General features: G+C 40.1%; 3 protein-coding genes and 1 long non-coding RNA gene across 6 annotated transcripts; 2 read left to right on the top strand and 2 right to left on the bottom strand.

Moving 5' to 3' along the window:
* The first annotated feature begins 3491 nt into the window (after positions 1-3491).
* Positions 3492-15844, top strand: ammecr1 (AMMECR nuclear protein 1). The gene is made up of 6 exons (XM_020085719.2): positions 3492-5031; positions 7591-7701; positions 8881-8995; positions 10929-11019; positions 11132-11228; positions 11750-15844. The coding sequence occupies exons 1-6, from the start codon at positions 4556-4558 to the stop codon at positions 11862-11864; spliced, it is 1005 nt and encodes a 334-aa protein (XP_019941278.1). The 5' UTR covers positions 3492-4555; the 3' UTR covers positions 11865-15844.
* A 6393-nt stretch (positions 15845-22237) lies between these two features.
* LOC109628564 (transmembrane protein 164) lies at positions 22238-38399 on the bottom strand. 2 transcript variants are annotated; one of them, XM_020085709.2, is made up of 7 exons: positions 37910-38186; positions 37356-37729; positions 32407-32456; positions 30080-30146; positions 28501-28579; positions 25157-25257; positions 22238-23686 (listed from the first exon to the last, which is right to left on the bottom strand). In XM_020085709.2, exons 2-7 carry the CDS (start codon positions 37716-37718, stop codon positions 23480-23482), a joined length of 867 nt encoding a protein of 288 aa, XP_019941268.1. In that variant the 5' UTR covers positions 37719-37729; positions 37910-38186; the 3' UTR covers positions 22238-23479. The 2 variants fall into 2 exon arrangements, with proteins under 2 accessions (XP_019941268.1, XP_019941267.1); XM_020085708.2 differs by having other exon boundaries at positions 37356-38399.
* An 8707-nt stretch (positions 38400-47106) lies between these two features.
* On the top strand, positions 47107-71562 carry LOC109628566 (uncharacterized). The gene is made up of 4 exons (XR_011246197.1): positions 47107-47328; positions 47974-48100; positions 70827-70940; positions 71419-71562. It is a non-coding gene; the product is annotated as an uncharacterized lncRNA (long non-coding RNA).
* gabra3 (gamma-aminobutyric acid type A receptor subunit alpha3) lies at positions 52484-135361 on the bottom strand. Of its 2 annotated transcripts, XM_069539649.1 has the most exons (11): positions 134647-135361; positions 108547-108653; positions 91363-91484; positions 88202-88269; positions 75637-75857; positions 71544-71626; positions 70003-70146; positions 66351-66503; positions 64128-64333; positions 57870-57908; positions 52484-57727 (listed from the first exon to the last, which is right to left on the bottom strand). In XM_069539649.1, the coding sequence occupies exons 2-11, from the start codon at positions 108630-108632 to the stop codon at positions 57407-57409; spliced, it is 1443 nt and encodes a 480-aa protein (XP_069395750.1). In that variant the 5' UTR covers positions 108633-108653; positions 134647-135361; the 3' UTR covers positions 52484-57406. The 2 variants fall into 2 exon arrangements, with proteins under 2 accessions (XP_069395750.1, XP_019941270.1); XM_020085711.2 differs by lacking the exon at positions 57870-57908 and having other exon boundaries at positions 134647-135355.
* Positions 135362-144179: the final 8818 nt, after the last annotated feature.

The raw sequence follows: 144179 nt of genomic DNA, 5'->3' as shown, positions 1-144179 counted from the left end.
TTGAAAACAGATGGAGAACAACATATGTGGAGGGACCCATGCCTGTGTTCACCTTGGGCCCCCAAATTGCTAAATCCGCCACTGGTGACATGTCATCTTTCTTGATGAGATGAGTTTTCAGCCTGCAATAAAATGGGGAGTGACTCTTCTTTTCTGATGGAGGAGTGAAATGTGATTACACTGGGAGTCAGAGGGGGAAACAGCTAAGTCCAGACAGAGAGGAGAGACAATGAGGCAGTACAGTCAAAGCAACATTACATTTGCATTCATAAGATGCATTAACATTTCCATTAATTTCTTCAGCTGCACAATAGTGCACCCATATTTTCCAGTAACCAAATCTTGTTTAGCAAATGCATCTGGGGATAATATTGACTGTGCTGGAGAAATTTGCAGCAACAGCTCAGTTATAAATATGGTCCTGTGTGAGCCGTGACCTTTAACTGCCCGAAGGCTCTATGAGTTTCTCCACTATTACACAGATGTGTGACTCAGCCTCCACCCCTGTGACAGATACTGCTGACCTTTTTCACAGAGTACACATCCATTAGAGGTATTTAATTTGCCTGTATCATGTTAACCATCCAATCATATTGATTATTTATTATCTTACTGGGCATTTGAACCCATAAAACTAATAACCATAAATGAGTGATTTGATTCTCTGAAGTGGGCGGGGTGATTTTGTCCCACAAAAGGAGATTGGCCAACTGTAAGTGATTACTTTGATATGTAGAAATCTCAGCTTGAGAGAAGTTATTACTGAGTCACTGAGCAACGCAAATCCAAATATTATTCTGTATTGTCTTTTTGAAGACCCTGCAAGGTCTTAGAGAACTTTCCGTGGGCTTGAGTTTTATTAAGACGGCTAACTCTCTGTCAACTGTCGACTTTTGCACATGATATCTCAGGAGTGAGCGGGTCCTGCGGCTGTGGGGAAATTCCATTACAAGGCTTAATAACAACATGCTAGATTGTTCCTGCTCCCAGGAATAGAAACAGACAGTGAACGAATGGAACAAACCAGTCCATTCTCTCCATATACATATTCACTGGGTGATGATGGTGCACATCAGAATTCATTGCTCTGCAGCTGAGCCTATTCACTTCACTTAAAGCCCTGCTGACCTTGAACAGCAGTTTATGCTGTAGCTGGAACAGGCAGTAACTCACCCTGCCAGCATCCCTGCTGTAGTTTTAAAAGATAATCTGGATGGATTGCATTGCAGTGACATCACCTATGCCTAACATCCAGTGGTCATATGAATGGTGTTTTGAAGAGAAAACACTCTGCTCAGCTGCTCTGAGCCACTTCTACATCACAGTTTGTGATGCACAGAGGCTGCAAACTAAAAATGTTTTTCTATTCAAAATAATCACCTTTCTGAGCTTCACGCTCACTCCTGAATATGTACTATAAAATCAAAATAAAGTTATTCTATGGAGAAAAAAAATATGATTAAGACAAATTCTTTAAGATTCAAAATTCAATAACTATATTGTCACCGTGCAAGCTAGATGATAATTGTGAAAGTGTCATCCTCATATCAAATTGTACCTGTTTTAATGATTTAGAAATGAATATAGAGATATAAAGCAATACAATAAAATATAAATATAAGAAAAATTATGTAAGATAAAGTATTAGGTAGAATAATTGAAGTGAGACTTAATCACCTGACATCCTCAACTAACACATCAGAGCTGATATACATGTCTTTTACAGGGATAAAATATAACAATAAAGCTATGTGACATCACGTCACACAACTATGACTAAGGACATTTTACTTATTATTCTGCAGACAAACATTAATAGTATGCGTTAATGTATATTGTATGCGCCAAACTTGTGAAAAAGCTTACCACTTCATATTCTGCCCCCTCTTTCTCACTCTTCACATTATTGTTAAAAACACATCTCTTCTCTTTGGCCTTCTTTTTTTGAGAATGTTTTTATATTTCTATCTATCTATTTGGATATATTAGGTATTGCTGTTTTCTTGTTGTACCTTTTACTTTGTAAAGCACCATGGTCAACCAAGTTGTTTTAAATGTGCTATAAAGTTGACATTGACATATTTTTCCCATTTAAAGGTTCAGTGTGTAGAATTTAGTGACAACTAGAGGTGAAGTTTCATGTTGCAGCTGAATACCCCACACCTCACCCTCCCCTTCCAAACATGAAAGAGAACCTGTGGTGAACTTCAGTTGTCATGAAAACTCAAAATGTGTTTAGTTTGTCTTAATTAAATAACAACATGGGACTTTTAGTCACAGTAGCAGATACACTTTCTATTATTTTCCATTAAAGCAAAACAGATGTTGAGGGTGATCTAATTGGTAGAGGGAAATAATTTATGCAGGAGAATGACCTGTCACCATACAAACATCTAAAGTCAACAATACAATGAGTACTACATTCCAAAACAACTTAATGTAAAATTCAAACATTTCTGAAGAAAGCAACTGAAGACAAAGCAAGAGGACACTGAGGGCACATTTGTATAATCTAAATACAGGCACTTTATTTGGCATGGCAATATTGCAGACATTGTCATCTGTTTCATTGGCTCTGGTTGTTATGAGGATAACATAAAGCTAACAGCACAGATAATATGACAGTCAACTCTCAGCATACTTTTCTCTGATGTCAGTGAGGGGCTGTTCACTCAGATAGGCAATGTTGTGTTAAAAAACAGTACCAGGGACTGGCATGGTTAACATTTTTAAAGTGGTAAAATCAAATGCATTAAAAATGACCAAAACTGTGGAGAAGAATGCCCTGTATCACTGATTTTAGTGTGACCAGTTTCCTTACTCCTCCTTTGCTTCGAATTAAGATCAATTTAAGTGCAGAGCATGCAGACTGAGTGTGTACATTTCATATTGCCTAAGTACTTTTGAAAAGAAGGGAAGTGAAACAAACATTTAAATGGTTTCATAATTTCAGTCTCTAGCATCAAAGGATTAAAATCACCCGCAGGTGTTATTTCCCTCTATCAGACAGTGTTACAGTGTCATCTTCAGCTCATCCTATACAATATGTCTTCATCACTGACATTGAGACAATGTTCACTGCTCTCTATACTGATGAATGTAAGTGTTAACAGATGTTTATCATGAGGCAGGGGTGATGAGGAGGGGTGGAGTGCATGAGATAGCAATTTAGAGAGCCAGAATTGGTCAGGGGACATTTGGGACATATGTCAGGATGCCCTGAGTACACAAAACTAAAATAACTAACTAATTACTAACATGAACTTTTAAAAGATGTAGTACCTTCGACTGTGAAACCTTTATAGAGGTGCCTGCTTGCAGGATGCATCACCTCACAGCATCCCCGCTTATGTGAATCAAATGTAAAGAAAAGGCCCAGATGGATGCCATTCTGATCCTAAGCCTTTCATAACTTCGGGGTATACCCATACTTTCTCGTGCACGCATACGCGCGTATGAGCGTCAGCGGCGCGCGTGCCTCCACGGCAGCTACGCACAATGTGTAGCAAGTGGACGCAACGCAGTGTGTGAATCCGGTTCCGACGTGCCGACGACACCGATGCCTATGCCCACAGAGCGATCACAGGGCTTCTTACCCGAACAGCACTGAATGGTAGCAGCTGAGAGACGGGTGCGGAGCGAGGGGCGGCCGAACCCGGAGGATTTCCCCCGGACCTGCTCCTCTGTATGTCTCCTCACACACGGATGACAACCTCAAAACAAACCCGTGCTGAAAACTTTCAGCTCTACATCTGACGCGGGGGTATTATTGAGATTTTTTTTTTTTAAAGGCTCCAAGAACAGAGACGCCGTCATGCAGGTGCAAACTGTGGCCTAACGTTGCTGAAATGACTTGCTCGGCGCTGACGCGGTTCATCGTGCCATGCCAACCCCGCATTGTCAGATGCCATTTTACTCTGCGTGATCCCGGTGTCTGGGATTCCTACATACTGGGCCTGTGGTGTCAGTAGAAGTTCGTGAGGCAAGAGCTGGTGCAACGAGAGGCGACGCGGACACTGTGCGCAATTCGTGCTGAAGCTTATGGGTCCTGCGTACTCGAGCTCCCGGCTCCCACTTGGAGAGGTGCGCTGCTGCGGGGCTTCGGCGCACCGGCTGTCGGCTTCACATCTGGACCGCCTGCCCAGTGTCATCTGCGGCCTGTTCGGACTGTGCACTCCCTAAACTTGTGTGTGTACCAGGGGAACCGGCTGAGATCGCCTCGGATGGTGTCGTGTTAAGGGAGAAGAGGCTGACTATTTGGCCGGGACTAGTTTGGTGATCCACCGGAACACCGTGGTCCAAACGCTGGACTGGCTGACTACTCAAGGAATAGAAAACTGCTCATCCAGCGCAGAGTATGGATTTTGCGTAGCGAAGTCGCGCATTTTAAAGGCAACGCTAGGGTGACATTGCAGTCTTCTCGTCACATCGCTTATTTCGTCGTCCGACAAAAAATAAAAGCGTGAAAGTGGAGTATTGTCCGTCGTACGTATCGGCGCAGTGGGATTTCTACGTCTGGTCGGCGTTCCCCCCCACCCTTCCCGCGGTGACGGTTATGGGTCGGAAGCGGTGTGTCGGTGCAGATTGTTCCAAGATGGCGGCCGGGTGCTGCGGGGTGAAGAAGCAGAAACTGTCGGGATCGCCCGGGTCGGGGGGTCCCGGCGGGGTGGGGGCGGGAAGCGGGGTGCCAGGAACCGGACATTGTGGCTCGGAGCTGGGGATTGGTTCCTCCGCGACCGTTGCAGCGGCGGCGAACGTGAGCAGAGCCAACGGCCTGGGGGGACCCGGGGGTATCGTTAGTGGCAGCAGTAGTAGTAGTGGTAGCAGCGGCACGAACGCTCTGTCCCCAGCCCCGGCCGGTTACTCTTCATCCGGCCTTTCCCCGAATCTCAGCCCGGGACCCGGTTCGGGAAGTGGAGGCAGAAAAATGGTGGTCTCGGCGGAGATGTGCTGCTTCTGTTTTGACGTGCTTTATTGCCATCTGTACGGATACCAACCTCCGAGAACACCCAGGTTTACAAATGATCCCTAGTGAGTATTTTCTGTCTTTTGTTGTTTTGCTGCATGTCAAAGCTCATTGATATATTCACTCTACTATTGTGAACCGCGGCGCCGCTCACAGCTTTCCACACACACTCTGCTCCGGGTTTACGGCCACAGACTGTCACGTCGAAACAATGTTTGATTTTCTGTGAATTCGAAGCGAAAAAGTCGCGATCAACGGTTAATTTGTTCAAGTTGGAATTTGGGCCTTGTCGAGGAGACTGTCTGCACTGGCCCGGAGCCACACTAGCTTAGCATGGACGCTAAAATGAATGATCTGGTGTGATGCTACCGAGTCAGAGTATCTATCAATGGATGAGGTACACTGTCGCGTGTGAACGTCCCGTCGGCACTTAATAAAAAATAATTTTACGATGCTGTGTCCAACTCGAACAGCGCTAGCTAACGTTAGCTAAGGCTGCTAGCTCCTAGCCGAAGCCAGCCAACCACCAACACTTACAGGGAGAAGGTGGAACGGGCTATTAGAGATAATGTCATCATTTTGTCGGCAGAAGCTTCACTTGTTATCGTAGATTTTACAGATGTCAAACAGAAAATATCAAAAGTTAACATTTGTGTCCTTAATCTTTCAAGCTACCCTCAATGAACTCCGGATTGCCACATAATAGGCTTAGCTTTGCTAGCTATGAGCTACATTAGCGTGGTAGGGCAGATCTAATCAGCCTGTAGTAATTGATGAAATGGTAAATGTGTTGGAAGTTTGACATCACGACAGCGACGAAGTTCACCTCACAGCTGGTTTTGTGTAGCAGGGGCTAGTGTGGATGGAATACAGCGGAAATAAGCCGAGTTTAGCATCAACCCATAAAGAAAAGCTGGCTCCTGCAAAGCGGTTTTGTGCATAAATGGCTGTATTCAACTACCATGACAAACAAATGATGTGTTTAAGCAATTGAAACATCCACTGAAAGTATGGTTGAGACATGTATTAACTAAATGGATCAATTCATATGTTCTGTAACCGTACTCCTGCCCCCTCCACCTAAACCCGTTCACCCCTAATGTACAGACTGTGTAATGTGACATCATGTGACTCTGTAGGCGTTTTACATCCATGTTGAGGAGGCTGTGGGTTATTTACCCTCGAAGCCAGAGCTCACTGATCCAGTTCATTGACTAAACATGGGCCAAGAAAGTTTGCAGTGACTTGTTGAAGGACTGTGTCTGAAATAATTCAAGTATATGGGTCGATGGTGTCTTTAAATGTGTCATTCAATGTTGATATGATCAGTGGAAGTGTCACAGTGCATTGCAAAGGAGAATACTCCACAATGCAGACACTGTTATCCAATGATGCCTGCATTTCAAATGCATATCGTGGGTTGTAAATGGCACAAGGATGTGTTTATGTCCTGCACATTCAACATGTTTGGTGGTAATTATGATCTATTATGGGGAACAATCCATTACATGTACTATGTATACTGTAAACAAAGTCTTTCTTCCTCTGCACACACACTTCAATACAATACAAAATGTTGCCCAAGAAAACAAATGCAGAAAGTACAACATTCTACACAACAGAAAACAAAGGAAGTACAGAAATATATAATGGTACTAATGCAGATAAATAAACAAAATAGCCAGGCACACCAAGTAAATTCAGGAGTATACCAAAAGTATGTTTTTATCTTCGACTCAACATCAAAAGTTATCTCTTATGTGTCTTAGTTAATACTAGTTAGGACTGGGTTATAATAATTAGTAATTATTATTTTCCATAGATAGCAATATATAAAAAGATCAATGTATATCAATGTGTTGCTTACGCACTGTGTAAGAACAGTGGGGAGGTTTGATCTACTCTTGATTTGTAAAATGCTTTGCTGTTTATCACGTGTTTATCACATATTTACAAAGTGTAAGTGTTTCCAAAGTGATGACACACACACACACACACACACACACACACACACACACACAATTACAAAACATGCAATACTGAAAATGTCCATTTTCCCCAAGCCTGTAAGACTAAGTGAGTTTGGCCAAGCCTTCACCATATGACATCAAGTTCTAAACCCAACCAGCTCATAGTGAAGAGGAATGTAGAAGGCTAATGCTCACCAATGTGAAAACTCCCACAGGTTTGAGAAACCCATACTTATGGTTGGTGGTGTCCTTGACAAATGCTTCACTTGGGGGCATTGTCAGACCGCATTATCGAAAGGCCCAAAACAACCACAACATTTGACACAGACACAGCACTCTGCAAACTTAGCCACTGAACTACAGACTGTGACTATTTAGTGATAATTATTTTGAAGCAGTGTTTTTTAAGTTAAGGAACAGGAACCCCTTGCCTCTTGTAAACATGCCTTTTATTAAATTCAATCATGGAGGTGCTGTTTTACCAATTTCAGTTGTGAAACAAACCCCTGTAGCAATTTAGTATTAACAAGTCTTCTCTAATGGAGGCCCACATGCTGACAGTTGTGTCTCAATATATGATTCTTTTCAACTTTCAAAAATGTTTCCACACTTTTGCGTCTTGGACATGGTGTCTTGTTCTGTTCTGTTTTTCAGCCCGCTGTTTGTCACATGGAAAATAGGCAGAGACAAGCGGTTGCGGGGTTGTATAGGTACTTTTTCTGCCATGAATCTGCACTCAGGACTCAGGGAGTACACCCTTACCAGGTAAGCAACAAGGTGGAAGAATTATTTCTTTGTCAAAGCTGTTATGAAGAATGCTTGTTGAGAAATAAAGCCACTGTTGTAAATTAAAGTAAACAAGAAACACAGGGGTCATTCATGTTATTGTCTGTTAAAGGTCAGTGTGAAGATTTAGCTGAAAGGGATCTATTGGCAAAAATTAAACATAAAATAATGTGAAATCATCGTAGAATGAGCCCTTTGAATTTACATCAGGAGCAGGTCCTCTCTACAGAGGTCGCCATGTTTTTTACAGTAGCCCAAACTGGACAAACTAAACACATTTTGAGTTTTTATGACAACTGAAAAATACCACAGGTTCTCTTTCATGTTTGGAAGGGGAGGGTGTGGTGTATTCCGCTGCAACGTGAAACTTCACCAATAGATGTCACTAAATTCTACACACTGAACCTTTAAATATCATATAACCCACCTCACTCCCCTAAAAAAGTACATAGGTTTTTACTTTGATCTGCATCAAATTGCTCATACCCAGAAATATCAGTCCCATAAACATGTCAAGTTTTTTTCATCAAGATCCATGAATTATTCTCTGAAAGAAAAATGTTGAAAAACCTCTTGCAATGTTAAAGTGAAAAAAAATCCTGGATCCTCACCAAAATGTAAGGGGTTGTTTCTTGACCTATACAATGTCCTTCCACCAAGTTTCTTGGTAACCACCTTGTAGTTTCTATGTAATCTTGCTAACCGTCAGAAAAATGGACACATATGAAAATATAGCCTCCTTGGTGAATGTAAAAAGAGTCTCACCCGCTTTGGAATGTCTCATTAGTACTTTTGACCTGAGGGCAGACGCCTCTGACCTGTCAAATACACTTAAACATACTGAGACCTAGCTCTTAACTACACACAGGCACTTATAGACTCTACAAACAGCACTGTGGACAAACATTGTTAGTGACTGTGCTGCAACTAAAGTTCATCTACATTAGAGAAAATGTCTCCCCCGATTCTTTATCTCATGTTGTAAAATTAAGTGGAAACTTGCCCTCCTTTAAAAAAAAAAAAGGTCATTGTAGTGTATCTAGTTTTTGAACCCTGCACATATTAATCCAACAGTTTTTTCACCATAATTGTGTCAGCTGCTTTCTGAATTTGCACCTGTAATGGAGTTTTCCTGTGTGCCTTTTGTCTTATCTGCAGTGCCCTTAAAGACAGCCGCTTCCCCCCTATGACAAGGGATGAGCTGCCTCGCCTCTTCTGCTCAGTGTCTCTTCTCACCAACTTTGAAGACGTCGGTGATTACCTTGACTGGGAGGTTCGACACATGCTTTGCTAAAACAGGCACAGACACAGAATAATATTTGCTTTGAGGATGGTGGTGCTTTACAGCTTTTGTCTCTCCCAGGCAGCTCTAACACATTTTTTTTACATTCATTTGTGTCTGCACCAAAATTATTTGCAGCAGCAGCAACAAGTAAACAACCAATTGTTAAGGGTGTTCCGATCAGGATTTTGCGGGCTGATATAATCGGCTTTCTCTATCTCGCTCTTTTTGCTTTTTGTATTGTCGAGTTGTTCCTTTTTTCCCTAATTCAGCACCACATAAACTCCTGTATCAGCCTGTGTCTGTGTCACGTTTCACCTGCGCTATCAGCAGCTGCAGGAGTAACGCTGTGCAGGATTTTATAACAACCATATGAGCAGGACACACACTTTAACTTTCTCTGACTATGTGGAAATCATTTCACATCACAGATAAATGATGAAGACAGGGATTCATACCAGAGAAAGGACAAATGTGTGTCCTGTTCACACCGCGCAGCGTCTGTCCTGCCCGGCTGTGACAGGCTCTCACCCGGGAGTCCCACACAGCAGACAGCATAGAGGAGATTATACAACCCAGTCAGACAGACCACTCGTGATAGAATCCCAGCTCTATATTCAAATAAACACGTACACGTACCTTACACCCCAGGCCGTCCATTCCGCTCTGCATCGGCCAATCGGCTTGCTGCTCCCTCACTGAGAGGGACAACTAGCCACTCTACAAAATCACGACTGTTTGCTGTCCTGGCTCCCAAATGGTGGAACGAGCTCCCCATTGACATCAGGACAGCAGAAAGTCTACACATCGTCCGCCGCAGGCTAAAAACACATCTCTTCCGACTACAACTTGGTTAAGAAGATGATGGTCTAATAACCATCGTCAACTCTGGTAATAAAAAAAAAAAGAAAAAAAAAAAAAAAAAGGTTGCAACTGTAGTTTGGCTTTTTTGAAGCTAATGTACTTAAATGATTCTTTCTGTTTGTACCCTCATGGTTGAATGCACTTATTGTCAGTCGCTTTGGAGAAAAGCGTCAGCTAAATGATATGTAATGTACATCACCCTGTTTGCAAAGATGAAATGTGTTTAAAAAAAGCAAAAAAAACAATACCTATCGTTTTAACCGACCGCAACACTACTAAGCCAACACACTGGGAGAAACGCACACAAATGTTTTTTTTTTTTTACACACACAAATAAGAAATAACTTCATGTGTAACATTTACCCAATTTACAAGAAGGCTCACACTGCCAAAGCCCATGATGCAGCCATTGCCATGTTTAATCAATACTGCGCATATGGAAGTCTCAACACAGCTGAGAAGAGAAGTAAGATGTCTCACTCGTTAGCTTTTTCCAACATCAACTCCGGAGGGAGAAAGGTAGTCATTAAATGACTAACTGTTAGAATAGAAAAGTATTTACTGGAAAAAAAGTGAGCCATCTAAGAGTGAGCCATCTAAATGCCTTCTCATCTCTGTTGAGAGTTGCAACTCATGAGTGACAGTGGTTTGTTTTGCCTCATCAGATCGGCGTTTCTACAGATCGCGACCAAACTAATCAGAGAGCCGATCGGAGCACCCTTAATATTTGTGTTTTTGCTTTTTATCTAAATAATAGTGCTCAAATAAATTGATAATCTATTATAGCAAGTAGCTTTTTGTGCACCACGATTCATTCCGCTTGATGGGTGCCATGCTGGTGCTTATTTATTGATACATCTTTATCATTCATTAATGCAAATGGTGGATATAATTGACACTAACCAATCTGGGGTAATTTTCAATAACATAGAATGTAGTTGTAAAATATAGCTGTTCTCCATTTTGCTTGAAGTGCTTGTTAATTGTTAGCTTTGACTCGATGGAGCGATTTATGTGATTAAACATTTTCTTTCATTGTTGTTTCTCTCTTGATGTTTAGGTGGGTGTTCATGGTATTAGGATAGAATTTTTCAATGAAAAAGGATCAAAGCGCACCGCCACTTACCTACCAGAGGTTGCAAAGGAGCAAGGTGAGATCTTTTTGTGCTCCTTAAAATCCAGCCTGATCTCTATTCTTTTAGAAGAAATTTACAAATCTAACTGAATCTGGATTTTGTGTAAAACTTTTCCTTTTTTTTTAAGGTTGGGACCACATTCAAACCATAGATTCCTTACTACGAAAGGGAGGTTATAAAGCTCCCATCACAAATGACTTCAGGAAGACCATTAAGTTAACCAGGTGAGATTACACGTGTTGTTTTAAACAGTATCTCCTGCATATGGTGGGGAAAAATTGTGTAAAAGCCTTTGTGGCTCCAGAGGGAGTGATGGGAGATCTGTTAAATTCAGAACCTTTGACCGAACTCTCAACTATTAAGTTGCATTGTGGGCAATCTCCAAGCCCAACGGCTGTTGTCCGACCACAAATTAGCCTCATGTGGGAACATCTGCACATGTTAACAGTCATTTCTCTGCACACAAAACAAAAACTAATCTCTCTGGTTTTGCTGCAGCAATTTTGTTCCTTTTATTTCAAGCTGTCCACAGTGAAAATGATCATTTGCAATGCTAAACCGGTGGAGCACTTTTTCAAAAAGAAGAAAGGAACACTTGAAAATGCTTGTTGTTCTCCGAAGGTTTCCGAAGTGTAGTATGGTCTAACCTCTTGTAAACTGATTCACACAAGGTGCAGCTCTGTGTCTTGGCTCGTTGTGCGTTTTCCAGCCCTGCCTTTACCGACCAATCTCTTCTCATCCCAAGGTACCGTAGCGAGAAGTTGACAATGGGCTATGCAGAGTACATCGCCCACCGTCAGCACCATCACTACCAGAATGGCATTGGGCACCCTCTACCACCCTACAACCATTATTCCTGACAGCGAGCCGCATGACCAATCATTGGACCTCTCCGCGGACCTTTTCCCAGGAGAGCCTGCCCCCTCCTGGTCTAGCTATTTCTACTACTGTACCATTTTATGATGATAGTTTCCGTTGCCATGCTGGCCGTCTCCCAGACGTTGACATGGCAACGGGTGGCAACGAAGCATCATTTGATTATGGCAAGAAATTCACTTATTTTTTCTTTGCCTGTGATTAAGTTTTTGCAGCATATGTATCCTTATAACTATAACCCCCTTTACTCATAAGTTTGAAAATTAACAACTAATAGATTTTATTAATCTTTTCAGCAAACCTAATCAGGTGTTTGATTCTGTGGATGGAAGGAAGTCTCTTAGTAGATTAGTCTAGCACTTATATTGTTTAGGCTTTGCTACAGTTTTACATTAACTAAAAAATTTGTTTTCTTTCTTTCTCCTATTTTCTTTATCTTAATATCCCAACATGTATAACCATGTAGCAAGGCAACTGCAGTTCTCAAAGGCTGTGTCATCTCTGTCCTGATTCCTCTCAAAAAAAAGATTGACTGTGGAAGTTGTTGAGCCTTGTAAACTCTTATAGTGTTGTAGTTGGAACTATTTATTGGGATCTGTGTACTCCAAAGTATAAATAGTAGGATAGTAATGCCCTTTGACTGGCCTTTGCTGGTTGCGTTTCTTGTGCGAGCGGTGTGTGTCTCAGTGTGTGGATTAGAACGTTGATCTGCCACGAGAACAAACGAAAATTAGAAATTTGATTTTTACCTAAAAATCCTCTACAGATTTTCTTCCCCCCTGAGTGTTTGGCGTGTTTTTGTGGTGGAACCTGTAAACTTGCAGCGACGTTCCCTCTTTTTCAAATTAGAGTAATTGCGGAGGAAGCCATTTGTCTGAGGATAATTATGTCCACGCTGGTTGATTTATTATATAAAATGGGCTACAAGTGAGGTCTGCTCTCCCGGCAGTGGAGGGGGGCGACCAGGTGTAATTACATGTCCCTAAAAGAAAAGAAAAAAAGAAAATGCATGAATGATTTTTTTAGTTAAAATTTACCGTTTGTTGGTGTCTGAGTTTACTGGCAGGGAGTCACTTTAACAGGGACATGCTATATCTACTTAAAGCCATATTCTCTTTTTATTCCACACTTTGTAAGAGTAGTCTGTCGTTTGGCTTGAAGTATTTGCATTCTGTGCCACTGAAACTGGTAACTGTTCAACCTCTGAATGCAAACGTATACCAACCAGCCTCAGGCAAGGCCGCATCACGAAAGACACACGTCGAATCAGCGGTTTCAGTCATTTGTCAGGTGTCGTGTATATTGCCCGTGTCGTCATGGAAACACTGTCTTGCCTTTTCAGATTATAGCTAACCATTGTCACTCGTCCGTGAAGTATGCTGTATTAAAAATTGTCATTTTTGAATGAAGACACTTGACGCACAAAAGGACGTGAGCTAATTAACATGTTTGTGTCATTTAGAAGTGCATGTCATTGTGGAGCTGCCACGACGCAGCCAGTTTTAGTTGTTGAATCCGCACTACCACTGCTCTCCGATTAGTCCGCCGTTCAGCAAGATCCCGTCGATCTGTGTGTCCACGGCACAGGACATATTTTCATTTGTGGTGTGTTTAGTCAGCTGTTGGGCAGCCGGTTCCAGCAAACACGGTTGAATTAGTCAGAGCTGAATTTCTGCACGAGGCCTGGCGGCTTACAGTTGAGGTCTATGAATAAAAAAATTTATGAAAAAAAGCCAGGGCTTTGTATAAAGGACTTAAGAAGCCATTTCCCATCCAAATATCAATCGTCTTGAGTCGGCATCCACACACACACACACTTTTCCAGAATGTTACAGTTGTTATGGGTCATCGTGCGATCTGCTTGTTTTGGTTTTTAGTTTTGCGAACTGGTATTTTTGAGAGGTTCTTGTCACTTGACCAACATCTTTCTGCGTAACAGCCTTTACTAACTGACAGGTTCTTTTTCTTTATGCAAAAATGTCAAGGGCTTTTGGCACTCCATCCACAGTAACCCGAAATGACCCAGTATTCAGTTGTGTTGCCTTAAATTAATGAATTAATAAGTGATGGGCCAGGAGATGACGCTCGATGACTGTTCCTCTGACCTGTGGTTCTGCTTTGTCCCAGCTCCATCTTCACATCACATTGTAGGGAAGGGCCTGAGATGATGTTGTGTGAATGCTGTCAATACTTCATCATCCATACATATGGGGGCTCGTGGACACTCCACATCCAGCTGCTGGTCCTTGATTACACTTAAAGCTCCACAGAGACTTTGGGAACACATTCTCTCTCTGTCTGACACCGTGATGTTGTTACCCTCAACTTTTCACGCCTCTATAGACAAATGGTTTTTTTTTAAAACACTACACAAAGACAGTTCAGAGACGAACAGTCAGGCATTCCTCTCCTGGTCCATTAAATACAGCACAACCTGAATTTTCTGCTGCAAAACCAAATTGACCATGCTCTTTTACATATATGTCTTTGTATACACATGCAATTTGTTCAGTTGCATGTATGTCTGAGTATGAGACCTATGGTTTTATCCATGATATGCTTGATCTATGGCTTAGACACTCTTATTAACCATTAAGAGATTTAAAAGACAAATATGGTGCTATCGGACCTCATATTGGGGTGGTCACAGCTTGTGACTGGTCATGCGGACTCATTGATCATATCATACTTAAAAAGATGCTTCATGTAGGATTTTCTCTTTGGTGCATCGCAGTGAATTGAGTCACGACGGTCACCGTTAAGAAAAGGCCCCGAGAATCGTCTTTTATTAAGTGCAGTGTGGGATCAACTTCCCTGTGACGGGAAAAACAGATTCTCTTTAACAGAGTGAAGAGGGAAAGTCCTAGCAGCAATGTGTCATAGGGGCACTTGAATGTACTGTTTATGGTCGTCATGGCGATTTGACAGTGGTATATTAAGAGAAAATCCTACATGTGTTACCTTAACTATCCTTGATATATGCAGATCTGTTCAACAGGTGTTTATTTTTTTTTTCCAACCAGTGCAAGTCAACACCCCTGCAGGTTTGAAAGGACAAGAAGTCAACACGTTAACCTCCTCTCCCCCCCGTTCACTGTGGCCCAACCTCATGGCCTAGTTTGTCAGAGTGCGATGTCTGTGTCGTTCAGTAGACAGTGGCGGTAGTAGATTGTGTTCGTTGCCTCTCCTGGAAGATCGGGTGCTGCTTTTTTCCGAGCACATCCTTTCTTTTTCCTTCTAGCTGCTGAAAGGGCGAGGTTTGCTGAAAACCTTGTTTAAAGGTGAGCATCTCACTTGATGGGACGCAGAGTTAATGTTTTACGTAGAACACGCAGAATATAGTCCTGGTTCTGTACTGATTTAACTGTTTTAAAAAGCATTGATACCTCATGGGACATTATGGAACGACGTTTCGTAGTTTGTTGTAGCAGATCGTGTTTTGGTTCCATACCGGGGTCAGCCTCAGCATTCCTTGCGTGGTCATTCTCATGTGTCGTGGAATGCTCAAGCTCCTGTTACCTTCGTATGTTTGACTGAACCAAAGATGCCAGCGGCCATGCCCAAATGCTGCTCTTCAGGCCTGGCTTCCTGTCCTTCCAAAAAACACCCCTGCATTTGACAAAATGTTTTGTCTTTTTTTTTTGCGATTTCTCAACTGTCTTGACTTATGAAGCAACCTAATTTTTCAATGAATTTACATCTCTGAAACCGTACACGGCATCAAAGATGGTTAAAAATTGGTTGCCAATTGTTACTTATTTTGTTTATTATTATTATTATTATTATTATTGTTATCATTATTATTGCTCTAATTTACAAAAATGAAATCCCATGGTGTGCCTCCTAGCTTTATGGGTTTATAAGTGTTTATTTTTCCCTAAAGACCAGCAGTTATACTTTGTACAAAAGATGGATTTTTCCTTATTTTTTATGCCATTAAAGATGAAAAAGCCTGTTTTCTTTACTCTGGACCCAGTAGCTGCACTGGTATACAATCGCACTGATAGATGAATTTAAAAAAAAAAAAAAAAGTAAATGAATCAATAATAATAATGATAATGACGAATGAAATAAGATCTACAATAAACTTGTGTTTGAAACTTTTATTAAAAAAATATTTTAAAAAAGCACATAAAAAATGAAAATGACTGTTTTTGTACATCAAATTACTTCTTTTCAAAAGAATATTTTGGATCTAGTTTCAAAATTATTTTAGTGGTTTTCTATGTTCTGAATTTTTGAGACACTGACTTCGATGACGTGTCACTGTACAAAATGATTTTCTTCAGTTGCAGTGGCCTGATGGGCTGGGAGGGTTGCCTGGTGTAACTCCTCATACCAACTTTCATTTCTTTTCCTTTCGACTTTTGGATCTTTTTTTTCTCCTCTGCTTTAGTAACTTGAAAAATGTTGATGGAAAAATATGAAATGGGAACTTCAAATCCATCCCCCTGTAGAGCTAGACCCTTCCTCTCTTCCTCTTGAATTGCTGTTAGTGTGACGAGACTTGAAACGGGCATTTATTAAAGATAGTATGACTCCAAAAGAAAAAAAAGACAAAAATAAACAAACGCACAAAAAAAAAAACAAAAGATAAAAAAGAAAGCAAAAAAAAAATTGCAAAAGAAAAGTGGGGAGGGTTGAAAGAATATATATAGATGGGTTATCTGAGTATGTAAGCAATGGATGTGAAGGTAGTAGTTTTAAACATTGTTATTACCTTTTAAATCATTTATTCAATAAAAGACAAAAAATCAACTGAAAAGAATGTGTCGTGGAATTTTCTTTCAGCACACACAAACACACTGATACAGCATTTTGTAAGTGTTCAAGTTTTAGACTTTTTCACCAATAAGTAAAAAAATAGATACAATCTACAATTGAATTGGTCTTCTGTTGTATTTAATGAAATTGAATACAGCTTTCAAATGTTTTATGAAAACTATCCACGGTATGGTCTGTAGATTTTCCCTGCTGATCTGTGCATTTGTTTCAGGAGCCAAATTTCATTCACACCAGGGATAATGGCTTTTACTTGGTTTCTCAAAACCAAGAGATTCTTTCAGAAAGCAGCAGGTTTTGTGAAAACTCAAGTTCTCTCAGACTTTGATGGAAACTAGTTTTGTTTCAAAAAGTAATTTCCGCTCAACTGTCAGTCATTATGGCCACATTCTCCATGAAGCTAACCCGCTCACTTCACTTCGAGTATCAAGTATGCTACAATCATTTCGGATTCAAAAACGACAATATCCCTGTTTTTATCAAGTTTTCTTTAGTGCAAGTGGAATATATAACAGTTAATATTGAGCCCATGTTCAATGAAGTCCACCTTTAGCACCGTCACCGTGTTTAACTGACTATCCATCATGTTTGTCTTTCAGTGTGTTTTGCATTTGCGGCCTCATGTCTTCAATTTCTAAATCTGATTTTCACATTTCTGTTACACGCTGTATAGCTGCTTCACGGGAGCTATAGGAACACCACACATGAATTTCACATTTAGTTTCAGTGTAACTTGTAACTCTTATCCTACCGAGGTAATTTGTTCTTTGGATATGGGTGTACTTCTCTCCCTCATTGTAATTTCCTGTATCACTTACACAACTGTATCATCAAGTGATAGATGCTGTTTATAAAGTGTAAACCTCAACAGGCAGCTGAGCACAGTTCTATTAACAGTTCTATTCATTCACATTATGAACTAGTTTTATCGCCCTGTGGTTTTATGCCACTTCACAAACCAGTGCAGTTAATCTTCATATATTCTCTTTCCAGGTTTATGAGGTCACTGTGACCTTTGACCATTGAAATCTAATCATTTATCTTTGAGACTAAGTGACAACTGGTCAAAATAGGAAAAGAATCTGTGAAGGCAGAGTTGAGATTTCATGTTCAAGAGATCAAAAATGTTTTGTGAGGCCACCGTGACCTTAACCACCCAAATCTAATCAGCTAATCCACGAGTCTCAGTGAACGTTTGTGCCGAATTGGAAAAGATTCTCTCGAGGCGTTCTTGAGGACGACAAAACAAACAATCACTGTACCACTGGAAGCTGTCCCTGTTCTCCTGGCAACTAAGTATAGAGTGCATTAATGTATCAGTGCTTTGTGTGTAATAACTCCAGGCATCACGTTTTTATATAACGTTTGGGTCACGCTGTGGATCAGGGCGAAATTATTTTCTGGCTGCAGTAAAGATGGTGTTCAGTGCTCAGGCCAGAATCAAGCTATATAATCTTTAAACTTCACAATGGAGCTCTTCATGTCAAGTTGCCTTTCAGGGTGACTTAAATAACTGCTGATGATCATGCGATACGACTGAAAGGTCCAAGACCGCTACTCACTGAATCTTGTGATGAGATCGTTTTTATTTGATTTGAAAATCTTATCATGGCTTACTGTACTGTACTGTAGAGCAAAGCTAACACTACAAGTGCAAGAAACCTCACCTCAGACCCAAGAATGATGTCAAAACTGTCATCCTGTGAGTGGAATTACAGTTAGATGGCAATTCATAATGTATAATAGAAGAATAACAGTGAAACATCAATGCACAGTATTACACGTTTCAGACGGGACTGTCACCATCACATTTTAAGGGTTGACTCATTTTCTTGATTAGTGTTACAATGATGAGCAGGGTCTGATGATTCAGATCCTCCTCAAGAAACAGCAAATATTTGATCCATATCATCTTTTCACTTATTCAAAAGTGCCATGTCTTCTTATTATATAGGACCAGCTGTGCATGTCCCCAATAGTAATACATATAAGTATGACAATGTTCTGCTCTAATTCTATCAATGACAATATATCAATGTATAAACTATCAATCCATTTTTTATTACTGATTATTTGTATTGTGTGCTTTGTACTTTGTTTGTCCTATTCATGTGTGTGTATTAAATATGTTGTCTGAATGTACTTAATGTACTTTTACTATTGTGTTGAAAAGAGTTGATACAGCTCAAGGGCTTATTCCTAATAAAGTGTTTCTCTATAAAGAGTATCTCCCACTAAATAGAGGATGTGGATTAAACATTTGTCTGTGCTGATCAAAGCATTGTGAACTTGCACAACAACATGTCTCATGTGTTCCATTACAATGGCCTCCAACATCTGCTTCTTTTATGAACCATTTGTCAAATACGGTTTACTACTCCTACAGTTGTAGCATTTATTGCCAAGCTGCTGGACTGGGATGTGTTCTGTCAACTTAAATTGTTATTATTCTGTTAAATATTAATGGTGGTGATTTTTGCCCATCCTAAACTTGTCTTTAATGGAGTTTTAAGATTCGTAAATAAATCTCTATACATGTGGAAATGATGGCACTGTCATATCCATGTACATGTAGAATTATTTATAAATCCAAATGTATGTGGAAATGACAGTACATGTATACATTTAGATTTATAAATAATTCTATATGTACGAGGTTTTGTCAGTACCATCATTTCCACCTAAATTTAGATTTACTTATCTAAATAAACATTTAGATTAACAAATTCATCTATATAAAATAGATATAAAAATAAGTAGAATGGTGCTCAGTAGAGTACATACCTCCTCCAATGAAAACACATTTAAAGCCACTAGAACCAAATTTGGATCTGCACCAAATTGTACACATTCCTAAATATCAATCTAAAGAAAAATCTTGAGAAATTAGTAGTTTTTGCGTAATTCTACTAACAAACAAACACATGAAAACACAGACTCCTCGTTGAAGATAATAAATCTAAATGTGTAAAAAATAAAACATGTTTTTTTATCTGTTTCTGTTCTGCACCGACCACAAAAAGTGAAAAGTAATACAAATTGGTGCAAGCTAGTAGCTGATGGTCAATTCAGTACATTTGGAAAACGTTTGATTGATTTGGTCTGTATACATTTTATGTCAGGATTTATTAGATTCCTTTTATGTTTGGAGTTTTAATATGTGTGTTTTTGAACAGCACCATGTTTACTGCCGTATATTTGTTAACAACGCTGCGTCCACACAGAGCTGCACACATGGTTAACGTGGAGCTGTGACTGTAACGAGGAGCAGGATCCTCACACGCCTGCTCCTTCTGCCAGTATCCACACCAAAACCACTCATCACCCAGGCAGGAGAAGTCTGGGCAGGTGTATCTTAAAATACTTTGCTGCTTGTTACATGATATTCGGGGCTAAGTGCTCGCAGATAGCTGAGTGGTTCATAACCGCCTGTTCACAACCACACATGAACCCAGCACTGGCCTGAGATCAAATTCTAACCAGCACTTTATTTTATCTCCCACCTCTGGGGCCTCCAGCTGTCTGAATAAATGATACCGACCAGTGAGTGGAGTGAACTTGTGTTGTAAAGACAGAGATTGCACCAGGTCCATTTTCAATCTCAGTTCACTTTATTTCACCAGGGGTCTATTTTGTATTATGTGCCATTTGTGTTACCAAATGTGTCAACTGTGTCAGCTCTATTACCCTGCTGTCACGAGCCTCCATTTCCTCGAGCACTGATTATTTCTGTGCTGACCAAGAGCCTGGACATTTGTTGTGCAGCAGCCAGCGAAACTTAATTTCACATCAAGTGAATGAAAGCTTTCCTATTGCCTCTGCCTTACATTAAAATAACTACAACAGCCCATAGCTGCGCCAAGGCCAGACAGTCCCCTTAAATCCAATCAAGTTGGACCAAAATGCACACAATCATACTGTCAGTATTATTCTCTAGGAAATCAGAGAGAGAAAAAACACCCTATCTCTGAGCATTAAAGAAAGTGGAAGAGAAACATCCTGGTTCTGCCCCCAGATCTAAATATAAAATTGAATGGGCTCGTCGCTGACACATGCTGCATCCTTCCACCAAGTTTGGTTCCTGCAGTTTTTGCACAATCTTGCTTCCTAAGAAACATGCTAACTAACAAACAAACAAACGGATGGGGGTGAAAACATAACCTTCCTTGGCTGAGGCAACAAAGGAGCCTGATCTTACAAAGGAGCCGCAGCGATTTCCTGTGAGCGCTCTTCTGTTTGTTTCTGAATCTGCAGACACTTGAAATGAAGAGCAGCATATTTCAACATTTTTCTGTTTTTAATTCACTATCACCCTGAGGCCTCTTTGCAGCCGCTGCAGTGTTTTAGGTGGAGCTCCTCTCCTGACAGTCTGAAGAGATGAGGTGCTACAGGCCTGTGAAAACACTCTGCAGCGCACTTCATTCAATATGCAGCTCTTTCAAGCTTATAGACCCCACCTGACCTCACAGAAAACAAGGAAGTCAAACACACAATCTGTATGAGTCAAGCAAGCGGCTATTTAAGGAGTAGCTTGGAAATACACATATTTGCTTTTTCTCTTGCTGGAGGTTAAATGACACAACCCTGCTTGCTACGAAGCCGGAGCCAGCAGCTGGTTAGTGTAAAGGCCATAGGCTGTATATAAAGATGGAGGACATGACTACACCCTGAATACAAAGCCAAAGTGTCTTGATCACCTCCTGGTGGCTGTCTGCAGTATAGGTCATAAAACCTGACTCCCAACCACCTTAGTACAAACTAAAACTGAATACACATTAAAGAAAAATGTCTCAAAGATGGTTTGTAGTTCTAATCAGACTTCTGTAGGTCCCTTGAAAACACTCTAGCCTAGTCATCTGCTAGCACCTGTAAAGCTTTTTAGTTATCACTTATTTAACAGTTATATCACATTTGTTTAATCTATACAAAAAAAGCCAAAAGGAATAACAAAAAACCTACAAAAAGTCACTAAGCCTCGCAAAGAAACAGCCCAGGGAAAACCACCAAATAGTTTTTATGCTTTTGTACAGATCGAACAAGACACATTAGCTTTACAGGTGCTAGTAGATGTTATTTTTTTCATTGGAATGCTCTTTAAAATAGGGATTGTGGAAATTTCCCCAAGCTGTTCAGTCACAACCATTTTTAAGAGTCACTTGTAAGCGTTTACAGTATTTAACAATACGTGACTGTTCTAAATATCAGCTGTGAGTACGTGCTATTTAATCCAATATTTGCAATAATCCCATGTCTGCTTACATTTTATTAAATCATTCAATACGTGTAATTTCAGTTGTGCAACATCATATTTTTTTTGTTTTATTGACTTTTTTTCTTTTACATAGCTTTTATTCCTACTTAGGAAACTATAGCTTTATTATGTGTTGTGAGCTGCATGCAGTGTAATTATACATTGTACTGTGCACTGTGAATTTTGAATCCATCTTGAAAGCTATGTGCACTGTGCCAGTTGAAACAAAATATGTCTTGAGATTGAAGTCTTTAAACTGCACGTATTCAACATTCCAAGATCTACCTTGAACACGGTTCGAAAAGATGCTACATTTCCACAAGAAGAGGTTGACATCACTTTTATGGTCAATACAAGAACATACACTTGAACTGATAAAAATACAAAACTTTTTCTTATCCCTTCTTTACAGTGAAGTACAATAATATGCTACAGTAATAAACACATCCCTCATTAATGAAATGTTATACTCAGACTGACATATTTCAATCATCAACATCAGCTAATACTTTCTCTCATATGGAAACCTCATAAAGATCATCTGATTTTTTTTGTTTTTTTGTGAGGTTGTGATTTGTTGCGAATATGGTGGTGGAGTGAATTCAGGATGCTTTGGAAGATTAAGCAACAAATTGTATTCAAGTGTCATTATGCATAAATCCAGCCCAGAAACATTTCAAGTTTTCCCACATTCATCCAACTCACTGAAATCTATACTTCACTAAACGTGGTCCAACATTACCAAAAAATAAAAGACAAAAATAACATGACATGGTCGGAGGTAATAACATCCCGGTGGAGATCCATAAATCCTCATTCATCACAAGGAATCTCAGCATGTACTACATCCGCATGTCCCCAGATTATCACAACTGGAATGATCAGAACGGGGTGGAAACAGAAACACAGAAGAGGCCACTGAACAGCGAGGCGTTCACTACCTGTCCATGTGTTTGATGAAGTGAGAACACAGGGACGCCATAAATACGTTTCTTTTTTTCAGTCATGACAACGCTGAGAAGTGATCATACGTGTCGAATAAAAATCCTCCAACTGAACGAGCAGTAACATTTACGAAAGCTCACATTTACAATCTTGAGACAAATAAAATGGCAGCATTACTAACATAACTTAGATCTAGCGTAAAGAGGTAAAGAAATGAAAGTGTAAGAACTGCAGATCAGTAGTGACATTTTTGGTGACTCCCATTTCTCTGTCCTCACAACGATTACAAAAAGGCAGCTTGAGAAATCATCCACAAATTCACTTACATATCTCTGGAAATGATATTTCCAAGCAAGGCTAGATCTGGCAAACTCAACAGCGCTAACTACCAGCCTTAGAATTCCTATTATGTTTTTCCATGCAAGTATGTATGTATGCAAGCCAACTACAACACTAAAAGAATGACACATTGATTCACTGGCCCTGAAATGCTCACGTTTCAGTAAAACAGATGGTTAAATCTTAAAAGATGCATTAAAATGTTGCTTTAAAAAAATTTAAAATCTGGATGAGCAGGCATTTAGAGTGAAAGGCTAGGTCTGTGTGCATCTTTGCGAACATTCAGTCGACTTTCTTGCTGCGCAGTCGGAGCGCGTCCAGCAGGTATCTGCAGACGGAGCCGGTGTGCTGCGACAGGAGTGTGAGGACCTTCCCGTGGACGAGGGTCAGCAGGGTCTGGTGGCCCGTCGCCCAAACCCGGTACCAAGGCCCGTAAAAGGGGTCGGACACGGCCGGGCACAGCATGTTGTTCAGGTTGACCTCAGTCACCTGCAGACAGAGGGATTGAGTAAACGCACGTCTTGTTATAATGCAAATTCTAGTCAGAATAATAAGTGCTACTCACTTGGATAATGAGTTTTTGCTAAGTGTCATGGTTGAATTCACTGTATACGTGTTTCTAATTATTAATTTCCGTTGGATTTCTATTCTGCAAAGCTATCAACTAAAGGAGTTCAGTCAGTAAATCCTCTACTATTCAATGTGTGACTGCATCCATTACTCTGCAGTCACATGTCTGCATTAGTGGCTGTTTAATGAAGACTTACATACGTATAGGTTTTCAGTGATTTTATAATTGGTTAAAATCTGTGGAGAAACACATTTACATCACAACATTACATAATGAAACTCATTCTTTGTGAAGTGAATAACTTTATTAATCTGATTCAGTGTAAAGCTCTTCATGCGTCTATCGGAACTGACGGACCAGAGGCCTGACCTGGGGCCCACACAAGTTCAGATTCATGTTTTATACAATCAGTCGAGCTAGAGTTGAGTCCCCTTCTATTACCATGGGTACTGTCTGTTCCACATTATGTGTATAGTCGAGTTGACCTGAGTAGACCCGGCTAGCCAAGCTTTGTTTATTACTGCAACAAAACTGCAGAGCTGATTGTAAACAAGTCGCGTTTGTTACCGTGACAATAAATTGACTTTAATCTGAAATTACACTTAAATTTAGCCATGGTGCTATTTCAATCAGCAAGAGAGGACTCAGAAAACCTGCATGTACTTTAACAACTATCTTGGGGGATGGATTTTATGCATCACTGCCAGGAACAGAGAAGACCAAAACAGCCCTGACCCGCAGAGGCTTCTCTGGAGGTGTCCTGTAGTTACCAGTCAACAAGGTGTTGGCACCAGTTTGCATAAGTGTGTCTATGTAAACGTGTGTAAACTGTATATGTGCATGTGGACAGAGACCAAGGCTGAGCTTCAATTGTTGATCAGCCAATATCTCAAATATTGATATCAGTATTGGCCGGAAAAAAAAACTAGTAACAATCAGACTATGAATGCATCTATGCAGCATGTGTGCATGAGAGTATATACACATGTAGGCATGTGTAAATATGCATGTGCAAGTATTTACAGTATATATATATGTTTGCATGGGTATGTTTGCTTTACTTATTTCTGGACTGTGCAGATTAACATGCATGTTCTAATTCAGTGTTGTGAGATGGGTTTGTGTAATAAGTCATTATTACAAATCTTTGTTTTAAAACATTCATTCATTCATTTGAACTACTACACCAATATATAAAGCGATCAATACATCTCTCCTCCACAGTGCCTCTTCTTTGAATCAGTATAGCATTGGATAATATTAACATGTATTCCTGTTGATCACACCTTAAATAAACTTTGATTTAGTCTCCACAGAAATGAAACCACTGACACAAGATTTTGCATAATGAAATGTCAAGTAATGCCCAGCAGAGGGCTCCATCTTACCAGGCCAAGACCCTGCAAGAAGAGGAAGTGGTAGAGGAACAGGATGCCTGTGGAGAGGAGTGCCCACCACATGTCCCCGAGAGGCTCAGGCTTGTATACACCTGCAGAAACAAACAACTGTTTAGGAAACATCTGGGGAGAATTCCAGAGAGCGGATTTCAAAAACATCTGAACCTGAACTCTGAATCAACGAACCCTGAGATGGGGAAACTTTTCAGATCAGCTGTTCAGACCAAGTTTTGCCAACTCTGAGTATATCCAGGCTGAGTAAAGAGTGTGTGTGTGTGTGGGGTGAATAAATAAATGGAGGTGATTCTGCTATTCACTGTGCTACTGGGTAAATAAAGAGCACAGCCTCCATCTTAATCCAGCGGAGCCAGACAGATTAATGTGCAACAGCAGTAAAAGAGCTGGAGCAACACATCTATACATCTCATTCAGCACGGGCCAGAACCTGCTGCTTTTTAGATTCAACATTTAAATGTATTTCTTCATCTGAAACCATACAGCATTAAGATGGAGTATCAGGGTCATATAGAAACCAAACATAATCAGAGACTTCGAGAATAATGTTATAATATAAGGAAAGAAGAGAAAACAGACTGCATTTGACCATTACCAAACAGACACAGCTTCCCCCATGTCTGTGTGGGCTTTTCAAAGACCTGATACTTATGATAATGTGGTGCTGATGAAAAATGAAGTATTACCTTTTTGAAAAAAAAGTATAACCTAACAAGATGCTTCACTTTCCAGGCTGACCTTCTGATATTTTTCCTATAATAAGAAATGCAGCCCAAATTTCCAACTTTATCCTTCTAATATTACAACTAGTTTCTCGAAATCTCTGGTTTATTTTCCTTTGAGTGGCCCTAATACTACAACGTGCACAACGTGCTGCTGGCAGCAGAACATTGAAATGCAAATCAAACAGACGGGACAGTTTGTTTATAGATAGTCTGACTCACTTTTGCGTCTATTCAACATTAAAAACCCTTTAAGTTATATTTTACGCACTAATCATTGTAGCTGAAATGATGACTAAAGACTATATATAGCTTATATATTCAAAAACATAATTTTAAACTACATTTTGTCCAGTTCTATTCAATTTTACATAGATCAACGCACGGTGCAGGGGAAATGACAGACAACCGGACAGTCACTGTGTTGTAAGGACCGACAGTGTGCACATTTTATTCCGTGCCGAGGACGAAGCGAATGGATCGTTGTCTCAGTTACTTCCCACTGATGACTGACGGCTCATAATGAAAGACGTGCTGTTAGTCAGCATGGGTTTTGGGTAACAAATGAGTGAACAGGGAAATGCAAATCCACGTGTTCTGATATGGGCGTTGTCAGCGACTGTATGAATGAGGAAATTTAACGACGGGAAGTAACAGAAGGAACCTGTGGGTTTGTTAAAGATAAACCTGCACGCAACTCGAGCCGTTCAGCTTCAGAGTTACTGCAGTAACACTAAACCCAGAGTTTCCACCTCATCCCTGGATTGAACTGACTTTTGTCTTGAATTCGTTTTTGTGGGTTAAAAAAGAGAGCAAACACACAGGATGTATGTTCTGTGACACAATACTAAAGAACCAAATACTGTTTTCCATTCACAAAATACTGTTTCTATTCACATCCTTCTTATACAAGTCAAATCAAAAGAAACACTGTGAACCAGTAACAGGATGTGGTGTCAAACTGGCTTTTCCTGTTTCCTCACTGCTGACATTGGTTACAGCACAGTGAGGAAACATCAAATGTGCAGCTCCTGGTCAGTGTAATCTGAGCATCAAATATTTTCTTTTGTTTGCCTCCAGTATTGTGTCACAAATGAAGAATGGGATGAGTTTTAGTTAACATGCAACACCCTAGATAATTCTCTCTGTCATTGACTTGACTTCTATTCTCACACACTTAAACCAACAATAAACCCTGTAAAATGTGACATGTTATTTAAAGCTGACCTGTCCTTGTTATTGTGGGCTGTGTAGAAACCTTTAATCATTTCACCTATGTCCTAACACATTTACAGCTGGGAGCTGCCCCATGCAACATCTCTCCTCCTGTCTTTGCCGCTCTGTGACTCTGAGGGCACCTGGACACTGTATTGGTATTTTTAGATACTCTTATTTTATTATCTTCTGACACTATTACATGTTGAGCTGCTTGAGGTGCCTGGGATTTAAGATTTTCATTGCCAACATGTACGCTGTATCTGTTGTGCAGATGACAAATAAAACCTTTGAACCTTTGAACAGCTGTTTCTCAGAGACAAACATCCAACATGCATCTGCTGCCATTTGTGGAAACTGAAGATATTGCAAGTTTACGCCCTTCAAGACACGATCTAGTAGTCTGACTTAGTTCACTTCTTATCAAACTGCAGAACTTTAAATATTGAATGTCATATCTGAAGGTTAGATAAGCTGTGTTCTGCAGTGTGCACCACTGTAAATACAAATTTAGAAAATCAGTTGGTACAAAAAGGCCTACAATTAATTATTGAGAATTTTTTTGTCAATACTTCTTTCCTCTATCTAACACGACTTCCTAATACTAATCTAAATCTAATAAACTATAAAAAAGAAATATTTTTACAATAGCTTCCTCCTGACATGTTTTTACCTTACCTTTTTTTCTTATCCAGCTTTGTTTATTATGCTTTATTTATTCAGTATACTGCTTCTTCCTGAATCATTTTACCTGATGGGTGTTAAATACTGTTTATTATAATATTAGATAAATTTGACAGGAACCCAGTCGAGTAACAGAAAGAATGGATCAAACTGTTGTAAAATATTTAATTCTTTGTCTCTCAAACTTGCCCATAATGAGTGACTAACTAGTGTGGCTAGCAGTAGTAATAATATAATAATACATAAATCACACATACATACATACACACATTCCACAGTCACATGAGTCCCACTTTTAGTTAACAAACGCTGTAAATCTATAAACTACAAGTGTAATGATTTCTGCCTCCTATAGTTCTAACCACAGGAGAAATGAAATCCGTTCTTCACATTTAAATAATACCTTCACCTTTGGAAGACACAGTGGAGCAACACAAGGTTTTATATTTGCTCTTCAGTAGCATGTAGCTTGTAGACGGAGCAGCAACATATGTTTGCTTAGTATAAATAAAGCTGTGAAGATTAAATGAGCCGCAACAGCCAACACGATAGGCCGCACACAGAAAGGGAATCCATGCACGGAGAAAGGTGTCATGGTAATATAAGCCGGCTTTTTTGGCATGTGAAATGAATTTCACTATGGGTGTCAATGAAATGGAGATAGAACCGGGGCAAAAGACAAAATGAATGAACACCTACCTCCTTTCCTGAAAAGATAAAGAGGCACCAGGTACAGCATGGAGTGCTGGATGTAGTAGATCTCCTTCTCAAACGGAAGCTGTGGAGAGAATATAATGTTTCATATCAGACCTGGTATTAACATGCTGAGTAATGCGTCTTGTGATCCAATTATTTAAACCATATTTCCAATCTTTATTCAAAAGCATGGTCTTTCAATTGGAGAGCAGGACTTTCTGATTTCACGTTCAGATTTTTTTATGTTCTCACTCAAAGTTACCCTGCCTGTGCTTGGATTTCCTGCGCTCCAGCTCCACCATTCTTCCAAAAGATATTCCCTCATTTGGTGTTTTGATGATTATGGTGGAGACTGCCAATTCACAGTCCTAATAACTGACTGCGAAGCAAATAGAATATGATTCACATAACCTTTATACTCATCAAACCATCCAGCAACACTTTGTGCCTTATTACAGAATTTCTCTGCTAATGCTTCCTTTAAATTTGTCCCCTTAGTCTTAAACCTGTGGACACACCTCCTGCACTCTGTGTGTGTGACCTCAGACCAGAATTCACAAGCAGAGAGGAAGTGAGGCTTTTCCTATTCTGCAGCCAGTGAAAAGAAGTCATGAGAAGGTTCGACTACCTGATCACAGAGAGCTCTGCGTCTTAGGATCAGCAGAACACTCAACCTCTTTGTTGTAGAAAATTAAGCAATAAATGTAATATTAGTGACAAATTAGCTGGTTTAGCCACTGTGTGACCTTAATAATACATTTTAAAAAACTGCACGGCTGCAGTGAGTTTATATTAATGGTGTAATAAAAAATATATTATTTATCATGTGTCTGCACATCGAGGTCAGAGATGACTATATTTAATGAATACAAATTATTGAATTATTCTCTGTAAATGTTACAGATTACATTTAATGCATACAAATGTACAAATTAATGCTCTTGCAATAACAATTAATGTGGATCTAACGTAACCTGCCTTTCAGTTAATGTTAAATCTGATTAGCGTTCAGTCCGTAGTTGTGTTTGCTATATCTGTGGTGAAAACTGATAAAGTGCAAGCAGACACATGACGTAATGTTCATGGATGTTAAAAACTTTTGTGTGAAGGCATACTTCATATATCCCAGATCTGTCTCAGATAATGAAATAGAGTTGAGGCAGAAAACTTTAACTTTGCTTCGGTGTATGTATATACATATATAATTAAGTTCAAACTGTGCAAGCTCCGCTAAAACATTTCCATCATTCATCAAACTCATACTTTATGCTGCCATGGGTCTGACATTTGTTAGATTTTGTTCTTCAGATTCGTGCTCTCGTAGAGACAAGACTTCTTAAACATCACATTCATATAAATGTCTTTTTTTCTTTTTTTTTTTTAGACAAGAAGATAAAATGTCACAAGTAAGTCTCAAAAAACGGATCAGAGCTAAGGGGGTAGCACTTGCTCTCTTGTTGAGCTGTCAGAAAAGTTAGAAATATGGATAATGAAGAAGAAAATGTCCTTAATAACTTCAGAAACAGAAAGTAAGCTTGCAGAGGGAATAGTGTGAATGAGAGTTCCAGTGCTGGTTACTTACCAGTCTGGTGTTGACGACAGGGAACATTAAAGCCAGTAGCGCACCATTCAACATGTGGACCTGCAGCCTGCAAACACACAGAGGAAAACACTGACCAAGGATAATGACAAAGAAACTTTACATGTCAGTCAACCCCACCTCTGTCTGAGACCCCCAGAAAACTTTCAACGACCATTTCTACGTCCCATGCATCACTGCACTCCAGACATATTGATAGTATAATGATACAAGCACTTCTGAAAAAGTAAGAAATGGACAAAATATTCTCACTTTACCAAAATGTCCTCACCTCGAAATTCTATGCTCAAAATGGTCCTCGCAAAGATATAAGTCCAAGTGCACACACCCAGAGGGTGTGTGATGCTTGTTTAGTTAACTTCTGCCCGTCCAACACGAGGATAAATGCTCCTTTTAACCAAGCATCATTCAGAGAGGCACCATCCATAAAAACCCTGGAGTTTATGTGTCAAAGTCTGGACCTTCATCTTAACTCCTCTGACTGCTCTTTTTGTCAAATGAGCCAAAACAACTGTTGTGACAGCTAAGGTCACTGGGAAAACAGCAGCGTTGTAGGAGTGTCAGATTAAATAAACTCAGCAGTCACTCTCAGGGGCCTCTTGAACTCGTCTGGAGAAACAGCCCGCTTCATTCAAATTCACATTCACTATACGTTTATTGATCATTAGCACTCCTTGCCCACTATTTCTCCCCTGCTCAATGACTATGTTTAAAAAAGGAAGTTCTTATAAACAATTTTTGGTATTTCTCCTCACGATCGATACTTGGACTGAGACTTGAATCACTGATGCTGTTGTGCTTTGGGAGGAAATAAGCATTTACCATCAAATATTAATCAGTACAAACAAATAGTTATACCATCATATTGACTTTTCCAGAGCTCCACATATGATACCATTTATTATCATCAATATTACAAGTTTGAGTTCGGGTCAGGCCTGGATCTTGACTGCTCAGATTTGGGGGGCAATTCAAAATATGGGGTGGGCACCTTTTCACACAGTGGACTTAGTGTTCAGTTTTTCCAAGTTTTAAAGAATGCCTCACATTTAACCAAGCCGTGGTATAATAATAGTAATAATGATTATTATTTAATTATTATCTTTAAATGTAACAAATGTGCACAGACTAGCTCCGCCAAACCTCCTGGGCAGAGGCACACATGCAGGTAATGAGTTCTATTCAGGAATCTGTGAATGGATAATGCTGTAATTAAACAAACCACTGGAGATTATTTTTAATGATACAGATGTAATTAATTTATAAAATGTTAAAAACAAGCTCAACAGCCCGGTTTGCTTTAGTAAATGAACAAACTGTGAACACCTGCAGACGTTGGTTTGGTTGTCCTCTGTGTAGTGTTTTTATTTTTTATTTTTTACAGCACCTGAAGGCAGCGCCAAAAACGAAACTTATTTTCCCCTGGGGACCTCAGCGTGATCCTTTCTATGAATCGATATCGGATCATTCCAATAAGGATTGGAGAATAGTTTTTTCAAACCCAGCCCTATGTCCAACCTGCAATTCGGAAATCATGAAATTTTGACGGGGCGAGTGAAATAAACGTAATTAGCAGATTCAAATGGAACAGAACAAAGTTGATCAATTGGGTGGGCAGAGTAGAAATTTGGGTGGGCATTGCTCACCCCTGCCCACTAGATCTGGGCCTGGTTTGGGTTGGATGAAGAGCTGTGCGTGGCTGACTGCAGACTTCTCAGAAAGGATAGAGACTTCGGTTACCGAGCCTTTAATGTTGTGTTTGGTAAAACTTCCCAGACTCTAGTTTTATTTTTATAGCAGGGTACTTTATGGCCATTTCAGGTGAGACACAGCTTCAGACTCCCATGGGCTACGGCAACAGAAAGTGACCCTGCTTGTTTTTTTTCTGTGTAAATCCGACATCGTGTTCCCTCTGGCAAGAACACAGTCATTTCTCCTGAATAATTAACTGCCCGGACCTGAGAAGTCGCTGAGGAGAGGAGACCATAAAGCTCAGTGAATCCATTACAATGAAACTGTGAAAACCCAATTTACTCTGTAGAAGTGCACAGGTAATTGCAATCAATGAGGCAATTGTTTTTATATGAAAATAAAATCCATGTTCAATTTGGCTATGTCTGCCCAATCATTTTTTATTGCATTCAAAATTTACAGCCGTTTACAACTGCAGGTTGAAAAGGGTGGATGACCCAAAGATGTCCAATTATAATCAGCACTTCAGCATGACTACAGATGTATATTCACAAAATACATGGTTGTATATAACAGAGACCAAAGCCAGACATAGGCCATGGTGTAAATATACTCACCTAAATACAACCATTGCTGTTTTACCCGGCGGACAGGCCAGCAGGAAGATCTGTGAGGAAAGCAGGGGAAAATGAGAAACTGCACTATCACAGTAAATTCAGAGTCATTGTTAAAAAGCTTGAATGCTCCAAGAGCTTCCGGTGCTCGTTGCTGGAAGTAATGAAAATGTACGAATGACTTGAACAATTATTAATAATATAAGAACAGGAGCCCTGAACAGATCATCCCTCTGGCAACTGTCAGGTTCTTTGTGCCTCCAAACAAGAAAAACTAAATGTAGAGTTGAGACTCAGGAGGATTGAAACATCATTTAAAAAGAAACTGAAAACTTCTTTGTGCATTTAGTTATTTCAAGACTATTTTAGTAGATCTTTCTCCTGGAAGAGGAGATCCTGGGAACTTAACACAAGTTTATCAGTTCCACTGTTGTGAGAGTTTCAGCTAAATAGATTGGTCTTTTTGGAAAGGTAGTATAATGAATACAAATGTTGTGAAGCTGAAAAATCGGCCAAAAGTTTGGATTATTCACACCGAGACAATTTCTGAGAATGCAACTTGTATGTGACTCATTTGATTCACTACCAAACCAGTCATTATTACATCCAGACTTTACGGTGCGTTTTGAAATGTCGTGGGTTTGCATTTCCTGCTTGTACTCTGATCACTGCTAAATGTGCCATGTGCTTGAACAGGCCAGACTTTCTCGAAATGCTCGATGACAGTCATGAGTCAAACAAGCCATGACTCTGTTGTTGCTGCATAAAAGACACTGTTAACTCTTATGGTGGTTTCTCTCTATTAATTTTACTACTGAAATATAAATGTACTGAGGTACAGCAGGATGAAACAGAGTGCCTACATCTTTGTTCTTGTTCCATGATGCAGTCCTGCGAGGAAGACGTGTATCTGAAACACGAGAGCAGGAGTAGTGTTGCATCAAAATATTTAGTATTTTATAATCATACGTGTGCCGACAGAGGGCAGCGAGATAAGAAGAGAGTCCAGGCGACACTAATCTAACTAGGATAAACCTCGTCCAGAGAAATACTGGAACACAAAACTGTTTACCACACAGAACTGATATTTATGGTGATGGATCTTTTTTCGTACCTTAACCTTTTTTCACATTTTGTGCTTGTGTACTACAAACATAACTAAATCAAACAAAAAACTTTTTTCATCAGTTCAAAAGCAATTTCAAAGTAAAAGCACAGCTGTAGCTGCATAATAATCTCTAAAGATGTGAAGGGAAACTGTTGAAAAGTACCAAGAACAATCTGTTTTGCTGGATGTTAGTGCTGCAGCTGATAAATGTGGCTCTATGTAATGATAATGTAGTCTGTTGCACAGATACAGGATATTTGCACACAGCTTTTTAACAGCGTGGTGCTTCCATTTGGAGGCAAAAAGCACAGCACAAATTCTTAAAAGTTTGCTGCTGCTGTGTTATAGTGTTTTAAACTGCTATTAACTCCATTCCAACCTGCTGAAGAAATGCCTGAGGGGGTTTTCTGCAGCCTGTCACAGTATCTATCCACATCCACCAACCAAACCTATCTATAAGAGTTTTAAATGATCAGTGTGTCCAATCAGGACAGACTCCTGCTGGGATCTGCAAGGGAGGACAGTTAACTTGATAGGGTGGTTGTATGTCTGATATGAGCTTATCTGCCATCATGTATTAAAAAGGAAACTTCCAGCTCAGTTGAGAATCCTGCAGCAGGGGATGAGACGCTTGTATGACAACACTAAGACCCATCCCATCATCCCTGAAAACATTTGTACAGTAAGGGCCAATTCAAATCATGCTTATGATTATATTCACAAGAGAGTTAAATAATAGTGTTTGTAACATTGCATCAGATCTTAGTTTCTTCGCGTTTAAGAAAGAGCAGATACAAAGATTTGCAGTTTTGATACTTTCATGGTAAACCTATAAAAAAAAGTAACTAACGGGTAAGAAACAAAAGCCTTCTTCCTTTAATGTTAATGTTGTACATCAAATCAAATCCATGTGATATGGCATTGGCTATATTATTAATGTATGGATATATAAATATAATACTTAGAAATTACTAGAGTTTGGGTACCAGTACTTTTTGTCAGGACATTCAACAATACAAACAAAACACTGACTACCATGATAATTTGGTCAATATAATTCTGATATGAAATTCTCACACCGTTTCATCTCTTCTTTGATTGGGAATAAACTGAAGAAAATTTGAGTGGCATGTATATACTGTCTAATAATTATACACATAAACAATGATGCTAAGCCCTCAAAGATTCTGATTAGACTTTAACATCTCTACTACATCTGCTATTTGATTTGTTGGTTTAAGGAGCCCCAACCACATCCACAGGACTCTACAGAGAATACAGCAGGAGAGTAAGTTGATCAGTCGGTGATCAGTAGGATGTCTGTCACTGTGATGCTCTCCACATGGAGGAATTACAAACATCGTGTGTGTGTGTGTGCCAGTGCGAATGCTGGTGCCACTGTAAAGCATTATGTTTCACTGGTGCTTAGCAATTAACCGAAAATGTATCAAAACCGACATTTATAACCTCTAACCAACCTTTTCTTGCCCATCCTAGTTAATAGTTTCCCCAATGTGTGCATTCACAAACTGGGGGGTTTCCGATGTTTATTTTTCAATGGCCTCCCTCCTCACACCCCTACTGACCTTCGCTCACTTTACACGTTTACAATAAACACCAACACTAATCAGAAGTTACAAGGAGACACAGTCCTTGAAGTTCACTTTGTGTTTGTTCTATTCGCGCTAGAGTTTATGAGACATGTCTCACAGGCAGTTCACCTGCTACACACAACACAAGACTTCACGTGACGTGCACAGCCAGGACATCAGGGTTAAAGAAACCAGAACGATCCCGATTTAAAATCCAACACCATTGAATAATAGCTAAATAAATGTGATTGTCAATTTGTGTGAAGAGCGACAGACACACACACAGAGTAAACATCAGAAGTCTTAAACTGATCTTCAATCCAAAATAGAACAATGATATAGACTATAACCTGCTGCAGCTTAGCAACACAGGCAAGTGCCTTCATTCTTTTTTAGCAGCTCACAGGTGAAGTGGATGCAGATTATTCAAGGACTGTAGTCACTTCAGCATCACCATTTTTCGGCACCAAGCACCATGGGAACTCTTTATATTCTCTTTATTCATAGTCTTTTTAACCAATAAACATGTCCCACTCAAAATAACATACAATAGGATAATTCTTACTTCCAGATACACTGTTTTATGCATTGTGTTCAATTAAAATCTCAGCAATCGCCACTATAGCTCAAAGGATAAAATTAGATTGGGCTTTCCAGAGGTACAGATGGTTTCCCATTATGAGCGTCATGGTTTCCTAACACTTGAAGAATTTTTAGTGTTTGTACCAAATTATTTCTGTATAGATAGTATGGGAGGATTTATATACCAGTATGAGTGAGTGTGGATGGGTGGTAATGGGTATGTGTGTGGATATTTTGCCTATTGATTCCCATGCTTGTGTAATCACCTCTGTGTCCTTTTGTCTGCTTAAAAAAAAAAAGTTTAAAAATAGAGAAATCCTTAATCCGTGTATTTTTTTTCTCACATATGCAACAGATTAAAAATGTGCCACACCCTCCTACTGCAGATCCACCAGCTCTGATGAAGACGTGGAGAGTGGTGTCAGAACTTACAATGACTCACAACAAACCGATTTAAACAATCAAACAGACACATCCTCAAAAACATCACCTCTATTGAGCTGTCAACTATTCAAAACATATCAATCCTTATTCCAGTCCACCTGTGGGCGGAATCCTTGAGATGCGCCACCAAGCGCGGATTATACATTTTCTGCTCCACCTATTTATCTGAAATTGTATATAGACAAGCTCCAGCAAGCCCCTGGCCTTGTTCCCTGGTATGAGTAAAGACCTGGAAAGAATCCCTGCTGTGCCGCCCTGTCGATGGAAACAACACCACCCTGATAACCACATTCAAAAAAGAGAAAGAGAAACTGTGGCACAAATCATACTGTTGTGATCACACACATGCATGAGAAATGACCTGTGGTGGATTATCTAAACTTTTGTCAACGTACATTGGGGACATTTTGCTGCCATCAGGCAATTCTTCATCACAGCAAGTAATTCATCAATGTCCCCAGGCTATCACACTACGTTAGCGTGGAGTGAAATATTAACATCAATATTACGTGTTCCCCATATTTCATGAGTATGATCCAACACATTAAAGCGTAGTTGGCCGTGACCTGTAACCGTGACCTGTTGTGTTCAATCGTGCACAGAGGAGGACAAGACAACAGCGAGTGTCAAACATGCAGGCGTTATACGTTCTTACAGCAGCAGTGCACATGGTAGGCCCTTGAAGTAATTTAGTGCCACTAGGGGCGAGATTGAATTAAAGACAACATCCACTTACATTTTTCTACAGCTGAATCATTAAATTCTGTGTAGTCATAAATTCAGCTGCCCCTCTGTGGCTTTCCCACTTCCTCTTCCAGTCATAAACTGTCAAACTGTTATTATAGCCACGTTGTGATGTGGACCTCTGTCTGAGTAGGTGATGAGGACGAGAACAAACTTTGGAAACTTTGGTACCACAGGGTCATGTTGCATGGAGCTCGTGTGAAAAGCATGTTGATGTGTAACTCAAGGAAAGAGAGAGCACTTCAGGTAACCCTTGATTGTAAAATACAAATCATATTATGGGTGAGGCTGAGGTTACACTGATGAAAACAGTGTCATCGACATCATGGAGGACATCGTATTGTACATCATAACCTGTCTGGCAACTCTGTCAGTGTGCTTGGGAAAGTTGGATGCAAACAAGTGTGTGTTAAAGTATATGAAATGTGTGTTGACCTCATGGTGACAACTCAAACACACAATCGCTGCAGTGTCATCCTCACCTGGACCATGGTCACGACGTGGCATGGATTCAGCAGATAGATCACAGTCTTGGTAGCGAACTTGAACCCGACCTCCACCCCAAAAGTCATGCAGAGGGCGACCAGCAACAGGTTCTTGCCCAGACTGTCCTCCTTCGCCCGGGTGCACTCCTTCCCCACCGCCCGGAGCTCCCTGGTCAGGTTGATCTTCCTCAGCGCCACGCCGATCTCCAGCAGGGAGATGAGGACGATCACCAGACTCTCGCTGACCCGCTGCTGGGGCGCGATGAAGGCGGCGCACTCGGGCCCCCCGTTGCCCTCGAACTTCGGGTCCACGCCGCCGTAGACCCAGTCCAGCAGGCTGTATATGTTATACCGGGACATATTCCTTTTCTCTTGTTGGAAAAGATACGAACAAGATGGGATGAACGACGTCACACTGACTTCTTGGCGAAACATGAACTGCGAGATGTGCCTTCTTCCGTAGCTCGTGTCGTGGTTCGGAGGTAGACATGTATCCACCGCCTCGACCTGTGTGTGTGTGTGCGTGTGTGTGTGTGGCTAGCTAACTGTACCTCATCCACAGACGTGATGGGGAACTTCAGCTAGCAGCAGCTGTAGTCGAGACTCCCCCTAGCTGCTGCTAGCTTCTCTAGACGCTCACACGGGCACTGGCATGTTGTGAAGCACGGTTCCCCTGTGGCTGCGTGTCCTCACTCGTATCAGGCTAACACGCAGCGCGCTGGAGGTTGGACGTGTTAGCATCGGCACCGACACCGGACAGGAAGCTAGCTTAGCTTAGCCTAGCCTAGCTTACCAAGCCTACCTTGGTGGACTGATGTGATGGTAACTGTTAACCCCGAGTTTGGCTGGGCAGGCTCAGCCCAACTACAACAACGAGGAGAATTTGAGAAAACTGCCCCGAGGCTCTGAACAGTCTCTTTCCTTTTTTAGATCTATGCTCAAAACACATTGTCACCATATTGCCTTCCCAGATTTTAAGTGAGTTCAGTTTCTATTAACTTGATCCTTTTACTTTATTGTGTTTTTGACTTCGTGTTTTGTCTGATTGCTTTGTAACCATGTTTCAATAAATGCTATATTCATAAATATTATTATTATTATTTGATAACTGGAGGAATTACTATCTTTTCTGACCAGATACTGTACCGATAATAACAAGAAGCAAATACATAAATGTGAATGAATGAATGTTGTGCTCCCATTAAAAAAAATAGATATTGGTGCTAAATATACAATATAATATACGTTTCCATTTGCACACGTGATTACAACAGCACAAGTGATATGCACACAAGGTATTTCCGATTTTTTTAAAACTTTTGTTGTAAAACAATAGGCATTAGTTTAACCCAACACAAGTTATACACAGCCTGAAAGTCAAATCTCCGGGCTAATTTTATCCCGACGCGGCTCAGAGGACTCCGCTATCTTCATGTGACGATTGACGATGGAACGTTCACTGAAACTCTGTAAAACCCCGTTGTGTTTAAGAAACAGACATTTTTGGGATTCTAGTCTACACCTCCATAGCTTCCACGACTCCAGTGACACATGTGTATCACTTTAATTTCACCCCACGTTGGATTCATATAAACACTACACCTTAATCGTTGTGTTAATAGGTTTCCTCCTCCACAGGGTGAGATATATAAAGTAGAGTCAGTCACTCGGTTCAATGCGCCACATGAAAATGATTCACAGATTGAATTCTTGGAACCAAGCTCTCTGTGGTATCTGTACAATGATTTTCCTCCTGTGTCTCCCTCCCGCATTGGTTAATCAAGTTTATGAAACACTGATGTAGGCAAGTTGCTAAGGGAAATATTTATTATTCAATATTGTCGCTATGTATTCAAGGCCCAGTGCAGACCCTGTAATACCAGCATATATCCTCACACGGGAATCATATACTGACAGTAAACGCTCATAGAAAACCAACAGGTTTTAGTGTGGCAACTAATACTGAATGTACATAAAATGCTTTAACCCTAGTGTTATTGAAACATACAGTATACGTCCATCTCTGACTGACAATAGTATGGGTCTGCACAATCAAAGTTTTAGGGAATCATGGAATTGAGACTTTAAAGGAGATTAAATATTTTTGAGCTGTTCCCTTTAATAATGGTAAGTAATATATATTGACGGCATGACTGGTATATTACTGGTATAGCCATAAAACTGGTACATCCATAAAACATTGGCCGTAAACACACAGTATTTTCTGTGCAAGTCAATAGTCCTAAATGAGAGAACCCTTGATTTCCATAGTGCACCATCAATATAAACGCTGACAGATTTATTGCAATGGAAAGGTTAATATGAAAGCAATAGACAACTGGGGAAATTGCTTGTGGTAGTTGCGTTTTTTAGTCAGACACATATGCTGTAATTTCTTTTTACACTTTTTAATGAGCGTATAAAAGAAGAAGCAATTGTGGGTCACCTTTATTACTGGTTGAAGAAAATAGTCATAACAATGATCAACCCTACACGTCTTTTTGAAAATATATAACACAAAAAATAACTGGAGGTTAATTCATCACACACATCCTCCAAACTATGTACAAAAATGATCAATGTTCACAGCAATGGGCTGTACGATTTAGATTATGATGGGAACCAAATGTTCTTTCAGAAATCGTTCCATTGTGTGTATGGAGAAGGGAGAAAAGTCTGATTGATGTGAAACACAAAATACCAGATTGCCAATACCAGCGTCCATAGAGAACTAATTTGTCTGTTTCCTCCATACTCAAATGGTACCGTGTTTCCACAATAGCAGGGGGTTGTGACGTAAGCTCTCTCTACACTGATTGGTTTGGGATGCACTTCAGTACGGCAAATGTGTTGTTACAAACACACAAGGGAGAGATAGAGTGGATTAAACAAGGGTGCAGGGAATGGACTGACATGGGTTCTCGAGGGAGGACAAAATAGAAGAAGTGGATGCATCTAATGTGTCTCCCACAGCGCCTGCTTTGGTTGGCCAATGCTCAGTTTTTGAGATAACCACGCGCTGACATGAGTCCATTAGCATAGAGGTGTGGGTAGCACTGAGTGTAGTGCGGCACCCGTTTGAAAGCAGGTCCAGCAATCTGAGTGCAAATGTCTCTGCTGTGAAATGTTGTAATTGTGGCCAAAACTGCTTTACTATGCACAGTAAGGGAGGAGATGGCTTTCAGGCTGGGTTGTACTGGTGATGTCATGGAAAAATCTTTGTAAAAATGAGCTTTATATGAAAAAATGACATGTTAATGATATAATTCACTGATAAATGCTCAGAGACTTTGTAATAAATACAATGGTAAATGACAAAAATGACACAAACCTGTTGTTTCATTTCATGACTATGTAGATAAATAATTATAATCATTTTAATGGATAAATCTGGAAACTTTTCAAGCACCCCCTGGCAGTGTGCCACAGACCCCTATCTGAGAATCACTGATATAGAGTCTTGTCTTTCCAAGGTATTTGTACCACTGGTTTATATTTAAAACATGTGAGAGCTATAGGACTCAAAAGTCACATTATTTGTGGCCCATATTTTTTCATCTTGAAAAAAATAATATTAAAGACAATCAACCTGGACGTCTCCAAAAAGGTTGCTGCGGCAAATCAGGCCTTCATTCAGGAGTAAAGACATCAATTGTTTGAAAAGAAAAACGTCTCACCAGCAGACTTTTTTCCTGATGAAATAAAGATGATCCCATTTTCAGCGTTCTTTTAAAAAACATTTCAATACAGCATGTTCTCGAACAGGCGACGCCTCTGCATGAGGAGATGAGCAGAAACAAGGTTAAATGGCCTTGCAGCATATGATCCTTAAATTAAAAAAAAATGAGTTGGCCTCCTGGCTTGAGATGCTGAACTCCTCCAGGAAAAAAAGACTGGAGCAACTTAATGAAATCAAGACCCTTAAGGTTTGGTGGAAAGAGGCCAATTAGTAGAAGATTGAGCAGGAACAGCTGGATGTGGAGGAAAAACTGCAGCACAGCCTCACTTATAGATGCTAAATATTTCTCAAGCCCTTGAACTTAAAGTTTGCTTGTAAAAGTTCAAGGATAGTTTGTCAGGAGAAACTGAAAACAGAAGATGACGGCCTATGGAGAAATATGAATGCAATATTTCTGCTCAGCAGCTCTTTCCAGGAACAAGCTGTAATTTTCAGCAGTTTTCTCCTGTGAGGAATAAATAATGTTGATGATTTAGTCTCTGAAAAACCAAATGTTACAGTATTTGCATGATGGAAACACTTTTTTGCTACAGAATGCAAATGATATACGTTATTTATTTGATTTTGAGTTTTATTAGATTTATTCAGCAATATTGATTACAGAATCCTCCCAGCACCCCCCTCATATAAAGTTCAGGCTATTCCTCTGATACTGTAATAATATTTCTCCTGGGTTTTTATGTCCACAAAAAAGATAAATTGTCCCTTAAAAAAGTTGACCTCAGACAGAACTGTATTTAAGACCTGAAACATTCAAATTCAAAGCTGGTTTGACTCTACCTCTCCAAATGCTGCAAAAATGACAAGCCAAGTATTTTCACAAGCAAATCGACGGCTTGTTCAAATATAAAATGGATCATGTCCGACACAAACAGAGACAGACAGTGAGTGATGCATGAAATCCCATATCACACCTGTCAGTGCTGTTTGTTATGTGGCTTGCTGTTCAGCACACTGTAAAATTATACCAGAGATAAAACCTAACACACATAACACACATCACTGACTTCATAAGAGGACATTATATTTTGGAAGTGAATCACACTGCAGCACAGATTTTTTTTTAACCATATTTAATAATATTTTAAGTAACACCAGGGGGCGATATTACCATTTTCCCTTCAGTGTTTGGATTTGAGCTTTCATTCCAAATAAGACTTTATGAGGCATATTTAAACAAGCACTGCTTCACTGCAAATCCTAACCTTCTTAGAGCCATTGTTTAAGGGACTATAGCTCCTTAGCTGTTTGATGTGCACTCACATGAAAAGCTGCAGACAGTATTTTATTCATTCTCACATTGCAAATGCAAAAGGGTTTGGAGCCAAAATCAAAATGGTGCAGCTGCCAAACCACATTTAATAACTTTCTCTATGATAACTTTATTTATAGATCACTTTAAAACACAAAGTACAAAGTGCTGCAGAACATAAAGCAAATGTTTAGCAAACAGAAGGAATAGTAATAATAGTAATAATAATAATAATAATAATCATAAGATCAAAATTAGCCCAGAACACCAAGCAAATTTAGAAACATTCCTTGTGGAGAAAGTAAGTTATTGGCTGACACCTTCTCAAAATATATGATGTTAAAATAAAAACATCAGTACAAGTCATTACAAAATAAACATAATGATCATTACTCTTCATTTATTGTGAAATTATTTATTTTATATTTATTTATTCAAATGGGATAAACCCCTTGAGTTGCACCAACTCATTTACGAGGGGGTCCCACACAAAACAAATAATCACAAAAAAGACAATGTTGTTTCCTTTTAATAAAGGTTCTTGTTACTGCCATTTTCTCTGATTCTGGCCTGTTATGTATATGCTTATGTGTTAGATATCATTAGAATCCTTAAACTGTGGGACAGCAGCAGGGAGATTAGATCTATTTTCAATCCCTGAGAGGATCTGGTTGACATAAATGCAGGGCAGCATGCTCACTTTGTAAAAACAACTCAGCATGCAGGTGAAAGACAGAAAGAGTGATACTATGAAAGCAGATGTGGACAGCTGGGCCCGAGGAGACGGCATGTAAATGGACAACAAGTGTTTTGTGGGTCTAGGAGTTCTAGGTTTGTCAGAACAGTGTGAAAATCAATGGACTCCTGAGGGGGCGGCTGTGCTCTGATAGGCCGTGCTCCTCTGCACACGAAGGAACAGGAATCAGTCAAGAATATTAATCTAAACATCAGTCATGCATGGGCAACACCCCAAGAGGAGAATAAGCTTGCTCATCCATGCGTCTCCTGGGGGAGGTAGGGTGAGGGGGGCTTGGAGGAAAGGAGCTGAATGGGTAAGGATGTCAGGGGTATCATCTCAGGAGATGTGACATGGGCTGACTTTGGGCACACAGACGATACAAACCCAAACTGAAGAGGTTGGCACCATCAGGGGTTGAGATTTGTGCACAGCTCGCTGAACCACTCTCTAATCTGCGTCTCAGTCGGAGCTGAGGAAGCAACAGTCCGAGCAGTGACCAGCAAAGAACAATAAGTCTCCAGTGTGCGGGAAAAAGAAGAAAGCTGTATTTATGAGTTATATGTTAATGTAATTCATCTCGTTGCAATCAAATCCTCCAGCCATTCCAATAAGACACACAAGAAGCAGGGGATATTAAAATTCAGGGCCAGCGCATTTTCTTATTGCCTACAATATGCTGTATTTCATTTTCTCTCAACGCCTTTATAAAAACCTCTCCTCCGCCTCTCTGTTTCTGCTGCTCCTGCTATGTTATCTTCCCAAGGACAAGTACAGCTGTTGAGTTGTTCGCTCCGTGAGGATATACCCCATTCTGACTGCGGGGCATCTGAGCTTTCCACTCCACGGATAATCTAATGTACCACGACTGTCGAGTGTGCTACACCGAAACATGCCAACACAGTCAATTTTACCTCGCTAATCAATGCAAAACCCAAGCCGAGGATCATGGGTAGAGTTTAAAATTAGACTCCTGGAGATACAGTCAGGCTGAGTCGAGGCAGATACCTAATCAGTTCCATATTATTCCATAGCGCTTGGATCTGTTAAAACGACTGCAGAGGTTTCAGTAGAAGTCATTTTCTCCCAGTCCTGTTGTGTCTTTCTGCTATTTCAAAAATGGAGAATTTACTTATTTTGAAGCAGCTCTCTGTAGCAATGAGATTACAACAATTCAATGCTCTGCTCGATGTCTGTGTAACGTTTGTCTTGTTCAAGCACTGATCTGTGTCTATCCAGCATCTCCTCATACCCTGAAGGTAAAAGAATGTGCAAGTTAACTTTTCTCCAAGTTTCCTTCAGGTCATAACATATTCATTTCCAAACTGAAGCCACGGGGCCTTCACTCGTCCCAGCGGCAGCGCAGTGCTGCGTCAGGCCTGAAAGGCAGATTAATGGCCTCATTGTAATGTATGGACCAGTCGCTCTTGTATGCTTGAGAAATCAACACAGATTACAAGGCGATCTCTTCCCCTGCAGATAAAATGACAAAACCATCAAACGCTATCATCTGAGAGAGGAGAATCTTACAAAAAAAACAGATCAACCGTTATCTTTTATAAACCTAGGGATTATTTGGTTATTGCAAAACAGTTTACAATGAAACCAAACATGGAAATGACATGGAACAAAAATCCCGGCTCCTGTAGCAGTAACTATACCAGAGGAGTTTATCTTTGTCTGTCTGTCACTACGACAGCATCCCAACTATGCAAGATATTTTGTAGATCAAAAAGAAGGCTGAGGTGGAAAAACCAGTGTGATCTGAACACGGTTGTCAGAAGTAGGGGGGTTGTAAATACGCCCCTGGCCCAAGTTGTTTAAGTCACGGATCACTGAATCCCTGTTTCAGTTGTTCATCCACATTAGGTAAAACTAGAGGGGGACCCAGAGAGTGCACGGATCTCTACTGAACCTGTTGAATTCAGACTCAAAACCTACTCTTACCAAATGTCTATTTCCTGATTGTTTCTTTTACCCTTTTCTTTTGCCACTGATTCTAAATGATGTATTATATAATGCATTGTCTCTGTTTTTTGATTTTGTATTACATAATTTACTGTCTCGGATTTTAAGTGATTCTGTATCATTTTGCTTTTAGGCAGGTTGGCCCCTCTATCAACATATCACATATTGAGATCAGATTCATTAACAGTGTACACAGAAATGTTCTACAGTGTGCTTACAATTTCATGTGTTCATAGATATAAGATACATATGGCTTTTCCCCACTTAAAGATCTCTTATTTGTATTATTTGTCTTTCACCCAGAGTTAAAGAAACCAAAAATAATTCCTGGATCCCTGTAAAGATTGTCAGAGGTGAGTTTGTCCAGATGCCTATGCACAAAAAAAAAATCCACAACTTTAAGAAAGTCCACTTTAAATGTTAATGAATTGTCCCTAAACCCATAACCCACCTCTTCACCAAGCGTCAATAAAATCAGTTCGGTCATCTTTGAATAATCATGCAAACAAATGCCAACAAAAACATAACCTTGTTGGTGGAGGTATAACTACAGACCAGCAGAGACACCTATCAATAATGTGGAAGTGACGACTCGTGAGTAGGAATATCGACATGTTGATGGCTGTCGTGGCTGGTCTATAGTCTTTTAAATATATCTGGTTACTTGATAATAATGGGTCAATAATGGAAGTTTTTCAGTGAAATGATTCCACTCCTGTATTTTTCAAATGAACACTTCCTAGTTTCCAGTAAATACAAATAATCCATCACATCTGTATCTGGAGCAGCTGAGAGCAGCTGAGAGCAGCTGAGAGCAGACGTCAATGGACACAGCTCAAGTGTTTTTTTCTTGTTCACAAAATAAGGAACATTATTAACTACAAAGGAACAACATCCTGCTCCCAACGAACCCTTCAGGCACATTGTCTGCCGGGAAGGGTCCAGTACCTGAACGAATCGCTGAAAAGCAGCGAGCAGTGGGGACGAGTGGCGCCTCCTCCAGTAAAAACTGCTATGCTGAGCTGAAGTTCACTAAACAAGGCAAGTGCTAATATTACAAGGTGTCATCAAAGCAGAGGAGCCCTGGAGGGAAAAGAAAACAAAGAGAACAAATGATAGATAGTCCAGGTTCACACCACATCGTGTATTAGAGCTTATGCTGAGAGCACTTGGATTTGATGTCTATTGAAAAGGACACAATAACTGACACAAGGGTTTAGAGAGTGACGCACACTGTAATTATTCTGTAATCTACTGCATCATTGTTACCATATGGAACTGAGGAAAGGATGTAAACAAGTCTTGGAAAATAACTGTATTACTTTTTTTATGAGCTACATTTTCAATAGGATCTATCAGAGGGAAAAGAGTCCATGTGACACAGAGATAGACACGTTTCTCCTCTCTGGATAAATGTGCTCTTGGACAAGGAAAAGGTTATTTCACTTGTCCAAATGACAAGTGGCTGAGTGAATAATGTCAAATCAAGCTGGGCATTATCCCTGCAGTCGTTGCTTGAATCACCATTGAAGAGACTGAATTATTGAAGGGATTCGTGTGCAAATGGGAATACATTTGTACTGCGGTAGAACAATTAGTATAAGAAAAAAATCACCTGAATGGATGAAGCTGAGAGGTGGAAAGAAGCAGGCTGTCGCAAACAATCGGACTTGACACTGAGGGGAAACTGCTGTGAAGAAGGCTGTGCACTCCATCACTATAGTATCATCCACAACTTGCATTTCAAAACAGTCTAATCTGCATCATGGACATTCTCTGTCATTGTATGTTTGAGAGTTGCTGGTTCAAACTCATAACTCTACAACATTTACATGTCTGTCACCATGTGAAGGACCAGGGTAAGCATACACATTAGGAGAGCAGGGATTAGTGGAAAAATAAGCATTTTATTCACCCAAAGTTTTTACAAAATTTAAGATGGGTTAAAAAAAAAACAAAACAAGCAAAAGTGATGACATAAGTCAACTATAGCTAACATACTGACTGCTCCTCAGACCAAATGACACCATCCTAGCTCCTAACTACGGGTCTTTATAGTCAATGCTGGCCAATACATAGATTATTGCAGGGGAGTAAAGACAGTCCTCGTTAAACAGCTGTGGCACAGATGAAGGTGGCTCCTGAGAACACCCCTTCAGTCTACAGCAGAATGGTGCACTCCAATCATTCAGCCTCCTCTACTTAAGCTGTGGTGTTGCATCAGCTCAGTCTTTGCCAGGTTGCCAGGAGGATGGTGGACTACAAGACCCAGAAAGTAATTAACAAAAAAACTTTTAACTTTTAAACTTTTTTTTAAACAAAGTGGGCTAAAGCAATTTAACTGTCTTTCAATGGTAAATAAAACTGAAAACATCACCTATAAGTGCAGCAGCTTCCACGTTCACAGAGCTATATTTTATTTATAATATACAAGGCCATTTTAGGATCCTAACCTGAATCCGACAACACATTTGGCAACAATAGTGATGCTGTTGGACTTTAATGGCGGTGTCATATTATGAGTTCTTGTATTGGCTATTCTTTGATTGGCCTTTGTGCTGTTTTGTCAAGCAAACCTGGCAACCCTGCTCAGGAACCCATGTAACTAAATGCAATGAGGTCAAACTTACCTGTTGAATTTCCTGCTACAACAAGTGAACATGTTTGTTGTTTAACGGTTCTGAACTGTGGTGCCATCTTTTTGATTTATATTAGAAATGTGTGACTTTACTCTTGTGGTAAATTCAATGTCAAAATTTCCAGTGAAGCCTTCGGGCCTGTTCACAACCAAACACACCCCTATGGAAAGAGGCGGTGCATTTAAACTAATTTCATTTATTGCGGACACTACAAACACTTGTATCTCCTTGGCTTATGCTGTACATTATAGTAACTCACCTGCCTGGGATTGTATCTTCAGGATGGCATCTGTTAGCAGATCTTTATGCCGGTTCAGCTCGGCACATGTTGGGCCTCACCCAGGAGGCTCATGTCCGCTCTGCAGCCCGGGACCATCGTGACTCTACAGCTTCATGTCAACAAGCCAGGTAGGAGAGGGATTTGATATTCATGCCAGCAAACGTGCTGTGTTCAGTTTGTGTAAATATGGCTGCTGGTTACTTGCTCCTCCTGCCGCATGTGCTCTTCTTGTCATCTGCTTGCTATAGTATGGTCATTTAACATGTGCTGTAATCGCAGATGTTGCAGGGATAATAATAATAATAATATACAACACTTTTCAAAACAAGAAAACTGTAGTCACAGTGCAGATTATATTTTGTGTTAAATTTACTTTAAACCACAAACCTTTTTTTCATTATCATTTATATAACTTTAATTATCATTTCATTTGTATATTTTCATGCATTAATTAAGTTGTAGCTGCATGTCCCCTTGCCATGCAGAAATTAGTTCCCACCTGTCATTGTTTAGAGGGGGATTGGTATGAATGTGACAGAGGGAGTGAGCCTCTTACTACGGGAGAAGCAGAGAGGCGACTGTGAAACGAGAGTTGAGTTGGGAACTGTGTGCTGTTGGTGTGAATCAAATGAAAACGAAAGAATAAATCAAGGGCTGTGCATAAAGAGAATATATATACACACACACACACACACACACACACACTTAAATAGCAATAACATTCAACAAGAGTTAGTAAGAGTGTTGAGAGATTCCTCAGGTGAACCATTCAACCGGGTTGAGGCCACGTCACCTTTGGTCGTCAGTCTTGGCAGAGGAATATCTCACAGGGCTTTATCAGAACATCTGTGGGTTGGTGAATACTGATTTAAACGCTCAGCTAAGTGCTGCAACTTGGTGCCAAACCATTCAGTGCAAATTCAAAACTGTTATGAGCTGATTTTTTATTTTGTGGCTGTTGTGGGGGATTTAGCTTTTGTTTCACTTGGAAGGTTTTGGTTAAGCCTTTTGGATTTAGTTCATTCCCAATCATTTGCCTGTAATATTGGCAACATGGGAAATGCCAGTGACAACAGGCCCGAGCTGTCACATTCATATTCTCTCCACCTTCATGTTTTCACTTTAATACACTTACTGGACACATAATCTCACTAAATTGCACATCATAACATAACATGAGCAGAGATTATTCACCTCTGTTTTATGTACTTTGGTGTTTATACATGTTTATTTGTTGATACATATCCACTTAAAGGCTGGGTTTAGATTTTTTTCCATCTCAATTATCAGATAGTTTATACCCTGCACTGTTTGGATGAGTTTGTGAGTGTCCACATGGCAGCTGGTGTCATCTCCCTCTAAATGGATTCTACATCATTTGGCGTTGGGTCGTCTAATGTGATTCTGCTGTGGTGTGGTTCATTACTGTCTCTCAGTTTGTGCCGTACTGAATATGGTGCTGGTCTGACCAGGTCAGGTCTTACACAGGAGAACAAAATAACTGTGGCCATATGATTTGGTTTCTTGTGAGTTCATTTGTCTGAAGTGTGTCTGCAAATTTGAGCCACATCACAAGTGCCTCCACCAGCTGGACATCTGTGCGATGCTGTCGTCCTCTGTGCAGAAGCGTGTGTCTGTGAGATCGAAGACTCTCTCAAATAGCCTTCGGTGAACCAGACTATTACTGGGAGCCTCAGTCTCCTCTCTGATGTTTTTCATTAACTTAAATCGGGAGTGCATTTACTAAAGTCAACAGACACAGGGAGGCACTTTCTCTTTATTCGCTGTAAACAACAGCAAGACAAAGGGATGGAGACACTTTGTCAGTTATCCCACAAATGAACATCAGTACAGAGTGGTGGGCAGAAGGGGAAACATCTGTTATGTCTGACAGGATTGCTCTGCACCATCCTCATAAGTCAGTGGCGATTAGACATTGACTTCTTTCTTTAGTGCGTGTTGTTTTCACGGCTCTCAGGTGGCCAACCCTATATCTTTCTTCACAATACTGACTACGTCACAGAAACAAGCACATTAGTGCTATTTACATGTTTTTACTGGGTCCAGGGGTTTAGCACAATCTCTGAGGTTATCAGTTTGTACTATTTGTTCAAGTTACACTTGGCTAATGCATAGTTGAGTGGGTAGAGTGGGTTGTCCGCTGACCTGAAGGTTGGTGGTTTGATCCCAGTCTCCCCTTTTCTGTGTGCCAAAGTGTCCTTGATGGCTGTGAGGGCAGTGCGAGGGTGTGTGATAGAGAAAGTGCTGCACAAAGATGAGCTGTATAAATGTGTGTGTGAATGACAAAACTATACTGTTAAGTGGTTATCAGGAATATAAATGTTTTTTATAAATACAGACCATTTGTTTCATCCAGGTTTGGTGGAGATCTGGATCCAGGGAGTAAAGAATTCTCGGTAACACTTTAGTTTAGGGAACACAATGTTAGCCACTAATACATGAGTAATAAGTGTATGTGTTAATGATCAATAAGATCTGCATTAAGCATCTCTACATATGTATTAGGTATTTATTCAACTATTTCTTATTCTTACTGAATAGGTCATTTATTCTTGACAAACCCTTAATAAGCAGCTAGTTAGTCTTGAGGTTAAGTTGCTGATATATAGTATGGATCAAAGTTAACTCCTAATACATTGTCGCAATATGTTGCTACTCTGTCTCAATTGGTAATATATTAAGACAGTGTATAAGGACTCTATAGCCTCTTTATTTTGACCCATACTAAATACTAATAACTTACGATCGTGGCCAACTAGTGGCCTTCTAAGGATTTACCAAGAATAAACCAGTTGTTAAGCAAAAATAAGAATGTGTTCAATTAAGACCTATTACATATATGCAGATGCTTAATAAAAACCTTACTAAGCACTAATAGATATCCTTATTAGTTATGTATTAATGACTAATATTGTGTTCCCTAAACTAAAGAATTCTCAGATAATAATTCATGGATCTTGAATGTGTACATTGGTGCAGATCCAAATAAAAATCTGGATCTAGTAAATTAAAATGTCATTTCACAAGGGCCCTCTGGGTGCCATTCTAATAATGTGTAGGTTTTTGCTGTTCATGTTATGAACTGTGAATTACCATCTTCTAACGACCACATGATTATTTGCGGTGAAGACATGTGGCACATTTCTCATTCTATACTTTGTTAAATGTAAATAGAGCTATTAGCCTAGCACAAAAATGCCTTCACCTCCACTAATTGTGTCTCTTTTCTTACTGTGACCAGATAATAAGCAGTGGTGCAGCTCACAAACACAAAACATGACATCTGATAAATTGGTGTGAGCATTGGCCTCTAAACTTGCAGTGTATTGTTTCATTTATCATATGAAGCTCAAGCAAGCAAACAACCTAATATGTGCATGTAGGGGGCTTTACGAAGCTCATTTTCATGCTGAGAGAAATTAAGTGTTTTTGCCTGAAACATTAGCATTCCTGGGCAGCTAAAGGCAGCTACAGGGCAGTCAGCATTGGACCAGAGCCAGACAGCTACACTAACCTTCAAAGTCTTCAGACCACTGCAAAGTTAATTCAAAATACTCAGTGATGTCCAAATTGAAAATCCTCTGCTTTGTTTTTTGTTCTCTTATGACATTTCTCATTATTTGATCCATTTGTGTCTATTTCAGTTGAATCTCAGGTTTAGAAGTGAAGTTGTTAATGTTTAATAAGTGAATAGCTGCACCAGTACAGCTTTATAATACGCTCCATAAAAACAAATGCCTTTTTTATATGTGTGTATCCATCAGGCGCTGTCACAGGCAAACTCCAGACCCTTGAGATACTTTGGGAATTCCATTTCAGAAACAGATTTGTTCAAATTGGTAGGGCTCAATCAATATTAATCAAATCCAATTCTGAGGCACAACATTGGGTTTATAGTAAATAGTGCGCCTATATATTAACGGAGCGTGAGCCATGTGTTGCACCTTGGCTATTGTTTCTCTGTTATGTGTGTAACATAACAAGATCTTTGTGAGTTGCATATATTTGTCCGACTTCTCAGAGATACATTACAGGAGATTCCAGGCGGCTGTGCTGAGATTTGAATGTGTTTTGTTCCATGTTGGTTTTTTCCCCAACAACTGGGGATGTCACGAGAACTGTTAGTTGATACCAAAATTCTAAAAACCTCACAGTACTCGCTCCCCCGCTGACCTGCGCCTGGTCAGAGGTTCTTGGGAGTCATGCATTTCTTGGGGTTTTGAATTGTGTTTGTTTGGTTTGCTCTGGAGTTTAAGAGACACTTATTTAAACAGAGCAACAGAGGAGAGCAAACATACACACTCCTGCAGGTAGGAGAGAGGTTCTTTCTGCAGTTTGTGATGCAACACTGTGTTTAGAGAAAATGCAGCATACATGGCAGCTTCTTATTCGTATTAATCGGGTTAATATCCGAATATTTTCAAATGAGCCTCTAAAGGAACATCTTTATGGCTGGATTGTGACCAAGAAGGACATTTATCACTCAGAGATAAAATGCAACGTCCTTTTAATCCCCATTTCCATTTGCTACATCTCATACAGTAAGCACATGAACGAGACAGGGCAACATAGAGTCCAGTCACTGAGCATATAGAGAACGACCTCCCAACAAAGACAGTCCATACATCTCCTGGAGCTGTCTTTGTGTAGAAAGTCTTTTAGATCTCAATGCGTAGGGACATGCAGTGAAATTGCAGTAGAGAGAACACAGTGTGTACAACTCCTTTTGCAGACAACTGCTAATTCACAGTAAGGTTTGAAAAGTGCACACAGGGTTCTGATCTTGTAAGTAGCTTTATGAATATTATCTCTAGTGTGCGTCTTATAACCACTATAACACGTAGTGTTACAGAGCTCAATGTAAGACAGCAGTACTTATCAGATGTAAAAATAAATGACGTGACATATCAATATTCACAAAAACTATTTGAATTGATTTCACAATATCTACAAATTCACAACTTGGTAACACTGTTCAGTTTGTTGCCACTTAGTTTAATAATTTGTTTCCTTAATCTATTTGTCTACGGCTTTCTACCATCGAGAGATTTGAATCAATGCTGTAGAGGTTATGTTGTATAAAACATATAATATTTAATACTTTACTGAATAGCATAAATGTATTCATATAGTAATATACTCTTAATATATATCTTATAGGATGACATGTTTCTGCTGAAGTTAACTCTGGCCCTGCATGGAAAATATTTATCACATGAATAATACAATCACAACCAAACAGAATGGCAACAATTTCTTACAAGTTCTGTTCATCAAAACCACTCAGGAATGAAGATGTGAAAGATTTCTATCAGGTATCAGTATGCATGCATACAAATAAAAATACTTTCTAGTTTAAATTTCTTTTTTCAAATATAATCCATCATCTTAATTTTGCAATATTTTTTTTTTCTTTGCGATGGCCAGTTATCAGTCCTACTGTAGTTCAGTGTCTTAACTTTCCTTTTCTTCTACCCACAAGTTATGTGTCTAAATCGTCCTGCATATTGTACTCAGTGGAATTTTTAAAAAACATTTTGGGCCGAACAAGAAATGGATAATCAGACATACAGAACGAAATATTAACACAGTAAGGTGAACAAATAGATAATAAACATTCGAGTCACATCACAAATGGAGAACACTGAAATCAAAATGAATCTTCTTGCAAACCCTTTCAGAAAGCGAGATACTGAAGAAACACTTACTTTTTTCCATGAAGTCCAATAACTTTTCTGGGTAATATTTGCCTTATTAATACAACTAATTAGACATTTTAAAATACATAACTCTACACATGTGTGCGTGATGAAATTGCACTCGCATTACTTAACAGTTTGAACACAGATGAAATTCCTTTGTGAATGCATCTTTGGTACCACTTTATACTGAACGTGTCAACTGGTTAGAGGTGAGCCAGTGTGCTTATTTTTATTACTGTCTCTGAGGTATGATATTTCACAAACCCGTGTCAAATACTCAGCGGCTGATGCTTGAAACCACTTCACCAAAGTATGACAATCTCATTACTCAGAGGAATCATACATAAACATTAGCACTGTGTGTCATCAGATCCTGAATTAGCAGCGGGCAGCTTTGAACACCCACAGCAGATGTGTATCATGAATCAGCTTGTTTGAGACTGGGCTCCTCACAGTATTATTTCATATATAAGAGTTCCTGTGTCAGCAGTGTTATGACTCGTCTTTATTTTCCCATGATGGCATTTAGGGGAAATATTCTTCTTCTTTTTGGACACAATTACCCAGTTTGTAATTATGAATTTTCACGAAATAATTAATTTAATATTTGATCATGTTGGTCTGTCTGTTGTTTTGTTACCTCCACCAAGGAGGTTATGTTTTCACCCCTGTCCTTTTGTTTGTTAGTTAGGATTGTAAGCAAGGGTACACAAAACCAACTATGCTGATTTCCACAAAACTTGGTGAAAGGATGTGGAAGAAGTTAGGGAAGAAGCCATTACAGTTTGGTGCAGATCCGTTAATTTGTTTCAGTTTCTTTAACATAACGAGAAGCATTATTTCCAAACTTTTATAATTTGTCAAGGGAATAATTCATGGATCTTATTATAAATAATCAGGCACATTTAAGGAACTGATATTTATGTGTGTGGAATTTGGTGGAGCTTGGTTGAGGTATGTGCTCTACTAAGTGCAATTCTAGGTTCAATATGAATATGGTTTTCCAGGAGATGCTCATGGATGGATGAAACAAGCAACATGTACTGTGAGGTCCCTATGGTCCTCATGCACGTGGGATGATTTTTAGAATGGGTGAGACGGATACCACCAACCACAACATTTAATCATGGTAAAATAAATGAATAGCAAATGTCCAATCTGTTATTCATTAGTAATATTAATGAATAACAAAAAAGAATGATAGCTCTCATTCTCACATCAAACCTTAGTTTGAAAAGATCTGAAGTTGTTTACCCAGGTGGGACCAAAAGTGCAGTTTGTATGGTGATGGATCTCCATTCGCACACTGACTTCCCTTTTGACTCATCTTGTATTTTGATGTTTGTAACAGAGACATATGAAGAGTGTGTGTGTGTGTGTGTGTGTGTGTGTGTGTGTGTGTAAAATCAGTGCACTACCAGACGAGGGTAAAAACACTTTCAGAACCATCTGTAAATTATTAGCATTACATCAATATGCACAAATAATTGGAGTTGTCGAGTGAGAAGCTGCAGAAGTTGAGTAGGTAATTAATGAGTAACTGGGATGAACTACAGAAACATAGATACTAAGCCCTATTTCAGTGTGACAGATGCCATTATCAGAGGTTGCAGACACACACGTACAGATTGTCATGCATTAACCAATGACTGATACATTGATACATGGTTTCTGGTATTAACACATCTCCAGAGAGGTCACAACACAGTTCATTCATTCTCCTAAGCTCATACCACTGAGGATACAGTCTGAGGAGATCCACTGCAGCTTGGTCTAAGGTACAGTGGCCGTCGAAGAGTCCATTAATCGGGATAATGCAAAATATTCCAGAGTGCATCCAGCAGCAGAAATTGCCTTATAATTAGATAACATCTGTATAGACGCATACCAAATTCAACACAAAACAAAAACACAAATGTCACTCAACAAATGGAAAACAAATTTGGAGACAGCTGCCACATCTGGAGACAAATAAAAAGTCCATCTTGTTGAACAAAAAATCAGTTGGACTGGTTTGCTCATCAGTGTGTTCCCAAACATTAAATTTAGTTCAACATTTCATTGTTTGAGATACACATTTTTTTTTCTCTTTTCATTGATTTCAGTGCATTTTGCAGTGTAATAGTCTCCAGTGGTGATAGAATATCTCCAAAATGTGTTCAGGAATACAGAATGACTGACATGTTGGCCTTTTGTTATCTACTACAAAACACAAAACCAGAACAGCATATAATGTTTGTAGACAACCAAATCCACACCAATATACTTTTACACAATCAAGTATAAAAGGGCAAAAGTACAACTTGAATCAAACTCTTCCTTATGATGAGGCAGAAATGCAGAAAATCATAATGGAGCTAAACAGCTGCAGAGACTGATGCAGAGAAATAACAAAGAGATCAAGGCAGCAGGGTACCTGCCCAGAGTATACTTACAGAAAGAAAGTGTCTGCAATGATTTAATGCATAAAACATCTAGCGTTATTTGCATTTCCATGGAAAAGGTTTAATAATCTGCTATTCAGAATTCGACTTCAGTCTGAGGTAATGGTGGTAGTTTGTTATGACTGCTCGGCTCATTGAGACGCCACACCGGGAGCCAAAACATAAATGCACATGATAATTGTTCTGGACTATGCTGGATCCTTTTAATCTCTTCGCTTTGTCTGTTCACAGGCAGAGGTCTGTTACCCTTCCACACTAATGAGCAATTTTACACTCTGTGCCCAAACCCCTGGGCCGTGGGTGGGCGGGGCACAGACACGTACAACAGTGCACAGAGCCTGTGGACACCCGTATATATGTTTACATGTAATATACACATAGACCTATTGTGCATATGTGTGCTGTTTATGCAAGTTTGAGTGTGTCAAAGCCTTTTTCTTTATGATGTGTGTATTCACCAAGGCACATAGCTTCTCCGTCATTGAACACAGTCAGCCAGTTAAAACAATAAGAGCCACTGGACTAGAAAATATACAGGCAGTCCCATGGGACGCAAAAGCAATTCCAGATGATACTGCATTGGGTCTGTTGAGATTCAGCGTGAGCTGAAGGCCAGACACGGAAGATTATTAATGATGTTCTTATGGAACTATACAGCCTGCCCCTGGCTAACAGAGCACAGTAAAGCGACCAACAAATTCTGATGCATCACTGTGCGTATGTGTGCGTGCGTGCGTGCATGCATGTTGTTAATTTGATGGATGTGTCAAACCCTTATCAGTGGTAATGAGCTACAATGCAAACTTTAACGCATGCTTGCTCTAACTTATTACAAGCAAAGCGCAAACATGTCAAAACATAGTGAAAACACAATTTGACTAGTCCTACAAAACAGCAAGCAATCAAGATACAGCAAAGGAACAATTTGATTACTCACAAAAGGGAACAGGGCCAGAGCTAAGTGTGGAGGGGAGAAAAGAAAAGCTACACAAACAGTCTGATGTGAGGATGTGCTCCCTCCAATTTCCACTACTAGATGTGAATCTATTGTATGGTCAAATTTGCCTTCCATCTATACAGACGTGCAAAATATCAAACTCTTAAGAAAAGACAGACACACCAAACATACGTGCACTCATACACACACACACACACACACACACACACACTTACACTTGCACACACAATAAGATGTAATGGACTTGGCCTCCTGCAAACCTGTCTACACTCTGAACCTAACCAGATCAGGCCTAGCATTTGGACAAATTCAGTTTTGGTTGTTTGCCTTTATGAGAGCAGGCTTTCTGTTGACATATGTGGCCCAGTAGCCTAAGTTGAAGATGAAGAACAGAACTGGGAAAATTATGCGGGATATCTTGTCCACTTTGCTGACACGGTTGTAGGACTTCTTGGCCTCCGTGTAGGGGTCATCCATTTTATGCAGATAGTGGTGTTTGGCCGACGCTCCAGTGGCACTCTTGGAAATGGTTGTCAAACCTTGGTCTTTAGCTACGTTGATGGCGTATGTGGTTCCAACAATGTTGAAGGTGTTGTTTGCCTTTTTGGACAAAGTCGCAGATTCTCTTCTCTGAAAAGGAAGAAGGCAATAAAGTAAAGGTCGTCAGGGGCGAAGCACCAGACTTAACAATACTTCCATTTGAACTCATAAAGAGGAAATAGAAGCAACACCACGAGACACGACACACACAAGAACAAAACAAAAGCCTAACCATATCGTTAATCCTGGCCATGTTAGCCTGAAACGGTTCCTGAAAAGAAAAGTAGAAAAGAAAAAAAGTTTACCAATTATATTAAAATTACCAATCTTACATACTCTATTCATCACTATCTAGCTAGTACTACTTTTTTCCTTTACACCATCTTACACTATTAATATTGTCAATTGTCAAATCTGCACCATACAAATGTGGATTGCAGAAAAAAACGGTCATGATTAAAAATTTCATGACAAAATTATCAGTTTGGTTAAATCAAGTGTGTGGAAATGGGGACAATTGCATTTTGTATCATTGCAGAACCAGGCTGGACTGGCATCTGATACTGCTAGCAGTAGCAGCACAGAGCAGGATTAGAAACAAAGCAAAATAACAGTGCCTGAAAACATGTCTGACAGACTGTGTCAATGAGAGCAGCCAGGCCTCTTCAGGCAAACAGCTTGCGACAAAACAAACACGACAAAGGCTGTGTGATGATAAAGCTGGCTGGAGCAACGGCTTTCTTCCCTGCTACTACAGAGAAATCATTACTGTCTTTTATATTGAAATCACACAGGGAGACTGAGCTTTATTTGCTAAATTGGTCCGCTCAGATAGCTAAACTTACGTCATCAGAGCATCCTGTCAGCCTAAGAGCGTACAGGGCCGTGCACACGGTGAATGTGAGAGAACAAGTAGGGCACAGAGATTAATCACCGGGCAGAGTTTCCTGTGTGGCAGACACTACGTGCGTCTGTGAGACTGGGCTAATTTTCTTCACACTGTTCATCTGCACAGTGGCCACTTTAAGATCTGCAGCACAACTGAAGTCGAACGTGTCGTGCAACAAGAGTTTCACCGCTCCCCTGTTTCGCTTTTGCTCTGAGCCGAGCTTCAATTTTTGTTCTACTTTTTCAACCTCATTTAATTTTCCTTCCTTTTCCCTTCACTCTGTCTTTTTAATTAGCATAACTAATGTGCCCTCCTCCCCTCTTCCAAAATGCCTCCCTGTCTTTGGGCACACGGCTTATCAGCAACTGTTTTGCTTGGTCTTCATGGTAAATATTCGCACACACTCACAAATGGGGGCAGGGAAATGGCTTTACATGCAACAAGGCAGGAGCAGTAGACCAGTTTGAGGGTGCATATCTGATTGTTTTATATTGTGTTTGATTGACGTCCATGATCTATGTTTGAAGTGAAACAAACAGATATTACCACTGTACAAACTGTATCCCACCAAATCACACAGATCCACACTACATTCATAAACCAACAGAAGGATTGACGACTGGCTGGCTTTGTTTACTGGACAAATTATACCCCAAGTCTTTCATCTGTGACATATTTGAAAAACGATTAAACGTAAGCTAGTCGCATGGCAGTCAGATATTTCTCAAAAGCAACATTTTCTGTAAAATTTGTTATGTGATGGTCAGTCACCTCGAACGCACCAACCTACTCAAAAGGGACCAATCCAGAGGAACACGCTGAGTGTTTCGCACAGGCTGGTATCTCATCTGCATCTCATGAGGCCCAGAGTTAACACTGACTGATGCATTAGAGCAGTCGTAAAAATGTGATAAAAGCAGTAAGAGGGGACTGAGCCATCACATTGTTTAAAGGTGTGGACAATGTGGGTTTCAAGACACTGATGCACATGACCAGACTGACATTAATGCAATATTGTTTTAAAATGGTGCAAATAGATCCATGTAAGTCCGTCGGCTGGTTTGAAGTATACTCGGTGTCTGCAGTACATTTCAAAATTTGGAAGAAATTTTGTAATTCAGATTGTGAATCATGATTGTGTTACAAAGATTGTGATATGATGTTTTATTGCTGGGCCATGCCAGGAGAGTGGCACATGTACTTTGCGTTCATCACTGTTCTTCTAGAGTCGAAGTCTCATCTATTTTCTTAACGTACTGTGTGCAGTTCTTAGCCAATTTTTCCAATATGTGACTAACTAATAAATATTCCTGTACCTTTTCAATGTAAAACCACTCTACCGTAACCTACTTTTATTCAAGGAAATACAGTAGTTATAACAGAAACTTCACGCAGCAGACACACCCCCAACATACTGTATCAACGAGTGGCAGCAGATCAGCGAAGCAGCCGGCACGCCCTGCACACGCAACCCAGTTTGGCCCGGGCGTTGAAGAAAATTGCCGACCATAACTAATGTGCATAAATCGCACAGGGAGACCACTTGTTAATGTCGAATGTCATAAGCAGTGGAAAGGGTAGGTAAAATAATGAGCTTATTAAGTCATTGTTACATTTCAGACCTGTCTGATGGAGGCAGCAGAATTGAGGTGGAAACATGTTCAATGTGATCAGTGCAAAAGCAGCGAGACTTGGGGAGAGATAAAAACGCTCAGAGGCGGCTGATTGCATTAAGCAGAGAAATGGCGAGCCGCAGCCTGAAGGGCTCTATCTCAAGTCAATTAGTATGGGGTGAGAAAGAGTCGTACTGATGCCCCATGGATAACCACATACTTTCCCATGTTATCGACTCCACGTCTCACACCACCACGAGACTCCTTACATCAGCAGGAAAAGCCAATGACTACTGTAATGTGTCTTATGACTTTAAGCATAGACCCCTATATGCGTCACGAGTCCCTGGAACTGAGGATGATCTTTGCCCAGTAAGCTGACAAAAGAGCTAAGCAAGTAATTTTCGGTTGACGTCCTCTCCAGTAATTTATATGGTCTAATTATTAGAGAAAACACAAAAGGCATCAGCCCGTGTGCATGTTTTTATCAACCTAATGTGACAAAGCACATAATTTACTTCCGGCCAAAGACTCTTGTACACTATTCAAAGTCATTTGACTAGCTGCAGGCACAAATAACCCCTGAATACAATGCATCTATTGACCTTGTCTTTGTAACTTCTGCAAATTGATGCATCAGAATTTCCTTACGAGTGTGATTAAGTACCCCGGGGGTAATTGTGCCTCGCTGTGTCCTGCTGTTTGGAGTTCAGTGTGCGCATGTGTGCATAGAACTGAACCTTGTGACAGTCTGTCCCGGTTTAAGATTGGAGATGAGGTGTTGGCATATTTAATAGCCTGAAGTCTGTGAGCATGTGGGTGCATTGGCGTGCAGACGTGGTTTTTATGGAGATGTAGTGTCCCTGTTGTGCCTTTTAGTGGTACTTGCAATAAATATCACACTTAGAGGCGACCTGAGCTTTATGTCATCCCTGCAGGTTGTGTTACAGGTTACTTACCAGCTAAAGTAACCTGCTTTGTTATCCCAAATCATCTAAATGCATCAAATTAAGACAAGAGTGGCCAGAATATGTTCTCAGGGGCTTTGCTGCTTATAAAAAGTGCCAAAACATATTAGCTTTTGATAGCCACAAGCTAGACAAGTCGCCACTGACAGCTCACGGATACTTTTCCGATAACGGGTTTGCTTATGGAGCTGTGCCGTGTAAGTTTGCCCGTGCAGGACTCTGGTGGACTGATAAAAGCCTGTGTCTGGTGACGATGGTGTTAATAAAATCATAGTACAGCATGGTTAGTGTGATATAACCACTTCATTTTGCTGTATGACAAGGATAGAGAAAACTCTGGCAAATATTTGTGCAACCAGCTCAAACTATGGCATAGAAAATGTTTCATTTTAGAAGTTTAGTAACAAGATGCCTCCAGGAAAGGCAGCTAAAATTTGTTTTTCCACCTGAGCACACCAACCTCCAAAAGGGAAAACCTATGCTAGCAAACAAGCTGCATAACAGTGTCATGCTCTGCTCTACCAAATGTGAATGATGCTAACAGGCTGCTTCTCCACCGTTGTCTAACAAACCCATTCTGTTAAAACATCTGTAGTTGTAGTCATCTATGCAGCAGGTCTGGAAACACAAGATTATGAGGCGTAAATGTGAAACTGTGATGATTCCTTGGCTCTGGCAGTGAGGCCCACCGCACAATGAGCCAGTGCTCCCATCTCTGCTGATGAAACCAGCGTTGAATAAATTTAACACAGTGGTGTCCAATCGTGTGTCATGGAGAGCCAAGAATATGCAGGCTTTCATTTCCACCAAACTCCCCACTGGCTAATTTCTGTAATAAGCACACCTTTAGCTGGTGACGGAGACCTAATTAGGTAGATCACTTGTCAAACAGAATGTTAAGCAAAAAAAAAAAAAAAAAATGGCTGAGACCCCCCAGAACCTGCAAAGTAAGTTGTGCACATTAACTATAACTGTCTTTAAACCTGGATATAAAAAAGCCTGGGGGGGCACTGTCTTTTATTCTGGTATGGAGGTAAGGGTAGTGGCCTTGCTTCAGATAAAGAGCTTGAATTTTTCAAACTGAGCTTAAAAACACTCTTTTCTTATAGCTTCTCCTCCTATAGATTTTCCCCCTCTTTATTCTAAATACATTAAAAATGAAAAAAGGAAGTGTAGTGTGATGCCATTGCTTTCCAGTAGCTCATTCTAGCAGGGGAGTGTTATGGGAGTGCCATGTCTCCCTCTGTGACCCCATTCTTTTTTATCTATCATGACAACTGCATGCTCAGCACAGCCCCTGAGAAGGCAGCTCAGGCTGTTGCCATTAAGAGGAGGCATCAAAAGGAAGAAGAAAAAAAATAACTCTCCACTCTGCTGCAGTGTATCGCTGCGAATTATCCCCACCAATTGAAAAGTTCCATGGCAGCAATATACATTTCTGCCTATCACTCAGAGGACCAAATGTCATAGTTTAAAAAAACTGAAAAAGGCTGCACTGATTGTGTCAAACAGTTTGTACATAAATAGCAGAAAATGGCTTTGTGGCTGTGTCATTTTCTTTACGTGTCGTCTGTGACAGAAGTGTTCCAGCATTTTTATGTGCGAGCAGCAACAACAGTTTCCTCTGCCAATCTTCTTTCGCCTCCTTACTTCGACTCATTAGAAAAGCATAATTTAATATAAAGCAATGGAAGTTAATGCAAATACATCATGGTGTTTGCCAGCTTCCTTTCAGTAATGTACATGTGCATTTGGAAAATCAACCACATGTAGTTCTGGATATTGTGCAGTAAATCAAATTTTTTATTCTAAGCTGTTTACACTCGGCACCATGCAAATTTACTAGGTAGTCTCAAAAAACATACAATCAATATGATTTAGCAGATGTAAATGTAAATGTTTTATATTCAACGCCTCAACAATGTCAGTTAAAGCCGAGTAGACTGTCATCACCCAATTGTGTCATTTATTGAATCTATATGAACAATAAATATGCACCTTTGAAGTTTATGGTGCAGCAAAACTAATCAATAAATCAGGACAAACATGGATATTTCATACATTCCGGACCAAGTGCTTTATTTTTTGTTCATGGGTTCTTTGTGCTCTGATACCTTCTCATGCCTCTCATCTATTTCACTAGATGTGATCAGCCATAAAACATCAAAGAATCATGGTAAATTTAAGAACTGTGTCTACCGTGAGACACTGATCACTTTTTATTTATGACTTCACCACAACTTCATAGACCCGTGCATCCTCCAAAATAAAACCACAAAAAGCTAATGTGTGCATGATCCATTCTTCTACTTTTCCTACCTTGATGTAAATTCACTCACCATGTTATAGCTTCATAAACAACGCGAAACCAGCTCAGACCATGGGTAAAGTAAAAACCTGTAAGCTGTGCATGATCAGATTTCATGCTCCAAATAAAACTGTCAGCTTCAGGTGATTGGTTTTAAAACATTCAGTTTTTAATCTGTAAGCCTCTAATTTGCAGACTAGATGCAAGGCTGCCATTTTTTCTGGGGAGAATGAGCCTACACTGACTTAAGGATGAGACTTGAACATTTGCTGCCATCATAAATCAGGGCCAGCATCTCTGGGAGTTTACGTTTACTGTTTTTTTTGCTCTCACTGTTCCGCCCCACTGTCCCTGTTCCATTTGGCTGTTAATGAATAAATAAAAGCTCTCTTTATAGTCTTTATAGAGTACTCCAGGCTGTGTTAAGGAAGGAATTTTCTATCAATGTTCCCAAAGTGCAATTTGCCCTCGTCACTCCTTCAGTGTAAAATGAGGACTCTCTAGGTTATCAAAGCAGACGATGAAGAAAATTATTCTGGAATTTAATAAGCAGGAAAATAAATTAGCAAAGAGGAGACAAAGTCCTTCCTGAAAAGCTTTTTGTTTTGAGGATGATGTGCTTGTGATTTTTAATGCAAGTGCACACTGATGACATGTTATGTCCATACATTTTGAAACAAATATGAAAACGTATCAATTAAGAATCACTCACCCTTATTTCCATGCCCTCTTTTTTCCCATCCCATGCCCAGCTGCGCTTGGTGAAGTAGTTGACTGTGGCAAACTCAATCAAGGCAGAGAAGACAAAGGCATAGCACACGGCCATGAACCAGTCCATGGCAGTGGCATAGGCCACCTTAGGGAGGGAGTTTCTAGCACTGATGCTCAGGGTGGTCATGGTTAGCACAGTGGTGACCCCTGAGGATGAAATAACAACATTAGCAAACAGGTTATTTTTTGTTGAGGAAACACTTAAAGGATAGTTCATCTCTCACAGCTTCAGTTAAAGTTTCCAAAAGGATCTGAACAGTTTCGTTTTTTATTTTTTTAATTTAGAAACCTTGTGTGCAGCTTTTAAACTGTGCCCACTCGGGCCATGTAACAGAAGGTCAAGATGGGCTTAAATTATCCATTTTAGCTCAATCATGTAAATTACTCTACTGGGCTTTAAAGAGTGTAAAGTTTTTGAGCCAAACAGTATGGTCCACCGCATTGCAGTGCTTCAACTCTACACAATCATCGACTGTGAGAAATCAGAAAGTGGAGCCACACTAACAAAGTTCAGTGGTGCATAAACAGTGTGAGTTTGCTGGGTCAGTCTTGTAGGTTCAAGCAGGAAGTAGCTTCACAATACAATGAACCATTAATGTGAATGTTCCGGATTGTACGCCTGACTTTACTTTTGTTTAAACCAGTCTGACATGTTTTTCCGAACACCAATGGATGCCCTTGTAGAGCTGTGTCTACTGGAGTCACAAGAGTCCCTAAATATATACAGTGAAAAATAATTTCCATTAACAACCATGGAAAAACTGATGTAATTTTACCTTATATACAAAAAGGAAAGATGCTAGAGACATGCATACATTTAGTACAGGATAATATATTATGGTTAGTTACATGATTATGAATTACATCATAGAGAAAACAGAGAAAACACAGAAACACTAAGAACTCAGCAGAAAGATCCTAATTTCAGTTTATTGCTGCAATAGTGAGAAGAGAAAATATGAGACCTGAACACTTGAGGGAACCTTGTCCTTCACAGTAGATGTTTCAATCATTCCACTGAGAAAATGACACTGATTACAGCTCCTCTCCTCGTGTGAAGGAAATTGTTCTCTACAAATAGAATTTCTTGTGCGACTGAAATGATTTTTGTGATGACGGTTCTGGGAGAAATGTTCTTGCGGGTGTGTTTGCGGGGAACTGAAGGAACATTATTATTGCATGGTAATAAGCTTTTGTAACTAAGTTTTATTTCCTAAACAATCCCTTGCTTTGCATCCTATTTAACATCTGTCACTCTGACAGTGTGTGTGTGTGTGCGTACATATGTTTATTTGCTTCATATCCAAATCAAAATGCAAATTATTCAACAAACACAGGTCAGGGGCTCTTTCATAGATTATGCAGCACAATCTATTATTATTCATGGTACAAAGGGAGGATAACACAGTGAAGTGGCACATATGCAGCAAGGGGGCAATGTCAAACAAAATCAAATGCATTTTGTGCAGCTTACATTTTTTTTTAAATTAAACCCTTCGGCATAATATTTGCAAAACACAACATCCTCCTGAGAGAGGTAGGATTTGGTTAAAGGATTTGTTGTCTTCTACTGTTTAAATAAGTGGTGATTTGATTTAAATTTTCCTTTAAAATTAATTGGGTTTTGTTTGTTCCACCAATGGAAACATGCAATCTGACCCTTCTTAGTCCACTTTAACTTCAGTGGGATTATGTTACGTGCCTGGCTTGATCTAAATCACCTTGAGCTCAGTAAGTAATAACACTTTAAACCAGACTGGCTGCTCTGTAGTTGACAAAGTAGCCGAACATCCTCTTTGACAGATGCAGCACCTTGTAGATCACCTGCAGCATTTTTTCTATTCCAGACTTTCCAACTTTTCACTCTGATTAATTAGCGTTTTTGTAGTTACAGAAGTAGGAACAAATCAATACTGTGATAGAAGCTTAGGAAAAAAAAACATTACCCATTCTAACCCATGTGCAAAATGCCCTAAATACACCAAGCTTGGTTTTTATGTTATTTACAACTTTTCAAGGGGAAAATTCTTGTTTTGTATTTTGCTGAATAATCATCAGCTCTGCACATATTTTTCTGTTAAACCTCCAACATTTGATCTCACTTGTTCAATTAATCATGCAGAGCTTTTTTTAAATTGGATTAAAGACACAAGATGGCACTCACCAAACACAGTGCGAGCAGGAACCGACTCTCTGTTTAACCAGAAGGAGACCTGAGACAGTATGACAGTCATGATGCACGGCAGGTAGGTCTGAATCACAAAATAGCCAATTTTCCTTTTCAAATGGAAATATGTTGTCATCACTACATATTCTCCTGAGGGAGAGGAGAGAAACATGGAGAGAAACATACAGGGTCATGATTATTGATTCAGCAGTGCATAGCTGGGAGCAACACAAGCTGAGACATTCAAAACTTGGTTTCATGGGCCATTAATGTGTGTGTTTGAATCCTCAAAGTATAGCTCATAGGTCTAGGTCCTTAAGATAAGTCATAGTCAGAGATAATAATTTTTCCAAGGTCATTTTTATGTTCAATTTGTATAAAAGACATAAATGCCTTCTGTATCACTTCAGTTTTAACTAGAACGATTTGGAAAAAGCATAAAGTTGAGAATTTGAAAGAGAAAAAACGAATGAATTAATCTTAGAGTAAACATTTACTGAAGCTGTCAAAAGGGCATGCTCTCTATTCATCACACACTGTACTACACCACACATGGGAGTGAACCTTGAGCTGAAATTCAAAAGTTAACAGGAATGGACACTGGAGGTATAGAAAATAAAATAAGTAAATACAGTTTCCCAAAACTGATCCTTTCAAAATGTAAAATGAATAAATATCACAATGGACAGCAATAAAAATGATCACTGAATGAGTTCTTTGTTTTGCTGAGAAGGTGGCTCTGAAAAGTTTGCTGGTCTGACTCCAGCTGCCGGAGGAGTAGCATAGCTGGGAATCCACATTTAAACTGAGGCATTGGATTCTTTAATCTACACCGACTCTGACCAGTGCTCAGCATCTTTGTCCTCATCTTTGTCTGTCAGCAGCTCCTGGGGAGCTGAAAGGACAGCAGCCAGACACCAGGCTGATTGATGGCAGAAAGTCACTGGACACAAATAGTTTTCAACCAGGCTGCATGAGGATTATACAGGAAGAAAGCGGTGTTTTTATATAGAGAGTCATTGATTTTATTTTCTCTGGTGTTAGAAAGCTCACAGTGACAACGTTTATATGGACGTTAACCAAAAGTCTGAATTAGAGACTACCATTTAAACAGCATTTTTTGATAAGATTAACTTGAATATGCTCACTAATCCAATTATGACATGTTGAGTATTCTGACCTCAGTCACATTATGTACACATGTATAGATCCCGCTTTTACATTATTTTGCAACATCAATGCATGTCCTCTGCACAGGATTGCTGGGGATTTTCTGGGGTAGGGGAGCAATCATAGTTATCCTATGCTTTTTAAGGGAAATGTATTGGGTCCTCTGTGTGCAATTTGCATGTTCCTGTGTTTGCATGGGTTTTTTGCAGGTATTGAAGACTCTTGTCCTGCAATGAATTGGCTTCACCTCCCCCTACGACCCTCAAAGGGATAAGCGGTATAGATAATGGCTTGATGGGCGCATCCATCCAAGGAGCGGCGAGGAGGTATTGTCAAAAAGGTTGTTGGAACAGCCGACATATGATGTAGTGGCTGTAATTATAAGGTGGGTCATAATCAGACTGTGCTCTGTAGCATGTAAATGGAATATTCTATTAGCACCTTATGTGAACACCACTGATAGGCATTTTTTAAAAATTTGAATAAAGTCAGTAGTCAGAATATTGGTGTTCATGTAAACATAGTCACTGACACCAGGACCACACACACAGTCATTACAGATACAATTTAATGATCTGAGTGTTTGGAAGGAACAAAATAGATTTGTTGTGCTGGGGATCTCTGGGTGAGTCGAGTCCTTTCGGAGTTAAATATTTGATTAACTGGATCCTAGCAGTTGGTGACATGATGTCAAAAAAAAAAGCTTTTAAAAACACTTTCCATGGAACGGCTACACAACCTTTTCAGAGCCACCCTTCAAGCCAACATCAGACCTTTATGTCAACATATAGATTTTCTGTGGAGTGTTCCTTTTAAACTCAGATCTCAGACTTTGCTGCTGTTGTGAAAAACCCTCTGCCTGCATCAGTCTAACCTCTTCATATAAAACATTTCCTTCAGCTCCGATTTTGTCAGTGATGGCAGTGAATGGACACAATCACAGTCCCCCTAAGCACCAGCTCATGCCATGTCTGTAATCTGTGGTGCAAAGATATGAGAAAAACAGCCTTTCACTCCCTGAGGTGTTTTTTTTTTTTTTTTTTTTTTTTTATGAGCAGATTTTAACCAGAGCTGAACTGGCTCAAACCCAGCCAGTCCCTCTGCTTCCTGCACTCTATTAAGTTTAAAGTAAAATCTGACATCCTCAAGCTGAACTTGTTTATGAAAGGGGTCAGGATGACTCCACTGGCTCCCATAGTCAGACTTTAGTTGATCTTGTTCCTTCAAAATTTCCCCCCAAATTTGCCAGACGCAAGTTCAAACCAGCACACGGCAAAACACTGAAGATGTGCTCAAGGAAAGTTTTCCCTGTGGAGTTACACAAGTTCTATTATATCAGAAGCTTTCAAACAACTTTCTGCTTCCTTGGAAAACAGGCAGTGTGTCATCCAACAAAGCTTTTAGTCTCCAAACACAACTGATGTCAGACAGATCTGTGACTCTCACCTCCTGAGAGCTACACCAGCAAACGGCTTCACAACGGAGGGTAAATCTCTCAAAATGAAAGTCGTTGTTGTTGCTGTGTTGTAAGCTACGCACTCTTTCAGTAATTACCTACTGCCCCATTGAAGAAACCTTTTATCTCTAGCTCTGCAGTAATCAGTCCTTCAGCACTTTATCCATGTTACCTAAAGCCTGTTATCTAAATTGACATTGGAAATGTTTTATTGATGTATTTCCCCAGATAGATCTCTTATCAAAATACCTTGGCAACTAACATTTTCCTGTAAATGATCACTACTAGTATGTATCATGAAAAACACAGCACGTATTTCTCCATTTTATGTTGCAGGAAATATTACAATGAATGTTTTTGTTTATACTATTATACTTTGCTACCCAGCTGTTACCTTGGTACTTCATACCACTATAAGCTTTAAGTCCGTCATGAATAAAAAGTGATGGGACTGTGTTTGTCTGATAAAATGGTTCCTCCGCGATGTTGATGAGAAGAATCAAATGAATATGTAATCAAAAAGTACAGGGGAAGAATATTTGTCCTTTATCTTTATGCTTATAAAGTCGACTCTGGGCTGTTAGCCCACAACAGAATGGAAATAAGGCTTTCACCTCTGGCACACTTCTAGTATCTCTGTAAATATGCTGAATAGTTTTCCCAGAAAACTGATAGCAGTCATCATTTTCCCGATGGAGCCAGATAATGCCAGCTGAATGTAGAATGGCAGAAAGTGAAGAAAAGTGCAGACTTACTTTATGAAAACACACAGAGTGCCAATAAACAGTGAGGTCTGTATGTCAACAGAAAATAAGGGAGAAGGGAGTTCATATATGATGATGCACTAACTTTGTTTCACTGCTTGCAGTATCCCCCATCAAATTAGAATTTGGTGTGTCCACTACAGCTGTCAAACTGTCATTAGTGTACATGTACACTGCAGCCATAAGCTCAGTGTGGTGTTCGGTTTGTTTTAATTTGAGGAAAGTACTGCTGATTGGCTGAGGGTGCCACATAGTCTACCTGTGCTGGAGCTGATGGTTTCTTTGCCAGTAACGTGTCCTAGCAGGTCGTACTGGTTCAACCTTGAGCCGTCCTCCGCCACAGCAACAGACCTCTCGTCTCCCTGAGTCCACTGGTAGATCACCTCATTGTTCGTGTAAGCATCTGAGAAAGACGGTGACATGGATAAGAGACGAACATGTGAGGCAACTTTATCTCATCTGTCCACATTGAAGAACAGATCAACATTTGCTATGGTAAAAATGTTTGCCTTAGCACAATCATCTTCAGAAAATCTTCTTGTTGTCAATACAGTAGTGAGAGAGTGATCTATAGTCTTAGTCAATTATATGATATAGACTTTTGACACAGAGGTTTATTCCTACCGACTTTGTGATTGGACTATAGGATATAAGAATATATATTTAACGATATAGAAAAAAACCCACATTGTTTTATATTATGCTCTAGCCTTTATTATGTTGTGCAACAGATCACTCTGTATTTTGTGTTATGTTCATTTTGGGTATTTTTTGTGATTTGAAAAGCACTTTGTGTTCTTCCACACAACATGGATGCAGGACAATTTGCATAAAGATAAAGGCATTTATCTAGTCTAGGGGACTGGAGTGTTCAAAGTCCCCAATCAAAGGAGGGAAGCATCTCAGCCACTGTCCCGCCTCCAATGTCTCAAAATTCAACTTGATGAGCAATTGTCGGTTGGTGTCAAGCAGTTGCACACAGGGAAGGACAGGTTTGTGCTCATCTCAGCCCGTGCTAGAGGAACTGTTGTGCTTGCAGAGTAGAAATGCTCCCTCTAAAGTATGCTTTTGAACGTGACACAGAGCGGGGTTGAGATCTCAGACCAGCCGAGACAAAACAAGGAGCTCCTTCCTAAAAGAGAGGCTGGATCTGTGAGATGCAAAGACATGGCCCCATGTTACATGGTCGAGAAAAAGGTAGAAGTAACGTGCAATGATGTATATTTTTATAGGTATGTTAGTTATCAGTATGTTACTGCACCACTGTAATAACGGCCTTCTAGAGTTGCTAGCATGATTGCAGAGTATTTTTAAGAACCAAGATATACTGAACAAACTGAAGTTCAAGGAGTTTCTAAATTTTCCTTAAATACCATTGACATTTTCTTGCTGCAACTTCTTCTAACTTAATGGCTGTCTATAAAACCCATAGCCAATGGCTTTAAAAATATATAGCACCACTCATATACTGTAGCTGCAGTGAACCAATATTGGTCCATATGCTAGTAATATAAATCTGTAATGAATAGCCTGAACGTGTTTTAGTGTGTTAAATGTATAGCCTCTTTTTATCAAGGGAGCTCTCACTCTAAGCTGATGGTTGATTCATTTTGCTGTGTTGCTACAAGAAACACTTCTCAGTATGACAGTTATCTCCTACTCTCTTATTCCTCAGTGCAGTTTGAAGTTTTGCTTGGACAGAAAAGGTGCTGAAACCTGCAGAGAAAATCCCCCCACTGTTTCTGCAGTACTGTTTTCTATCAAGCTCTTGGTTTCCTATGACCGTGTGGACTGACTTACAACTTCCAAACTTCAGAGGACAGGCATGTGCATCCATCGGGAAATCCTCCAGGTGCATGGGGCACTCAGCATGAATGGTCAACCTGAGGGGACAAGGGGAGAGACAATATTTCACTGGTGTTGCCGCAGTGTCAGCATTGTCAGAGTCGATACGACTGTATTTATTATGCACCAAGAAACTGACATTAGAAAAATGAAAATGTGGGATGTAAACATAAAGCCAAGGTATGTAGGTTTACTCCTGTATCCATGATCACTCAGCTGACTGACAACAAAAACACAATGTCCAGGGAGCATTGGAGTTTATATTATTTGGTCCCATAGCCAAGCCACAAAATGCACTCTAAATAAACAGAGAAATTGTGCATATTATGTCCCTCATACATGTTTAATCAATGCAAGGATTAAATTTGCTGAGTTCAAACAAAACTGTAGCCTATAAAAACACCCTACGGTGGACTGGGTCGCTAATAAATGGACTACAAACAGGGTTATTGTAACTCAGTTTAAACATTTATAGACCAGGCATCAATCCAGAACTGCGTTAGGAACTGGGAGTGGAGCAGGATATCCAAGTAGGTAAATGTACTTGCTTTATGAGGCATTCTTATTTGTTAAACATACTGGATAAAGTGAACATAGCTTGATATCCATCATGCTTAGATACTGAGTTTTGTGGCTTGGTATGCTTACAGTTTTTATAATTTAGATTTAACTTGTTTTATCAGCGTAAAGACTATTTCATGTTGTAAAAGGTTACGTTCATATAAATCTTATTGGAAACAAATTATTAAAACTATCAATATCACAGACCACTTCTACAGTGTACAGTTTCTAATTAGCTCTTTGTTTTGCACTTGCAACAACCCTGTGCGCCCATTGTTTTCCACCCTCTTGACTGCTCTCCAGTGCTGCCTCATTACTGATAAGTGTCTCAGTAACTACGCAAATTAACACGTTACAACATAAATCACACGTGAGCAACACGCCGCTGCATATCACACAGCACTTAAACTGACATCTAATCGACAAATTCATCTTGTTCCTAAACTATTGATCAGACAACACAAAGAGTTGTTTTGATCAATGGTGACAAAGTAAACTGTCTGTGTTAAGACAAAATGTTATTAAGAGTAAAAAAAATGCTAATAAACCAATTATCATATCGGGAAATCAGATGCGTTTACAACCACAGGTAGAGCATTCAGGAGGCAGGACATAATGTATAAACACCATTTCAGTTATTTGTTTACAGCCCATTGACACTGGTGACAGCCATTATCACCAAAAAGCTTTCAAATCTTGTTGTGCTGTCCATTTGACATCTTCATCAGTGTCTTCTACATGAATGGCACTTTTTTTTTTTTAGTCCTGAGATGTTAGTTTTCTGTCACGTGTGTTGGTATGTTGAGCCACAGCTGCAGCTCTAAACTACCAAACACAAGGTAATGGAATGAAAAGTTGAGAGTTCAGTGTTAACTTCACTGTGTGACGCCAGATCAGAAGTAATATTCATCCCCTTTGGGCCATGACTGTCTTGGCAATTCATCAAATAGGTGTTTCAGTCAGGATCAAGGTGGAGATCCACTAGCATTGCTAAATAAGTAAGACTGTGACTGTACATTGCACACTAAAGTGTATATTAAAATTTATATGTGTTCAAAATCCAGAAATAATTCTTCTTTAAGGTGGCATTGCACCAACTGTATTTGCAAAGCAGTGAGTGTTTAGTTGTGCATTATTGGTGCAGTGGATCCTAATTTTTGTTGAAAAATCTCTTTCAAAACTCTGAAATGGATATTGTCAGATATGGCTGTGGGGTTATGAATAAATACATCCTTGCTAAAAGTTTTACCTAAAAATATACACCACTGTCTTCTATGAGTGTTTTACATTATTTACAAATTGATATATTATGTCCATCCCAGGACAGCAGCAGCACCGGCAGACAATACCGGCTCCCTCAATTCACAGATAATGATGCAATCCTGCAGAGCGGAGGCCTTCACAGCATTTGTCAGTGCAGATGCTGTAGACGTGCTGATTAAATGGATTTAAGCAGTTGTTTATTAAGGAGTACCCGTCACTATGGTGATGTACTTCACACTAGACATCCTATTAAAACAGATGGATTCCTGTTCTATTCTAAAGCCTGATACATGTGAAGTGTGCCGAGTAAAACCTACATTATCAGTCTCTTTTGTGCAGACTTCCTTTAACAATACATATATATTTTGTACAATGCTTTTACTACCATAAATAATTAAGTGTCAGACAAAGATAGGGACTCCAGGAATGTGTTTGGTAGCAAAATGTCTTTTTGTTTTGTCTGACACTGGTTTATCTTAGTTTGTGTCATCATGCAATCTTTTCATCATCTTACAAGACATTTACTTGGTGACGCAACACAACTTTCCTTGTGATACTCCATTAGTGCTCAAATGCCATTTTTGGCCTTGGCAGGACTGCCACCACATCCAATCCACTCATGTGGAGCCACAATATGAAACTCTCACTATTTCATTTTCACCCTTGGAAATCAATACTGACCATGTGGATGACCATCATAACATTTTTTTTTTTCATTTTCAAGCCTTTTCAAGGCTCTGACGCAAAGCTGCAGGGAACGCCGACGGACTGACAGCTGCAGTGATTAGATGAGTTGAAACCAATGAATTATTTTTGCTCCAGTCATGTAGATAATAGTATTCTCTGACTTTGACTGTCTCGGTAGCTGATGCTATTTACAGTCTACTTTAGGCATGACATAGACACAGTGGCAACTCTTTGATCAAATGATTATTATTTTCTGAGCTGTCTGGGAAACACATGTGGCCCAGACTGACTGCAAGTCTGACACTCGGGCCGATGAAATGAATCAAGTAGCTGCTGCATCAGCTCCACACAGCGGAAGTTTTAATCCCTCCGGCACCAAGGTTTTGAGGTTGACATATGAGCTGTTCAAGTGAAAGGTCTCAACAACCTGTTAGATGAATTGTTATAAAATTGATATTCAAACTCTACTCAGGATGAATTGTAATAACATGGGTGATCCCTTAACCTTTTCACATGGCACCATCATCAGTTTAAAATTTCAATTTGTCCAATACTTGTCCAGACCAGTGGCATTTATATTTATAGACGTAAACATTACAAAGCCCTTTGCTGAATTGAATCATTCAGTTTGTTTCACCTCAGAAATTCATATCAGTTGACAATGCTGTTGTTCTTTCTAAGTTGATTAATTCTGTTTCACCTTTCATGACAAGTTAAATCTGGCGCTGGTTCTATCTTTGTCTTCAGTTTGTTGCTTGGTCAAGCCGTTATTTTCAGCTCAGCGCAAAACTAGGTCTTTACAAGCAAAGTATATTATGTTAATGTGTCAGCATGCAGCTGTTTTCTGTGGTGTTATAATGGACTGTATCATTGTTGCTTTCGGTCACCAGTGAGGGGAGTTATTACATCGACTGAACTCTTCATGTTAGCATGATCTTTTTGCATGTTTTCATTTAGCTGACAGCACATCTGTGACCATCGTCCAAACTAATGTTCATGTCTTTCTCTTTCATTGTTTACATTTGATCTGTTTCTATTCTGCTCCCTATTGGGCGAATAGAAACTTTTGTATGACATCTACATACGTCTTGTCATCAACACCTATACATGGGCTGCATCTACCTATACTTGACATTGATTGGTTTGTAGACCGGTGTGTCGTTAATTCAGTCATTGTATTCATTTGATAAACGTATTCTTTCCATTTGAACTGGTTCACTTTGTAAAATCATTATTGTGTTCCTACCAGCAAAATTAAGTTTTTCATTATTGACAAAGGCAGTCCAGTGAGCCACTGCAGCTTCTTTCTCTTCTTATTGTTTAAAACTACATGGTTCTGTTTTAATGAGAGAACCCCCTTTTATGGTTCATGGCTCCTTTCACATCTGGTATTGTGGTTCGGACAAAACAAGGAAGGTGTTAAAGCACCTTAAGTACAGCATCATTAAGATGCCAGCAGTGGCATAGACTCTTAGTCTTGTCACGTAACATCTTCAACTGGGAAGTGGCCCCGTTGGCAGTGTGAATAAAGGCTCACCTCATCGTGTAGAGAAGCGTGCCGTTGTCAACCAGTCGTAGCAGTTTGTTGGGAGTTGTCATGTTGTGGGCCACAGATTTCTTTCCATTGTGAAAGAAGGTATCAGGTGTCCATATCTTACTGGCTAGGAGATTGTTGAGGGGTAAAACCTGCATGGGCCCATCAAACTTAAGCCTCTCGTCCCGCCAACTCTGACGAAAGAAGACATCGATGGTGTACTCCTAAGGGAAGAGAGGGCAAAGGAATTAGTTGGCAACATGACAGTTTGGGCAGTTGGGATTTACTACCGGTTGCATGGAGGTAATACATCCATTTAGCTCTTTAAGATTTTCACAGCAGACACTATGAGGAAATGAAAGCTGACTGACTCTTGGACACTAATTGAAATGGACCAATCATGTTTCAATAAGTCAGAATTTTGGCAGGGAAGAGTTTATTGTTCAGTGAATACTTGACTCTTTGTAAAACTCACATAGGCTGCAAGTGCTATGGACAGTTAAATGTATATTCAACATACTATATTCATTGACCAATGGGCATCTTTTGGATCATTGTGGTCCATGAGCCCCAAATTATTAAACAAAATATAATCTAAACTAAGGATACTCTATTTTGATATTCACAAAGTAAACAAGTGACCAAAAAACATCCAAGATTTGTTGTAGAATCTATTTGTGAAACAGTTTTTGATCAGTCACCGCATGTGTGCCATGATTTACCGTCCGTCAACCACTAACCGCTTTAACAGAAAATAAGATACAGGCACACCACTACACATACAAGCATCTTGATGTGTCTTTTAAAGTCATGTATTCTTGTGTCATTTGATTACTACTCTGTTAACATAGTTTCTTTCAATGTTCAAACAATTCAAACGAGACAAATGAGCTCCAGTGCAAAATCTTTGTAATACATCTGTTTCATGTTTAATTAATATGCAGCAAAGTCTTTCTGTACTGTCATCAACACATGAAAGTTAATAAAACGAATGCAGGAAGTAGCCAGTCAAATGGAATTTGTTTCACATTACTCTTTCAGTAGGAGTCAGTGTCCTAGCAACAGCCTTACCTCGTCTGCCTGGTACAGCGGCAGTGCCGACTGAGTGCAGCTGTCTGAACAGAGTCAGATGGAAGGAAGCTGTCTGTATCTCCCGCAACAGTACACATTATCAGCGATCAACGAAAGCACACTGTTGTGTTTTCTCTCTAATTGTCTTTGTGCTTTTTGCTCGTGCAGTGGACGAGCTGCAGTTGCTCGCCAGTCGGCTGTGAGCTCCAAATAATTTAAAAACCAAGCTACTTCAACGATTATTTTATCATATTTAGTTTATCAGACACACACTATATGGTGATCTATTGTTCAGTGTCCTCTGTATCTTGTTCCTGAACTTTCAGGCAACACTCCAAGAAAGTTTGTTCCAGTCTGGCACAGAAAGACCATTTAAATCCCCATCACCACAGTTATGCTCATGTTAGGCACTCTATCACCCTGTAGTCTTTTTCTGTGAGATGCCAAATCACATCCCATTCAGTGTAACACATCCAGTGATGAATAAAGAGACAACAGTGTGCTGGGCCCAGCTGGGCGGTGCAATCATTTGTTTTCCTTTTGAACAGAAATCCCTTGTAAACACTGTGAATTAATTTGAATTGAAAGACAGGGATGTGGAAAAAGCATTGTCGATTTCCATGTAAGGCAAAATGGCACAATCAGTTCGAATGCCAGCTTGCGTTCCTCCAGGGAGGGAGTGATTGATTTCTCCTTGACAGAGTGGAACTTTGGCCCAAAACTAGATTTCAGTTTTCTTTTTATGGTTGCGAGGATCACAAATGGATTTACTGTATAGCAAACTGTAATTTTAAATGACATTTTAAAACACATTTATGGCACCTGGATGGCAGGGTTACAAACAGATTTATGAGTACACAAACAGATCCCTTTTATATGCCTATATGCTATGTTTTGGCAGCATGCCTTCATTGGAAAGCAGAGAATGGTGGCGCAGAATATGTGGGGAGAGAGAAAAAGGGGGATGACATGCCATATCTGTCCCTGGATGGATTAAAAATGGGACATTGCAGATAAGTTTTATTTGTCTACGAGTACTGGGTCACCAAGGCACTCCTAAATACAGTTTCAACAACTCTACAACTGTAAAACATTTATATTTAACCAGAATCTATTAATTAACTATTTATATTCATGTTCCTACAATTAACCAATGATGTAAACATAACTTTTAAAAAGTGCACAATGGCCATCGCTGGTTCCCAGAGCCCCAATGAGGTTATTTTTTCACCCATATCCAATTGTTGTTGCAGAATTATGCAAAAACTACGCAACCAATTTCAATTAAATTTTGTGGAGGGGTGGGGCTTCAAAAATAATTTTATTTCCTAAACATTGTGAGACAGACCGTTTTTCATAATTTTTGTGTATTTTTAGAGAATGTTTCATAGATATTGAATCAGGCATGTTTAGAAGATTGATATCTATGAATGTGTGCAATTTGGTCGATTAGATCCAAACTAAAATCTGGATGTAGTTTATTTCAGTGTTTTATTCAGGGACTGTTGGCAGTTTTACTGGCCTTGCCTGGTCCTGGCCTTACAGTAATATAAAACTGAGGAAAGCAGCAGATCCATGTTTGAAAAGCCAGGACAAGCAAATGTTTCGCTTTTTCTTGCTTGATAAATGACTTTCAAGCTGCTGAAATCAATGATTTTAGATTAACAACTGATCAAAAGAAAGTGTGTGTTGTGAAAGGGGTCAGACCCCCTGAGAATTATCCCCTGACTCTGCAGCTTGTACAGCTACAAAGCTCTGATAAATCTTTCGTAAGCTACCTGCCAGTGTTAACACTCATAGCTGTTGAACATAGTGGAGCATTTAGAGGCTTAAGAGCCAGATATCTATCTCATGAAGAATTATTTTTTTAATGCATCAAACTTTCATCTATTCATATTTTGTCGATGGACTAATACAGTAATGTAATGTGAAAATGGTGTGGTCCATTATGGTTCATCCTAAACTGACTGCAGCCCTTTCAAAAAAAAAATCTTGTCCTTTAAGATTCTTTTATTTTTTTTGCATCTATTATCTATAGTGACAAACAGGAAACATAGAGATGGAAAGATATGGCAAAAGACCAACAAAGGTATATAACACTTTAGGTACTTGGCTACCAGACATGCCTGAAACTATTTATTACGGGTTATTCTGATGGTGCTGTCTCTTTTGCTTGCTGCAGACACACTCCCAGCAGGCCTCTACATACTGTTAACTTCAAAGTGCAAACATTAGGCTTTTATCTATGTCAGTATCTACTGTATCACAGGTGGAGTGGTTTAAATTGGTCAAATCAGGGTAAGTCTAACATAGTCTTATTAGCTGTTGCTGAAAAAGAGACAAGTAATTATTACAATATCCATGTATAGTTGTATTTTCATGAATCTGGTTATTCTTTCGATGCAGCGCCAGTATTTATGTGGTTATCTGGATATGTTTTACAGTCCCTGTCTTATATGCTATATAACTAAATTGGTCTACAACATGTTCAAGTCAGGGGTTAATTACTGAACACAGTAAATAAGGAAGCATTGCTTTGCAGAAAAGGAAACCGATAAGAGCAGGGGATATAAAACAAGTGAGAGAAGAGGCATGTCAGGAACACAAAGAGCATTGCAGGCAACCAGCTCACAGTGGGGCTGCAGCGCTGAGAAAAATATGATAAGGAAATGAGGAAACAGAGGAGCGTCTGATCAGTGGGCAGTTAAGGTAGGATGTAGAGTAGACAATGACAAAATGACAACGTCTGCTTCTATGATAATGGCAGGAAGGTTGTGTCTAATATCTGATAGAATATTAATGCCGCCTTTTATCTTTAATTAATGAGTTCATTAAATCCTTAACATTTAGTTATTCCATCACATTTTAGTTTTAATTTGGTTTTACGTAACAGATCTGTTCATCTCTGCAGATATTACTCTTTATCTGTGTGCAAATGTTCTTTTTTAAAAAAAATATAATGTTACATAAAAAACATTGGTCATCTCTGAAGCGACAGAGAAGTTGCTCATTTCAGGAAATTGATATTTTCCTAGATTTAGTGCCCCTGCCCTGACAAAATATTATACTGTGTGAGTGGGCTCTTACATGTGATATATGTCATGAAGACTAGTTTTTGACAGCAACCAGAGATAGCTTTCTGATTAGCCGTCGTGGTAATGACACAGACCACTTCCTGGCGGCAGCGTATCAATTTGACCCGGCTCCGGTGAACTTCACACTCCGGGCAATGGAATGATTACTCCAAGATTTGATTAATGTCTTAATTACTAGTCCTTTCTTGCTCTCCTGTTGTCAATTATTCTTTCTCGCTTCGCATCTTGTGTGCCATTCACCTTTCCCAGCTGGAGGTGTAACCTGTGTGAGACTTGCAATGAGCTGTGAATCCCACACCAACTCCAATTATCTTCCGTGTTTTCAAGCCTCTGCAGCTCTGAGGCGTAAACAGGCTATTGCACTTTTCTGCATTGTGTTCCACTTCAGACGCTAACATTTTGTTCCACTGATGTAATCAGCCCTGGAATTAAATGGTAGCAAACAAATTAAGAATATGTCACAGTGAATGTGTTTATGCAACAACAAAAGCCAGTAAAAACTGTTAATTATTAAGTTATGTTGAACTGCTCTCAGAAACAAAAACTCAAGTGGTTTCACATTCAAGAGGAAAATTGTGTAATAGTTTTATCTATTTGTACTCTATATAAGGGTTGCTGCAGTTTGTTACAGGCACATAGCGGCCCACCGGCCCCACCATCTTTAGTTCATTTATGTGTAACAATGGTGGCACATTCATCAAAGAAGAACTCCACCTAAAATACTAATCACCAATACTTAGTCTGATGTCAGTTATGAGCTGCAAATCTCTGCTCTGTGCAGCAGCAGCAGAACAGTCATATCACAGATCAGTGGAGAATATATAAAGATGTATCACTTGAAGCTCTTCAAAAGTGAAGACAGATTATCCAGCCTGGCTGGCTGCAGTATGGGACTTAAATCCAACCTCCTCAATATTAACAAATTGGACAAGGATCAAACTAAACCAAAAAGTCAAAGTAAATGCCAAATACATGACAGTTTCTGTCATTTTAGGTAGTTCTTACCATGCTATCAGAACCTGATAACATTAATGAGCCAAATCTGTGTAATCTGGCACCATTTCAACACACCTCTTCAAGGGCACCAGAAGAGTGCAGGGTTTTTACCTGCATAAAGAATTGAGGGTCAGGGTTGAGGTGGCAGCCGCCGTCAAATTTCGTGCCACGTCCCCCTCCTGACAAAATTCTAATTTCAGTGGAAACGGCTTATAGTGATCATGTTTTTCCCAGGTCAAACTGATAACTGTAAAATGTTGATTGCTGCCGAACTACTACTATTATGTAATGACACACACACACACACACACACACACACACACACACACACACACACACACACACACACCCACTGATACCGCTGCTCACTTATCATGCACATAAACAAAAAAGACAAAAATTAAAAAACATTTTTTGCTATTTATCCTGTATCCCATTTGACACAACCACCACTAACCTCTCTTGTACCACCTAAGCAAAAACAATGACAAACAATATAGTGATAGTTGACTGGACTCAGATATTTCAAGAGGCTTTTTCTGATAGCACAGCATATGGAATTGACACTGTCATCTTGGGTGTTATTAAAGAAAATGAACATGTAAATCTAGGTGTATTACAATAGCGTACTCCTGCTGAAAAAAACACGTGACCCTGCTTGATTCGTCAATGATTGCAGGGCACTAAAGTCTTCAAAAGTCCTTTTACCTGTGGCTGGCATTTTCACAAAGAATATAATGCCAAAAGACTGTACGTGCTCTGCTTTCAAGTTGTTCCTGACCTGCACATGAATCATACTGTGACAATGGGGAACATGATGACCTGTATGGTGGGAGGAAAAAATTAAGCCCTATTTTAAGATTATAGTTTTTTTTGTGCTGCAATTCGAATAATTAAAATACTACTAAAATTCAGTGTGTTCTCATGAAAAGGGGCTTGCATGTCTTTGAACAAGGACAATGTGATTGATGCAGAATCCAGGAGTTCACCTCTAAATTTTAGCAACACAAACCTCCATCTGTTATTTCCAGAAGACCTTGAACTGCTCCGGCATTTTAAATTTGGAATTTTAGGCAAACGGCTGTGTGCTGAATATCTCAGACATTCCAGAAATGTTTACCCCCAGAGATCGTGCAACCCTTACTGATTGATATCAAACTGTCACTGACATTGTCAAAGCAAACTTCAGCACAGTACCAGTGACAACCTAAACCACTTCCATTTCCTCAAAACAGACCTGTCAAACCTCGAGACAGGTAAATGCGCCATGATGCCGCATACATGTGACAGACGGGACAACATAGACTCTGGCAGGGAGGGAGGAAAATGGAAACAAAAGACTAAGGACAATCAACATGACTTATGTGAGAAGAGGGAGGTTTGAGGTAGAGATACACATCCACCTATACTTACCAGAGATTAGCATCAAGATAGCAACCCACAACCTACATTGTGGGTCTTGGTATGACTCACTGCAGAAATCTGCCCATGGTCAGACAACTCTGAAGAGGGTTAGCTTTGTTATTGGCCTAATATTCTAGTTTCACTCCAATTATACAGTTAGCTTCCCTCCTGTTGTTATAGTGGTGCACTAAAGGCAGATGTGGCGTATTGGGGTCTGAGTGAAGGCTGAACAACTGACCCTGAGGGTGAGTGAGAAGCGGTCATTTCTGGGACACTTGATGCTGCAGAGATGGGTAATTGGACCACTGGCTGTACGCAACATAAACTATGAGATGCCTGGGGAATAGAGTGTGCTCTGTCTAGGAAGATTTCAGTTGTAACAGTTTCTTCAAGCATTTATTGCTCCACATTTCAGCCACGCTTGCAGAATGACTTTAGAAATGACAATGCCAGTCAGTCAGTACTTTGCTCTAGACTTAGACTATTGAAGTGAGTGTCATGTTTAGTACAACCATTCATTGTCCCAAAGGATGGTCCTAATAACTGGTCATTTCCTGTCTAGTGCCACCAATGACTGAACATTTTCATTTATCCAGTGAAATGTCTGTTCAACCACAAAATGATTTTGTATTTCCATGGTGCCCAGAAAGTGTATCTTACTGACTGAAGTGTTTCCCTGCCTTGTCCTCAAGTTACTTCACGAGTGTAACATTTGCAGGTGTAATGTCCCAGTAACGAGTGGTTGGACTGCCATGAAATTTGTCACATTGATGTCCCCCTCAGAGTACTACATTGTAGTCAACAAATAGTATAAAAAAAAAATGGAGCCTCTGCTTTTGTTGAGGTTAGCCTTCACACAGAAACTCTTGGACTGGAGGCATTTTTTGACTCAATTTCTGAGTTGCATGACTCATGTTTTAGTCAGACCAAATTTCGTGCACAGGAGTGAACTAGGAACTGTCATGTCAGAAATTGTGGACTGCCAGTGCCAGCTTCTTGCCAAATTGACACATTGTGATAGAAAAAACTCAGTAAAGGTGAAACCAGGACATGATGACAATGTGTGGGATAGACAAACAACATAGAAGCCAGGCTGGTCTCATACCTCTTACTGTTTTCTCCTCCTCCCTTCATTACTGAAATTTTGGGAAGAATTTGGGAGCCTCTCTTTTTTGACATTTTGAAACACAGAATGGCATATTTGGTCAAGGCAGCTAATTTCTCCCGTTAGAACTTCTAAAGCAAACAAACGTCTTCTTTGACACTTTGACAATAGCCAGACATGTCCGAATGGACTGAAGGGCATGTACACGTCATGTGAGCCTTCTGGTCATGGCCTGATGATTGGAGTTGAACTGGAACCAATTTTCTAGAATTGCAGTGTATGCTTAGTTTGAGCCTCCTGTTTCAGGAGTACAACCGAACGGCACACATCAAATATAAACATCAGATATCACATGGATCCTAAAATAATCTAAAAATCGGAATCCTCTAGCTCTTATGTTACAGTTATGCTGATCACCAATGTAAAGGCATAAACATAAGCCTTAAATACATTTCTTAATGTCTTTTTGTCACAGCTTCAGGGTAATTAATTACAAGAATCAACATGGATAAAATGTTTTTGACTTCACATACTTTAATTTTCTCATTTTATAGTTTGTCTGTTTCCGCCTGTGTGAGTGAGTGAGCTAACAGATATTGAACCAGCAGGGGTGATCTAGGGCTCAGTTTCCTGCATTGCATCCAAAGCAGGGGTATTTTTAGGTGGTATATTAGTTTGAGAAGGAGCACTATCAATTTAAAGCTTATTAAAGTGTTAATGAGGTTCATTACATAGTCATTAAAGGAATCTGGAGGAGAACAACTAGCTTTGACAAAATAATGACACAGTAACAACATGATAACAAGGTTTAGACAAAGTTAAATTAATTTTTTCATGTCCCTCGCAGGATACTGCTGATTTTCCTCTTTATTTTAATGACTTGATAAATGCCCCAAATTAATCTGCTAAACTCTGGTGAATTGTCTCCAAAACTGAACTTTTCTTTGGTGAACACATCAAGGGACTATCATAAAAAGCTTTCCTCCACCTCTGAAATACCTCCAGGATTAGTTATTTCCTCTTCTTTTAACTGACCTAGAAAACTGTTCCATGCTTATGTTTCCCAGATCTGTTTACTGCAATGCTCAATACACCGCGGCTGTCCTGCTAGACACTCGAATAACACATCCGATTCATTCTGAACTCTCTAGCCTGGAAACCTGTGAACCAGAAAACACGATCCCACGACCCTGACCTACTGCAGATTTTCCTTCATCGGCTCTGAGCACCACAACTGTAGACTATCTTCAAAGCCCCAAATACACTTAAAAGTCATGAAAACACCTCGCCCCTCACATCACACAACTACCCAATCTATAAACCTGGTCCAGCTCTCTGCTTGCAGAGTGCAACAGCCTTTGTTATTCTCTAAACTCAAAAATAAAACTAACCCACCCTCCCAACTATTCACTGCCCTCCCCTTTTGGAAATGGACACCAATTTGTGAAATTCAGACCGTTCATTATTCAAGTCCAGGGTCAAGCCCCAGTGCTGCATAGTATCAACATTTGGTCATTATACTGTATCATTGTTGGTCTTGTCCTCTCATTTCCTCTCCGCTTGAAGGGCCCCAGAGCTCCTTGTGTTGACCTGCAGTAACACACCACAGCTCTGCAACTTAGGAATTCACTGCGGTGTAAGGGAAATGAGTTGTGCATCTCCAACTGTTCATCTGAATTACATGAATACATCTTCCCAATTTTGTGCAAAAATCTGGTGAGAACTCTGTGCTGTGCCAACAACCATGTAGATACAGTAGTAAACAGATGCAAACAAAAAGCATTGATAGGTAAGGACAAGTAAAAGGGTTTTTTATTAACAGTACATATATTCACATGTACCTCCTAATTCCACAAATGTCTGTCTGTCTTTTTTTTGATTTGTGGAACACGTATCTCTCAAACCGTTCATCCTATCGACTTCACGCTTGCCATGTCTGTATCTGCAGTCAGTGGGGGTGGGGGCTGTGTGCTAACAGTCAGTCTGTGGATTGAGTTGAACATGTCTTCTTCTACGTCCTCAGATAAACTACACAGCAGTGGTCGGCAACTGGGTCAAACCACGGGTCAAAATCGGGCGTAACATCATCTTGACAATGAATCATTTTGAAGTAGGCTCCGGAGCATCAACACAGGCCAAGCAAACAGGCGAGGTTAGAACAGATACTGCACTAGGGTCTTATGAATTAAAAACAAATGTGAAATATTCGCATGTATTTACAGAAGACTTAAAGAAGCCATGTATTTACAGAAGCGCACGTACACTGCTCATAGAGCAAGAAAATGCAGCATAGCCTGAGGCTGGAATGAGCCTCGCCTGTGTAATGATCAGCATAATCCTGATATCAAATCTAAAACTGCAGTGCAAAAATAAAAAAAATCAATATGTTGATGCTAGGTTTTCACATCTGGGAACAGATAAGACCTTGGCACCCACAATTCATACATTGATTACAAGATGAAGGTCTAAGCGTGAGTGTGTAACCACTATTTTGCCTTTGACAGAACACAAAAAACACTTGCTGTGTCCACACAAAACAATACCACAAGTGGGTTTCTGTGGCCCGTGCGGCCGTCACATTTGCCACGGATTGTCCTCAATGCTGTTTGCCACTGATTCATGATGTTGCCAAGTGGAGCATGTGAAGAGAATAAAAGATTGGGGCTCGAATTGAGCCCTGAGAGACCCCAAAGGTGATATCTGCTGAAAAAGATAAAGCACTGTCTATTGTGATAGAGGAAAAGCGTGAACAGTCTCCCACAAAGCAAGCTCAGTATAGTGTGGTCAGCACAGTGTATGCAATGGCAGGGATGGTCTCAAAAAGGCAGAAGTCGAGTCCAAACCCAGGGTTTTTGTTTTTGAGTTGCAGAAACATCTGCCATGCAGCACCGAAAGATTAAAAAGAGGATGTCTCTCAAGACAAACTTCATTAACACGACATAAATAGTTTTTTATAGGAAACGAAGTTGAAAATGTGTTGATAAACTATGTGTTAAGACCAGCTGATTATCAATAAGTTCAGTGTATTTAATGTGCAATGGTAAATTGTTGAAGTACACTATTGATTATAATTGTATGAATGTGGTTTCCAAAGTTAGGTGCTAGCGCTACGCTACTTCATAACTTCTTCACTGCTCTAAAAACAGTAAGTTTGACACTGGCATTACAGTGCAACTGCTGAAGAAGGGATTTCTGGGAAAGGAAATTGCAATTTTATCTGGGTGAAACTATTATACTTCTAAGATTAGGTATCGAATAGGTACATATATATGTGCACTAGCCAACGCTCGCCCCAGCATTTTTTAAAACTGCACTGGAATCATTTCCGATGCCTGCACTGGAACATATCTGGAACAAATGGCTCCACCAATCGGCTGCACATCTCTGTCACAATACACCATCAATGGAAAAAGAGAGTTGTTTTATGATCCACTGTAATGGTCTTTACAGATGTCCATCAGATCTCAAGAGATTCTCACTTGCCAACTTATGTAAGGTTTGATCCTGGCAGTCTTAAAGTAAGCTGCTCCAGAGACGTTGATGTGAAAAGCCCCCTGGTGAGACCACAAAAACTCAACTCAGCTCTCCAACAAGCGCTAATCTTGCTATGTCATACAGGCTGACGAGCAGGCTCCGAACCAAGCCGGAGAAACCACCCAGTGCTCACGGCGGTCAATTAGAGCTGCACGATCAAGTCTGTCAAATGCTGCATAAGGTCTCAAGACTAACTGCAAACCATCCCCAGCATCTGCTGTTAAAAGGAATCATCCAGCGCCTGTGATAGAATTTCTACAATAAAGACACTGAAAACATTTCTACTTGATTTGAAACCTAATGTCCTTGAATTATTTTTGGCTGTTGTAAGAGACTAGTTTTGTTAATGCTGTCTTTTCTGATTTTAAAGAACTTAACACCATTGATTTTCTTTCAGAAGTTGTTTCACTGTTAAGCAGCTGAGTAGTAACTTAACAATGAAATGTGCATCGCCATCAGCTGCAATAGGATCATACCACCCAACATCAGTTTAAATAAGATCTATTAGGTCTGTAATTGTCTGACCATAACATTATCAATTAAGTTAATAATATTGTAAAATATATGTGGGTAACTGAAAAGTGTGCAGTGCCGGTTGTTCTAATAATTCAGGTAGATCATCGGGATGAAACGTTTTCTGTGATGACATTTTCACACCTTCTCATTTTTAGGTGTCCATCAATAGTTGACTTGGTTTTCCAGCTGAAGTTCATGTAAGTAAAGAAAAATGGACCAGCAGCCAGAAAACTGTGTTAAAAAAACAAAAAAAAAAACAAATACAAAAACCGAAATTTGTAATGAAGGAAATGTGCAGGAGAAACATCGACTGGACCGGTAGAACACCACATGCGGAGACAGTGTACAGCAGGAACATTGGTCTGAAATTGCTGTCGTCTGTCAGATTGTGGCCACAGAGAAAACATGGAAAAACATCTGGTTGGTTACTATACATTTCAGTCTTTTCCTCCTGATTTTTTTTTGCGCATGAAATATACATATTTTGTGTTTTATAAGCATCTACACAGAGATATCTATCCCTGATATACGCTGTAACTTTTCATATTTTCCTCTTAGAATCATCTCATAGGATGCGAGGATACAAATGTATCTGTTGAAGCTGCAATATCTAAATAAATCCTCCAAATCAGAAGCGATGGTTGTTAACTCCCTGTGTGTGAAATCCTGACTGAAATGAAATTTCTATTATTCTGCCAGGGAAATCTCACGAGGTTGCCGAATCCAAAACGACAAAAGTACTTTTGTCAAACTTAAATAGAGCAGAATAAAGCCTAATAACCTGCTTAGATTTGATGACTCACGGTGCTGATTATAGCCGAGGCGCAGAGAGGAGAAAATAACTCACCATGTCTGTATCTGACACCGGCCCAAAACTCGTCACGTAGATGTTTGTCCTCACTTCTGTCACACTCTCTGAGGAAAGAGACAACAAGGAACAGAGCCCATCACAGTGTTGTCTGTATACGAAAAGCTTTGCTACTGTCTTTGTAAAGCTGATTGTTTGTGTACATGAAGGAGAAGTTTGCCTGCCGGCATTAAACTAAGCTGCTTCACACAGAAATTCAGTTATAATCAAAGGTGAGAGGATCTCTTCAAACTGTGGAAAAACTGAAGATTAAAGTCATTTGTTTCCTGGAAGACGGATCAGCACATGAAATCTGATGGTGTTTGTGCATCATTTTGTCTAAACAATGCCGTTGTTTTGAGATCAAGGGTTTAAGGGCGTAACACCAGACTAACAGTATTGGACATTTTCCTGAAATGTAGACTCAAGCATTGTTGGACAGCACTCCCAAGTGTTGTTTTCAACCTCATTTCAGAGGCAGAAATATTGCCTTGAGATTCTGTATAAAGTCTTTTGTTCAGTGAAACTACCATTTGTTTAGTTAAAGCTATTTTTGCCCACTAAAGCATAAAATCAGCTTTGAGCCAGGCCTGAGTCTTTATCTGTGGAGGAGACATCCCTTTTGACCCAAAATAATTTTAGTTAGCCTGCCCCAAAAACATTTAACAGTCCCCATGGGACGACTGGCTCGGGAATAAAATGCAGCAGCTTCGCCTTTATAGCATGTGTGTCTTTGTGTTTCTTTTCTTTAAAAAAAAATAAAAAGCAATTCTATATACACATCATAATCAAATTAAACATGATGTAGTCTATTGTAGTATGAATCTGGCATGACTGTTATAAAGCTTTTCTGTATATTTCTTGTAATTATATTTACATGTGTCATTGCACTTCACGTTTGCAAGCCCATTAATTGCTTCTGTTCTGTCACAGTGGTTTATAGATGATTCTTGATGCGCCAACAATGATCAAATATGATAAATATTAGGCAGTAGGTTGCTCAAGACTTTTAAATGTGACATTAAATCAGGGATGTGGAATCACTGATATTATAATAATATAACATTAAGTAGGGCAAGATATGAAAGTCGTGACAGATCAAATTTTGCCCTCCTCAGCGTGGGCTGAATCAGCTCCTCTGGGGCAAACGTGTAAAGCAGCCTTTTGAGCTATTGGCGAGACAAATAGCTGCTCCCAGTGGTGCAACAACTAGAGAGTGATGAGGCCTTTCTCCAGAAGTGAATGGATCCACAGCTCTAACTGTGTCCCAGATCTCTGCGACCACCCACAGGTGAAGTCTCCAATCCTGTGTCAAAGGGCCCCCCTGAGAGAGGAGATCCACTTACACATTTATCATCCCTGCGACACAAATAGCGCTCGCAAATACGTGATTATCACAACACCGAGTCAGCAGTTTGCATGGCAGGCGTTGGCGAGGGGAAACGGAATGAGTTGCCCCGTTGTTGTTTATAACAAGTCACCAGAGCATAGGGCAGAGCTAATAGATTGCTCTGAAAATGAAATTAAATGGTGCTCTCCATCCTCTACCTGCTCTCAGACAGTGCCACTTGAATGGTGGGGCGTGGGGGCGGCTGACAGGACAAGGTAGTCTTGTTCGTCTGCAGACAGATGACCTTGACTTTATATTGGGCATGCTGGCTAGACTGAGAAGGGCCACAATTGGTTTAATCTCGAATCTAAGGTCTTTGAATCAACTCAGGAAAAACATAATCTGCAAAGTTACTCCAACGTCCTGTAATGTCATAATATTTTCTGATAAATTAGATAAAATTATCTGTAGCGCAAAATTACCCACTGTGCTGTTATTCCAGGAAAAGCCTGTTTGCTTTCACTGCTCCACACAGGACTCAGTCAGGGCTCTACATGAGAAAATCTCCATGACTGTGAGCCATGGCTGGTGTGAGCTTCGCCATCTCATTGCCCTTGAAGATGTGAGCAGAGGCACAATATGACATTAACATCTTGTGCCTGGTTCTTCTCGCTGGGCGCTGCCACAGAGTCCAGGTCATCCAGCCTGGTGGCTCTGCAGCCCTGGTAGCCACGCTTGTGTCTTCAGCAGCGAGCATTCGAGCAGAAGTGACCATTCCAGCTGGCTGGATTAGAAATGGCAACGCCTGCTTGAGCATGTGGGCTTGCTGTTAGGTTTCTCATCCTCCAGGGGCAAATATTTAGATAGAAAAAGAACCAATTAGAGGGATTTGCACTGACATATGTGCTTATTTGCCATTTGGGCATGATTGAACAAAGGCTTCACCCAGGGGAAGGAAGATTTCTATTACAGTGCTGCACAAAATGGAAACCTGACGTCAGTGCGAGATTGTTACCAAGACTCTCAATGTAGACACATCTGCAATGAGAAAATGAGTGAGTCATCTTTTGGATCCATGAAGTTCAAAAATCTAATAAAGCAACTACACTACAGCAATTTGCAAAAAAAAAAGAATGTCAGTGGAGTCTGCTGTAGTAAACCTCTTCCTAAACTTTGGAGTTGATCCGGAGCTTTTATTCTATGGCAAGATTTACTTGCAGGCCCTCAAAACCCCCAACCACTTTTCCATGATATATAATATTAATTGATTAACACTATAAATTGTATTCATAGTCTTTTTCACTCATCATGTTTGTATTTGGTAGATAATCAACGATTTCATACTACAGTTCCTGTTGGAGTTGTGCCTGTAATTGTACATACATCTATCACTGGAATACTTTGATCTGGAGAAAAACAAATGATTCTCGGGCAGTTATGAGAATTTTTTTCACTGGCTTCTAAGTGGGTTTGTGGATGTTTGTTTACAATGGACTAAAGCAGCTTTATGACCCATGTTATGAATTATTATCAACTGACTGTGTAGTGATCAGTGTGGTTAATAAAAACCTGATGATGATCAATACTGAACAACAATAGATTTATATTCAATTTTTGCTTATGTCACCATAATAAATAATGATGTGTAAATTGACTTAAAACATAAAAACATCTTTACAAAGAGAAAAGAAAATGTATGTGTTTAATACCCGATGTGAATTTTTATCCCAGTTATCTGTGTCGTAAAACAGAGACTCAGTGAAGCAGCCTTTAATCTTCCTCTCTGTAGAAGTCTCTGATTTATCGAACATATATATATATGGTAGCTTACCTCCCAGCCCAGGTCGTAGCCTGTTGTCGTATCCATCCAGTAGCCTGTCTAGGATCCGGGTGAAAATGGTGATATTGTCTTTGCTATCATCAGGCAGCGGCTCTCTGTGTCCAACTACTGCCCTGTAGGAAGAAACACAGAGGGGAAGATGGATTCAAAAGCATGAAAACACTCTCTGTGTAATAAAAGCGTTGATACATTGCTCCATTAGTGAAGGGCTGAGATCAACATGCCTTCAGAGTGGTGAAAAAGCCTGGTGTTTGGTGCTTAATGCAATCTATATTTTCACAGTGCATATACAGTGTTATGGGCTTTATGTGTTTTGACACTCCATCGCACAGATGGATATATCAATAATTTATGAATTAAAACATTACATACTGTATACCAGCTTTCAGTATAAATACATGTTGTGAGAACACTTTGTTCTAAATACTGAATGTGATCCAAGACAGGACTTTTATTTAAATAACTATATAATCAGTTATTTTGTTATGTAATAAGTAGAAAACATATTTAACATGATTCAGTTTTGACATTCTTCTAATAAGAAATTAGGTCTGATTTCTCCTGCCTGTGAAATATTTCTCTCACAGTGAAAATCTGATCAGTGATCCGCCTTGGGCTTTAATCAATATTTGTATAATAACTGTCTGCTTGTGTTTGTGTTGCTATATTTGTCTGAACAGTCTGGAATCACGATATTTTCACCCAAAATCCAACAAACAAAACAAAAATTAATGATGATAATGAATTCCTTTCCAAATAGGAAACACTCGGCTCGTTTTGCGAGAGGATTCATCACATGCACTGGTTATTAATTTACATGGCCCACAATCCCCAGCAGAACAATATTGTAGAGAAGATGAAAAGGCCACTATACTGTAGGTGGAGCACTGATGAGTTAATCAGCACCGTCTTTGATTAAACTAGAATCCCCATGAGGAACTGACCTGTAATATCCAAGTAACCCCCATCAACAACAACTCCATGTGCTTGCACTCTCATATGCATCATTACACTGGTAGGGGACGGGCTTAAAGAAATTTAGGGCTTAAAGGGTAACCTGAATTTTCCCTAAACTAGAATATATATCTTCGCTAGAATTGCTTTCTGTGGTTTAATCTCTCCTATAATTACAACTCAACATAAAGAGTCCATCGGAGCCACAACTCCTTTCATTAAAACACTCATTAGGTAAAGGTCACTTTCAATACATGCAAAATACGCACATGCTAATTTTGAGACGTTTGGGCAAATGATTTCAGTCTCACTAAGTGGCTATTATGTGTGAGCTATAAATAAATAACAATTAAGCATCAGGGCTCCCTCATGTTCCACAGATCGCTACTTAAACACTAATTGTTCACGTGGTTTACAGTATATTGCATAAAGATATATGCCCCCCCCACCCCAAAAAAGGAAAGAAAACAAAAAGCATTTCTTGGAAAATGAAGACAATAAACTATATATCTACACGTACACATATCCACATAATATAATATCAATTATGAAGCATTCATCCGGTGAAAAACAGGGTTTATTGTGAAGAAGCTGTAGGAAAATCACAGTAATTAAAAATGCAGATCAGTTCAATGAGTGTCTGCAGTCCTGTTAAATTGCACTTGCTTGTTACCAAGGTGACGTGGGTGCTGAAAAACAAACCAGGATGAAACCTTGCGGATGACAATGCTAAGAGGAACATATTAGCCAGATGATGCCAGACACTTAAAGCTTAGTATCTCCATTGTGCAGTCCACTGAGCCTGAGCCTTTTAACCTTATTGACTGGGTCACAGTTTGATATATTCTGGTTGTCAAATAGGCACCTCACTGTATAATTAAGCTGAACCAAAAAAGGTTAGAATATGATGAATATTTGAATGCAATACACATTTCTGGGTTTTCAATCAGGCCCTTTTATCAAAAAGTGACAGGTGTGCATGTCCGAGGCAGCTCAGATGCATGAAAACACGGAATACAAAAAGCTTTGGGAAATGGCTGAGAATACTTTGACTGCGAAAGGTAATATCTTGCTTAACATGAATCATATATCAAACAAAAAGGCTTCTCTGCTTGCACCAGTGGAAACTCAAAATTTAATAAGAAACCTTTGGTCCCTAAGAAACCATTCTCCTCACTAAAATATCCACTTCAGAAAAACAAAGTGCGGCATGTCCCATCTGCGTGTTTCACCAAAGCACTCATACTCTGTCATGCAGACACACACACACAAACCTTTTCCAAGATCAGCCAGCTGTTTAGATCCCCCGATGAGGATAAAGCAACAAGAGATTTCCTCTGGTATATGTTTTTTCGAAAAATACACGTTACATAATCATTCCAGCCACATGTATTACTTTATTAGTCTCCTTCAATATTCAGTGTCTAAATACAAGCATATAAATACCTGGTAAGAAACTACAGACAGGCAGAACACACAGTTTGGTTGCACTGTGGTGATGCTGGTTGCTGTTTAATTTCTGAAACTGTAAACGTGACCTGCAGTAACTGAGCAGCCAGTATAGATCTGCTCAGTCCACAGAACCCTGATGCTACATCCCCCCTGCTGCTCAAAGAGCTGTTCACCTGTTTATTCAAAGTTTGGTGAAGCTTGACCCAATACCAAGACACAGAACTGGAGAATCAGTTGTCCTTACTGTTGTCATTACTGCGCTGTTGTCGTAACCAACAAAAGCGCTGGTCGCCTGTTTATTAGTATTGTATTGTATAAGTATTTCCTGTCCAAATCACACTCATGGTTAAACTAAAAGTATTTACTAAACGTAGTATTATTACTGAGAACCACCGTGCATTTTCACAGCTGACGTTTAGGCAGTGGTGTAACTAATTCCCCTCCAAGGTCGTGTTATTGTGCACAGCGGCTCACTGTCACTTCACTAAGACAAATCACTGTAAATCAAGTTAAATCAATAATGTAATTAATTATTACTTTTGCTGATATGAAGAGACAAAATGTCAGCTGGAATAAACGTCCTTTAGTAAAGATCCTGTGTCTTAATTTGTGTGCCTCCATATCCACAAATGCCCTTTCAAGAGCACAAGTGTGTTTACACTAATAAATATGGTGACATGCACCTGGATGGTGATGGTAAAAAAAGTCACCATTCTGGATATATGGTGGGAGGGAGGACACATCATTGGAGAAGATGGTGTTGTGAAAAGCTGCCGGCATATACAAGAAAGTAAACTATCATTTTCAAATGCGCAAAGTGGCCGGAAGTTATATTGTATCGGCCGACATTTGCGGTCAAACGTTGCGATCGCCATTCACGGTGAATGAACAGTGGCCGTGTTCGATTTGCGACGACAGTACCCTATTTGCAACAAGAACACACAGTAACAGAAACTGACAAGTGTGACATTTTCCAAAAGTAGCAAGATTCAGAAGTCATGCTTCACTATTTGTGACAAGAAAACCACTGCTGCATCCAACACCGCATCAGACTTAATGGAGCAGTGAGCGGTGCACAATGTTCACCTGAGGCTGGTTGGACTGGAACAAAAGCTACAATGGATTTTTGTTGGCATGTTAAATGTTATTGAATCAGTTATTCATCATTCAGCTGAAGACACTGAATGTCTTTTAGATAAAAATACTGTCGTTTGATTAATTTCCATGCATCATGTATGTTAATGAGTTAATATTCAGCCATTATCATTACAGAGTACCATGTAAGCAGGGGTATAAATCGCAGTATAAAGCAGGGGCACATTAAATGCTCCAACAGTATTGTGAGATCTAATTAGATAGAACATAGACCAATATTAAGTCAGGGATTATATATCTTGGAGCATATGGACAATTAAACAACTTTGTGCTGTCTGCAAACAGACTTTGGAATTTTCTTGCAGTGCAGTCTCTCTCAGAAGAGACAGTCGGCATTAAAATGTAACCCTGTATAAAAAAAAAAGTTTCTTAATTGGCCATGCTCTGTAGAAATCATGTCTTTAATTATTGCTCAGTACCATTTTTTATAGCCACTGAATTTGCAGTGGTCCTTGGTTGAAATTAAGCAAAGGTGCTTTTTCTTTTTCCTCCCTCAAAGCTAAAAGGTGGAGAAGAAATTGAAAAAATATTATGCTGTTATATGAAAATATGTACTATTTATTAGTGCACAGTAGTTTGCATCTACTTACTAATTCCACAAATGTCTGTCTGTCTGTATGTGGAACACATATCGAACTCTTCATCTCATCGGCTTCACAGATAAACTTGGTAGGATGAACCCAAGTTTTCTAACTTCACTCTGCAACATAGACTGTTTATAAAAAGCTCTGCACATAATATCCTGCAAGCAAATATATTAAAATGACAGCATAAAGTTGACTCGGATTTAGTTGAAACAATGTAGACTGTGATGGTGTTTATTAACGGTCACAGATGACCCTGTATCCTCTGTGACATGAGAAGTGTGGTCAAAGACTTGCAAGCTGGTGGGAACAAGCGTGTGTGGGCCAAACACGCTGAGTTAGTGGAACGGGCGATAGCCGACTGAGTGGGCTGGCGCGGATCCAAGGTTAGCACACTGAACCAGCCTGACAGGTGAGGGATTACAGGCTTTGGCCCGGGAAGAGATGTAGCGGTGGTCTCTCAAGGCACATGGGTGCCTGCTGCCAGACAGGAGGCATGGAGCGAGTGGGTGAACCTGGAGGGAAGTGAGCAGTAATGAGAGCCGCTGGGGCGGCAGTATGAGGCGAAGATGCTGACGGAGAGGCGGCAAGCAGACTCGAGTGAGGAGGAGTAATTGTCCAAGTTGCAGTTCAAGCGTGCTGTTGTGTGCAAATGTTTCACTGGGTGACTGATTTGACTTGCGAGGTCAGTTATTTCATCCTACAGCTGCTGGATGTTGAATATTTGAAGGAGTGTGAAACTATTTTTGTAAATCTGCTCTGCGCACATGGCAGGGCGTGCCGTTCATTATCTACTGAAGAAAAGAGCTCAGAGGAGGCATAGGGAGCACAGAAGAAAACTGGACTATGTAAGACTCCTCTGTCTCCTGTACAGTGTAGCAGTCAATGAAAAGGTCCCATGAGGTGGTATTACTTCCTTAATCTGATGTATTTCCATTAAAAGGAGATGTTGGAACGACACATAGGACAGTCAGGGATCTGGCTTTGTGAGTGTAAGCTAATGGGCTCAGGCCGTTTCCTTTGATAGATGGAGGAGTCAGAAAGGTCAGATTGTAAAAATGTTTGTGTAGAGTCTTGGCTGGAGTTTTAAGTTGCACCTACTAGTACATCATGAGGTCAAAACTAATGATGATGATGGAAAATCATTAGCCAGCTCATGAATTTGAATGAGGGCAGTCCGGCATCACTAAGGAGGTGCCAAGTTTGGAGCACTCCGGCATGAAAACAAGGGTTGGACCTAAGACATCTGGCAAACTGCTGCTTTGAATAGTCAAATGCATTTAAGTGCCCAGTCCTGGTGGACTATTTTGTAGAATAAAAACAGAGACTTAAAATAAAAACTGACAAAATCTATAGTTCTGCCCCATCCATCTTGTGTATGACAACGTTATAGTAGTGCTCTGCTACATGGGTGAAGTCCTTTGATGCCAATGACAGAGAGGTGGATATTGTCGAATTCTGATAAGAGCATAAGAGAGGAATGAAACAAACAGCCTCTTTGTCTTTGACTGTGTCACTATCATACCCAGAAGCTTTTCATCTATAAAAAATTGTCAGCAGCTGTTCCTGCTCCTCATGCATCCTGAATTCAGAGTGAGCACCTTAGGAAATATGCCCCAACATCTTCATCCAACTACATCATCCCTCTCCGACTGTGCGTCGCCTCCTATGGAGTGACGGGTGTGCCACGGATGACTGATAAAAATCCTGATATCCTTCCACTGCTTAAAGTGCCCGGACGCACAGAATTATCTTGTTGCTGAGAACTGGGGGCGACCAAAATCGAATGAAGGGGATTAGTGAGCCTTGTGGAAAGGATATATTGGAAGCAGATGATTTTTTTCGTCGCTGCAGTTATGGAGGCACTGTTTCATTTATTGTATATGGTATGTGGCAACCAATATTTAATTCCATCCTCCTGTCAACTAAATCCTTCGATGTGCAGAAAAGGCATGGGGGAGGAGGATGTCTAATTAGCACATTCTTGATTATTGAATAGTAAATTCCAAACTTGAATTCATGCATGAGTTAACCTTCACAACATAACTAATCTTCCCTGCCAGATCCTCCCACTCACTCTGCCTCATGTCTACCAACAATATACTAATAATGTTATGCAGCAGCACATTATGCAGCATATTGTCTGTTACCAATGGATGCCTTGTTTCCTTTAAATATAGGGATTGTCTTGGATTGCTTCCTTTCTTTTTTTTAACTTTCACTTGCCTGTTTTGAGCAGATAATATGTACACGAGAAGCTGAAGGGTGGAATCTATTATCAGCTAACATACAGTTACTGAGGCCGACTCCAGGGAGAACTGCCGTATCTGCAGTCATTCATCGAGGACAACATTTCTCATGTTACTTCTTTTATCCACTTTGGTTTCAGAATTTGAGAGGAGCTGCCCTAAAATCGTATTTATTTAAAAAAAAATTAAGAATTTGTGGAATTCTTTAAATTATATAAATAGATTTTATCATATCTTTACCGCAACAGACTGGCATAATTCTAAAAAGTATTTCTCAGCCATGCTATCAGTTAAGCTGTAGGGATTGCTCGATCCATACTTTTGTCCAGAATAGAATTTCTCTGCAACTGAATGCATTAGCATGCAGTAATTCATGATCCCCAGAAGATGAATCCTAACTGTGATCCCGTGACTTTTCCTCTTGGGCCACCATATGGTTGCATTCTTTTGTTTTGACTCAAATGCAACTTTTGGATGCATTGCCATGACATTTACACACGTCATTTACCCCCTCCAGGATGAATTGTAATAACTTTAACTTTCCATCTGGCATACTCACATGCTAAACTAAGATTGTGAATTACCACGTGTCAGCATTTACCATGTCTACAATAGCTCAAAATACTTCTGAACATCCAAACTTTCACCTGTGCCCAAGTATTCCTCTCTCCCTTATGTATTTAGTCTCTAAAGGAGACAGGGGAGCAAACAGACTAAATACATAAAGGAGTTATGTATTTAGTCTGCTCCCCTGTCTCCTTTGTCGGATTGTGTGTTTAGTTACATACATTTTAATCCAGAGTTATATTTGCCAGCTATATTTTAGATAAAGTATTTTCCCTGCACTACCTGTTTTTGTATGTCTGCAATTGGGTCTAGCTCGGCTTTTATACAAGACTTTTAGACTCTTAGTTTTGTTAAATCTCTCATCGATACACTTTTCCCACTACATCCACTGTAGGGCTGTTGCTGTACAGTGCCCACCCAATGATCAATGCATTTTTTCCCACAAACCTTCCCCAGCTTCTCCTGTGGGACCCCCAGGTACTCATACCAGCTAGGCTGCTTGTTTTGGGTTGCCCCCTAAGGTTTTATCCCAGTTGGCTGTGCGTAGAACACTTAGACAGAAACCTTGGGGCCATTTTCAGAAAATGTCCGCACCACGTCCTCTGGACACACTTTGTAAAGTTGTTTGCACTGTACACCGAGTTAGCATTTGTGTCCTGAGGGAAGCCCTCTTCAGAATGATGACTTTTACCCTCTGTATTGACTTCAGAGCACATTTAAAATTTCCAAGAGATTTACAAAGACACTGTTTCAACTCAGGGAAAGGGTTTTTCAATAGAAGTTCAAGGGTAATGACGGAGACGGCCAGCACTTCCTCCCCAGCATCTGTTTAACACTTCCATTTAAAGCAAGAGGTAGAAGCCAATTTGAGGGCCTCCTTGGCCCATTGATCACCATTGGAAAGCAAACATTGGAACCTTGTGTTTCAAGCACAATCTGTTCAGACAGTGAAACAACGGGAAGAAAATAAAATCAATTGGAAAAAATGTTAATTTCCAGCTGGCACTACTCACCCAACACTGCGGTTCTATACGCAGCAGTTGATAGTGTTCAGAAAAAGGATGCTGTCTTTACGGAAGATGACTCAATAATTGCTCGTAGCAGTCTCATCTCTGCCCCGAAGTTTTGTTTGGTGAAGTTACAAAAAAGTGTGTTTACAGTGTGTGTGTGTGTATGATGAGATTTCTGATAAGTGAGATAAATCCACTCAAATGCAGAGTCATTTTTAACTGTACAGCATCATTTGTTCCTGTCTTTAGTTTAACAGCTCTGGCCCATCCTCTCCTCATCTCCTCTTTTCATTCAGTGCACACACATCCTGTCTACTGCTCCCACACAGTCTAAATTCCCCAATCCATCGCTGTAAAAGCCTCTGCCTGTCTGGCTTGATCTTGGATTTTTAACAATTTTCCTCGGTCTTGTTGTCCTTGATCTTTAACTAGCTTTAATCCACTGCCATGACAACCAAGGTCACAGGGAGGGCAAAGAGCTGTCTGTCCAGGGTCTATCGCTGCTGCACATTTGAACCTCATCTGTCCTCTGAGACTTTTAAGTTCACACAAAATGAAAAACTGCCAACATTTTATTGCAAAACATAGTGACAGCTATGTCCAGTTTTTGCATTTCAAACAATAATTTCAAGGTCAGTATTTAAACTGTAAACCTGGATCAATGTGGAGAGGCACTGCAAGGTGTTACTGCAGCTTATTCTCAAGAAATTGTATATTTGAGTTAAAGTCATTCATCTATTAAAGAATAAGAAGTTATTATAAAGACAACTACAAGACATAAAGTAGGTGGGTACAGCCACATGAAATGATCTTAAATAAAGATGTGTGAGCTCCATATTTTAATGTTTTTGACACCCACCTACATTCGAGAAGAAAGCCACAGTGTCGCATCCAGCACGGGTAGGAATTACAGAAACACAATCTCCAGCATCAGCAGCAGTGAAGAGATTGTTTATAACTGTAAAAGCTGAGTCTTTAAAAATGTGGTTATTTTTCTCAGGAGATGGCAGGACAAGTAGACGGGTTCAAATGGCAAACAATTTCCTCTAGAGCCTCAGGAAAAGAAAGTACTTTAAAAACAAATCAAGAGCTGATGATCTTAAGGACCCCCCCCCCCCCCACGACTTTAGTTTTTTTATATTCAAAATCTCATTAAAATTCCAGCAATACAGTTATTTCATCTAGAGGGGGAACACCCGGAATCCAATGCATCAGTTTATTGTAATATGTTGACACATACAATAAATCCTGTCTGCACAGTACATGCAACACTCCACATAATTGCAGAGCAGTGAGTGCTGGTTTGTATCTTCTTTATAGAGCCTATATATTCTTGATTTAGTGATGCTGAAGCCACAGGTAAAGGGCACATACAACAGTGCATTGCAGGTTTTACAGCTAACATATGTATCCCCATCTGGCTGGGCAGCGTTTGTCAGTGTTTGGTCCTCTGTGGCACAAAAGCTAAAAATACTCAGGCTCCTGTTTCTCATTAATCGCATCCTTGACAAGCAGTGTTATCCCATTCATCTGTTACCATCTCTCTAGCACATGTGCTCTCCCCTCATCTATAAATGACATGCTCCTTTCACTTTCATTTCTCTGTTCTGTTATTTTGTTTGTTTGCTGAGCTAAGGATGTGTACGTTCATTTTACTAGTGCATATTACTCACAGGTATGCTGTCATGTTAGAATAAAGGGTTTTCCTCAGTGAATACATTACAAAACATAAATGTACAGTTTTTCATAGCGACATTTACTAGTTTACTTGAAATATTTCTTCATTCATTGCACGGTGTTGTTACAACTGCAGTGACCGCACGTCGTAGCAACCTTTGTCAGTCACAGCGGCCTGTGCAGCACGCCAACCACACTGCGACATTCAGGACATTCAGATGACCTTCCAGTCGCAGAGCCACACAGCTGCAGCCGCACCACCACACCAAAGAAACTGAAAAAATGATTATTACGAAATGTGCGATGGAATAAGATATCAGCTGGGAAGATGGTTAAAAGCCTTAGATTTCACATCTAAATTTGCCTTTGACAACCAACAGGCAAAACCATAAGGTCTTGAGTTCACGATCATATAACACAGAACACAGCAGTGAATCCACTCAAAGGGAACTTCTGTAATTAAGATTTTTCTGATGTGAGAAAGAATGAGAACATCATCAGTTTTCATCCTATTGTCGCTCTGACTTTAATCAAATTTCCAGAAATTTGGAAAAGAAAATGCAAATGAATCTATTTTTAACATCAACCAGTGTTACTCCAATATAAGGGGTTAGATACATCAGAGTGGAAACCTGGCATTTATGTTTGTTTCATACATCAGTCTCCTCATAGCTCCACACACATGCGATGTTATTGGCTGTAATGTTTTGCCTCAATGAAGCAGAAGTTTCAGTGGACACCTAAATCACATGTTGGATGTGTGTCATGATTAAGTCTGTTTCTACTGTACTTTGTTCTATTTTGCTTTGAACAACACATCAACTTTTAAATCTCGGCCATGTATTTAACTTCCAGAGTTTCTGCTCTCTTTACGGACATAAATGGATGGAAACAAACTTAAAGTCACATCTGAAAGTTGCAGGCAGTAGAGCTGGATTAATGAGGCATGGGGAATTCTGCCCAGTGGACGGTAAACCAGGATAAATTCAGAGTATCACAGTGTATTCTAGCTGCAGCACTGCTGGCATCTATTAGCCACTCATTTGTATTCTTCTTTATTAGTAATGAGAAATATCTTATCACAGCATCAATATCACAATCAATACTTTAGAGTTAAGTGTATATTAACACAATTGACCTATTTTACCTATTATAAATTCTGCGCCTGTATGCAGATTAAAAACTCTTTATCTTGACAACTTATAAATTTGTAATTCATTTTAAAAGTAATCAATACTAGACTAGAAGTCATCACACAATTAATTGGACTAAACCCAGAGCCGGGACACAAATGACTCAAGCTCCCATATTTCATGACTGCTGCACAATCTTTTGTCCTTGGTCAATGAGTTAAAACTGCCAACCAGCCCAAACGCTCATAATGAATGTTTCCCTGCTTGTGTTGCACCATTATGGTAATACGACGTGAATAAACGTTACTGCCACTGGTTAACCAGACAAGGCACCAAAGCTGTCTGCAGTTTATGTTTGGAAAATTAAACCATAATTTACTTCCTTTTATGTAACCAAGCGTCACTTGAAAGAAAAGGGAGTTGGATAAAGATGAGCAAAGGGAAGAAAGCATTACATTTTGGTGCAGATTTTATTTTATCACTTTCTCAAACATTGCAAGACCATTTTCAGAGATTTCTTTGGGGAAAATTCATGGATCTTGATAAACAAAAAAGTCAGGGATATTTAGGGATCTTATGTCTACTAGTGTGTGAAATTTGCTGCAGCTTGATTGAATTGTAAAGGAACTGTTGGGCCTTGGCAGAGGTATATATTCTTCTAAGTGCTATTCTATTTTTTTGTTTTATCACAGTTATAGCAAAAAGCACAAATGTGTTTTTGGCAGATGGTTGGATTTCATATTTAAGACCAACCATCTGTCAAAAACACATTTGTCTCAACCAAAGACAGAATGCTTGGTGTAATGTTAGTCTGAGGCACCATCTGACTGTTTAGACTCGTCCAGTTTATTCCAGACTACACAGTCTGGACTTTTGCCAATGGCTCAAAACTCCTAACAACTACTGACGTGCCTCTTTAGACTTGTGTTCGCTCATACTTGGAGCAAACTGGTGAAGTCTGGCTGTGTCCCAATACTGTATTATTACTACTACTTCATCATGCCTACTTTAGCCCCCTGCTCAGTTTGCATTCATCTCATTCCCCTCTGTGTTTCCATGTTTCCCTCTCGAGCTGCTGTAAGCACAAGCTGCATTAATACTTGAGCCCCAAACCAAACATTGGTGAGTTGTAAGTGGGGAGGACGAGCAGCACAACAACAAGAATTAATGGAGTCATCAAAGGGTAATTACTCATCACTTACCGTCATTACCATTCTAGCAGCATCGATATTATAAGTGGATATTCAGTCAGTAGATCAACAGCTGCTGAGCTGTGATTTAGTTTCTAAAAAAGAAGCGACTATCTCGGCTCTGCCAAAGATTTGGTTTCTGAAAGCACAGGCTGGAGAATCGTAACCAGCCTCCCTGTAGGAATGATTAAATTGTCTGTTGCCCCCAAAAAGCTGTTTGATAAACTGCCTAAGAAGTCTGATACATTTCTTTTGGTTGTTAAAATATGCTATACAGCTGGTTTGTGTGATATTTAATCTTTATTACTGCACATCTTTATGTTTTGGCAACTGTTGGTTTGTCGTCCATGAAAGTTTTATCTTTATCACTTAATGAAATAACAATTGAAAGGCCAAATGTTGCTATAAATCAGAAAGGAAAGTAGATTCATTTCTCTCATGTCATTGTACTTCTACATTTTTTATTTGGAAAAACCCTGTTTACAAGACTCTGAGTCAGTTTTTGCAACACATTCAAAGGCGCAGTTACTGTAGGTTTAGGGATTTTAATCTGTATTGAGCGGCATGTTTATCCACAGCTTTGCTTCAGACTCAAATTCTTCTTCAGAGAGGGAGTTGGGGGTGGATGTTGCTGGTGGCAATGAATATGGGATGTACTGAAACGATTGTGTTTCAGAGACAATGCTCAATGTGAAGTGAATCAGAGCCGTTTCCCGGAGGAAAAACGAGAAATAACCAACATAAAAAACATGGAGATACTACTTGAGCTATCTTAAAACAACAAAAAACACACTTTGATGTAAGTATTTCATGGAGTGAGGGTTCATTCTAGGAGACATCAGACATCAGCTTGGTATTGGAGAATTTCCAGAGCTGAGTGGATTGCGTTCAGTTTACAGCTGTGTGGACACCTCCTGGGAAATCCATCCCTGTTTCAGTTTGATGTATGCCTGCTGAGAATGTCCACTAATGGTAACTTTGATAATCATTGACCGCAGACTTGTTATATCAATAGGAAATTGACTGAAACTCAAAACTTATTAGAGCACAGATCAATTAAACGTATAAAGAATTTGAGTTGGTGGATGGATGCTGGATTCACATGGCACCACTGAGCAACATTTCTCCAGTTGTTGACAACTTGTGTGCACTTTCTTTAGGAAATCAAGCTGCGGGAGAGTTTCTTCCCAAACTTACCAGTCATTATATATGAACAGGATTTGACAGAAACTATTGTTATATACTATAATTAAAAAACAGATCAATGGAAATAATTAAGAAGTCAGTCATGAGTTATAATTTTACGCACCAGGTGAGACACAAGGAACCAGACCGGTTAAACAGTCATTGCACAATTTAATTAATTAATCAATTAATTTTTGCCTGATGCTCGTTACAGCTTCCTTTCTGAAACTAAATGTGACCTGCAGTAATGGAGCCATGGTAAGTAAAGACCTGATGCAGAACTCAGTCAACAGAACCCTGAAGCTGCCCAAACAGCTGTTCATTCTAATTTTATCAATTGAATTTGAAAGTGAACTTCTTTGGGCCCTTAACAATACTCATGTCAAGTGTGAAGCTGATAACATGAGTGGTTCTATAGATATGTGAACCACAGACAGATAGATTTCTGGAATTGGTCAATAGATGATGGTTTTGCTGCTCTGTCACCCTCACCACTGACGGGCCACTTCATTTGAAACAATTTTGATTAAAAGCACATCGGGTAACTGTTCTATTGTTGTCAGTTATGAAAAGCAGAAGGCATATATTGATTCATAATTTAACATTCGTCACGCCCAGTGAACCTTTGACTTTCTTTTTTCTGCATTCCAAGAAAAAACTATTTGCTTGCTCATTCAATCAGCAAAGTGGCTCAGCCATGAATACATTACTCTTGTCTGGACCTGTGACACATTAACCTTGACAACGCTACAGAAACGGAATGTTATCTGTTGACCGGGTCACATCTCAAAGTGATGACCCTCTCTGCCACGCTGTGAATAATTCATGCGAGACGGGGTGAGAAGGCGAGTAGAGGCTGGGCAACTTAAGAGCCTATCCATTGGCAAAGTGTACATATAGCACTCTCATGCTTAAAGCTATTGATTATGTGCCACGTCAGCCAGCAGCCTGGCAAAAGATTTCAAACACAATAGACAACAAGATGGCCTGACTGTCCGTGCTTGTTAAGTGTCGACTGGAGTAGTGGGGGCTGGGAGGAAGGAGAGCTGACGAAATGGAAGACATTCGCTAGGTGAAGAAAAACACTTCCCCCTCATTTACATGTAATTCATGGATTCTTGGGAATAATAGCTTAATCATGCCTCGTCTCCCAGTGTGCGGGAAATGAGAAAATTTGGTGACGTGCAGAATGACAGACCCTTATAAAGAGGATTTGTCTGTTACACCTGAATCCATTAGGAAAGTCTCCTTCCTCAACTGTAGTAAAGCCGATTTGGAGGCTGCTGATAGCATCAGCAGGCATCAGGGAGGTGGCAGGTCTCGGAGAGAAACGGCTCTGCTGATATTTAGATATTCTGGGAGCTTGTGCATGCTAACGATCTTATTTCTAAACTTGTATTTTTGATGGCCTGTCACCTTCGGATGCAAATTTCATCTTTGTTTTGAATTTATTGTGAGGCAGCAAACACAAATGTTTTCCTCAAATAAACTAACGTGAAGCCTGATTTACAGCAGCCCAAGTTCAACTGAGTACAAAGTGCGAAGCAAAGACTGCTGTGCAAGGATTGCATATGTGCACAACATCATGTTTAAGCAGAAAGATTAACATTTGCGAAAATCCTTGTCACTTGCTGTGTTAGGTCCATGCATAATGAATTGAGCCCTGCTGAAAAGAGCACTATGACAGTTTCTCGTTCCCGTATGTGTCAAGACTTCATACATTTCTATTATTAACTGCTGCTCTCATCACATCTATCGATTTTCCATATTTTCATTCATTAACAGCCAGAGTACTAATTCCATTAATTCTATCGTCAATCTTCTTTATGGCGTCATCGAATCAATGACACATTTTAACATTGAATATATTAAATTACTTATTTGACAAGGCAGCAGCAAGAGTCTGGGCAGTGGTTTGTCACTCATGGTGTTGTCCATCTTGAATGAGCAGGTTTTACATATTATCTATTCATTATAGAAATAAGTACGACCTTCACGCTGAGTTTATCTAGATCAGAGTCTGCAGTGAGTCAGCTTGACAAGATGTGATATCTCAAGAAGACCGAAAGGAAATGTCTTCAAATTTTGCACAAATGTTCACTCGGACTCAATGATGAGCTGATGAGAATGTGGTGGTCACAAGACAAGGTCAACTGTGCCCTCTCTTCACAAAGCAAATTATCATGCCTTGTGAATGCGATATCTCAAGAATGCCCAGGGGTACTGTATATCTTCCAACTTTGGTTCAAATGTTTATTTGGACAAATAATAATTTTGTGATCAAAGCTCAAGGTCAATTTCTTCGAACTTTGTAAAAATATAGTAGAAATCTGCCCTGATCGAAGAGCTGACTGGTAGTCATATGCTAATGCAGTTCACCATGTTTCGCTCTATACACCTCTTCCACTCTCCTGTCACTTGATGTGGACACCTAAGCCTTGAACCTTATCCCAAAAACTACGACAATAGGCTCCACTTTTCCGGGAACATTTCCCACAAAACTTCGGAGTATGTGGCTGCAGGGGTCTGCTCCCATTCAGCCCCAACAGCATTAGTGTGGTTGGATGATAGGGCTGCTATCTTACTTATTTTGCTATATTTATTACAATTACATTAAAATTACAGTGTATAATTGCAAGAGATCATTCAAAGTACTTTGCATGAGCTCATTTCATCCTAAAGGTGTTGCAAGGGTTTGAGGTCAAGGCTCAGTCAAGTCACTAAACTGGGACACCAACATCTGCACTGACTTTTTGCATGGGGCCACTGTAGCAGTACGATTTCCTTTCCCTGGAACTATGGGTTTTATCCCAAACAATGAAAACCAGCCCCACACCGATGGTATTCAAGATATATGTATGTGGATGAAGCTGTCAAACTGCACCTAAGTGTTCTTGGTTAACTATATATACTAAGAACAAAGAGTAAGGCACAGACCTAACATACAAAAAAATAATTCCATAAGCTCTTGCCAGGTTTGGCCTGCACCTTCCCCTGGCTCCACATTTCTATTTAATATATGTAATTACAAGCACTGTGTGCTCCTAATAAGCACAGAGAGCCAAGTGGCACCATGACAAAGCAAACTGGGCTAATCCCTGTCATACTCTTCTGATTTCCTTCCCCGGTCTGCTTCCTACCTGGTGCAGGGAGCCTTTCCTATAGCGTGCAAAAATCTTAAAAAGTAATTTTTCACGCCGCTGCATCTCCCTGCCACAACACCTTACCTTATCAACAATGCTAACATGGCAACCTGTGCAATCTCTTCACTTGAACTCACGAGCAGTGTGATTAGAATGGCTTGTACATGCTGGAGCTTCTTCTTTTTGCTGACTATAACACAAGGACTGGAAATAAATGTGCACAAGATGCAGGATTGAAAATGCTGTGAATGGAGAATCATGGCTGTGGTGTGCTGCACAATGCAAATTAATTCACCAGTCAGTGAAATTGAGACTGGTGCAGAGACGATGGGTGGATATGTTCACTTTATTTTGCCTTGATGCTGTATTTTTTTTTTAGACCTTATGTAGGACAAGGTGGCATGGGCTCTATTTTAATCCCTGTCCAAAAAGTCTGAAAAATGTGAAAGACATAGTGCTGTCTGGGAAGTCCTTGAGATTGGAGAAAACACAAAGAATGTACTTTATGTCACAGGTCAGTGATAAAGATAAAGATTTTCCTAAGAATTTTGCAGTTTATTTAATTTTATCGACCAAGACCATTTTCAAGGTTTGGTTATTTTTTTCGACAGACTGACAGTCACTGCTGGGACTTTCTCACCCTGCGATCATAAAAACAAGTCGTGCTTTTCCTCTCCTTGCAATATAGATGAACTTTTGCTTCTCATAGTGTGATCGCAGTGTCTGCCACAGCAGTGAGCCTGATTAATGAAGGTGTATAATACAAAACACATCACAAGAACATCAACAGCAGAGGCGGAGTTGAGGGAATGAAACAGGGGGAGGGAAGACAGTTAACACCCAGCAGAGGTGGAGAGAGGTAGTGTGTTGCGGTACCTGACATGAGGAAGGAGGTTGAGGAGCAGGAGACAGAGCCACAAACCCAAGTCCAGAGATTTGGGCTTCCAAAGTGCAGCAGCCATTTCAGTATAAACAGAAGACTCCTGTGGAAATAAGAGGACAGCTGCTCAGTGGCTTGAAACAATTGATCTCAATATGTTTATAGTGACAGATAATCACAGAGGTGATGGACATCAAATGACCAACATATTGAATATACTTTATTTCTAATTCTTCATTTCAAATTCAATGATGGTACACAACACTGCTTTGAAAAGATCTAATTGTAAAATGAAATGTGGCTCATAGAAAAAAGGGGAAAGTTGACTTGGATATGCATAGAGGTTTCATTTTTTGTCATCACAATCACACAAGAAGTCAGAAGCACAACACAATACTCATTGATCGATACTGATTCAGAGAAGTGATGGATTTCAACAGCTTTATGCTGCTATAAATGTATGAAGTGATGATTGCTTTCATTGCTGTTAGTTCTGGCTCAGGTTAAACCCTTTGAAAAACAAATACATCAATTAAACGAATGATGACATTGAACTTCTTTTACTAATTCGTTTCAGTCATAACTGAAAAAGAACACATGTATAAATCTTGAATTCAGTCATGATGCTGGAATACACACACTTCATCATCAGCACCTCCGCATTAACTACAGGTACTCAAAGCTTCATTTATATGTATCACTTCGCGCACAAACCCATATCACCTAATATGGAAAACTAGAGCTTATGGATAGAGCAGCCTCAAACACAGCTGTTCTCTCACTGAGCAGTAGACGAGCATCATTTTCTGACAGTAATTAACTTTGCTTATAATGTTTCCCAGTCCCCTCTGAGTCCTAGATCCTAAACAAGCCTGGTTAACAGGTCAGCTTACAAAAGTTATATCAATGGTTTTATTTGTGACAGTCAGGAAAATATTCCCATAGTAAGCAAGACATCAGACCTGATTCATATTCATTATGTATGCGATGGACGGTGCTTAAGCCTTAGTTAGTCCCAACAGTTCTGCCGTCTCTCTTCTGACTTCTAATATACTGATAAATGAGGATTCTATATTGTTTCTATTATCAATCTACTTTTGTTCAATCTAAAATTTAGAAATTAGGTCTGTTTAATCAGTAGCTCTTGATTCAGAAATAAGAGTGCCTGGAATAATTAGTAAATGCAAAGCAGTTCCTTATTTTATCTCCAACTTGGTTTTTTTGGTGATGAAATCAATAAGATTTGTGGTTAACACATAAGAAACCCTTCATTGATTTCCTTTTTAGGTAGTTTTTTTTCTAAAGTAGTTCTATATGGGTTCGTTATAAGAAATGAAGGGGAGGATATTGCACTTTTGTCCCATGAAAAAAGTTTATTTTTTAAATATACTGTGATGCTCAGCCAGCCTCATTATCATGTTTTTATTATACCAGCCCTAGCTAATGTATACCTATAACTACTACCATCACAGGCATGAGGATATGCCTGTGGTGCTACACAAACTGGATACATTAAATATTAAACAACCCATTTTAAATATCCCCAAACCAAAACCAAGAAAATAAATATAAAGCTCTGACACAAACATTATACAAATGCACACATGTAGTTTCCCTCCTCTATATTGGCACTCTCTGGATGTTGCCTATTTCTGACACTGTACTTATTGATTATTATTATGAGGAGGTTGCAGTCTTGCAGTTTACAGAAAGACTAAATTACCTCATTAAAAATACATGCGCTCAGAAATTGGCATGTCTGCTATTGAGTGCTCCCTGGAAAAAAAAGAATAAAGAAAAAAAAAACAATACCTAGCAAGATCAGGGAGAGGAAGGCAATATCTGTAAATGACTGAGGGATCGCGCTTACGTGGCCACTTGAGCATGCACACGTGCAGCAGCTGTGTCGCACTTGAAAGGCTTTCATTGTGCTTTTGTGAGACTCATCCCTGCTTTATCGAACAATACAGAGACGAGATCAAACACTCAAACAGTGTGCTCCCTGTGTTCCTGCAGAACACCGATCATCGCACGAGGAGTAAACAAATGAGTGGACATAAAGATACACTTCAGCCTAATAGGAGGCTGCAGTAATAGTGCCCCAGCCTGTGACCAATCACGTATGGCACAGTTGTGAAGGCTCTGAGATGAAAACACTGTCCAGAAGCCATTTTAATATTGATTGTAGTTCAGCACCGAGTTAAATGAAGAACATAAGTCTTGATCCAGGCAGCGAGGAGTGTGAGCCAAAGACTTCTGACTTAGCAGACGATTATTTGAAAATTTGTTATGTGTGATGACCCAGGGTTGCAGAGTTTCTAGCGGTTTGTATTTTAGATTATTGTGGGGAGCAACAGTAGGAGAAACTAAGTTTTAATGAATAACATGTGACATTCAGCATCAGTACAAGCCTTGCCTTCTGTGTATGCATCAGATGTAACAGCTGTTCCCAGCTGATGTAATGGAGAAAGGTTTCAGTCTGAAGAAGTTGCAAGGCCAAAAGAGCTGGACTATTTTCACCACTTCCTCCCACTGAAATGAAATGAAACCAAACTATTCTAGATACAAATGTTGTGCTAACATCTTGGAGCCAGAGTCTGAGCTATAGCAATAAAAGTAGTGCCACGCACGCACTCGACCAATCACGAGTCGGTCTCAGTTGTCAACCGTGACCTTTCACCCCATTTTCATGGCATCGTTAAGCACTTTAACATACATCAGTGTGATAAGAACTACTGCAACTGATAAACTATCTTTGAGAAAAATGTATTTGATGTGTACTTGGACTTTTTAGTTTGGTGCATGTCCTTTCCACTAACATGTCAGTTTATAACCTATTCTGCAGCTAGCCAGCAGGTGGAGATCAAGAGGCACTGGCTTCACTCAATATGGACACTAACGCTAACAAGGTACATGACAAGAGTCAATATGTATGGTCTATTTTGCATCATAAATCCAAGAGCCACAAGATGTTATTGATGTACAGATGTTTACAGACATCTCTGTTGACCTGTGACTTGAGTCCTTCTGGCCATAAATATAAGATCCACCCATCCACCCACCTTCCATCTCTGACTGAGAATTACTCCTGTGGGTTGCTTCTGTAACATGGACAGAAATAATGACGGCCCCACACAAGCAAACATTTTCCATGTAACCTGACCTGGATATCTCAACCAGAAATCAAGAATAACCTGGTTGTTCTACATGCATTCACCCAACACCCCTTAAAAAACTGAGTTGAGTGGCAACATTTAGAGCAAAATCTCCTTATGAACAGATGTCTCATGCTCAAGGGAAGGCCAAGTTCCAGGCTGTGTTAAATTAAACCAATCTTTCCAGGCTCAATAAATGCTGGTAAACACAAACATACTGCAGTTCCAAGAGCTTTTTCCCCTTCTTTTAGCTCATTTGACAGTGTTTCTTCCAGGTTTCGTTAGCACCAGGGGCAACCTTAAAGGAACAAAAACTCTGAATATAGCCTTAACTGTATCAGGGTGGCTCCTCCTGGCCCCCTTTGGCTGCTCCACTGCCTTACTCTGTGCTGGTCAACAAGTTATTCTGCTCCGCTGCTATTTTCTAATTACTCACACGTAGAGCTGATCTTTATAATAACCTGTTGTGTTAATATAATTGTTGCTGGATCAGCAGGGCGTCGCTTCTGCAGCGATGAAGTTAAAGTAACACAGCGTGTGTGTGTCTGCTGACAATCACGTTTATTTACTTATTAATCGATGGTGTCGTATTGTGAATCCAGATTGCACTGGAGTCTGTGTCTTGTGATGTGTGTGTTTTTTTCAATGTGTTTGAATACTTGTCTCACAAACTCTAGAGCAAATCAAACCAAACCAAAAGGAAACAGTACAAGTACTGTACAGATCCTAATAACTTCTGATTAGTGTTGGTGTTTATTGTTAGTGTTAGGTGAATGGGGAGTGTGGAGGGAGAACATACGACAGGGTACGAAGATACCAGGCCTATAATGTGTGTCTGCCCTAATCCTGAAGCAACTGTGGTAATAATTTTGCAGTGGGGGGCTGCTATTGCAAAATGAGTGTGGTGAGAACCCTGTGTCATATTAGACATCAGTGTTTGCAACTATAATTCTTTCTCTACATTTTGTAAACTGGCTAGAATTCATTCTGAATTGTTATTCATTATCTGAAGCGTTATTTTCCCCATTACAAACTGCAGGATGCCCTCTGGAGATGGAGGTATCATTTCCCCTTCTTATATTGTCTGTCTGCAAATTGCATTACTAATTTCCAGATATATTGCCTCCGATTTATATTATTTCCACTTAGATGGGGATCATTATTGTGTCTGTATCATTTTTAAGGCGCTGAATGTCCAGTATGAGCAAATCTTTTGAAATACTTTCATTCTTCTTTGCCCTCAGGTTAAAGCAGTTTGTACTTTGTTGTAGTTGAGAGGGAGGATGAGTTCTCATTAAAGAGACACAGCACATACTGGTGTAATGATGTGCTCAGTAAACAAAAACAGTTGCGTTTCAAAGGACTAAAGAGGAAAAAGTAAAGATCTAATTATTCTCATTACTCAGTCTATAAACTTCATCTATATCATCTTTATTCTGTTCTCTTCATGTTTGTTAAACACAAGCACCAATTAGGGCCAGTGTAAAAAATCATCAGGAAAGCAAATCTTACAAGTGCTTTTCATAAAAATAAGACAAACAGGCATTAAATGACTGGCTGCCGGCCGCTGTCTACAATTCTGCACCCGACTCACCAGTACCTGTCACACAAACCAGGGGCTCAGCAGTCCCCAGGCTCAGATTGTGCTTCAAACATGCAACAAGAATGAAGGAAAAATAGAAATAGATGCGCTTTTGTTGGCAAATTAAAAATAGCTCGCCTAAGGTGACAGTAGACCTAAAGAGCTCTCCATTTCCTGCTCTTCCAGCATTTGTTTTCAGTTCTACTGTCAGTAAGCTTTTTGTCCGTGGTGTAAAAAGCATATGCGATGAGTAATGCAATCACTTTACAGAATTAAAAGGCTTCAAACACCTTTGATTCAAATTAGCTGAGTAATCTGACTGGACAAGTATGCTCCTGAACAATACAGAGAATGTGTTAAAACAAGACACGGCAGTTCCCTATTAGAGACAACAGATACAAGCTCAAACTGTAATATCATACAGCTTCATGGAACAAACATAAATCCCACTCCTGCATTTAATGTGCACCCAAGAATGTCAAGGAAGAGACCTCATCAGCCAATAAACACTGTCGACTGCAGTAATTGTTGAATTTAGGACACAGCTCTATAGCCATGTAATCCAAGTGGCTGTTAACTAAAAATAGACCTAAATCCTGTCACTACTGTTTGATGTGACGGTCATGCTCTGAGCATCGAACAGTGATCTTTGCAGTTCATTATTTAACTAAATGCGTAAAAAGGATTTCAAAATGATCTCACGTTTCATTTGAAATATTGGTATAAAACACATTATTGCATCCAGTATATAATCGCATGTCGTAGTTCAGTCATTTCTATTTAACATAACAAGTTTTATGTTGCCACACTGACACTTAAATCAGTTGAAATGTCTGGAGATCAGTGGCTTCCAACCAGGGATAAAAAAAGGAATGGAATAGATAAACAGCAAAAGGAATTATATTATATTGGTTGGTTTTAGTATGAATGAAATAGACAACCAAAAATGAGATGATGAAATAGCTTAAAGTAATGGATAAATAATTAAAATTTCTCAAAATAAAGCTAATGGATAAGCAATTGGAATAACGTAGCTTGAAGTATAGTTAATAGATATAAACAATTAAAATAGATGACTAAAAATAAGGTTAACAGACCTTTCTAAAAGAAATAATATAAATGAAATAGCTTCAGTGTTGGATTCACTGTATGGATAGATGGTTGCAGTTAGTAACAATGTCAAGCCTCTCAATCTCCCTAGAAATAGTATACACAATATATATAATTAATAGTGTTAAATAACATCTAGTGTAACATCAGAACGGCACAAAGTAGAGCGCTTACCTCTGCCTCGGCCCAGCAGTGCCCTTGAATTCAATCAAGCTGCACCAAATTTCACACACTCATAGATGAATGTGCCTTTTTTCATCAAGATCCATGAATTATTCCCTGGGAAATCAGTGAAAATGTCAACAAATGCCAATGTTAAAGAAAGTGATTAAAAAAATGGATCCGCCCCCTGATCCCGATCCTGATTTCTTCCACCAAGTTTCGTGGTAATCCGTCCAGTAGTTTTAGTGAAACCTTGCTTACAGACAATCAAAAGGACAGGGGTGAAAACATAACCTCTGTGGCTGAGGTAATTAGTGTGATTGGATATGTGTGTCTGGCCAAACAGGTTGGGAACCACAGGTGGACCAGTAAATGAGTGAGGACACTTTCTTTCTGTTTTGGGACTGTGGGCATGTGTGTTGTTATGATCATTATACGCTGTATCACTACCAAACAATCAATCCACCAAGTTTCCGGGCAAAACTGTTTCCTCTGGGGCCCTTCACGGTTGTATTAGTGCAGTGATAATTTGTCAAAATTTCGGTTTCTTCCTCACAGACATGTAATGAAAGTACCAAGGATCCATAATGAACACAGCACTACATGGCAATAAGCTGTTGCTGTTTTTAGGGCAGAGGAAGGATAAATTGCATGCTGTCAATTTCCTCTTGCTGTGCCAAGGCTTAGCTAATTAATGCTCGGAGTAAGTACACAAACAAAGAACTGGAAAGAACTATAAAACTAGAGTGAAAAAGCCCAAGTGGCCCTGATGGTCCAGTTTAATCAAAGCTAAACATATTGGATCTCCTCTGAATTTAAGGTGAAGTGACTTGATAAATGTTTTTATAAGTCCTAGACTTGGCAGTCAAAGTAATAAGTCCTCTCACTGGCTGGTTTGGCCGAGATCTAGGCTACTTTGAAGCGTACTCTCCACTGACTTCACATTCAGGGGTGAAAAACTGTGCTAAACCTGTAGACGCACAGGAGCTGTTTATTAGCATAAAGGAATTAATAGAAAACTATACCAGATGGAGTTATTTTTACAGTGACAGATTTGGACTTTTCTTGCTGTGTGTGTATGTAAATTTACATGACATGAATATGGTTTCTGAAAGGAGGCCAAAGTGGTTCAAAGTAAAACACTGTCCCAGCCCTGCAAAGAGTTATATTTTAATATCTGCAAGATGCTCAAACCCTTTTTATTTCAAAAAGTAAAATGAAACACAACCACAAAAAGTGTACTTGTGGGTGACGCTGACGACGACTTGATACTTGACAAGACGAGACGTTCGGGGGCTTAACCTCTCATCAAGGCTGGGCAGCAGCAGACTGGAGACGAGTGATGAAACAACAAAAGAGACAGCAGAGAAGAGCAAACTCCTGCAGGTCCTGGGATGTTTAAACACATCCACATGTCAACTCGGTTTTCACATCATCTTGCTGCTGAGGCAATGTCCCCAGTGCGCCCTGGCCTGCATGATATATTTCCCCCATTTTTACCTCTGCTAAGGATGTTTTCACCCCTGTCTGTTTGCTCATTGGTTAGTTTGATTTTAAGCAAGATTGCACAAAACCAACAGAGCAGAACTTGGTGGAAGGATGTCGTTTAGGATCCTGATCAGGAGGCAGATCCCGAATTTGTTTGTCACTTTCTATAATATTTGCGATATAGGGAATTATGCATGAACGAAAAAAATCAGACACATTTAGGGAACTGATTTCTATGAGGGTTTGCAATTTGGTGCAGCTTGACTGAAATTAGGGGACTGTTGGACCTTGGCGAAGGTACGTGCTCCACTGAGGGACGTTCTGGTTCATTTCCCATGTAAAAGTGAGGGAGCAGAATTCAGTTCCTTCTGTGTCTGAAAAAAAATGATTTGTTAAACACCTTGATTCAATATCTCAATAAGCCATCAACAGTACACACCTGTCGAGCTCCAAATGAATAAGATCTACTGTATTGTGTTAACCCAGTTGAGCATGTTTGCACACACCATACACAGCTGGGTTATTCTCTATAGATACTGCTGGATCTACAATATTTGATAAACATTTATCAAATCTGTAAAGTATACAATACAGAAACGACTGGAGTGCGTCCTCAGACACTGATACCAACAGAGCTCGATGAACAGTGTTGACACAATAATCCTGATGATTAAAGACAGTCCATATTCGATAGAGCACAAACCATTAGTCAAGAATATCTTCCATAAGGTTTTAATCAGTTCTCATTCTTAAAATAATTCTAATTTGAAGAGTGGAACTGAGAAAATACCTAAGATTTGTTTCCACACTAGAATAAGACATAATTATTAACTTAATGGGGTGATTTTGCCAGCAATAAAACCCATTTCACTTCTGGGAGGAAGAGATCTGATCAGAATAATAATGTAAATCAGTGTGACTACAAGTTCACACAGAGAAGACCAAACAGCTCCCGATCTGCACACAAGTCACTACAGCCACGAAATGAAAAAACACTGGAAAGCGGCTGAAACCTGGGAGAAGGGCACCTGCCTCGTGGGCAAAATCCGTCAGAGTTCATCAGGGATTCTTGGTGAAGAGCAATACCTTCTCTAGCACTCACCACCTGTGCACACATATCACCCCAGGTCTCGTTACACTGTTTGAAACTCAACGAACACTGCTGACTGCAGACCTTGCACTCTTTATCCTTTAGCATTCTCTTAATGGCCAAGTTGGTACATCTTTATATTCTCCTCCCAGATAGTAGCGTTTCACATAAGGGCAGCAAAGTAAATCGGCCACAAATGAGCAATAACTGTAAGAAATACAAATTCTGCAGTCTTAGAGCCTCTTTTAGAGTTAAAGGTGAAAATGCATCATATGTGAATGGGACTAAAGTCATTAAGCTTATTTTTTGCTCACACACTTTTACCACTATAAGTAATTAAATAGAAAATGGAACAATGACATAATCAGCAGTTGTTCTAACACTAAGATATAGTGCATGCTAATATGTAATAACAAAAGACTAATCTATTGCCACTGTAAGTGCACAGTGACTGATACTATACATGCAGCATTTGATTCCTTTGGGTTTAAATACTCAACAGTTATTATTATTTTAGATTATTAAGTACAGGTAGAATAAGTCATCTTTTCTTTAAAGACTACTAGTGCAGTGCCCATTCTTAACATGCCTGTTTGGAATAGGCAGTTTGTTTGGTCTGTGGTGAGGCTGGTTGCAGCTTTCATTCTGAAACTGTAAAAGTGTAATTGAACCGTGATAGTACAGACCGACTGTAGGACTCAGTCTACAGAATCCTAAACTGGAGAATCAGTTGTGAACCATCTTGTTGGGATCAACAATGACATTGATGTCGATGAGTCCCAGCAGCTGCTGGTCGCCTGTTTATGCATAGTTTATTGATATATTGAAAGTACTGTCTGTCCAAATTACATCAAATTCAATACTGCTCTTCCTTGGGCCCTTAGCAATTTACATGCTAAGTGTTAAGCCAAAAAAGAGGAATGGTTCTCAAGATATACAAGCCACATACAAACATTTTTTGAAACTATTAGTTATATTAATATAGTTGATTAATAATTTGCATCAAAAGTGACCCACATATGCTTTTATTCTGAAAAGACACTTCCTCCCAGCACTTCTAAGCAAGAAAATGGATGTCAGACCCACATTTGTATGAGGCTTAACCAGACAAGATTCCTTCAAAGCTGATAGCATTACATGGCCGGCAGAGCGGGGTCCCACATGGAGCGGAAATTAATATCTCTGTTCAGACTGTGACAAGTTCTGCATCTCCTCAATGGATTATGATTACAGCTGGAACAAAGTCTTTGCCCATTAGCAGGGGTAACCAAACTGGCTTACAATGAGAAGGAATGGAATGAGAAGAGAGATACACTAACTCAGTGCTCATGATGCATTCTAATTAAGGTGGAGAGCTGTGCTCTGAAAACATACAACCTTGAACAAAACCTGTGACTGTGCAGCATGAGCATGTTTCCATGTAACAGAGAATATAGGGGAGATCATGTCTTGCTTGAGATGTTAGGTTCGCACACACTGCAGTGAATAAATGTTAACTGCAGCCGTAAGAGTAAAAAGTTGTTCTTTTCTTTCTCTCATTCATGCAAAATTCAAAACTGATCCACTTGCAGAGAAATGTAAAAAAACAATTTTATTACAGTGGGAGTTGGAGTTGGCAACATGTGTGGCTGTTAACGTTTCTGCAGCTGCCTCCACAAACAAAACATTCTCACAGAAGAAAGCATCTGAGTTTTCATTTACAGTTAATAATCACGCAGAATTTAAGCAAAGGAAATTGAACGGGACTCGTATCTTTTAGATAAAAGTGCAAATAGGGATATTGGAGTTGGATTACACTTAATATGACAGTGACTCCTACATTATACAGAAGCTTTAAGGCAAAATAACCAGAGCAGAACATTGTCAGACTCTTAAAAATGACTCTCCTCTCCAGGCCTCTGCATATAGTCACATATTTAGCCAATTAGTTCACAGGGACGTTGACTCAGCCTGGTTGTGCGCAGGGAATTATATTGCAGGTCAGCATGGCAACCTACTGCTGCAAAGATGCGATGGGAATACAAATGAGAGTGTCACGAAAATGCATCTAATAGATACAGCAAGCAATAACATAGCAGTGGATAAATGGTAGTGGGAAGGAATTGAGATGGAGTACTGAGATATGCATTTGGAAGGTTGAGCGGGTATACTGTATGAGATGACACAGTACCCACAGGCAAACTGAACTCGCAGGTGAAAATGAACAATGTGGTTGAAAGCCTCTTGGAGCCGGGCCACAGTGGACCCCTGTGCAAAATATCATTGTTCCTCCATCCTTTGTCAAAATCAGGCTGCTGGAAAACTGTGAAATCACATGTGAATTGATGATGCACTCCACTAATTGACCCTGAGGGGGCTCTGTATTATTCATGGGTAGCAGCAGGTTCCACTTGTTTGCGATGGTGGTAATTGTTTCTTCATTAACCTGCTGACTGGTCACTTTATTCATTTTCAAAAACATCTGATCTCACCAGTGATCCACCAGTTCAGTTCAGTTTTTAGACCAGAGGGGGTCTGGTAGCCCCGTAAAGCTCCGCATGGTCGAGTTTGAGTGCAGACGTTAGAGCCAATGTGATTCTGAAGCCTTGATGTGAAATTCGGAGGAAAAAAAAAATTGCTCTATAGGCCATGAGAACGCTTACTTATTTGAAACTTAATAACCAGAACCCAAAATAAAAAAGTTAAATGCTATCAACAAAATGCTATCTTTTAAATAATGACATATATACTCTTTGTGTATTCTTGTTATTTATTATGTTTATTAGCAAGTATATTGCTAACAAGACATTTCAAGATGAACCCAGACGTGAATTTAAACTCAGTTTTATTAGTGAGGTGAACCCTCCAATTCACTTTGTGGTTTCCAAAAATTATTTTTCAATAGATGCACTTCAGTAGTGGTTTTAGGAATGAAGGGTATCAACAGCCTATTTGATCCAAAAATGTAAAAAGAAACATAAAGAAAGAGAAATCATAAATAAATCATTTGTGCCAGAAATGAAAAATTACATATATCAACACCATTTAATTGCTGATCCTTTAACCTAGTCCACCCCGACTTAAATCAAAGCCATATCTAGGTCATAGAGTGAGTCTGAAAAATGTAACAGCATAAATATTTCAATTCCGCAGTCCATTCACAAGACTGGCAGATAATCCTCCAAAGTCACCAGAGAAACAGGGAAAGAAACATGAAGAGGGCGCACAGTGCAAGCATCCGTCTGACTTCATCATGTCTGTCGAGTCTTGTGGTGTCTCTCCGAGTAAAGACGCACCACTGCAGGAACATGAGATGGGCTGTTTATCCTCTGATGGGACTTCCATGTCATTGCCATCAATCAAATGCTTCAGACATCACTTCGTATCACTATTGGAACAAAGATGATCTGTGCATGAACATGTCAGCTGCTCTCCCGACATTTATTCGCTGTCGCTCCTGATTGTGCCGCAATTTATCCATGCTTGCAGCGTGAACTAATGGAGAGCAATGTTGAGTCACTCTGCCACTTTGGTCCAGGCCGAAATGTCCCATAAAAAATTGGCTGGTTTGCCTTTAAATTTAGCACAGAGAAAAGATTAAGCCTTTGACGTTTTGCTCCAGAGCTCCAGAATGTCACAGTTTTCACTTATCCAGTGTAATATCTCAACATCAATTAGACAGATCGGAAGAGAATTCTGCATAGACATTCGATGTGCCCCAGATGATAAACCGCAATGATTTTGGTGATCCCCTATTTCCCACTGTGCCACAATGGGGTAGACATTTGCATTTGAAATATTTGGCAGCTATGAGATGGATTCCCGAGACATTTAGTACAAACATTCATATGCCCCCTCGGGGTGAATTGTCATGAAGTCATCCCTTGACTGTTTCCACTCAAAACAAACTCAGTTGAGAATTTTCAGCATGTTCAACATATTGTGGACAGCCACCCACTGCAGTACACAAGTATCTAGTTACATGGATTTTGTTGATATTGCTAAAGTATTCATTCTAAACTTAAAGGTAGGGTTGGTAGGTTTTTTCTGAAAAACGTTGTTTCTTTCGGACCTGATGAAATAATTGTCTGGCATGCCTGCCCATGCTCTAAGTGCAAATAACCAAAGTGTTCACAACCCAGAGAGACATACATCGCTGAAACAGAGAAGATACCCAGAAGTTAGCGAGCATGTCAGAGAAAAGTCGGCTTCTAGCAGTTGTCAGGGCAGAAGGCCAATGAGTAGAGGTGGAATGCAGCGGTTGCATCTTCTCAAAGTGTAGCGTGATCTTGCTAGCATTTCCAATCCTAGCTTTAGAGTTAAGCTACAGTGCAATCTACATGATCTGATGGATATTGCGTTGGGTCATTGGTCACATCACATATTGTGGTATAGCTCAAGGTAAATGCTGATAAAGACCGGTATGTACATTAGAAAATCAATGGAGAAAATGCATAGCACAGTTTGTTTACACATTACATTCTGCTTATGTATTCTTAGACCTTTACACAACATCACTGAATCTATCCAACTTAACAACCTGAAGCAGCTTGATCAGAAGCTTTCGATCACACTAACAGGCAAAGTATTCACAGGCAGCCTGGTAATTCAATGGCAGGAGAAGCTATGGTCATTACTAACTTAAATGACAGCTATATAGCCCAGCTGTAATTGGAATGCAAGGTTTCACTCTCTGGTAATAACCATACAAAGAGCAGCAGAGTTCAGCACATGCACTAGACTGGCCCTGCAGAATAATTTAAACCATAAATCAAACATCTACACTGCTGTTCACCTTGAAGCTCTATGGGATTGTCTTTAGCACTTAGCAAGATATTGTGTTGAATATATTTTCTTGTTTTTTCACTCAGGCCAATACTGTAAGGATTGAAGGATGTGTAATATAACCACATGGATATGATGCATGTTTTTTATGATGACGACGACTGCTTTCAAAAGCAACAGCCTTTTTTAAACATTTCTAGATATAAATGTATGAATCTGTGGCTGTGGTAAAGCTTGATACGGACAGATGTTGGTAAAAAAAAGAATCTGAATGTGATGGAGGGCATCAAAATTTGATAAAAAGGAAAAAAACTTGACTGAAACAGTGTAAATATTTAAATACTATGTGCAATAAAACAGCATATTTTCACATTGGAATGAAATTCATTGAAATTCATTGAAATACATCGAAATAGGGAATCAGCGTAAAATGCGGGTGTTTCAGTGTCATAGATGTTATTATAGATGTCTGTATATTAAAAATCATTTGACTGAATTTCAAACAGATCATTCATATTTTAACTTATCGTCACCAGATATGTCGGTGTGTTGGCCACAGGCAAGACTTGGCCCCTTTCCTCCCATATAACACAGACGGATATTACTGGTGGTGGTCTTGCCTGAAATACATTAAGCTTGCAAGAAAAATCTAATCTCAAAAGGTACTGTGCAGAAGACCTTACACTGCAAATGTGGATCCCACAATCCAGAGACGCACATCAAATTTCATTACCCTCTCATTACACCACGCAGATGATAGAAGATATATTCAAATTTTTATCTGTGAATGTCAGTACAAGTACATAAATAAATTCATAGCTTTTCCATTATCCTCCACCGTTCTCAGATATCTTTTCCTCTGTCTCGATTATAATCACCTTTTCTTCCACTGGGATAAGGAGAGTGTGACTTTGAACAGGCCTGTGATCAGCTTTGAGTCCTGCTGTGAGTCTTTGTGGATGAGATGTTTACTGGGGCTTTTTGTGGGGCCAGTAAGATCCCACTTAGTGTGAATGATGGCAGCTGTGAGGGTGCCTCTGGCAAGTGTGCCTCCAACTATGGCTGCTTGGTCTCATGTAGCGTACAGCGCCAGCTGCTCAGGCTGTGTAGCACTCCAGTGAGCATGACTGATTGTGGCTGAGGTAAGCACGTCTCTGGCGACAGCGATGCTGAACGCAGCAAGGGTGAGTGCGACTCTGGCTGCAGCTATGTTCGATCGCGGCAGACAGAGAGTGCAGCCGGCTGCTTGGACGGCGGCTGCATCCGTCGAACTGTGGTGAGTGTGACAGAGTATCTGTGACGAGCATGATTGTGTATGCTCTGTGTGGGCTGCTGCTGCACAGGCTGACACAATGTGGTGAGAGTGATTCTGGTGATCAAAGCAGCTTTGACTGCTGGTGCAGAAACGTATCACTCTGGTGGAGTTTGCTGGTTGGGCAGAGACTGTGATGAACACAACTTCAACAAGTGTGACTGACTGCAGCTGGGCTGAGCAGGATTCAGTTAAGCTGCGTTCATGCTACTCTGTTTCAGGCAATGACTGGAGTGTGGGGCCAACAAGCTCCAGTACTCATGCAATCTGCACAAACACACACTGATGAGTGTTTCTCTGGTTTCTAATCTGGGCAGTCTCACACACTTTAAACTGTTTGCAGTCAGAGGTAAATAGGCGTATGGCAAAACAGACATTAATAGCAGTGATATGAACTACTTGGTTTTCATATAATATGGATAATTTAGAGTATACAGTTCCCACTGAATCAATTTGATCTAACCCAGTGATCTATCCCACATGAGACCGAGTGACAGTTACAAAAAACTAAAGAGTCAAAGACAAGTTCTAGCGTGAGAGAAAGAACTGCGTTGCATGCCGCAGCTTAAGTTGAAGCTGTGAAGTCTGACAGTCTGCTTGAAAGCTAAAACAATTATGAACCACATGGCTAATAGCACTGCACACACCCATTTAAAGATCTCTTTTGTTATTAGTGTAAAAAGTGTAAAAAATGTTTGGTTCATTATGAAACTGTGAATATGGCAGGCAAGATATTTAATGGGAAACAGAAATAAGTACATAAAGTGCAAGTCTACAATACGTAGAATCCTGGGCTTAAATTTCTAAAGGGTATTTATGAGATATCTGAAAGTGATAACTGAATTCAGACGCTGACTCCGACACCTGCCAGCCTCTGCAGAGGACTCAGTGTTCCATCACAGTCAGCAGAGCATAGACCAGCCTCACCACACTCATCATCACACCACTGACACTGCTGTGTTGCATCATTCAATCCTGGCTTCAATCTTAACAATAGATGTGTAAGATAAGTGACAGACTAGTTTTTAAACAAGCTCAGGAAACTGTGAATCTATTTCTGTCACCAATTTCTTCAGACAAAATGCTTATCGACTCAAAAACACAATCACCATCAGACTTAACAGATGTCAGACACTGCTGCTTTGAAAAGACTCAATGAGCTGGATCACCCAACATGATGTTTACATGGAAATTATAAAAATGAGGCATCACATAGCGAGTTGAAATGTTTATAGTGTCTGGGATTAGAATGTAAAAAATCTAGTTGGGACTTGTTTGGCACTTGATAAATGCAAAAGCCTTTTGAAATGTATTGATGATTATAAACAGAGTGCCCTGGTCATGTCCAATAACTGTTGGCACTGTTTTAATGTAATGGAAAGAATCACACTCTTACTCCTGCTTCAGTGGATACAGTCAATACTTTTGAGATTGTAAAATTAAAGTTTTTCTGGCAAACTGATTGAGTTTCTGTCATTCTGTTAAATATTGGCCAGTATCGCCATAAGCCTTTGATGAGACTTCAAAACTCCAACAGCAGCTTCTTACCAAATTGTTGTTCCTTTCTTTCCTCATGCATTATTGAGAACTGGCAAACTTCCTACTCAAAAACCCTGAGCACTACACGATACCCAACACTTAACAGTGTGGATTTGTTTCACTTTCGTGTGTGTGTGTGTGTGTGTGTGCGTGTGTGCGTGTGTGTGTTCACCTGTAAACAGTGTACCGCAAACGTAAGTCTTGGTAGGGCTGTGCGTTATGACTTTAAATCAATATCATTATTATTTCAAACGTTTACCTCGATTACAATTAATGAGCGATTATTATATAACCCCCCCATCGCGTGCTTTACTCGGTGCATTACTCAGTGTTGGTCAACAAGCAACTCTGCTTCTCTGCTCTTTTCCTATCACTCACATGTAGAACTGATCTTTATAAAAACCTGCTGAATTCATATTTTTGTTCATGGATAAGCGGGGTCGCTAATTCTCCAACAATGATGTTAAATCACGTTGCTGCGTCATAATCTGAAGTCCTGTAGCCGAGGTGTAGTGATATGAGCGCAGGTCAGCGGGGGAGGGAGGACATGCAGCAGGGTGATAGAGCACAGAACCAAGCAGATACCTGACAGTTTGTGAATGCACACATTGGGGAAAGTATAAACCAAATTACCGACATGAAAAAGTTTAATTAGTCTTTAGACAAAAGCCAATGGGCTCCAAGATTGGCTTGAAATAGACAGCAGTTGTGGCCAACTTTTGGAAAGTGGCTTGTAAGTTACTGACTAGACGTACGAAGCAAAGGGTGATTCCGAGCATGACTTATGGTTCTCATTATAATCATTTGTTGAAACTAGCAGTTTACACAGTATTAGGTGCAACTGAATCATAGATGTAATTCCACAAACAGAAAACGCATCTTCTTATTGAATTTATGTCTGTATGAAGGAGAACTGGAAAAGGCCATGTTCTCCAAGGTAACCTGTGACAGGGGGGGCTGTCACTGCTGCAAGTCATCCTGTCCTCACAGATAAGTGTGTTCACATTCTTGGCATGCAGTCAAACTTGTTCAAGGTGGGTGTCAGCGTCCGACAGACTTGTCCTCTCGTGTGCCTGTGATGTTCATGGATATGCATCAAGGCAAAACCAAGGTCTGGCTGTCAAGCTCAGTGACGTCAGGGTGGCATCCCTGCTGATTGCCAAACATGTACTTTTGTCCTGCCTTCTCTCTGACTGGTATATGTGACTTCAATAGATTTTTGCATTTGCGCACGTCAAAATAGTTACAGAAGCAAAGATCAGGTGTTTTGTGATACTGCTCTGAGGAATGCTATTTGTGTGGAGAATACATCTGAACCTGTAAGACAGTTTAAATGTAGCGCAATTAAGGATTACCTTGGATCAGAATTCATAATTCTCTAAAGGTCTTATTCAGGTGCTTTTAGTGCATTCTAAAACTGCAGCTTATGTCTGTAGTTTGTATTTTTGATGGAAGACACAGCATATGATCAGTAAACACTCCTCTGGCAGCCTGGTGCCAGCCCGGTGAAAGTTAAGATCTTAATACAGTTTCAGTTGTGCGAGTCACCACAAGTGAACTGAAATTCAGTTTTCTCTCTCTCACTCGTCTTTTACTCTTTACCGAGCCTGATGCTCGAACACCCCTGCAACCTCATCGATTTAATTAATTTTGTGATAAACATGCAGAGAGAGAAACTGCCCATTTATTCACATACACACCAAAATGCTATGGGTTCCTTCCTCCTGACCCTCAACACATCCATCCACCAAGTTCTGTGGTGATCCATCCAGTAGTTTTTTAATAATTCTGCCATCCGTCGGACAGATGAAATGTAAAAATCAATGCTCCTCTGACCCTGAATTGTGGGTACTTTAAGAGTTTTTCAATATTTTACATTTCCTGAAAATTCTCACCTATTAATTGACCAGATTTTGCGATTACAAAGAATAATTTTAAGGCATTTATATATACATTTTCTCAAGCATTTTCTTAACCCCCATTGCACTTATCCAGAGTGCTGCATTTTAACCTATTATTAGCCTACTTTGTCAAAACATTATCTCTACAAGCCACAACATTTGTGCGTACAATGACGACAGCACAGAACCGCTCGAAAATGCTGCAGTGAGGCTTTCAAAGCAGCGAGTGAGGATCACACCTTCCTTCCTTTGGCATCTTCTCACCTCTTACTGTTTCATCATCGATTTCAAGAGCTGCTATTGTTTATGTTCTCAGCGACTGACCCGGCCGCAGCTTGTCTGTGAAGTTACGATTCCTGCACGACCAGCCCCAAATCCTGATACAGGAGCCTCCAGACAGTGTCCATGTCAAGGTTAAAGCTGAACGGTGACCGTGCTGTTTCTGTACTGAGCTTATGAGTGAGCCTCCAGCACACTGACGTCAAATTAAGACCTTTTTTTTATCATCTCTGTTTGTTTTTCAATCCATGCTGCCATGTCTGATCTCAGGGTTTTGGATTCTTTATTCCCATGGCTTCTTCTACTTATTGAAGCATTTAGGTTAGTCAGTCATCATAACCTTGATTAACAGATTTCCTGTGGTATATGCAGAGGATCTGATAGTTTTAATTATTTATTTTATCATTTAAACTGTGATATCCTCTCATGCCTTTAGAATAATTTCTGCAGATATCTTTAAACCTTGCACCATATTAGAGTATGGCATAAAGATGAGGCTGTTTAAAGGGGGGTAAACACTGTGCCCATTGGTGTTATGGTCTCTGTTGTGCTCTGTACAGAAATACTTCTTTTGCATAGACTGTGTCATAAAACCGTGTCTGACTGCATTTTCATGGCTCAAACCTGAACCTCTGACTGCAGAAGGTAGTGTCTGACTTTATTGTCCACTGGAGCATGGGCAGCAAACTTTTATTACCTTCTAACTTTATTACTTTTGAAAGCTTTTTATCTGCTGAGTATTCTCTTGATTAATTGTTCAGTCCTAAAAACGTCAAAAAAAATGTGTGTCATAATTTCCTGAAATCCCAAGGTGACATCCTCAAATTGCTTGTTTTTTCGGTTAACAGTCCGTGACCGGATCATTTTCTATTTATTGTCATATATGACTGTATGGTAATTTATTCTGGAAAAGGTCTGCTTAAAGATCCGGTGTGTAGGATTGAGGGAGATGTATTGGCTGAGATGAGATATATAATATTCACAGTTACGTTTACATCAGTGTACAATCACCTGACCCTAAGAATTGTTATGCTTTCATTTGCTTTTAATGAGCTCTTTACAGCTACATCGTGAGCCCTCATCCACAGAGTCGGCCATGTTGCACCGACATTTTTCATTTTTTACTCTGCTTGAAGGAGAAGGACGAGGGGAGGGATATTCAGTTGTTTGCGACCATACACTGTATATAAAGATGGGCGACATGACGGCTCCCCAATCCTGCATCCCCTGAACGTTTCTGTGCAGTCTCTGAGTCCAAATGGCGTCTTCTGTGCATGGTGACAGGGTACATATCCGGGATATTTTGGCTTCATCTCTGCATAGCGGGAAGTGGAGACATGTTGTCCATCTTTATATGCAGTCTATTGTTGCAACTGCAACATCACTGCAAGATGCCATGAAAATCCTTTACACTGGACCTTTAAATGTTTAAAACTGTGTTATCTTGAGACTACTGTTTTCCCAGTGAGAGCAAATGTCTTAAAGGGATAGTTCACCTAAAAATGAAAATGCACTCATATTCTACGCCGATGGAGGGGTGGGTGAAGTGTTTGAGTCCACAAAACATTTCTGGAGTCTCAGAAGTAAACTTTGCAGCAGCTGACTCTGAGACAATTGAAGTCAATGGCGACCTACACTTCAGACGTATACAAAACAACAGAAAAAACATAACATGCCTCCATATCACTCGTGTGGTGTCATCTAAGTGTCCGCAAGCCCAGACATTCAACATTTTAAACCTAAAAGTCCACTGATACCTTCCTATGAGGTGCATTCACTGACCCACGGACACACCACACAAGCGGTATGTTATGTCTTTTCTGTTCTTTTATTACCTCTAAAGTCTTGGTCACCATGTACTTCATATGTTTGGATTGGGCCGCTACAAAGTTTACTTCTGAGACTCCAGAAGTGTTTTGTGGACTCAAACACTTCACCCACCCCTCCATCAGCATAGTGCTGAGTAGATGATGAGTAATTTTCATTTTTCGGTGAACTATCCCTTTAACGGATGAAAGACCCAAGAGGTGCCATCTATGTGTAGGTGCATTGTCAGATTTTGTCCAATGCTCTTTTCATGCTGGTGTTGATTATTTTGTTTTTATGATTCTGCACTTTGATGGGAGCAGATGGCCACTCACTAGGGAATATGTCAGAACTGCAAATTAATTTTAAAAAGATTCATTGCTGCCTGCCAATGCAGAATCACATGTGCATTGTTTATCCTGATTAAATATTGTGTAGTGAGCACCAGGCTGTTGCAAAATAACCACAAAAACATACTTGCTCCTGTGCGTCTCAAACTGATTGGTAATATCTTGACATTCCACACAAGTTTCCTTGTCGATGCAGTAAAAAATAATTGGTGTTGAAGTTTATAAAAAATTTCTTTTGACAATTAAAGCTTTTCTCTCATCTTGACATCCCAGAAACCACTCTGCACCCTTCTCCGTATACCAGGCATCATGCAGAGGAGGTTATGCAGCCATGTTAAGGTTTAATTCTCTGCCTGTCTTTGCCTCCACAATCACAAACACCAGAAGCACGTCACAACACACTGCCATTTGTGCCACACAAGCTCTCCTCACAAAATTGGTACCCACTGTCTTTGCCAGCAACATTTCTCAACGGATCTGGACCAGGCACAAAAAACTGACCGCTCACTGTCTTTGACTTTAAATACTTTTTAGTCTTCTGCCAGCTTCAATCAAATGTCCAATATCAAATACTTTAATTCCTTTTCAGTGCCAGTCCATCACATTAATGCGTGATCGGACTGATTTAAGAAGGTTTTCCAGGTTTAAATACAGCATTTATCTTCCCCTTCACACTATTTCAGGTCTTGTCTCATGCATCAGGGGTTTTTGAGGACCTGCAGCCTTTGTACCTCTTCAGTACTGGGCATCCAGAGGCTATAGGCTCCTGGAAGGTTCTGGCACTTGAAAAATGTTGACTCTCAGGTCTAACTAACCTGTCACCTTAAAGGTCACAGCACAGACCAGACATGTGGTTTAGGAGAGTGTGTGAAAATAAGAGCGATCAAGTTGGCACTGTACAACCTTCAGTCACCTCTGTGTGAATACCTGTCTGTCAATTGTCACATCCGCTTCACACGTAACACGTGTATTGTTAAGGGCTCAATTAAGTGCACTGATAAATTGGGTGCGATTTGGACATGTGATACAGTACATACAACATCAATACAATTTGAATAAACAGGCAACCGTGGCTCTGCAGTTAGCAGCAGCTGGGACTCGTCAATGTAAGCAACGTTGTTGATCACAACAACTGATTCTCCTCTTTGGGGATCGGCTAATGAGTCGAGCTTTACAGACCTTTGAAACAGCAGGTTAACAACTCTTTGCGCAGCTTCAGGGTTCTCTGGACCGAGTCCTGCAGCCGGTCTTTAACTGCCTTGACTGGATTACTGCAAGTCACTTTGACAGTTTAAGAAAGAACACTGCTCCCAACATCACCGAAGACCAGGCGAACAGCCCGTTCCAAACAGGCAGGTTTAGAACGGGCACTGCACTCTTCTTATATACAATACAGACAAATGTATTCCAACACGAATGCGGGTTTCAGTTGCTCCAATCTGCAAAGCTTCATTTAAATATCAGATTATTTTTTTGTTTTCAGGATGTGATTCTGTAACAGTGATTTCCTCCTATTTTCTGTCCCACGTACAAACAGAGTGAGAAACAAAAGGTGAACATCTGTGGTGACAATGGATTCTGAGCATAGGTTGTAATACGTAGAGGAGTAGGTTATGAATTCATTTGGAGACAAGCTGAATAAACCGAAACAACTGGTTTTTGACCGATTATCTACCAAGCACAATGTGAATGTGGTAACCATGCAACTGCTGCACAGGCTCCCTCGGTCATTCATCAAACAATAGTCGATGATTTTCTGTGCTGCTAATGTACTTGTTGAAAACGTTTCAGTCTTGGCAAGGGGATTTAGTCCCTAAATGACGTTGATGTACATTTGCATGGGAACATTGTTGTCACGACTCCTCTGTCTCTGCCAGCATCAGTAGTACAAGTCCTTGGTTTAAGGATTTTGCAGAAAATTTGTAAAGGCTCAAGACCAGTGACAAAGACATAAATGATCATAAATCAGTGGGTGTTTAGAGGTAACATTATTCCTGTGTGAATGAAGCTTCAGTGATTAATCTTACTCCTCTTCTGCACATAAATGGGGAAATAATGAGGTAATGAAGGAGGTAAGTGGAATTCTTGCAGGCAGTGAGTATATGTTGAGAGATTCTGAGCAATGCAGAAGTCCTCCTCAACCTTAAAATATTCAATTGCTTCACTGCAAATTATGTTTGGTTGTGCTGGATCGGTGAGGTGTTCGTGTGTCTGCATCTCTCCTCTGACTGTATTAACACAGCCTCCTCATTGTCCTGTTTTGTTCCGCTTCTCATCATCTTTGCCCATGTGGAGTCGAGCTGTAAATTTCCCCTCAGAGCTTCTTGGTCATGACTGACATGATCGCAGTCGAGGCTCCAACATACTTAGAGGGCTCTTGTGATTTTACCACCCGTCAGCTGTTATCATTATCAGCATCCGCCAGTAGCTTTATGCCTTAGTCCCATCTCCACTTGAGCTGTGTGGCTGATCTCAGCACACATTGACATCTCGAAAACAAGCTTCTCACTGTGTGTGTTTACTGATTAGTTTCCAAAGCATGATGTATACATTAACGTGTGCTTTCCCCTAACACTCTGACAGACATTCCTCTCATTCATGTTCTAATAATTTCAGATACTTTTCACTGCATCGTCCCTTATTTTGTGCGTACAGGGATAATATAGAAATGTTAATCCCTGCAACAATCTGCCTCTGTCTTCTTCGCCGTGTGTTCAATTTGCCTGGGTTTGCATACAGAACCCGAAGATTAGCAATTACAAACAGATCCTCTAATCACGCCACTTCAGATGCAGGAGAACCCCGTATCTATAATGTACATCCCCGGGAAAAGATAACACCTTCTCCTTCAAACAAAATCTGCTGTCCCTGACACATCCCCGATAAGTTTGATGTCGCTTCCCTTCCACCATGCAGCCATTTACTGTGAGACTTGGGGGGGGGGGGCCTCACTGCTCCGTATGTCTCAACAGATGAAGAAACTGGCTGAGAAAAGTCATTTACTTGTGGTCACACTCACGAGTCTGGGGAGTCATTGCATTATGAAGCGTGTAGAGCGCAGACTGAGAAATGGGGGGTGGGGGTGGCTGTGAGGAGCCACAGATGACTGTGCATTACATCAAATGTGAGGTGCGGTCGAAAAACAGAAATATGTGATGAGCAGGAAAAGGTCTCCTGCTAATGTGGCAACTGGCCGACAACAGGCAGAGCAGAGGGGGGGGGAAATGATCTTCGGAGTGAATGACAGCTTTTAACCTTGACCTGGATGATAGCCACTAATTAAACCCAGACCCTGGCCTCTGACATTGGCTGGTTGCGAAGCAGGAAAAAGATTAAGCAAATAAACGCAACATCATTTCTCCTTCTCATGTGAAATATCTGCGTGTCAAGCTTGTTTTTCACCTGAGTACGTTTTAAATATGCAGAACCAGCAGGATTGTTTATGTGCATCTTGTCTGGAGAAGTGCCACCAATCACCACACTGTGCACCCACACATGCGTCATCAAAATCACCTTGAAGAGAATATAGGTGCTTTGTCAGTCAGTCAGGGGACTCCAGCCAATCCTTTCTCCACGGCTGAAACCATTTGTTGCCTTCATGTTCAACCCCGTTGAGAAAGGCCGCAAAAAAACAACGAAAACAACAATGCAATAGTAATTCTGAGCGGGTCGTGTTCATGTGGTCTCTGCTGATACAAGTCCACACGATTTTTCTGAAGACAGTTTCATGAGCTTCTGCAGAGGGTTTGATGTTATTTGAATTATTTAGGCTGTTTGGGTGTGATGATACAAAGCCTTCGCTCAACACACTGGATGTTGGCCAAATCTTACAAGGCCATTGAAACACTACTGTGCATGGTCAATGGCTACATTTACATAGTTGCCAATACTCTGCCACGTAAATGGCATTTTCTGATTACCTTAACCTGAATAAGGTCATAAGCAATCATCAGTTTAAGACACGTGGAGGATTCTAGTCCCATTATGTAAACATGAATGTGTCTTAATTGCATTATAACGTCCTTCTGGAGGTTTCACAGTATTTTGAAGTCCCATTTCTTAGGTGAGGGGGAAACTGTAGTTATGCTACGCATTTTAGGGGAAATGGAAATTATGAAGGGTGCACGCAATGATGGGCCATAATCAGACCATGCTGTGTAACATGTCAACAGGAATATGAATGGGATATTCTATTATCAACTCATGTAATCATCCGTTTCATTTATTATCAACACTGATTATTCTTTAAGGGTTGTGGGGGCAGCTGGGGGAGCAATCCCAGCGGAGTACACCCTGGACAGGTGTCCAGCTTATCACACAGGGCCAACAGAGACAAACAACCATGACAGTCCTACGATCAATTCAGAGTCTCTGAAACAGAAAGACCTTGGCCAAACTTGGATTCAAACCAGAAACCTTCTTGCTGTGAGACAATAACCATCACCATCCTGCCCTCCTGTAAACACCATAATCAAAATGATGTCTTATTCTGAAAAAGATCAAGAGTCAGAATATTGGTGTCCATGTAAACGTAGTCGGTGGCTGCCAGGAGGGGTGAGGAGATGGAGAGGGATAGGCAGAGACAGAGAGAGAGAGAGACAGAGGATATGTTGTGTTGTCAATGAGGCAGGGTTGTGTCTCTCACACATTTATTTGGTTTAAACCATTAAGAGAAATTAATATTTTATATAAATATGTGTGGCCAAATGTGTTTTTCCTCCTCGGCTCTCAAGTTAAATCTGATGTTATAAGACAAACATGACACCGGTATGATTTTTCCTGGCAGTGTTGTTGTGCTGTGGACTGGGGTGGTGGGCGCAGACAGCTGCCAGACCCTTGCGCTGTGAAGGTGGTGGTGTGGGGGCTGTGTTCCAAGGTTAAGTTAGCCTCTCTCACTGGCTGCGGGTGCTTTTTTTTCTAATGTCAGGATGTCCAGTGATCCAGGGGCAGAGGAGCGGGAGGCAGAAGTTAAAAAAATAAACGGTGCAGGACGCACGACGCGCGCCATCCTCTAATTGCCCATTAACGGGAAAGTAATAATTTCCAGCTGGAGCCGCCGCCGTGTGTCGCATTGTGTCGTCTTCTGTCCATCAGTACACACAAGTCAAGTAACATTTAACAGCGCCACTGCCTGAGCTGCATCCCCACAGTAACAGAAAAGAAAAAGAAAGAAAAGAAAACACTACTTAATTCCCAGGCGAAGTGTTTTTTTAAATTTATTTTATCATCATACCAGGCTTCAGTTTGTGAACGACGCGCAGCACCGCATCCTCAGCAGCAGCAGCAGCAGCAGCAGCAGCATACAGGGGGGAGACCTGTTAAACCATCAATTACACTGCGGTACACAACACAAACAGCAGTTGTTGCATGTGCATGAAACGGTGCCACTGCGCGCATTTGCGGACCATGCCCATGCAGCGGACATGTGCGTAAAACCTGACAAACCCTCCCCACGTCACGCGGAACACACACACACACACAAACACACACACACACACACACACACACATAGCGCAGGTTAATGACAAGCATGTTAAAAAGAATAAGCATCATCTCACCAGCAGCAGTGTATCAGCGGCGTGTTCTTCCTCCTCTCTCCTCCTCTTCTCTCCGAGTTAATGAGCTTCTGACGATGGGTCCGACTGATTTCTCCCTCAGCTCTTATTCTCCACTGTTTTTTTTTTTCTTTTCTCTTTTTCCTCTCCAGCGGTGAAATAATATAAGAGAGAGGGGGGGATCTGCGTCCTCTCGCAAAGCTCTGCCCTCTTCAAACTAACCTTCCCGCCCCCTCCTTATACCCACCTCAGATTGGCGCTGGCCAGGAGCGGCAAACCCTGAACCCGAGGGCTGTTTTGGAGGCGGTGATCTGTCACACACACGCACGTTTTTCGGGGAGGACCGAGCAGCTTGTCAGTGATGCTCTCGACAGCTGGAAGGGACTCTTCACCCCCCTCCTCTTCCTCCTCCTTGTGCGTTGTTGCACAGCAGCCTCCCAGGCAGCAGCAGCAGCGAGTGGGCCCACTTCTTCAGCAGGGGGGCTCTGAGCACTGACGCAGGTGCCCAAGGTCCCAACACGGCTGACGAGAGATGCCAAGCCCCCGTGAGCTGCTATTGACAGTGATAAAGCAGTCTCATGTGAATCACTGCAGTAGTAGGAAATGGGAGCAGATCTCCCCCCCTCCATTCTGTGACCTTGGGGTGGTGTGGTCTCATCAGACAAATGAGCAGAGAGGGGGAGAAAAGAATTATCTGGGTATAGGGAAAAATTAGACATCTCATCTTGATCTCCAGACTTGCTGAAGGTGCCCTTGAGCAAGTCACCTCTAACCCCTGCTCATGCAGCAGCAAATAACAACAAGACTGTGCATGCACTGTGCCAACTCCCAGGTGTGTTAGTGTGAATGTGTGTGCGAGCAGGGAGCAGTCCCTGACCCGATTCGGTTCTCTGCTATTCACTGTACAAGATCAAAGACTTAGATGAAACTGCCACCCAACTCAGACCTATGAGTTGGGTTTTATCCTTAAATCTAAAAAATGTGTTGCATTTTGAAACATTGCTGCCATCAGTTTGTAACAATTTGGATTCAGTGTAAAGCCTAATTCGGAAACCACACTGCCAGAAGTTTTTGAATTGCTTGCTCCTCCTCCCTAAACTTTGTAGGGTGTGGATGAACAACTTCATCAATCTGACAACATATGAGCTGCAAAAAGTAACAACACATGCAAATACAGAAAGACGCTGCAATTAAAAATGTTTCCAGGGGACCCAAAGAAATGATGAGCCTGGCTGTAGTTCAATGCTTTGTGAAGGTATTGAAGTCTGCTTCTTGTCAGTGATGATGGAACTGCACATGTTCATCAGTTTTTTCGGTCCCCTGGAAACAAGTCTCGGGTTGTTTTCTTAATTTGCTGCACGTTTCTGTATTTGCATGTGTTGTAATGTTTTTGCAGCTCAAGTTGTTTTCTTAATTCACGTGTGTTTTCTATTTGTATGTGTTTTCAGCCACAAAAGTAAAAGCCACTAATATCCACTAACATCTTTTATTTCTGCAATGGGAATGGATATAATCAGAAATCACTACGACTCTGCAGTAGAAAGGTTTTGATTGGCTCTGGCTCTGATTGGCAGTGATGGAAACATGACACCCTGGCTGAATGCAGAAACTTCTTTTTTTGGTATTTTTTAGTCTAGATGCTGACACTGCTCTTTTTCTGCATGGCGTTATGATGTGCATTGAACTTTCAGCAGCATAGATAGCCACAAACTTGTGTCCACTTAGTTTTTGAACATCTCAGAAACAACGTGCAACAGAATTTTTGTTCTTATTTGCAGGATGCAACCCTCGAAAGACAGTGAGATGAGATAAGTCCAATGTGGTAAAATCCGCTAATGGCAACGGGAAAAGCCTAAGTCACCTTTTTTAGTGGGTTTAAAAAAATGTTGGTGCATTAGAGGTATTAGATAACACATGTGTTACTCACGTGTTTTATTTGACTCAGTGGTTCTGAGGCAGGCACGCAAATCTCAAACAAAAGCTGCCTCTGTCAGTGTGACTGCAGGACACAAGCATGCTGAGTGCATAATTCTTAAGATGTCCTCTTCTATTGTTCTGCACATATTATAGTTTTGAACATGTTTCAGCAGTGGTGCTGAAAGTATCAAGTGACCTAACACCACTGCTAAATGTTACGTGCAGTATTTGTAGGATACTCCGACAGTGGTCGTGCCGTCAGACGACTGCAGCGAGCGGCAAACCAAACAAACGCTTAGCGGCCATGATTAATTCATGAGCAGCTTCTGCAGCCAAACCCTCTGATGTTCAAGATATCGTATCATCTCCAACCTATAAGACCTGCACCTCCAGGTATCTTTAGGGGAGGGGTTCCCAAATTTGTCATGGCGGTCAGGTTATATGGCATTTAAAATTGAACTGAATTGAATGACTTTTATTTTAGTTCATTCATTTTTCTGCCATGGATTTTGTTAAGCACTTGTAACCTTGTTAAGACAAGTGCTATACAAATTAATTTGTTATTATTAATTAATGAAGTAGGGACAAAACAAGCTTTGAATACTATTTCTATTAATCTGTTGTAATAATAAATTGTAAAATACCTAATTTGTTGTTGCTTTTAAATTTAACACACACACACACACACACACACACACACACACACACACACACACAGTCTTAGGGTCCACTGGCGGGGGTCCGTACCTCATGTTTGGTAACCACTGTTTGTTATTTAACTGTTTGGAAACCATTTAGCGAGATAGATGATTTCACTGCTTTTTGAGGCAGATCTCTAACATTTTTATTTCCTATCATATATAACAGCCTGTTTATTGCACTATTCTGCTGTAACCTCACTCAGCGGGGCTTTGCTACCTGTGAGCACATTATGATGATGAACTTCCCACTTTGAAAACAGAACGCTCATGGTACAGAACAGAATAAACCAAATTCATAAATCGAGCTTTCTGTCACAGTTTATTCACATTTGTTTCTTATACATCTGTGCCAGAAATGGAAAACACATACTCTGCAGGCTTTTTTCAAACTTTCATCACCTCCCGCAGCTTTTCAGGAAGGGAAGGTGAGGGCGGGACAGCGGGATTACTCTCTGTGAGGTCCACCCTGAGGTTTCCGCATCTTCTCCCTAATTAAGTTTTTCATGGAAGGCTTCCCCCCTTGTTCTCGCTGAGGGTCTAAGGTTGAGGGTTGCCATTTTCATTTATCCTTTTCATTTATTGTTTTCTTGCGAAGGCCTTTGAGACTGTAATTATAACTGGAGGCGGAAATAAAGTTGATTAGCTGTGAGCTCCCATGGAAGAGGAGAGAGATGTCGGCCAGTTCAGCCAGGGAGCTAGAGAGCCATGAAGAGATGAGCATCTGCAGTTTTTTAAGATTTAAGGGGAAAAATCATCTACGCTTCTGCTTATATCATCAATCCCTCCTGCTGCGAAAGATTCTTTAATCTCTTCCTTTACTTGTGTAACCTTGGTATGTAAGAATCTACCACCGGCTTAAAACACAAGGTTTTACATCGATATCACAACTTATTCCATCCTTACCTTTTAAAAGACGTGGTTGAGCAGTAGTGGTGGAATGAATCAAGCACAATGTGCCATTTCTACACTTTCTACACTCACAGCACGCCTTACATTTACTGTAGCTTCCTGTCATTAAAAAAAACAACCTTTCACCGGCATAATCGTGTCCTCCGGCTAATAATTATAAACTCTGGAAAAACTGACACTGAGATGTGTGCACGTCTTGGCTGCTTTTATTAATTAGTCCCAGCTCGTGGACAAAAACATGTTGGCTTCTTTCAAAAATGGACGCAGGGAAAGTGCAAGCCTTTATTTAAAAATATTGTTTACAACGACGACTATTTGAGAAAGTTTCATTTAAAATTCAGAGTTTCCAAATGCCTAGCAGCGTCTGGATCTTTTTCTGACCTCTGCTGCATCGTTTTGAGCGCACAGACACTGTAATCCTCACAGACTCATTGTTCGAGAAGCAGGCTGCACACTCACAGGTTGTCAAAACCCAAATCAGCTCAGTTTCGAAGAGAATGCAACAGTCACTCGATAGCTGTGTTGAGGGGGTGGTGACTCTGAGCTACACACAATCCTCAAGAGGATGCACCCTGTAGCTTGGAGGAGTGAACACATGTATCTCAATGTCATAACAATCTTATTGTAACCTCCATCTTCTTCCTTTTTGTTTTCTCCCCATCATTCCTTTTTTTCTCTTTTCTTCTGCACCTAATGAGCGCGACCTTTTCAACATTTCGTATCCCTGAAAATGAGTCATTTGGCTTCAGTTTTCTCTACATTCATTTTCCCATATTGAAAATCAAACCATGGGGCTTGTGCTCTTGTTGTTTTGTGTGTGTGTGAGAGCCACAGGTGCAGGGGTTGTCGGAGCTGATAAATAAACACGAGGTGATTTGAGGACTCGATGCTTCGTCTTTCATGGAGACTGAGCAGCTGTTGGATTCTTACAGATGTGAGCAGCCTGTTGTGATGAGTTCAACCAATGAGCTTCCCCTCTTATGGCAGCTCTAAGTAGCTGCTGCGACAAATGATCAGTTCCACATACAACAATGTTGTTCGCATCATGAATATGACAAAATATGCAGATTTTACAGATGAAGCTTCGCACAAATTCGGGCGGGGAACACCAGTTATGTTCGCCACATCAGCTCGCCATCAGCTCGCCATGCGCTGATCCTAATTAGCACTAATTACTTTCAGCACTTAGTGCCAGGCAGTTCAATGATGCTGTCAGCTCTTCATTTAAGCCATCAGCTGCCCTGTCATTCAGTGGTTCTGCCACGCTGCTCATTGACTTTAACCAGCCCCGGCCGCTTCCTTTTCTCGTTCCCTAGTAATCAAATCCACTCGCAGTGGCATTTTGCTGCAGGTTTTGTCCCTCATTATGTCGTGCAGTCCACATCTCAGCCCTATGCATTTTCAGGACTCTAGTCGCTATGCCACTGGGGCCTATTCGATCTTGAGCTGCGCACATTTTGAGAAAAAAAAAGGAACCACAGTGAGCAGAATCCGTTTTGGTAAATACAACCGAGTAAACACTTTCACAATAATGTTTTTTTTTTTTTTTACTTCACGACAGAAACGACTCTGATGTAATGTGCACATTTATCCCACAGCCAGACTTTGCATTTATTTGCTGCATATTGCTTTAGAATGCGTTCAGAAAAGGAAGTGCTGTGATCATCACATAAAAATCAAGCTACACAAATCACTGTCAGCCCTGTAATTAATCACCAAAATGCTCGGGGATTGGACACGTAAACACTGTTTGTCATGGTCCAAAAAAGAAGCTGGATGCTACAGTAATTGCTTTTGAAAAATATCGCTGCTTGTTAACAAGTCCTCACTCCATCCATCATTCTGTAACTGTTTCCCTGTCTCCCACACTCTTATACCTACAGTAAACAAAATGACAAATAGGGCGTTTGTGGGTGCACTCCAAACTGACCCAGAGTGTTTATGTCCTGATCAGAATCATATAAATGAAAACCAAGTTGAGTGTTTTTAGCGAATGTTCACCCAGAAATCTACTTTGTGCAGGGTTATGAGAGGGTGGCACTACCTCTCCAAGCTGCCCTGCTCGCCCATTACTCTCATTCTGAGTGACTTGTCAAAGTTGGGCCTTTCTTTAATTAAAAACCAGTGTTTTTAGCAGGTAAAAAAAATGTTGCCATGCAATGGAAGGCTCCCTCTCTCTTGGTGTTTGGGTTCTGAGGTACCTGGACATTGTGTAGTTGGAGTTGACTGCTGGAGTCCTCGGAGAGAAGGAATCGGCTTTAGAGCCTTGGTATTCACTATTAATGAACCTCAAGGATCTCTTGTAGTGATGCCCTGTAGGGATCGGTGACCTAGATCCATAGGATGGGGAGTTTTTTTCTTAGTGATTTTTTTTCTCTTTAATTATTTGTATATTTTGTGTATTTGTTTGCATTTTTGTGTTTCTTTGGATAAAAAAACTATGAAATCTAGAATGGCACATATCTCCACCAAGGCCCAACACTCCTCCTATGAAACCACATTTATAGATCCAGATTTTCATTTGGATCTGCACCAGATTGCACTCACTCATAAATATCAGTCCCCTAAACACGTCTGATTTTTCTTTCTCATCAAGATCCGTTCATTATTTTCTGAGGGATCAATGAAAATGTTACATTACTCCTATCTTACAATGTTAACAAAAGCTATAAAGAATTCCTTGATCCGCACCAAAATTGAATGGCTTCCCTGAACCATATCACATTGTTGTTTCATGGTAATCTGTCCAGCAGTTTTTGTGAAAACACGAAAAACATAACCTCTTTGTTGTTGGTAAGAAATTGAGCGTGGCACTACTCTCTGTTGGGCACAGATGAAACATTAATTCTGAGTTGTAAATATTGTAAGTATATTTTACTGTAGTTTTTATGTTATTAGTAATTTAATTTTGTAATAGCGATATTTAAATGTTTAATGAGTGAATGACTGCCAAGTGGTTTCCTGCTGCGTGAATGGGAAACACTGAGCACTGTTCTGAATTCATGCCATTTTGCTCAAAATAATCCCAGATGGGACTCTGGCATTTCCCACACAGAATGTGAAGCTGTTCTCAGGACGAGAGGTGCTCATCGCCAAATGTGCAGCGTTGCCTCTCAATCCTGGTTCTTGGCACCGGGGGGGGGGGGGGGCACAGCTAGTTTTCTATCCCATCACCTTGTTAATTGAGGCTCATTGCATTTTCTCAGTATCCTGGTCCTTGATTAGTCCTTGATTAGAGGGCTGAAACAAGCAATATATTTAAACTGAGCCCTCTCCACGCTCGTCCCCAGATGTATACACATGGCACATGCAGTCAGCCTCTGGAGACTAGTCGAGCACTGCTTGTCCCAGAAGTGTAGCCTGTTCAGCTCCTGAGCATCCAGCAGAAGTTTACATTTGTTTTCAAAAGTGGTTCTCCAGAGATAACACAGTTTTGTGCTGTTGGATCAGACACTGACTCCACTTCTTAGTTGTGTATTTGTGCTGTAGTTCTCAAAAGACTACTTTTCTCGATAAAATACTTTGTACTGCATAAATTTAATATCCCCTGAACCCCAAAATATACACCTGTTTCTATTTATAGTCAGCTCATACAAGCATACTGTATTTACCACATTCAGAAGCTTTACCAAAATATCATTAGCAGTAAATATAACTGATACATATGTCTGGATACTGATGCATCTACTGTAAGTCATTTGGCTGTAGTGTATATAGTGTGTCCCAACACATTATATTTTAATATGAGTAATTCCTTCACTCAAATGTCACTGTGGTATCAGACACATTTTGATTACATAAAAATAGTGCATCACTCAAACTGTAAAATAAAGACTATTGCAAACAATCGGATGTTTTATAGTTGGTCATCTGCCATGTGCACCTAAACAGACATAACCTCTGGTTTTGTTTTAGGCTTTCCAGGTCAAACATTTTTTCTTTCTATATTCAGTCACAGCTAGGCACAATATTGACAAGACATATTAGCAAATATTCTTTGAAACTTTCTTCTTTTTCTTCAAATTGGCAGGACTGGCCGTTCTCCTTGGATGAGATATAGACTCCCCGAAGCATTCCATTTCAGCCTAGCTGGAGTTTATGTTTTCGTCTGAGATTGTGTTTATCTGACTGTTAGCAGCATTATGCAAAAGCTACTGGACGGTGTCAAGAAAGTACCCATTATATTTTGGAGTGGATCCAGATCAGGTGGCTACATTGTGAGATGGGACGTGTTTCAATATTTTAGTTGATTTATCCGGGAATAATTCATGGATCTTGATGAAAGATATTTAGGGGAATGATATGTATTAGTGTTTTGGACTGTTGAACCTTGGCGGAGGGATGTGTTCTTGTGGAATGTGGAATTTCTTTGACTGTATCATAACTAAGGAATTTTCTAAACTTTTACTAACAGGACAAAATGTTAGGAAACTGCAGAATGAGGTCCCTGGGGCTGAATGGCACAATACTCTATTCTCAGAGCTCTTTCTGTGTCATTACATCAATCTCTAGCTACCAGCTCTCAGTTTAAGCTGCTGATGCTAAATAGAATAATAAGGACATAATGAATAATGCACGTTTAATGTTAATATTAATTCAAGGAAATTCAGCAAAAGCTCAGATCTGTAAGAATGCATGGTTATAGTAAAACAGTGACAGATCCTATTGACAGCGCTCATAAAATTCTAATAATGTTGGACGAAGAGCTACATTATAAATGCCCTTTCATAAATGTAAGAGAGAAACATTCTTCATATTCGTATAATGTATGTAATAATGAATTCATGCTTATTGTTCATTTTTGATCTGGATTTTTTTTATTTATAACCCAGATGAAAGCAGACAGTAAGAGAGGATCAGGAGGATCAGGTGTTTTATATAAAACACATTATATTGCAACTCGTTATGCAATAGTTGACTCATTTAGACGACATCCATACCACCGCATTTTTTTACAACTGTAACTAAAATGGTCTCTGTCCACACAAGTATTTTTGCCCTGTCCCCATTCATACCAATGCATATTGTGTGGTCATTCACATACACTGGGCATGTGCATGCTAGTGTATACAGGAATTGCTGGAATAATAACTTGTATCTTATGTCTATAGACATCTGAGCAGTTGTAGCATTGTAAAATGCAGAATTTAACATCACTACAGCTGTCAAAGATAACAGGGTCAGCAATGCTTCTAATCGATTATCATTTATTAATCATTATCACTATAAAGAATAAAAAAGAAAACTTTTATATAGTGTATTATTAGTCATACTGATGAAGAGCCACAAATTAAACTGTGATTTGAAATGTCAAATTAATTTGTTGTAAAAAAAACACAAATACTGCTTTGTAAAACCCTTGTTTTGGAAATATTTCCAGGGTTAACTGGAAAAACTAAACTTAGAGAACGAACAGCGAGAGCAGCTTATCTAGAAAGACGAGAGACTCTGCAGAGTTAGTCTTGCCTGTAGATACAGTTTGAACCAGCTGCATGAGAGAAGTAATTCAAAGTAAACCAACAGAAATGAATTATTGATGTGTTGTGAGAGACACCCATACATCATTATGGCAATTTAGGTGGAAAATAGAAATAAGAAAGAATTATTGAGCAGAGAGATGTAAGGTCAGTGTGGGTACACAGGGAAGGGCAAATGCAAACATTAAAAAATCAACTTGCTGTCATCCAAAAGAAAACAAACCTATGAGGCCTGACCTTCTATAAAGGTCCATCATTCAGCTCTGTGTTTACTCGGGAGAACTCCCTGTGCCGTTGGAAGATATAGGGATATAGGAAGTAAATAGCCATAGAAAGTAAAAAGCATAAATACAGCAGGAACACTCTGAGCCTGCAGCCAAGGCGGAACTGTGAACAGTTTACAGCTTGAAAAAAAAAAAAGTGGCCGAGGCTTTCATCAACAGCCAAAGGCGTCTTCAGAGGCGGATAAAAAATGAGCAGCGGGTGGATGTGCTGCGAGAGAAATGACTTCACTGTATCTGGGGCCCAAAGT

Source organism: Paralichthys olivaceus, chromosome 15, assembly GCF_024713975.1.
Source record: "Paralichthys olivaceus isolate ysfri-2021 chromosome 15, ASM2471397v2, whole genome shotgun sequence".
NCBI classification, from domain to species: domain Eukaryota; kingdom Metazoa; phylum Chordata; class Actinopteri; order Pleuronectiformes; family Paralichthyidae; genus Paralichthys; species Paralichthys olivaceus.
This window is presented reverse-complemented; position numbering and strand designations above follow the sequence as displayed.

Coding starts and splice junctions, on each gene's coding strand:
- ammecr1 (XM_020085719.2), top strand. CDS start 4,556: ATGGGTCGGAAGCGGTGTGTCGGTGCAGATTGTTCCAAGATGGCGGCC. Junction 7,702..8,880: donor AGGGAGTACACCCTTACCAG/GTAAGCAACAAG, acceptor TCTTATCTGCAG/TGCCCTTAAAGACAGCCGCT. Junction 11,020..11,131: donor AGAGGTTGCAAAGGAGCAAG/GTGAGATCTTTT, acceptor TTTTTTTTTAAG/GTTGGGACCACATTCAAACC.
- LOC109628564 (XM_020085708.2), bottom strand. CDS start 37,793: ATGTTTCGCCAAGAAGTCAGTGTGACGTCGTTCATCCCATCTTGTTCG. Junction 32,457..37,355: donor ACGTCGTGACCATGGTCCAG/GTGAGGATGACA, acceptor CTTTCCTCACAG/ATCTTCCTGCTGGCCTGTCC. Junction 30,147..32,406: donor ACAGCAATGGTTGTATTTAG/GTGAGTATATTT, acceptor GTGTGTTTGCAG/GCTGCAGGTCCACATGTTGA.
- gabra3 (XM_069539649.1), bottom strand. CDS start 108,632: ATGGCTGCTGCACTTTGGAAGCCCAAATCTCTGGACTTGGGTTTGTGG. Junction 91,485..108,546: donor AACCTCCTTCCTCATGTCAG/GTACCGCAACAC, acceptor TTCTTCCTACAG/GGCAGTAGTTGGACACAGAG. Junction 57,728..57,869: donor TGGCCAGGATTAACGATATG/GTTAGGCTTTTG, acceptor CTTCCTTTTCAG/AGAAGAGAATCTGCGACTTT.